This window comes from Cibotium barometz, chromosome 2, assembly GCF_041138505.1.
Source record: "Cibotium barometz isolate CiBa-2024 chromosome 2, ASM4113850v1, whole genome shotgun sequence".
NCBI lineage: Eukaryota > Viridiplantae > Streptophyta > Polypodiopsida > Cyatheales > Cibotiaceae > Cibotium > Cibotium barometz.
Window position 1 is genome coordinate 35,315,262 of NC_141047.1, and position 144,179 is coordinate 35,459,440.

General features: G+C 43.9%; 2 protein-coding genes and 1 long non-coding RNA gene across 8 annotated transcripts in view; all 3 read right to left on the reverse strand.

Annotated features, from left to right (window-relative positions):
* Nucleotides 1–26,462: 26,462 nt before the first annotated feature.
* Nucleotides 26,463–108,398, reverse strand: LOC147640990 (putative ion channel POLLUX). Of its 4 annotated transcripts, XR_015268699.1 has the most exons (14): nucleotides 106,685–108,398; nucleotides 106,530–106,577; nucleotides 105,788–106,432; nucleotides 89,597–89,779; nucleotides 64,524–64,583; nucleotides 64,219–64,422; nucleotides 63,850–64,098; nucleotides 45,200–45,457; nucleotides 44,703–44,897; nucleotides 28,607–28,794; nucleotides 28,333–28,486; nucleotides 27,793–27,885; nucleotides 27,328–27,594; nucleotides 26,463–27,242 (listed from the first exon to the last, which is right to left on the reverse strand). XR_015268699.1 is itself a non-coding variant. In XM_086817004.1 (12 exons), the coding sequence occupies exons 1-12, from the start codon at nucleotides 107,579–107,581 to the stop codon at nucleotides 27,024–27,026; spliced, it is 3,159 nt and encodes a 1,052-aa protein (XP_086673130.1). In that variant the 5' UTR covers nucleotides 107,582–108,398; the 3' UTR covers nucleotides 26,463–27,023. The 4 variants fall into 4 exon arrangements, 3 of the variants coding, with proteins under 3 accessions (XP_086673130.1, XP_086673125.1, XP_086673122.1); XM_086817004.1 differs by lacking the exons at nucleotides 28,333–28,486; nucleotides 28,607–28,794 and having other exon boundaries at nucleotides 45,200–45,298; XM_086816999.1 differs by lacking the exons at nucleotides 28,333–28,486; nucleotides 28,607–28,794 and having other exon boundaries at nucleotides 45,359–45,457.
* Nucleotides 108,399–108,463: 65 nt separating this feature from the next.
* On the reverse strand, nucleotides 108,464–109,088 carry LOC147640991 (uncharacterized). Its single transcript, XR_015268700.1, has 2 exons — nucleotides 108,842–109,088; nucleotides 108,464–108,707 (listed from the first exon to the last, which is right to left on the reverse strand). It is a non-coding gene; the product is annotated as an uncharacterized LOC147640991 (long non-coding RNA).
* A 28,836-nt stretch (nucleotides 109,089–137,924) lies between these two features.
* The window catches only part of LOC147640992 (protein DETOXIFICATION 43-like), a 47,584-nt gene continuing 41,329 nt past the window's right edge, over nucleotides 137,925–144,179 (reverse strand). For all 3 annotated transcript variants that reach the window (XM_086817026.1, XM_086817042.1, XM_086817034.1), the window contains 7 exons: nucleotides 139,832–139,932; nucleotides 139,515–139,678; nucleotides 139,343–139,414; nucleotides 139,085–139,201; nucleotides 138,891–138,986; nucleotides 138,680–138,801; nucleotides 137,925–138,386 (listed from right to left, as the gene is read on the reverse strand). In XM_086817026.1, the coding sequence (XP_086673152.1) occupies nucleotides 138,347–138,386; nucleotides 138,680–138,801; nucleotides 138,891–138,986; nucleotides 139,085–139,201; nucleotides 139,343–139,414; nucleotides 139,515–139,678; nucleotides 139,832–139,932 (712 nt within the window). In that variant the 3' untranslated portion in view covers nucleotides 137,925–138,346. The remainder of the gene's footprint in view (nucleotides 138,387–138,679; nucleotides 138,802–138,890; nucleotides 138,987–139,084; nucleotides 139,202–139,342; nucleotides 139,415–139,514; nucleotides 139,679–139,831; nucleotides 139,933–144,179) is intronic.

The window sequence follows — 144,179 nt, forward strand, 5'->3', positions numbered from 1 at the left end:
CTCTAGAACGTTTGCAAAAACCTTGTGGTGCCCAAAACACTCCTATAACGTGGTCGAATTGCACTGCGGACCCCAAAATTATTGTATACTTTGTATACCTCACACTACAGTATATACCTTCTTCTCCTAAGAGCGTATCTCAATCAAAGATAAAAAAATAGAGTCACGAGGAGGGATGTAGACTACTAGATTAGGTGTCAAGGAAGCTAGCTCTGATACCAATTGTTGTAATTAGAGTTCAGGTTGCAACAATGCACACACACAAGATAGAGAAGCTTGAAAGCACACAAACTCACTAGATTAGAATGAACAAATGTGTGCCATATACAGAAAGATAAGTACGCACCCTAAAATGAGTAGATAAGAGAGTGTACATATGCACGGGGGAAAAAACCTCCTAGTGAGGGAAAAAGTGCCCCGATAGTCCTAAGTGTGTTCATACACATCACTACCGTATAATGCTACAATTAATCCTTGGTATATTTACATAGTATTGGATCCTTATAGGCTAGGTGACAATCTCAAGCTCCTCTTAATCCAAGAGGTATTGGGCTTACTAGATGGCTGTTACATTGTGGGTAGTAGATGTAGGAGCTCCGAGGAAAAACGTTTCATTTTTAGGAAAATACTGAAGTGCATTCCATTAAGGAAGTTGGTAAAGATAATGTAATAAGCTTTGAGATTATTGATGGATGTCACTTCTCTCTCTCTCTCTCTCTCTCTCTCTCTATTTATTTATCTTTCTCTCACACACACACATAGCACACAATCATGTAATACGCAAATAGTTACTCTTACCTTTTATTGTGTATTTGGTGTGAAATGTAGCTAGGACTGGGTTAGAAAAATAGAGAGATCATAAGTTTATTATTATTTTGGTCTCTCCATGTGATTGTGTAGAAGCAAGCACAAGGACGATAGCATCAAAGTTGGTACTTTCGAATCCAATTCTCTCTTCAACTTGAGGTTAGGTTTTTTGTTGCCCTTTTTGTCTTTATCTATTTGTGTGTTTATTGTCAATACGTGATGCATAGATAAATAATTTTTTTTGTTTATATGTATGGTTGGCTAGACAGAGAGCGAGAAAGCGAGAGAGTGAGAGAGAGGAGAGAGCACATCAAAACATTCTCTATTTCTCTTTCAATCTCATCGAGTATGTTACCATATCTAAACAATTTATAATATTGGTGTGCTTGGCTACCTAAGCTAGAAACATTCCATTAATTAGACTATTGTCTTTGAGATTGTAGAGAGAGTATAATGGGTCTTAGAGAATTTAAAAACTATAGTAGCCTTGGAGAATAGTTCGTATATTAGCTAAGAAATGTTCTTAAAAAAGTTTAAAAAAATTATGGTTTTGCCAATGTATTAAATATAGAGAGATAGTTATATGCATATCTATGATAGTTATCTAGGAGGAATCTACATGTATATAGGTAGGTTACTAGGGTTAGCTATATGTTGGCAAAGATATAAAGAGATATTTTTAGAGACTTAAGATATTAATTTTGGATTTCAACAAATGGAGATTCAAAATGATAACAATCGTTCAAGAGCTGTACTGCTGCAAAGGATTCTTTCAATGAAGAAGTAGCTTTGTCTACTCCACCTGAGTTGATGAATGTTCGAGCTGTAAAACACCTTGCTCGATCAAGGTCTCCATTCGGACAACCAAACTTTAAACGTCTACAAAATATTGCGGACATATGTGAGCGCACTGAGAAAAATCAGGTTTCTTGCAAGGAGTACTTAGATGCTCTTTGGAATGAGATCCGTGGAAGTGGTAGCCAAAGGGGAGATATGCTAAGAGACGAGTTGTCTCATCATCTCCATCGCATCCTTAGCAGTAAAATGGTCACATGGAGGATAACCAACTAGATATGATTTCTTTCATGGTGGAGAATATGCATGTTGAAATTGGGGAACGTCTAGGTGGATGTATTGGGCAATGTAAAGAACAAGTGGATTCTCTAAAAGAGCAAGTACGTTCTTTAGGCTTGGAGGTATTGAGTCTTAAGATATCTGTTAACTGACTTAATGCTATTATGAAAAAGATGATCTGTATGTTAGAAGCACGGGTACTTAGAGATTTTGTGAGAGTAATGATGTTTTTACTCAAGAGACAAATTGTATTGCAACTTTCAGATTTGGCTCTCCATTTTGGCGATATTACAAATTTTCTATTTTCTCATATTTAATACCTCTCTTCTATTTTGTTCTCTCGCACTTTTTTTATTGTGTCGTAACTTCTATTTCCTCTCTCTCTCTCTCTCTCTCTCTCTCTCTCTCTCTCTCTCTCTCACTATCTATCTCTCTCTCTCATTGTATATGTTATTACCCTTTATCTCTGTAGGAGATGGATTGTATATGTTATGCTCAGGTGAAAGAAGAACTGGAGAAGCTGCTTGAAGTCAGATTCATATATTCAATTGATCGACCAAGCTGGTTGTCCCCGATAGTGATTGTTTAAAGAAAAACTAGAAGTTGTGGGTTTGTGTGGATTTCCAAAAATTGAATGCCGCTACCATCTCAAATCCTTTTCCTTTACCGTTTATACGGATTCCTTGACTGTGGCCCCCGATCATGAGATGTACTCTTTCCTGGATGGTTTCAATGGATATAATCAAGTTCAAATGGCCCCAAAGGATCGGTAGAAAGCTGCCTTTATCTCACAGAATGGGGAGCCTTTGCATCCAATGTCATGACCTTTAGCCTCAAGAATGCTCCCACAACATTTCAGCACATGGTCCAGGAAATTTTTACCAATTTTCTAACAACTTTCATGCGAGTATTCATTGATGATTTCAATGTTTTTGGGAAATCATCTCAACATTTGATGCACCTACAGTTGTTCCTGTGGCCAAGTGCCGAGTCTCTAGATTAAGCCTGAATCCAGCTAAGTGTGCCTTTGCCATCTAAAAAGCGATATGCTTCTGGGCCACATCGTCTCCAAGGAAGGAATTGCAATCGACCCAACCAAGATAGAGGTAATCCAGAAAGCTCCAATTTTGACACATGGGAAAGAAATCAGAAGGTTTTTGGGCCAGGTCAGATGGCACAGTCGCATGCTCCGGTATCTAGCTCATGTAGCAGTTCCCTTGAACCAGCAGATGACGTAGATTAAAGTGCCGTTGACCCAGCGACGACTGCGACGACAAGTAGACCGTAACATTGCATTCCAGCGTCTCAAACTCATGTTGTCCAAAGCACCTATCGTGCAAGTCCCAAATTGGAAATTTCCCTTTCACATCTTGGTGGATACTTCTCATGTGGCCATTGGTAGTGATCTGATGTAAGAGGCCGAGAAGAAATGGTTCCAGCCAGTCTACTACGCATGTCAAAGGCTCTCCGATGCTAAGTGGAACTACTCCACCAGACACAGGGAAGCCCTTGGCATGATCTACTCTATCATCAAGTTTTAGCACCACTTACTAGTAGGTAATAAGTTCATCTTTCATGTGGATCACTCTGCCTTGCTATATCTAGTGGATAAGTAGAGTTTAGCAAGAAAACTAGCATAGTGGATGCTAATACTCCAAGATTTCGAGTTCACAATCGTGCACACATCGGGTGAAAATCATACAGTAGTAGCAGATTATCTATTCTGGCTTGCGTCTAAAGAAGCCCCGAGTGGAGTAGCCGATGACCTATTGGATGCCGAGCTATTCACAGCTCACCAGTCATCCTAACTCCCAATATTTGGTATGATCAAATGCCAACATTTTTGCCACAGGTTTGATGGAGGATAATCTTCCTAGAGACTAGCAGATTGCGGTTCGCAGTTGGCACTTCCAAGTCATAGCCGGACTGTTATATAAGAAGGGGATTGATCAGATCCTCCGGCAGTGCATTCCACCACATGAACATGAAGCTATCCTCCAAGAATCTCATCAAGGAATTAGTGGAGGACACTTCGTCGTAGAAGTAACCGGGAGGAAAATCCTCCAAGTAGGTCTGTGGTGGTCGACTGTACTTGGTGATGCCTACAAATGGACCAAGCAATGTGACATATGCCAACGTCTCGACGGCTAGCCACCAATACATAGACATAGAATTTCGCACAACCTGATCCTTCATCTCTGGAACCATTCCATAAAAGGGGCCTCGACTTTATAGGCCAATTTAAGCCCCTAGCCTACTTCACCAATCTCACAAGTATATCGTTGTAGCCACAGATTACAACACTAAGTGGGTAGAAGCCCATACTCTCCAGGAGGATAACACAACAAAGTACACTGCGAGATTCCTCTACGAGATGATAATCACTCATTTCAGATGCCCGATTGAGTTGATTAGTGACCAAGGAAGGCACTTTGACAATGATGTCATCCAAAAATTGGTCACCTAGCATCTCATCATACATAAACGCTCTACATTGTATTATCCGCAAGCCAATGGCCAAGCCAAGTCAAACAACAAAATCCTCAAGAAGATCCTTACAAATTTGGTCAATGAAAATCACACTGACTGGGATGAAAAGCTATACTATTAAGATTTATGGGCATTCCACACAGCATACAAGGTCTCGACCGGAATGACCCCATTCAAACTAGTAGATGGCATAGAGGCAATCGTACCAATGGAATTCCTAGAGCCAATCCTCTGAATTGCCTTTGCAAAAAAGTTAAGCCTAGAGGAGTCCCTACAACATTGCCTAGACCAACTCCTTGAGCTGGATGAAGAACGCTTCAGGAGCTTCTTCGTCATCACCATAGTCATCCATAAAAGAAGAAAGAAGTGGGTTGACCACTCTAAGTTCTGCATGTTCAAGGAAGGTGATCCGATTTTTTATTTCAGTCTTGCATGGGTACGCATCCCGAAAAACTAAGGCTGCGGTGGACGAGACTATTCTGGATAGTGGAAAAATTCTATGACGACACTTTCCTACGCGGCACACTCAACGACGAATGGTTCCAAAAGCCCATCAACGGTTACCACATGTGACCCTATCACACGCCAATGCCACTGAATCCCTTCATCGATGTGCCAGCACCACTAACCCACTACCTGGGTATCCATCACCGTGATGAGATGACACCTCTCCAAACCATCATGAAAGATTCGTCTCAAGTGCCGAGCGATGTGATGTAGCCCCATCAAGAATTGTCAACCCCTCGTTGTGCACCAATCACACCAGTTTAAATCCTTGCACACTCCAATTATTTATTGTGCCTCTATTTGTTTGCATGTAGAACCTCTTCTCACTCAAAGCATCAACCTTTCGGCTACAACTACCTTCTACATTCCCTCTCACCAATCACCTGCTTTGCACCCAGCCATGGTGACCTTCGCACCTTCCGAATGATGACACCGATGCACCACAATGGCAAGACACCACAAACACCCTCTACTTCCAAAAGAGCAGCACACGTGAGAAGAAGGATTGGCTGCTAACCCAAGAAAACCTCGCCCCAATTGTCAAAGCTGAAGTACCGACTGTCTGTACACTTGCACCCCACGAGGCACACCACAATCCGAACGTCCCAAAGAGCTGAGTTCCTCTTTCTAGTTCTAGGTACAATGACAGAGGTTACCATTACCCTAAAGAGGAAGGTGGCACCTATGGTGCCTTCTGAGGTCCTTGGAAGGGTTTCTACAGTGAAGGCCAGTCATCTAGTGGTGGTGGTAGAGACCTTTACAACAACTCAAGAGGACAAGGTGGGCCACGAAGATCACTGACTTCTTTGCTCAAAGGGTACACTCCAAAGGACTACTTATGGCTATGGAAATCTACCACAAAGAAGTCACGGTTCTAGTGGCAGGAGAAGTCACTTTGAAGGGAGAGGCCAAAGAAGCTAGCATTCCGACAGATGGAAGACCAGTAGCCATGGCAGAAGAAGACCAGGTGCAAGAGGCCAGCAAGGTTATAAAGCTACTAGCAAATAATAACGGCACAAAGGAGCAACTAGACACTTGGGTTCATATTCAAGGATCATGGGTAGCTCCTTAGCCTCCTCTTTTGGTGTTGTTACCAAATATAACGGGTATATCACGAGAAGAGGCAAAGCCATCCTCACCTCAGCCCGAAGAAAGCATCACGTTGACCTCTGAAGTAAGTGATGAAGTTAGCAAAGCAGAAGAAGCAAGAGAAACGATAATGCCTGCAGCATCAAGGTCTATCTTGGCTGAGCAATAGAGGCCTATCCAGAACTAAACCAGAAGGCAAAGCTCAACATGGGAATCCTGCAACTATTGGCTCTATTGGCTCTATTGAAGGAGTATGCCACAACTCTCCAAAACAACTATGACCAGCTGCATGACCAGTTAATCAACATGATGATGTCCTACAATGAGCAACATCAGAGTGACAAGCAAGACAACGACAAGATCCTCGCTCACATTAAGGAACTCAATGCAAACTCGCTGAGAAGAAGTTAGTACTATCCTAGAATTTTTATTTTAGAAGTCTGATTCTCGAAATCCATCCTCAGAGTTCACCTTGCAGAAGGCATGCTTCATCTTCCGCCTTTCGGATCTATTCTTCCGCATCAAGGGCCCGGATGTGCCTGCTCGAGGTCATCAGTAAAGCCTCTGCTACTAGAGGCCATCGATAAAACCTCTATTAGCTATGATCAGAACTCCCCCAAAAAGCTAAGGAGCATCTAACATGATGTACATTGCTGGGTAATTAGCATCGACAAAATGCTAAGGAGAATCTAACATTCCAAAAGACTGTAATTTTTTTTGGGTTTGAGTCGTCGGATTGGGAAGCCGACCCACTGGGTGTGCCAAGTGTTGGCCGTTGGTGGCTAGCCTGTGCCACGGGCTAGAGGAGCAGCAACAGCCACCGGGCAGCCGTCTTACATGTCAACACCGCCAACAGTGCAGTCGGCACACCTTAATACCAAGGGAATCACAGTACCAACTTTAAATATGCAATATAAAAGGATGGATCCTGAGCTTTACAAGGCTGGCTGCCAATTGTACTGTTGGTGGCTAGCCTATGCAACGAGCTAGAGGAGCACAGCAATAGCCACCGGGCAGCCGTCTTACATGTCAACACTGCCAACAGTGCTTCCTTAGCACCAGTCAGCACACCTTAATACCAAGGGAATCACAGTACCAACTTTAAACATGCAATATAAAAGGATGCATCCTGAGCTTTACAAGGCTGGCTGCCAATTGTATCATAATTCCTCTCTGGAATAAAGCAAGACTGTTCTTCTATTTTCTCTATTCCGTATATGAGTTTCTTTCCTGATTGTGTCTCTGTATATTCATCTATGTTCATATATTGTTGAGTAAGGTTGTATGTTAAGTCATCGTGTCTTTGTACTTCTTTTAGTAGGTGATCTCACCGTAGCCTGAGGTCAGTGTTTGTTTTTGTGTTGTGTTTGTATCCGCCTGGTGTATGCTGTGCACATAACCTGAGAATCTCAACAAGTTGCTCGGGGGAATAAGCGGTCAATTCCCCCACCAACAATTCTAATTAACACATGATTAAGATAGAGGAGAGAGAAGAAGAGAGATTGGTGTTAGGGGTTTTTTGTATTTATATATGGTACAAAAAGATTGATAAATGCTTGTACATGGGTGGACCTTGGGTTAGCTCCGAGGGGTTGACCTTCAGGCCCCTTTTCTACATAGTTCTATTGAGGCTAATGATGAAGTAACATGAGAAAGAATAAGTGACTTCAATGCTCAAAAATCAACAATCGTTCATGAGCCGAAGATAACGCACAACATAGAAGAAATGTGCAAAAACTAGAGAGAGAGAGAGAGAGAGAGAGAGAGAGAGAGAGAGAGAGAGAGAGAGGGAGGGAGGGAGAAGAGGACACATTATTAGGTCCTAAATACCCTCTGTACACCACAAATGGTGTATTTGCTTTATTAGAATGATGTAAATCTAAAATAACAACTGGCTCTTCCGATTTGGTGCTCTGTTCTACATCATGCTAGAACATATCATGCACACTTATATCTATCGCCCTTGCACTTTGTTCCAACGTTCGTCATTCTCTCTCTTTGTTGAAGCTCGCCATAGGCAGGAAAATGCACTTTCTTTTCGGACCGTAATCTGACCATCCACTATGCATGTGGGAGACTTCCGAAGGCTTATGGAGGCTAAAAACCAACTGTCCTTCTAGGGAAAGAATGCTTGGCTGGGCTAGCCTATGGGCCAGGTAGTTTCCTAGCCAAGCCCTCTTGGGCTAGCCCAATAGCTTGTCAAGTCCTTCTAGGGCTAGTGGGAAAGGCCTGGGGGGCCTGCTTGGCCCCTCTTAGGTAGCCTAAGCATACCCAATGCCCAATGCAAGAGTGTAAGACTCTCTTCTAGGGTAGCCATATGGGCTGGACCCCATCCTACATGCTTCAAATAGATTCTTGGTATCTGGTTTGGCAAACCAAACACATAGGATATCTAACATCATTCCACAAGGAGACTCACAATACGGATTGGCACTGCTTCATGTGTAGAACAATGCACACCTAACCTCGGACACATAGAGTGGAAGCCTAGTTGAATCATCCCGGATTACAGGATGCACGTAACAGATGAATGAATGACTAAAAATTGAATAAATGAATGAATTATGACTTATTTGCTTATGTATGCTCTTGGGAAGTAGTCGACCAGCTATAAAAGGTTATCGGCTTGTTATATGGACAAAATTTGTGAATAATCACTGATTAATGCTGCACTTAATTGCTAGTCTTTCCCACAATTGTTACAATGGCTTGCAAACAAGCTGCTGCTCTATCAGTCGGCATGTCATGTGTGTAATACATGCACTGGGTAATCCCAAGACTAATCCTAAAGAGGCAACAAGAACAAGACACAGATTAGAACTAGAATTTAGAGCTTGTGCTCCTGGTTTGGGGCAAGATAATCTTTTGGAAAAAGACAAGAGGTTGTCAACTAGGTGTTGAAAGAATTGCTTCTGTCGGCTACACAACAAATATATGAATATTTGTCTTGGAGCTGCTGGCTGACAGCAGGTCGGCGAGTCCATAGGTGTTTTCAGCCCTATAAAAGGGAACTTTGTCTCTCAAGGATTAGATCATTCAATCCTCCTTGGGATTGGGTCACTAGAATAGGACTAGACTAGGTATTTCTACCTTTTCCAAGATAGCCTATGGCTATAGGACTTGTACTCCCTTTTTGTACATTATACTTTGCTCTCTCTCTCTCTCTCTCTCTCTCTCTCTCTCTCTCTCTCCTTTCTCTCTTCTCTCTCTTCTGCATGCCTTTTACATCAGCATGTTCCAAGATGGTATTTAGGGCTAAAATGTTGCATGCGCGGAAGCCTTGCTGTACTGATCCACAGCTCTAAGCCTCTTTAAAGACATTGATGCTAATTAACACAAGATCAAGATAGAAGAGAGAGATTGGTTGTCAGGGTTTTCTGTATTTAAATATTGTACAAAAGGTTACATAAATGCTTGTACATGCCTTAGGCCATGGTCAGCCCCATAGGGGTGACCCTGGACCCTTTCTACATGACTTCTATTGACTGTGGAATGAATGAATTACTGAAAATTTTACTTGCTTTATGCTAAGAATAACTTCATGCTTATATAATTATCTGAGGACCCAGTTGGCCAGCTCCCCTGCTATTGGCGAGATCTATTGGAAAAAAACTCATTAATTTTCCTTTTTAATGTTGCACTTCTATGTTTGTATGTCCCACTTCTGCCCTTCTCTTGGGTGTTGTCCCACCTGTAACAACTAGACTTAATGCTGGCTTCTGCCGATAGACTATCTATTAGCCATGGCACGGGCATGCACGTGACATGAAAGAAGACTCCGAGAGCTTCCACATGTGACATTGGTATCAGAGCATCAGGCTCAACAAGGATAAACACTAATTCAGTCCCAGATGAAGGTGCATAGTTCCAAGGTACAGGAGGGTGCATAGGTACAAGGCCCAAGGAAAGGAACACAAGACATGGAAGAAGTTCCCAAGAGGTTGGTTGGTGGTGTTCCACAAGACCCAAGGGGAATGGCAATGTTGTGAGGGGGGTGCCACTTTGGGCACACCATGAAAGGATTTCAGGAAATGGTTCCAAGAGAGGATGATCCTCCAAGGGGTAGAGTGAGAGTGGCAGACTCAATACTCTGGAAAGAAGACCAGAGATAATGTTCAAGGACATGGTAATAATGGAAAGGGGACAAGATGAAACAGATGCATAGATCTTCATCAGAGTTGGAGTGGATTTGGACATACCTCAGGGTTTTGGTTGCTAGGAAAGGAAAGGAAGGATGATAGGGGGGACTCTAGGAATAGACGATGGGATGATGATAGTCATCCAAGAATATAAGTTGAAATCCTATCATCAAGCTTAGTAGAGGGGGATGTCATCTGCAAGACATGCACTGGCTAATCCTGAAGAGGCAATAAAAATAAGATACAGATTAGAACCAAAATTTGGAGCTTGTTCTATTGGTTTGTGGAAAAAGATAGGAGGCTATCACCAGGTTGGTGTTGAAGGAGTTACTTCTATCGGCTGCAGCAAATACATGAATATTTGTCTTGCAGCTAGTCGACAATAGTTCAGCTAGTCCATAAGGTGTTTTCAATCCTATAAAAGGGCACTTTGGCTCAAGGATTAGGTCATTCAATCCTCCTTGGGATTGGGTCACTAGAATAAGACTAGACTAGTTATTTCTACCTTTTCCAAGACAGCCTATGTGGCTGTAGGACTTGTACTCCCTTTTTGTACATTATAATATAGTAAATAATCAGCTATCTCTCTCTCTCTCTCTCTCTCTCTCTCTCTCTCTCTCTCTTCTCTCCTTTACATGCATTTTGCATCAGCATGTTCCATGATGGTGTTTAGGGTTGAAAGAAGACTCCCACAGCTTTCGCATGTGACACAACATGCCATTTATACCTCCCATGATGTTGTAGATGATGATGATATGCTATCCTAACTACTTCACTAATCAAGGATTAAGACTATTCATGTTGAAGATTAGCCATGCCATGGGCATGCATGTGACAGGAGTCACGCCAAGGCCATGATCAGGTTTCTCTCACCTCAGGAGATGGGACTCCAGGGATTTCGTCTTCCCCTCTGTACACAAGAGGAGCTGGTGGACTTAGAGTTTACAGATGACACGACAACATACCTATTAGGAGATGTTGTAGATGATGATGATATGCTATCCTAACTACTTTACTAAATGTAAGACTCTTCATGTTGAAGATTAGCCATGCCATGGGCGTGCATGTGGTGACAAGAGTCACGCCAAGGCCATGATCAGTTTTCTCTTAGCTCAGGAGATGGGACTCCAGGGATTTCGTCTTCCCCTCTGTACACAAGAGGAGCTGCTGGACTTAGAGTTTACAGATGACACAACAACATACCTATTAGGAGATGTGGGGAATCTCTAGAGATTCACTAAGGTGATCGAGATCTTTTGTTGTGCATCAGGAGTGTAGATCAACTGGCACAAGTTGTGTGGTTTGTGGGTAGGCTGTGCACCCTCCTTGACTTTGTTACATGTGCAAAAGCCTTGATGTACTAATCCATAGCCCTAGAAGAGAGATATTGGGTGTCAAGTTTTCTTTTATTTAATATGGTACAAAAAGGTTACATGGTATTTGTACACGACTTAGGGCTATGGTCAGCGCCCATAGGGGTGACCCATATCTTCTATTGATGATGTTATGGAATGAATGTGAATGCTAGATTGGACTTAATAAATGCTAAAATCTGAATTATGCTTATATATATGCTAGAGGATGTAGTCGGCCAACTATTAACACAAGTTGGCATGCTGTGAACAATAAACTGACTAAAATATTGATAAATCATGTGCTTTTATGTACTGCCTCACCACATCCATGCTCATGAATTGAACACCTAACCGACTATTATACAAAGGCTTGCTACCAGTCCTTGATGAACCTTCTATACTCCTCATGATGATGAAGATGATGATGCTAATGTAGTGCTGATGATGACTATGATGCTATTGCGATAATTGCTACACTAATCAAGGATCAAGACAGTTCATGTCAAAAATTAGCCATGACACAAGCGTGCACATGTCAGACTTGATGCCCAATTTTGAGACTTTCTAGTGGATCTTAAGGGGCACTATAGTCTGCTATCTTGGTGAGCATTCGAAAGAAGCTTTTGTATTGGAGTTCTGTAGGGCTCTCCTTAGCTGGTCGAGTGGTGGTGTGGCAAACCAGGTGCTTCTTACCATCATGTGGCACATTACTTCTTGTTGGGCCTTCTTTCGAGTATGAATTGGTCGGGTACAACGATTGATCCAAAACTTCTTATGGGCTAGCAGTGATGGGAGGCCTTCCCAAGCCAAGGTGGCATGGAGAGTGATCATTCAGCCATGGTACAGAAGGGGCCCAGGAATCATTGACCTCACTATTCAGAGTCAGCGCTCTGCTAGGCAAGATGATTGTTATTAGAGGACTCCTTCCTGGTGGTGAGCCTTGGAAGGACTTCCTCTTGGCCCAAATTTCAGCCTGTACCCCAAGACTTGGAAGGACTTCCTCTTGGCCCATATTTTAGCCCATCATCCCAAGCCTTGGAAGGATTTCCTCTTGGCCTGGATTTCAACCCATACCCCAAGTCTAGGAGGCCCTTGGCCACAGAGTACCGGATGGATCTTCACAGAGATATGTACCCACGGATTTAGCAGCTTTTGAGGACAGATTTGTAACTATCTTACTCGGAGATTGGAAGCACCTCAGGCTGGCCCTTAGGTAGCTAGCTCAGGTAGCCTCAGAGGAGGAGCATCTTCAGTTATTGAAGGCGTAGAAGCCTTGCTGTACTCATCCACATCGCTAAGCTTGATTAAGAACATTGATGCTAAACTAAGATGATTAATACAAAGGAGAGAGAAGAAGAGAGAGATTGGGTGTTAGGGTTTTCTTTTATTCATATGGTACAAAAAGGTTACATGAATGCTTGTACATGTGTGGTCCTTGGTCACCCCCAAGGGGTTGACCCCATAACCTAAAACCACTTCCACTTATCCAAACAGTACCAAACTTGATGGGAGAAATCCTCTACCTTTGCTCCACTTGCACACCAAGATCCAACTTGAATCTCCTTCAGCAAGCCCTCCATCAGCCCCCTCTGAGATGGCTGTCTGCAAGCTGGCACAGCTAGAGATACTTTGGACCAGGCACTAGCACCTCCTCAGTGGGCCCAAAAATGATGTAACTGCAGATTTGTTCCTTGACTTGTATAAGACCCACATATCAAGTTTCATACCAAACTTCAAAGGAGAAGGCCCTCGGGTCCTTATGTAGTCATGACTGCACAGATCAGATAGGTACTTTCCACACCTGCCTCCTTGTGTCAAAATCTCATGAGATTTGGTATGCTTTAAGTAAAGCATATGGACATATACTTTGGACCAGGCAACTACTAACCCTTCTGCTGCACCTCCTCAGTGGACCCAAAAATGATGAAACTCTGCAGATTTGTTCCTTGACTTGTATAAGGCCCACATATCAAGTTTCATACCCAACTTCAAAGGAGAAGGCCCTCGAAAACGTGTAAGTCCCTCTCGGGTTCTTATGTAGTCCTGACTGCACAGATTTGATAGGTACTTTCCACACTTGTGTCCTTGTGTCAAAATCTCATGAGATTTGGTATGCTTTAAGTAAAGCATATGGACATACTCCACACAAAATCTTGTACCCTAGTTCTAATCCAGTAGTGAGAAAATAAGACTGGAACAAGGCACTTTGACTAGTTTGGATTTTTGGAACAACGCAACACTGCTAGTCCCTATCTCCTGCCTTCCACACTCCCACCAACTACAAAACTTGTACTGTAGAGGGATTCCAGTGTGCAAAACTTTTTTGCTACTATCTCTCACCTCAAGCTCCCCTCATGGCTTCAAAACACTAGTCCATGACGCAGTCATGCTGTGCATAGCCTACATCCCATAGCCCACAAGAAAACACCAAGAAAGAGACAGGAAAAAACACTAAGATTCAAGCTTGCCGGGTTGCTATATCTCTCTCTATAGAGCTGGTAGGGCTGTTACCTTTCTCTCTATAGAGCTGGGTAGGTGGGCTAGATAATATCAAATTGGGAACAAGCTGGATAGCAAGTGCTTCTCTCTCAACAAGGTTGACCAGAGGTCTACAGAGATGTCCCAGGGCGTGGAGGAATAGTCAAGGCCTTTCCAATGGTTCAGTTGTGTCTTGCACTGGCCTTCAGGTTGGCATCTAGTATTATGTCGACCCCATCTAGAGCATGTCAACCCAAAACAACTTCCACTTGTCCAAACACTACCAAACTTGATGGGAGAAATCCTCTGTCTCTAGTCCACCTTCACACCAAGCTCCAACTAAAATCTCCTTCAACAAACCCTCTATCAGTTCTCTGATATGGGTGTAAGCTCGCTAGTATAGCTAGAGATGCTTTGGACCAGACATTAACCCTTCTGCTGCACATCCTCAGTAGTAGACACAAAAAGTTTGAAATTCTACAGATGTGTTCCTTGACTTGTAGAGACCCACATGTCAAGTTTCATGCCCAACCTCAAGGGAGAAGACCTCCTGATGACAGCTTGTAAGTCCCTCGGGTCCTTATGCAGTCCTGATGACTAGCAGCTTTCAGATAGGTACTTTTCACACCTACAAACACCTACCTCCTGGTGCCAAAATCTCATGGTATTCGGTATGCTTTAAGTACAACATATGGAAATACTCCATAGAAAACCTTGTACCTTTGTTCTCTTCCAGCATTGAGAATACAGGGCACTCTGACTAGTTTGGATTTTTGGAACAAGGCAACACTACTAGTCCCAATCTCCTGCCTTCCACACTTTCATCAACTGCATAACTCGTAGGGATTCCACTCTGAAAACCTTGTTTACTACTATCTCTCATCTCCATCTCCCCTCTTGAATCCAAAACACCAGTCCACGTAGCCCTTAGAACTTCCTTTTGGACAACCTACAACCCTCAGAGCCCACAAGAAAACACCAAGAAAGAGATAGGAAGAAACACTAAGATTCAAGCTTGATGTATGTAAGCTAAACCCATCATTTCATTTAGAGAATTACTTCTCCATAAAGCATAGCCAGCATAAGAATCAGGGCTTACATCAGCATTGGAGTAGATCATCATGGCACCATGGACACATGGGCACTTATTTGAATGTGTGTGTGTGTGTGTGTGTGTGTGTGTGTGTGTGTGAGAGAGAGAGAGAGAGAGAGAGAGAGAGAGAGATCAGAGTGTGAGAAATAAGTTGCAAGAGTAGTGTAACTTACTGTTCATAGTTTATTATGTGGGAAAATCCATCAATGCTTAATCAAAGTAATTAATTTGCATAGGTTTATATCCAATGGCAAGACCAAAAACATTGACAAAGATAGTCAATGACATGATGTTGCAACAATCTACAAGTACTCAGGGAGATAATACATGCACTCATGATGCAACCATCCCTCTGTTATAAATCCTTCGAGCCTTTCCCTATGATGCACAAAAGCCTTCAAGACTCCCATGAATCTTTCAACCCGAAACATCCATCGTGAGCTTACAACTCCACCAAACTCTACCTCCTCAACAAAGTGGATAAGCACATAGACGGATGTCAAAAAAGGACATAGGAAACTCTTTTTTCATCAAGCATACAATCCGACTTTTTTGTGGAATCTCCCGAGTGTCTATTTCCTTTGACGTGATCCACCTAGAAAATGACAAAACACCAATCAATAACTAACTTCAATTGCAAAAAAGAATCCTAGACACTTTTTTGAAGGAGAAATATTGTGCAAGTGACCCAAACGGTATACGATATCTCGAATGCCCTCAGTTAAGCATCCATCAATTACAAGTAGCAAGATATGCTGCAAATAGTCCACCTTTGACACTAGTATCCACACAAATTAACAAATGTCAAGAATAAGATTCAGAGCCATGGCCTACGTTTAGGAAGCTATGCCAGTCATTGTCTTTAATCCAAAAAGATTGTTATCATTCATAGTAAACATGTTTCATAATAATGCACCATAGCGTGTGGGTGTAGATATCAATCTCATCCTAGAATTGATCGTGTTCATCTCATCCTTTGTCAGTACCCATGATAGTGCATGACAACAAGTCGTCTTTCCTATTTTAGGACTTACAATAGACCATAAAGATGGTTTATAGTTTTGTTTCTTTAAATCCACCCTCATAGCCTCTGTATCTTTGATACCCACAAGATGTTTCCAGAGCGAGCATCCTACATTTTTGAAAATATGCATGGGATCAAGAATATGTGTGATTTTCAATTCTTTCCAATCTTCCAAACTATACCATATTGAAATCTTGGGTCTCATCGATTTCTTCCCTCTATCTTTGCAACAATTCTTGTCTTCCTCATAGCTTGTGAGCTCTGCATTTAGATCTATAATAGGGCCAATTGTCCCTTTTCTATATCAATTCATAGGAGTCATTTGTATAGGACACACTCCACTCTCAATCCTTCTATTGAAATGCCTTGCTTATTCTTTTGATTGTAATATGTGTCCTTCAGGAAAAAATCTTCTATGTCAGAGATATATTTTTGTTGAAATTCTTGCTATATTTCGATCATAGCCAATCCTCGCATGGTGGACATGCCTTATAACCCTTTGTTGGTAGACCTACGAATAATCAAAGTCTTAGTGCAATTGCTATTCCACATCACTTTCAAATCCAAACAAACTAAAATCATGTACTTCAAGAATAACCATAGGCAGGATAGTCACGAATAGTCCATGTTAGAATGTCGCAAACCTGAAAGCTTTGTTCACCTGTAGGCTTGGACATGTCAAGCAATTTTATCCCTTTCCATAGTTGTTGTTGTAGATCTTTGATGAGTTGTGCAAGTACACACTGATGTCTTTGACATCTTCTTTTAAAAAAAACAATGAGTTGGCTCATGCTTTTCCATTCGACATAAGCAACTTGACTTAGACTCTTATGCATGTCTCTCTAGCACACGTAACTTGGACTTAACAGAAGTTTGTGAGATAATGGGGCTCAAAATTCACTCATCATGTGGACGAGGTGAATTTGGCTATGGTAGGAATGATTTTGGATTGTTTATAAAACTTTGCAACCAATTACTAAGGATAGGAGTATGGCGATGATAGAAGATGCTAGGATTCTCCAAAATGTGTCTGGATCATATCTTTAATGTGACATGATAGTGCCATGGTAGGTATTGCAAATGATAATTGTAGAAGGTAATATGATCCATGTCAGGACCTTCATTGAGATAAAAAATGAAGTGGGAGTTTCCCCATGCGTTTGGCCACCTTCAGGCAATGGAGGATGATGGTGAGGTTAAGAAAGGCTACAAGAAAATTTGGGTCTAGTATATCTTTCCATAAGAGAATTAGTGACAATCTATAGGCCCAAAAATCCTTGAAAGAGGACTGATGTGCTGGCGGAAGTGAGGAAAGTTGTAAATATGGTTGGGATCCTACTTTTATAGGTTATAGAACTCAATATTCAACCATCTTTTTTTATGCGTTGGTTCAATTTTGCAAGAGAGAGGTGCATTTACATATAAATGTGAGTAATGTTATTTGGTCAACCACTTGATCCTCCACTCGGGTTGTTCCACATACCATCCTTTAATCTAGGCCTTCTTACAGCCCTTAAGACTCAATGCTAGAGGATCATACGGAAGAATCTACCTTACAACTCTATATTGAAGATCTAGAATTTGTGTATTTCACCTTGATGATGATGTCATATTCACAAGACTCAATGCTATCAAATATATCATCATTACTGTGTGGAAGCATTACTTTGCATCTTCAACATATGTCTTTGTGGCTTGCAGATTTAGGCTCAGCTTTTGCAAATAAGTCATTTTTCAGCAAAGGCAAGGGTGGTAGAACATCCTGAGTGTCATTCCAAGTATCATCATGAATTTCATCATCTTCCTCTAGGTAATCTTCATATGTGCATATTCACTCAAACTTGAGTCCAACTGCCCCAGATAAAAGATAATGTCTTTCTCCAAGGCTCTGTTGATCTTTAGCCTCTTTGCAACATCTTCCATGTCTACCTTCCTGTTGTCAAGTTGTTTGGCCCTTTATAATAAAATTTATTCTCTAAGATTTCCTTTTGTATCATAAACACATCACTAATTTCTAGACCCTCTAGACATCGAAATAAAGAGGAGTTTAATAGTGTTGTCCAAGGTGCCTACTTCATATCTCCCATTTTGGTCTTTCTTACTTTCCCTTTACCAGGTGACTTCACTTTTTCATTGATTATCCCCACAATGTCTCTTTTTACCCTTGAAAATTCACCTTTAGGGTACTTGATTAATATATTCATTCATTTTCCATCATCATTTGAATAAGTAATCATATGGAGAACATGTTTATAATATCCTTTTTAGAGAGTAAGCTCAATGGTCTAAATAACATCTTCAAAATAAGGAATAAAATATTCTTGTCAAATTCAATATAAAGCTTATTGGTGACAAATACCTAAATTGTTTGATTTGCATTCTCTCTATAAAACAAGGAATAAAAGATTCTTTTCGGATTCAATATAAAACTTATTGATGTTGAATACATAAACCCAAATTGAACAATGTTTAATTTGCATTGTCTCGAAATGAATACTTAAATATCTTAATGTCTAACAAAAGCATAAACAACTCAAATAAACACACATAAAAATCTATGTAATATGAGATTAAGTGATAATTCAAATTACCTTCTAGTTATCTGTTGAGGGCTCTATCACTAGCCGAGGTTTTGTTTTTGGGATATCACAACATAATCAATAATATTTATCTTCTCTCTTGAAAATACTTTGTCTCTTTGGGTGCCATACAGAACCAAATCTATTGTAGCATCCACAGTGTCAAAATTCTCTTATCAAAATCTGATGCCCATTTTGGTACAAGCTTTTTATATATCATTTGATTAGGTGCAGTATGGCACCTTCTCACATCAATTAACAACTTCTCATACACTCTATTTGGTCAAAACAAAAGATTAAAGTTGCCTATTTCTTGCCCCATATACTCCATTCATCATGATCGAGGGGGTAATCTAATCTCCCTTTAAATAACTTGCATTTGTGGTAGAACTTGAAACCACAGCATGCATCGGTGTATGTGTTGGTGCGTCATTAATAATAGAAGCCTAAAATCAAAACACCACTTATGATTTATATAATCATACAATTTTGTTTTAAAAAAACCCCAAAATATAAACATGTATATTAGAATAACATTTTTCATATACATACATGATGTATCTATGGAGTTTTCTGTATGAAACATGTAGATTAGATATGACACTTTTCATATACATACATGATGTATCCATGAAGTTTTCTATTTGGAGGATGCTATGCACACTACATTTCTACAATTGAGTATCCATGTGGAGATAAGCCATTTATTTGACTCTTTCAAATCATGGATGGAATTATTCAGCTTCCTACATTTTTTTATAGTAGATGTACTCTTTCAAATCATGGATGGAATTATTGAGCTTCCTACATTTTTTTATAGTAGATGTACTCTTCTGAGACACATCATGAGACATATCAAGAGCTTTAGAACTACTCTTGTGATAAATCAAAATTTTCTAAGCTTCAAGCTTTACGTGTTGTAAGACTCACTTTGATAATTTACCTTGTGGTTTATAGTATCCTTGCAATTTTGGAGGATATAAACTTTTGCATAATAAAATCCACTAATAACATCAATAGTTATCTCAATCTTGCACTCTTCCAATGTACTACCAATCTTGGACCTCCTAACCACACTTTCTTATACATTTCTTTTTTTGGTTGGACTTTATCCATTGTGATTATAAATAATCTGAATTATAGTTTTAAACTAATGACATTTTTCTTTTTTCAAGTTCTCACTATGTAACAAACACAAGGAATCCCATCACTTGACATTGACTTCCTTATATCAAGTATGGATCCTAATGGTCCCCACATGATATCTGCTATTAGGGAGAATGTTACATGATGTAGACTAGCTCTTTTTCAAGATAACCTTGAGCTAGATCCATTCTTTTCTTCCTAGCACTCTCTCTCTCCAAATTTCCAACATTCTTCATGTGTTTATACTGCATCACAGAGCTATGATGGTGTGCAAAAACATGGTTGAGTTTTAAAGGGAGAAACCCATGAAGAAAGAGAGAGAGAGAGAGAGAGAGAGAGAGAGAGAGAGAGAGAGAGAGAGAGAGAGAGAGAGAGAGAGAGAGAGAGAGAGAGAGAGAGAGAGAGAGAGAGAGAGAGGAAAGAGTCAACTTCCCCCCAAAAAGGGCGTTTTTGAAAAAGCCTCCAATTTAAAAAGTTAAAAAAGTCAAAATTAGGGAGACCACCTTGCTATGCACTAGGGCAGGCCAACTTTTTATGCATTACCCCCCAAATATAGGGGTGAAAGTGACATTTTTTTTACTAGTTACCCCCTTTTTACCCTTGATTAATTAATGTAACCACCTCCTAATCCTTTCTTTAGACTAGTTACCTCCCCATTTTTTAGACTACTTACCTCGTTTTTCACCCTTGATTAATGAACTTAACCACTTTCTAATCCTTTATTTTTGTTCTTGAGCTTCTTCTTGATTCTACATTGGTTCTTGCATTGGTTTCTAGTTCTTGAGCTCCTTTGTTGGTCCTTCTCTATTCGCAAAGATTCTTCTAAAATCACAATGGCCACCACCATCATCGTGTGCTGACACTTCTTTGATATTAGCACACTACATGCTCCTATCATGACAATGATAACGAATGTTCCCTATAAGGATTTCCAAAAGTGCCCGAGGTCAACCGACAAGTAAGATGGACGTCTGTTGATTAGGAAGATCTGGCAATGCTTGGGTACCTAATGTGCAAGACATGGTCCATTTTTTTCTCCTTTTTGGTTATAATGTTAAGATGTCTCATATGGTAGTACTATAGGTGCTAAAAATTAAGCAAGTTCACATGCATCCCACAAAGGCAAAAGAAAAGTTGAATCACACCCTTTTGTAACACCTGATGTTTTAGTAGGTCCTTCTTTGTTGATGGAGATAGTGGATTAGATTGAGCCTTGATGAGGAGTTTGGGATCTCAACTATTGTTACACTTGGTGTACAAAGGTCCAAAGTAGTGTTGAGAACACCTGGTAGTGATCTAGCTGTATGTAGCTCTACTAGAGTTAGATACCCAGTGGATAGGTTGAGAAGTATACAACCAATCATTATGCATATATGATCAGTGGATATGTTGAGAGATATACAACCAATCATTATGCATATATCATTACGTATATATGGTCATAACTTGAGCCCACGTGTTTTAAGGAGGCACTTGGACATAGGCATTTGGAAACTTCCATCGATGAAGAGATGGTTGCATGAGACACGAGATTTGGTGCTCTTTCTTGTCTCCAGGAAAATTACAAAGTTGAAGCTGAATAATAGATCAAGAACTTGGAGAGGGGACCCATTGTCTTAATGGAGTTGCAACCCAAAAGAGCAAGGACCACGAGGCATGAGTTAGTTGCAAATGTTAACCCCAATGTAACAAAAGTTCTAGATGATGAGTACCAAAAAATGTAAAAATCTATGATTGTGGAGTGTGTGGTTGACTCTCAACCAAGATGCCAACTTTCACCTCCCAGTGAATCCTCCTTCATTGCATTTGGGAATATAGAGTCTGGTTGGGTTGGTTCTAGAGGCAAAGAGACAATGGCTTCAGAACTGACTCTTTTTTGCGACCTCTTGAGAATGCTTACAAGTTTGGTCAAGGCCTTTGACACATTGTGAGGATCCCTCATAGGTTCCATGATTGGATCTGGAATAGAGTCTAAGATACGCTTAGGTGAGGTTAGCATTGATTCATACTCGATTACTTGCTCAAGGATATGGTCCAATTCAGTCTCACCACCTTCCTAATAAGCTCTTGGGCTTGTTTCATTCACTCCTCCAACACAACATTAGGGTACTCTTTAAGTTTCTTGGAAAGATTTATGTAGTCTCGATAGGCTTCTTTTCTTTGGAAATAGCTGGTTTGAGCTGTCATGGTCACGATGTCGGTCTCCTTGACAATTGATTGTGCATTGCATGCTTCCGCGTGATCTTTGATGTCTTCTTCTTTTGGACCTTTGACCCTATTCCTTAAGCATTTTTAGTGGCTACTTTTAGGCTTGCATCTCAGGTTCTTGGGCTACTTGCCTTTGAAGTTAAAGCTTTAGGTTTTTCTTATTTGTACCCTTGGATGTTTCCTTGGCTATCGCCTTGGTCTTGGCTTGGATCCTTTTGATGGCATTAGGGAGATTGTATGAATAAGTCCTCCTTGTACAATTAATAGGTTAAGGCTTATCGAAGTGGTTAATGCTACCACTGGGATAATCGTCACTCTATTGAGACAATCCTTAAAAGCATGCTCGTCAAAAGTGGATGATGCTACCCCCACTGGGATGATCGCCACTCTATTACAATTACAATAATCCTTGAAAGCTCGCTTGGATCCACACTTGTGACATGTGCCTTCGTAAATGAATGACATTGGGCTTTATCACTAGATTCGGGGATGGAGTTGAAGTACTTGTTGGTGAAATGGTTTTATGAGGACACTTGGCAACATGGTGTTTGCCCTTGCAATGAAACATTAAAGTCTCTCACTCTTTATTGCACCATGGCTTCAAATAAGGAGGCATACTCAATGGCTAGAGGCTGCTCTAGATATCCATATGAATCGTATTGTTCATATGAATCATCACTCGCATGCTATTGAAGTCTTTCGCTTGTTGTTGCACCATCGCTTCAAACAAGGAGGCATAGTCATCAATAGCTAGAGGCTATTATTCTGGATATCCATATGAATCGTATTTCTCATATGACTCATGGCTCTCATGTTTCAAACTCTTGGAGTCTACTGGCAAAGTCATTAAGCATTTTATGCGGTTTTGAAGAGAGCCCATTAGGATGGTAATACCTAAGGTGGGTATGTTGCTAGTGGTGGTGTATATATACCTCTCGATAAGAGGTTTTGGTAAACAAGCACAGGATTATGTTCTAGAGCATTTAGTTTGGCCGGTAGAGCTAGTGGTTGCTTTGGTTCTAGAAGCATGGGTTGTGGTGATGGAGTCCAACCCTTCTAGGTTTCCTTGGTATCAATAATAAGTGCTATCATGGCTCCCATGGCATTAGTAATGAGCACAAAAATATTATTGTCTTAGCCTTGGCAATGGACACTCCTTTCTTATATGGTTTTGATGGCAAATCACACACAAACCATATCTTTTCATGGTAATACGTGTGGGTATCTAGCTTGAGGAACTAGTTGGGACTAGCCTTGACATTGGCCCTCTCTCACTGGCCTAGTCGATTGAGAATATTTTCTATTAATTTTTCCATGCTCGTGTCCTTGACTAGGACTCTTGTTGGTGTTGGTTGGGCTCCCTTAGCCGTAGAGGCTTTGGATGGTGCATCCCCTACTTCTTGATTTGGGTGGACGACTTCTACATCTTTATCTTGGAGATTGTCTACTAGGTCTATTACTTCGCAGGACAATACTCATCACATGTGTACTGCCTACACTTTATAGATGGCCATGAAGCTTATTGCTCTTGAGGCCGATCATAAATCGATCAATGAGTAATAAATCATCTAAGCCTTTCTATGGGACTGCATCTCATATAAAGATACTTGGTTTTAGCAATGTAGTCCTACATGGTCTCACCTTTGTCTTACTTTTTACGGTTGTAGATTTGTGCAATGGGGCTCCATTTAGCTCCAATGGTGGGTCATAATTCCACAACTAAAGTGTGTCTCAAGATCTCATTACCTAGCCCTTTCAAGTGGGTTTAGTAACCTAAACCACTGACATGTTTTTCCTTCAAGGAAGAGTCTAAATGAACAGATCTTAGTGGGATCATCAATCATTCCCATGGCTTTACAAACTTGGTTTCTCTATGTACTAAATGCGTTCTCTAGTTTCATTAAATTTGATAATCATCCTGAGATGTGGATTAACTTTGTTTTTTCCAAATCTGGACCTCTACGTGCTATATTCATGGTAACTCCCCTTCCCAATTCAAACACCATCCTTAGCATACTTCTGCATAGGGAATGATTGCACAAAACCCTATGTCTTTGGGTTTGGCGTTTTGTGCCCCATGGGAATGGGTTGTGCAATTTTCAATGGCACTTGTCCTACGCCTACCTAGCTTTGAGGAGGCTGCAAGCTTATGGACAACTGAGGACACATTATATGATTACCCTTATGAAACACCCGGGTTAGAAGTAATCCCTATAATTGACTCTTTACCTTGCTCTGTGTTCTTTGGCTCGTTCAAATGGAGAGGAACCAAGACTTGGTTCTCTAGCGAAGAGGCTTCCACAATGGTTGCAAAAGATACGTGTCCCAACTGTTTGTAACTATGGTTGTTGGGCTACTTGACATGGCCATCTTGGGGCAAATCCAACTCAAGGTCGACACCAAAAAACAGTGTGGTGTTTGACATGGTTTCAAAGCACTTCCAATGGGAGTGAATCTTGAGGCTCTTGGTCGTGCTCCCGTTCCTTCATTGAAGCTTCACCCAAAGATATGATGGTTTAATGCCCTTTTCACAAAGTTAATGACACTATTCACAACTAGATGGCGAATCTAAGAGTCGGAGGACCATGGTGGCTACCATTTCCAAGGATTCCGTAAAACCCACATATGCATTTAATTGACTCATTTCTTTCCAAAACTCCTCACTTTCCTTCTTAACAAGGGAGCATTATGTTTAGTGTTGGACCAAAGGTTGGGTGGATCTAAAAGGGTATGGCTTGATGTACCATAATTGTTTCCAATCTGAACTGATTTTGTATCAAAGAGTCAAGTCTGTATGGATTCAAACATGTGTGTTCTATTCAAGTCACAAAAAAGAAGTATTTTGGTTTCTAACCTTTTTTTGCTAGGCTCACATGTGCTCACGTTTGTGGACTCACGTCTATGAACTCATGTTTATAAGCTCACATCTTTTTTGTATGAAATAAGGTCACGTAGGTCTACTAAGCTAGACTTCCTAGTAGACTCACATCTTGTGGACTCACACCAATTGGCTCACGTCTTGTGGGCTCACGTCTCACCTAATAGAGTTCATGGATTTTTTTCTTTTAATGATATAGACTCATGGTTTTTATTTTTATGAGCTAGATCTACTTCGTTATGGATTTTAAGTAATGCATGAAACTTCGAATATTTAACAAGTTTGGAGAGAAATTATTCAATAATAATTATACTCAAGACTCCAATAATTACAAAGAATAAGGCTAATACATATTGTATAACAAAATTAAAAAATTAAAAAACAAAGATAGGTAAGTTCTTACAACCTTCAAGACACTGATCTGTATCTAGATTTACGGCTCACATCTCCAAGCTTACGACTCTAGGCTTATTACAGCTCACTTCCAACTACAAACTCGCAGAGCTCACATCTCCAAGCTTACGACTCTAGGCTTATTACAGTTCACATTTTTTTATCATGAAACTATGCGCTCGTGTCTCCCAACTCGAGAGATAATTTAGCATGATAGAGTTTTTAAAAAATTTTAGACTTTAATAGAGATGATTAAGATTCCTAAGCTTAATTTATAATATTATTACAAGTAACTAAGTATTTTTTTATTATTTTTATTGATTCTAAATACTTTTAAGCTACAAATTTCAATAATGCATAAAATTATGAAGTACATGAATGAAAGTCACAAATTTTCACTTTAATTCTCTCTTAATGGAGCTCAAAACTTATGTCTTTGAAATGGATTACACTTCTAAGGACAAATGCTAAGGTATACAATAGCTTGGAATGGACAAAAAAACAAAGCTAAGCACTAGGCTAGTCCTTGTTATAGATATCACCAAGTCAAGAGCTTTCCTTAGCCTTTACTGAACGAGTATCGTTTGGTCTTAACTTAAAAGCCATAAATGCAATATTTCGATGTGGATGCATTGGCTCGTGTGTCATATCTTCACTCTATTGTCACATCATAATGCTTCTTTACACTAAGAGTGAAGATAGATCTTTAACCACAAAGCACTCATGAAAAGAGACTTTTAACACTGGCATTACTCCAACCATAAATGGTTTGCAATATGAGATCAAATAATTAAACCTATCCAAGCAAGCATCCATCAAGAAAACGAGATCTAATATACCACACACAAGCAAGAGTAGAGAAGAAAGAGTGCTCACAAGCATTCTATTACGAGGGAATAAATGTATATTGCTTAATGTCAAATTTTGCTCATATACAAATGAGTAGCTTTCACATTATGGCATTAAGCTTAAGGCAAGACTGTTTTATAAAGTTCCAACAAAATCTTATAAAAGGTGGGTTTTCACTAGACGGGTCAAATGGCAAAAGACCTCATGGTAGGTTAGTCGGTAAAACCATTTTAACTTTTTACGAAGTGGTTAACACACATGTATGTTTCATATCTTACAATTTTCTCCATTACTTCATTTAACATCGTTTTTAGCCTTCTTCTTTTTTATTATTATGATCTCTTCAAAGCTACTTGGACTTTAATTATTTATGTCTTGTTGACCAAGGTTATGTTGTAATTTGGAAGTGTGCATGATATTTTGATGCTAATTAGTAAGGGCACCCCCGACTAATTAGTTTGAGATGAAAAGGTGATTTAGTTAATGTATATGAACTGAAGATAGGGTGAATACTTACATACCCACATAGAAACCCTTTCTGATATAAATGAGAATATATTCACGCATACCCACTTCGAAAAATGCACTACTTTCAAAACGTGCGCTTGTATTCTGCATGGACTTTCTTAAAGTCCATTACAGCCTTCGTTCGCATCACCATGCTTTTGCCTTGTGGTTCGACCCTTGGCCTCCACTTTGAGGGTAGTGCTGCATCCCTTGCTAGTAACGAGGTGAGAGGTTTACACCCCTTCCACCCCTTTTGATCTCTGCTTTGAGCGCATAAGACGCCCCTATGTGACAAGAGGGTTTCATGGCTGCTGTTATATTCTAAAGCTCCCATTAGCTGAAATTCCAGCCTCAGTTGGTGCAGCTTGGGGCTTTAGAATCTGGCAGTTGGAGCTGAGCACATCAGCTTACTCCTCAAAGGCAAGAACAACAAAGACATCCTGTAAAGACCATCTTTGCAGGGCATCCTTATCTGATGGATTGATGACTGCCTGGTCTGCAGCAGCTTGGCGATAACCAATTACTATCTCTTCTCTTTGGCGAGCACGGATCATAATCTCAAAGAAGGATACCTCTTCCTGATCATTCAAGTAGAACTCAGCTGGCCTTATATACAGTTCATTTCCCTGGAAAAGGATTGTCAAGCCAAAGTTAGGGTCCCCTTACCGACCTCACTTGTGTCAAAAATGTATGTGCGGGCACGTGTCTTACCTCTTCTGCAAAAAGCTCTTCCAGCACGCGATTGATCTGTTTGTCCTCTGCTACCATGGCTAATGCCATACTCACAAGCTCATTCGATAGTACATAATCGCTTATCTTTGAAACACTGACAAGATTCTTGGTCCGAGAATCCAGTATCTCACTTATAATTATTGTATTATTCGATGCCTCATGCATTTCACGAATCCAAGAGCTCTGTGAATGCCCGTGCACCCGGCTATGAGATCCTCTTGAGACTTCCAAAGGTAGCCTCTTGGACTGCATTTCCATTGGCAACTTTGTGATTAGTTGTCACAATCAAGCACAGATTGTATTTTCATCTTTGTAAAGGTGGCAAACCATGATCCATACATGTGTGCGTGTGTGCGTGCGCATGTGCAGTGTGCCAGCAGATGCCCATGTGTATACGACACATCCATGCACATGTAAACATCCACTAGAAAATCATCACAATACCTGTATGTCTCTGATCAAAAGCAATGTCGCAAGAGAGCTGGAGTCTGCATTTACAACAGTATCCTCAAGTTTCTCATCAGCCAATATCAATATCTGTCACCAAAGAATTGCATCTTTAGAGCCCTCAGATCATCACCACAAAAGAGATGTGACTTGTGTTGCAAAGACAAACACTACAATACACAGCATTTTGAGTGAGTAGCTCTCATGTTGAGCTTAAAAGGAAGTGCAAGAGTGTACATGACCAAGAGTGCACACGTGCCTACACCCCCCATTACTACCACTTCCACAACCACTACTACGATTACGACTACAACTATCATTTGCACTTCTACAACCACAGCTACCACTACCACCTTTTTTTGTAAAGAGCAGTGTTCTATTACTTCATCGTACAAGGAAAGAAGTCCTTAAATGTGAGGAAAACTTCTTCAAGATCAAAAACACTGGAAAAACAAGTCTAACTACAGCTAGACCATCTCTTGTAGTCTATGGCAAGCATAAAGAGATTGGCGCAAAGACTAGCAAAATAAGGAGTACCTGTCAATCTGTGTAGGGTGAAAGATCAAATGATTGCAGCCAATCCAGAGTTTTCAAAGTGCCCAATAGTGTGTCCAAGCAAGGAAACGTGCATACTAGCCAGTGATATCTTTGAAAGATCCAGAAATGCTTGGAGAAGTAACATCCTGGAAATCTGGTAGCCAAAAAATCTGATAGTCTATGCAAGAAATCTCTGGTGTGCAAACAAGCCCATAGTAAATGAGACACGGTCTCATTGCGATTTGAGCATTTGAAGCAAGAGGTAGAAGCTAACCTTCTTTTGGCTAGAGTTTCACCAACACATAGCATTGCAACCAAGCATCGCCAAAGGAAAACTCTCTGCTCTAACGGAAATTTACTGCTCCGAACTTTTGGAGATTTTGTTTTCACCACTTGGTTCCCTTATCCATATTTGAAAGCCTCTTAGAATGAGCAGCAATCCACAGCTTGGGAATAATCAATCTGTATATTCGGGTAGCTGTGAGTTATGACATAGGTACTTTGGGAAAACAAGGCTCATCTCTCTGCAACATCCAATCTAACAATCTCTTCTCTTGAATGACAAGAGGAATCACTTCAAATTGTTGCAACAAAGCTCTAATTTTTTGCATAACAGACCCGTAATGCATGCCCGAATTCCCACTCCTCTATGCTTGCAGGAATTCAAGTATTTAAGTATTCTGCCATCTGGAGAGACAGCATCCTAGATTAGACATATTTTTCATGGAAAGAAAATAGGCCTTTCTTTTCTCCTGAACTGCCAGAGGTTCCAAAAATACTCTGCTCCAGTGAATGCTGTCCAATCTCAGCGAGTTACCTATTTTTGAAGGTCTGCCAGACCAATCCAAGTACTAGAGGACTTTTTTCCAAGCAGCTATCAGTCTAGTAGTGAAAGGACAGCCTAGTTTCTTCCCTTGCAGCTTTCCGAGAAGAAAATCCCAATGTGTACATTGCCATCTGCCAAAAGAGTCTGTTTTAAGTGCAGTATACATAGCTGCAATCGTCACCCTCCAAGGCTGCTCCTAGGCAAAAAAAGGTGGACAACAGAGTTGCTTTTCTTGCCAAAACATGATAATGAATATTGAGAATATTTAGCCCTCCATGCATCTTTGGTGAACAAATCCATTCACATCTCAAGAGCCTAAGAGATTTCTTCTAATGTCTGGTTTCCCATAGACTTCCATGGTCTAAGACGTGAAAGCAGTGATGTGTTTCTTAAAGGCAAGAAAAACTGTACATATGCCATTAAGATGGATTGTACTATCCTCAATCGCACATGTAAAGGCTAGGTAGGTAATTGCCAGTATTCCAATTTTGCTTTCATCTTTCTAAAAGATCCAATTTGTGGCATCACTAACAGATACATTCCACCCCAATGGGTAACCCAAATATCTAACAGTATTTGTTGGTGGAAAAATCTATCCAGGCCATAATTACTTGTCACGTGCACCCATGGACTGTGGTACACGGTGACAAACTAGCTCATCAACAGTGCAAGAAACATGATCAAAAGTAGTACCTTTTTTAGGATATTTTGTCATATGCCATGACCCCTTTGTGAGCCCCAATCCGGGACATGTCAGGCACGAGCTACATAGGTCAGTCTCCCAGCCATAGAGGTCTGCCAGGTCAGTCCTCTTAACCCACTTTGGAGAATTCAGCAAGTAAGTCTTCATGTAGATGTCAGCCTTAGGTTAGTTGCATCAGAAGCATTCATGTAGAGAGTAGGGGCCAGCCCCAAGGCAAGTCCCAAGGAAGGGACAGCCTTGCAACAAGGAGTATTTAATACTCCTAGCCAACCCCTATGCCCAATCGGCAGCCCTTGAGGGGCTTGGGCAGGAGTCAGCCAAGACCAGACTGCAGTCGGCCAGCCAACAGAACTAGTCCACGAATTAATCGAGCAGTAAATGCTAATTTAAGCAGTCGTGGCACAATCATCGGCAGGCCGACAGCCCTTAAACCAGCCGACCACCATCCTAGTAGTCATATAAAACAGCGCCTCAGCCTCAGTCCATAAATCATCAGAAATCAAATCAAGTCTCATGCAAGCATGTGTGCTTAGGCCCACAGCCTTTGCATACTTATAGCATTCTTGTGCTTTCAACCAAGGCAAACCGAAGCTCAGCCTCTTCAAAAGTTTTCAGCACACCAACCATCAGTCTCGGGCCGGTCTATTCTCTCGAAGATAGCTTCACAGTCACCTCCAGCTTATGTACAATTTTGCCCAGTGCTTGTTCGCTTTGTCCTTGCGTTTGGCGGTCAGTCAGTCAGTTTGTCCGCTTAGTTTTGTGGACACAGTTCAGCTTGTATTCAGTTCTCCAGAAGAAATAAAGCAAATACTCCTGCTTTCCGCAGGGGGTGGGGGGGGTGTTGGGGGGGGCGCGCGCTTCAGTGGGTAATTTGGAACCCCATCTGGTGTCATCTCGACTACATCTTTTAGATTCATGTATGTTGTTTAAAGGATTACTAAAGACTCACTAAACTTAGGTTTAAAGAAGACCTCGTTGTTTCGCACGGTCCTAGCTTGGCATATTCTACATTGGTATCAAAGCTTCGGATGTGATTCAACCCGGCAACCTAGAGTGAGAGCATCCTGTGGATGGTAAAGTTGAGATTGGGAAAAACCACTCGCCCATCTACCATGGCACCAAGCTCTGAAGACATTACTAAAGAAGAAGAACCATTCGAAGAAACGCTTCCGCAAAAAGAAGACGAAGACAACCAAAAGTTAAAGGGGCACATAAGGCAACTCCAGATGCAACTCAAAAGAGTCCAAATGGAAAAAAAACTCACAGAATTACAGGAAACCTTGGCCCAGCAAGAGACACCCAAAGAACAAAGTTCCTCAATGGAACCGTGGTGTCGATGGATGACAGAAAAAGAAGAGCGAGACCATGAAGCAAGACTGGCCGAACACCTGGCAAAGAAAACCAAACGCAAGGCCAAAGAGGAGCGACAACAGGCAAAGCTCGAAGCGAAGGCGAACCACGAGTGACACGCCCAAGAAGACTTGAGGGACCAGTCCAACAGACACTGCGAACTCTGGTAGCTTGTTTCCACCCTACTCAGTCCTCCACAACCCTAGCCTTAGCCTCGACAACTATTATCTGTGCCTCACTGAACTTCATGAAGTACGACAGCAAGTGCAACCATTCAGTTGTGACACAATTTATCCACCGGTTTGTTGCCCATTTTCCACTCTCCAAGATCACACATACCCAAGACAAAGTCCATCTAGCGCCTCCACATCTCATAGGTGATGTAGTCACTTGGTGGCAACATCGATTCCGTTTTCACACAGATTCCTACACTGGCTTACCAGACTATGATTCGGACACCTTCGTGTCCGATTTGAAGACCAGGTTTCTACCTCCGCAATGCATGACCAATCTCAAAGACAAGTTCTACAAGCTCACCCAGAACGGTTCCCATGTGCTCACCTACTCCAACAAAGTGATCACATCACCATGAGATGATGCTCAATGGAGACACCAGTCACCCCCAAACCTCAGCAGCAGAGCAGACGCAGACCACCCAGCAGAACCAAGCGTCTAACCAACAATCAAGTAAGGGGGCACCCAACAACAAGAACCACAAGAAGAAGGGCCAGAATAGCTCTTCTACTAGGAAGGAACGATAAGATGGACGCAAGAAGACCCCTAAAGAAAAGATCAAGGAGGGCCTTACCGAAGGATTATTACAGTCACATGAGAAGGAGAGGTACTTCAAAGAGAACCATTGGTTTTTCTGCCACCACACGGGACATGCAAAGGACTATTCCAAATGGCAAGCGGAAGAAGGCAAACAACCAGCCTCTACAATGGCTACCGCCGCAGCTGTACCACCCCCACCCTCAACCACCAATGTTGTTCAGCTCTTGCTTGATTTGAATGCGGTACCCGCAGTGGTATTTGATGATAAGCAGGAGGGCGGAGTTGAGGAGCTTCAAAAAGGTCTTATCAGAGCTTATGGCATGGCGAAGGGGCAACAATTTGTTCTCTTCGACATGGGCAGTTCTGAAGATGCCATTTCTCCGCAGTTGGCGACCAAGATGAAATGTGCCCTAGTGCCTTATCATTTGGACGTAGATGGGTTCACTCCCGGCCTGCGTATCCATATCACCTAGAGATACAATCCTTTGTGGGCTTGTGCCAAGCGTGTAGCTTGCATATGGATCGGTTTTCTAACCTTGCAGTCCCATTGACAAATTTGCTCAAGGGAGTGAAAACAAGAAGACAAAAGGTTGCAGTAACAGGAAAGGCTTTAGAGGGATTCTTTGCTCCGCAAAAGGCGGCTTTCAAAGCACTAGTCCTTCAACTCGCATCATGGGATGATCCCTTCGAGGTGATCACCGATGCAGTAATCTCGCCATTGGAGCAGTTTTGCAACAAGAAGGAAGAACCGTGGCGTATTATAGCAGGAAGTTAAATGATGCAGAAGACAATTATTATGTCTATGACAAAGAGTTGCTAGAGGTTATCGCAACCTTGAAACAGTGAAAACCTTTCTTTATGGAAGGGAATTTACTGTGAAGACAAACCACCAAGCCTTGAAGTGGTTACACGCTATGCCAAGTGCCCAATAGAGCGATAGACAACACCGGTGGAGTCAGTTGTTCCAACAGTTTGGGAAAATGACTGAGTATGTACTGGGTAAGCACAACCTTGTGGCAGATGCTCTTAGTTAAAAAGGTAGTATTCTGACAGTACAGGAGTCCATTGTGTTGGAGATACAAGGTAAGGACTTAGATAATATGAAGACACAGTATGCAGATTGTCCAGAATTTGGAACTCCTTACAGTATGGCCCTTTATTGAGAACCGGGTCATTATACCGTTCAAGACGGTTGGCTCTTTTATAAGAGTCAATTATGCATTCTCAGGGAGAAGAGACCGGCACTCCTACATGATGCCCATGATTCACTTGTTGGTGGTCATCGCGGGAGCAATAGTACTTTGGAGAAGTTAGAAAGATCATTTTATTGGCCGAAAATGCGCAGGGATGTATACAACTATGTTTCAACATGTTCTATATGTCAAAAAGTGAAAATACCTCACACCAAACAAGCAAGGTTGCTTTAGCCGTTGCCCGTTCCCGAGGTCCGTTTCACGACATTTCGATGGATTCCGTTGGACGACTTCCTGCATCTACTGGATCTTAGAATACTCAATGTACGATGATAGTTGACAGATTCAGTAAATTTTGTATGCTTATATCATGCAAGAAGACGGCCACAACAGAAGATATGGCCTGGCTCTTTCTCCGACATTGGTATCCAATATGTGGTTTGCCATGGACCATTACTTCAATCGGGATCCAAAGTTTACATCTCAATTCTGGCGAGCTCTATTAGACAACTTTGGTAGCAAATTGCAATTGTCGAGCACATTCCATCTCCAGACCGATGGCCAAACAGAGATTTACAATCAATTGGCTTTCAATGTGCTTAAAGCATACTGCCATGATCAATAGTCGAAGTGGGAGCTTCATCTCCGGTTGATGTAGGCGATTCTCAATGACACACTCATCCAATGTTGGTAGAATTCCTAACGAGACAGCCTTTGGTCGAAGATTTTCATCCCTTCTCACGCAGATGATATCTCCTTCCTTGAAGACATCGGAAACTTTTTCAGCCATCATTAAGTCAGTCAAAGAAACCTCGCTTCCCCAAAAGAAAACCCCCCCAAATTGTGTGCAGTGTAAAAAGCAGCTCGCTGAAGCTCCCGCCTCCACCCTGCACGCCCCCCCTCTCTCTATCGCCTGTGCGCCTCCCTCCTCTCCGCCAGTTCGCTTTTTCACCCCCCGCCTGCCTTCGCTTTGTGCGCCCGCCTGCACGCCCCCCCTCTCGCTATCGCCTGTGCGCCTCCCACCTCTCCGCCTTTTCGTTTTTTCACCCCCCGCCTGCCTTCACTCCCCTCTGCTCGCTTTTGCGCCCCCCCCTCCTGCCTCGCTGCTGCGCCCTCCCCCCTCCTCGCCATTCGACCCCCGCCCTTCGTATTTTCGCCCCCAGCTCCCTCTTCGCCTGTTCGCCCCCCCATCCCCTCTGTCGCCTGTTCGCCCCCCTCCTTTCCGCCTGTTCGCGCCCGCCCCCCCCCCCTTCAGCAGCACCCCGCCTCCCCTTTTGTTGCCGCCCCCCCCCAGGGTTTCTCCTTCGTTTTCCCCCTCTCCCTCCTCTTTCGTGTTGTTCACCCCCAGGGGGTTTTGTTTTTCTTCATTTTCATCCGGTCTTCGCCTCTTTGGGTGCAGCCCGTTTCTTGCAGGTTTTCCGCATTCGCCTCGCCTTCGCCTGAGCTTCAGACTCTGATGGAGACTCCTCCCGCCTCGCCTCAGAGGGACTCACCCGCAGCCCCCTCGCCCGCCCCCGAGGTCATCCCCATCAGGCTTTCTCTTTCGCCGGAAGAGGAAGCGAGCCTCACTGCAGAGGTGGAACGCCTCCAGGCTCATTCCACCATCTGCCGTATAGTCGGCACTCGCCCCAGTAGAGGGGAGATCAGGGATCTTCTTCAGGCTCGCCTTCTTGCAGATGTGGGCAAGATCCTGGATGTACAGCTCCTGGGCCGGGGCCATTATCAGATCGAGTTCGAGGCCGCCCAGAGCGTTGCCAAGGTCCTTGCCATGAGTCCTCTGGACATCAGGGGTGCTCGGGCTTTCTTCAGACCTTGGCAGCATGGATTTGACCCAGCAGCGACGGAGCAAGGAGAGCGCCTCTTCCATATTACAGTTTGTTTCCCTGGTCTCCGCCGGGAGTATCTTCCGCTCCTCCCCAGGCTCGGAGCATTGGTGGGCTCGGTACTAGAGACGGGCCCCTCAGCAGCTTCAGTGGTGGCCAGAGCAGCGGGGCTACCTTCGGTCAGAGTGTTGGTGTCTGACATCTCCTCCCTTCCTAAGGTCATTCAGCTACCTAGGATAGGGGGGGGGTGGATAGATCAGAGAGTGGAGTTCTCGGGGCTCCCGAACCAGTGCTTCATTTGCAGGCAGGTCGGTCATCTGGCCAAGGCCTGCCCTCGCAGGAGACCTCGACCCTCACCACAGCAGCAGGCTACTGATGGCCCGCCCACAGATTCGGCCATCAGCAGGCTGCCTCAGGGACACCTGCTCAGGCCACAGAGACCTCGGAGTGGCAGCCTGGACAGGGGCGCCGCCGAGGGAGACAGCCACAGCAGCACGCACAGAGACCGCTGCAGCAGCAGCCACAGTCTCAGCCTCACTGGGTTCCCGTGAGGAACAGCTTTGCTCCCCTTCAGGAGGAGACCCCTGCAGCGACTGAGGACCAGGAGATGCCAGCTCCTCCTTCTTCACCCCCCCCACCCCCGTCCCCTCCCACCGCCTCGTCTCCACCTTCGCCTCCTCCCGCCTCCGCTCCGGTTTCGGCAGCGGCTCCCTCTCCACCTCCTTCGCCTCCCCCTCCTCCCCCTCCGCTCGCCTCACCTTCCCGGGAGACCCTGGCAGTTCCCTGGCGCTCACCTGCAGTCCGGAGAGCGCTGAGCACTGACCTCGCTCGAGCATCACAGAGGAGACCTATGCCGATTAGGGCCTCACGGATTTCATCTATCCGCAGTCGGCTGAGTCGCCTTGGCATTGGACAGCGCTCGGAGGCCTTTGATTATACCTTTACACGGCTTTTTGGAGCAGAGGGCCCCCATGAGCCAGCACCCATTCGAGTTCACGTAGTGATACCTCCGGCCCGCGGGGAGGAGGCACTAGACTCAGCGGTGGCCTTCTCGTTCCCTCTATGTGGACCTTGTGATCGGGAGTGGACTCTAGAGCTCGCTCTCAGCACTTTGAAGACTCAAGCAGTTGAGTTTTCTCACCACATGAGCGATCTGGAGGTGACTGATGTGATAGGCCGACTTTGGGAGTTGGCTCATTTTTTCTTGGATCCCGGGAGTGTGGATACCTCAGGGATTCGGCATTTGGTCGTGCGCATAGTGGCAGACTTGGCGCGGGACCCTGGATATGTGAGTATACACGAAGTTTCTCTGTCAGAGCAGGAGGCAGTCGCCATGGGCCACAGCCCCACTGGCGCCTGATCCGGGATTCTTGCAGCACACCGGGTGGGCAGATTCGCAGCCGTTCGGATGGGGACTACTCTCCATCCAAGCCGCTTGCGAAGGCCCGCCGTACGGCTGAGACAGCATCCACCTCAGCAGGGCATCCATGAGGATCATCTCATGGAATGTACAGGGCCTTGGCGGAGCACACTTTATACGCTATCGAGGTTGCTTGAGGCAGGAGCTTCAGAGATGCCTGGTTGGTGGCAGCATTGACATTTTGATGATGCAGGAGCACCACTTGGGTGAGAGCAGGATCCGGAGATATGGTTCGGTGATGCCTGGTAGATGGGACACTTTTTGGTCTGCAGGGTTTGATCCTTTGGGTGGACAGGGAGGAGTATGCATGGTTATTGCAGATGTATGGCGGCAGGCCATTGTGGATCGAGGGATCATTGTGCCTGGTAGAGCACAGTATGTCATTCTGAGGATGCATGATGAGCTATTGGGTGTGCTCAACATCTATGCGCCCAATCATGCTAGTGCCAGAGCAGAGTTTTGGACTCACGTTACTGATGCATTGCCAGAGGCCGCACATTGGTGTGTTGGGGGAGACTTCAACATGCTTGAGGACCCGGCAGATAGGGTGGGAGGCAGTCATGTTACAGTGCACGGCACGGAGCTTGCAGCTTGGGACCGGTTTTGCATGTCACTGAGGATCACTGATGCATGGCAGCATGGGGCTTTCTCCCGGTCTCAGGACAGTCTTAGTTTCTCTCGGTCGGATCGCCGGCAGGGAGGGACTAATCTATCTCGGATTGATCGCTTTTATGTGGGCGATTGGTTAGGGGAGCGAGGGGGCTCCGTCGGCATTCTTGCTGGCACCTCATTTTCAGATCATGCGCCAGTTATATTGACATTGGAGGAGGGGACACGGGAGCCCACCTTGCAGTTGAGGATCCCAGAGAGGGTACTTACAGATCCCAGTCGCGCTGAGGACATTGAGAGGATCTGGCATGATAGTCAGTGCTCTGACCAGGATGCAGCGGGCCAGTGTGCCCAGGGACTCATTGATCTTAGCTCTTTTCTACACGCTGCAGCTTTGACACGACTGGGAGAGATTCGCGAGCGGGAGCAACGGCTGAGACGCAGCCTTGCTTCGCTACAGCGCCTTCAGGAGCAGCAGCCTGCATGTGAGTGGGTGGCGTCCCAGCTGAGCCAGGCACGCCAGGAGGTTAGAGAGGTAGAGGAGCAGAGACATGAGTTTTACTATCGTCGTCAGGCCTCTCAGTGGACGCAGCTTGGTGATAGAGTGACTGGGGAGTTTTTTGAGATCACTGGACCCCGTCATGCGCGAGCAGGAGTTCGCCAGCTTGGTAGACCGGATGGATCGATAGCTACTGAGCTCGGGGAGATCAGAGCCATTGCCACTGCTTTTTATAGTGACTTGCTTTCAGCGGAGCCGAGGATCGAGATGTGTGCAGACAGACTGTGTGGGCCCATGTGCAGAGGAGGGTCACAGACCATATGCGCACAGTTCTAGGTGCGCCTCTGTCAGAGACTGAGCTTGCCGAGGCCTTGAGGGTCCTGCCGCCGCGACATAGTTGCCCAGGGGAGGACGGACTGACGCCGGCCTTTTTTATGCGCTATTGGGACCTTTTGGGGCCAGGCCTCCGCAGGGGCTTTCAGCATGTTTTGGACACTGGGGTGATGCCGCAGAGCTTTTCAGAGGGCTTGATCTATCTTATCCCCAAGGGGGAGGGAGTATCGGATGACATTCGGCATTGGAGGCCTATTACGATCCTCAATACTGTCTACAAGGTCTTAGCAAAGGCCTTGAGTTTGAGGATCCAGCCCTTCCTGGGGGAGTTGATTCATGCTACTCAGACAGGATTTGTCAAGGAGCGCAGTATCCTTGACAACATCTTTACTTTCTGGGAGGCGACGGCCCGAGCTAGGTTTCTTGGCGAGGACTTGGTCGTGATGCTTCTCGATTTTGAGAAGGCATACGATAGAGTTGATTGGGGATTCTTAGAGGGCACTATGCTACGCCTGGGCTTTGAGCCAGGATGGATCAGAGGGGTGGCAGCTTTGTATTCCACAGCTCGCAGCCAGGTGCTGATTGCAGGAGGTCGGGGGCCGAGTTTTGAGCTGACCAGATCAGTCCGTCAGGGGTGTCCTCTCGCCCCTTTCCTTTTTCTCTTCTTTGCGGAGGCTATGAGTATGTATTTGACGGCAGAGGAGGTTGGTTTGAGAGGACTTCAGCTCCCAGTCCGGGGGGAGGATTTGCTTGATGCTGAGTTTGCAGACGACACGGGCTTATTTTTGCATGGCCAAGAGGCCAATCTTATTCGGGCAGAGCAGTCGCTCCAGGTTTTTAGTGCAGCTTCGGGAGCATTGATCAATTGGCGCAAGACAGTGGCCTTTTGGATCAGTAGTGCTCCCACTCCGGCATGGAGCCCGGACCCCGGTTTTAGATGGATTCCTCCAGGCACAGCAGTGCGGTATTTGGGATGCCAGATTGGCCTTGATTTGTCACCTGAGCAGCAGATTGCCCCGCTTCTTCTGAGCATTCGGAAGAAGCTATTGTATTGGAGTACAGCTAGACTATCCTTGGCTGGGAGGGTGGTGGTGGCAAATCAGGTGCTGTTAGCGACTATGTGGTACATTACGTCTTGCTGGATTTTCTCGAGCTCTTGCATCAGCCAGGTACAGAGGCTGATCAGGAACTCTCTGTGGTCTGGGCGGGACGGTCAGCCAGCTCGGGCAAAGGTTGCATGGGCAGTTATTACACTTCCGCTGGCTCAGGGCGGTTTGGGCATTATAGATCCAGTCGATCAGAGTAGAGCCTTATTGGGGAAGCTTATTGTTCGGGGGTTGCTTCCAGGCGCTGAGCCTTGGAAAGAGCTCCTCTTGCAGCGACTGCAGGCCCGGGCGCCTCCTGCAGGGGGTACTTGGGCACCAGAGATTCGCTGGATCTTCATAGAGATGAGGAGGACAGGCCTCAATAGAGGATGGGAGGACAGATTTGCTTTGAGTATCCTGAGAGCTTGGGAGCTGCTGAGACCGGGGCTCTCTCAGCGGCCTCCTTCTTGTGTTGAGGAGCGGGCCAGGCAGCCGCTCATCTGGAGCCCAGCGGTTCGTACAGAGCAGGGTCATATGCTGGGTTCTCGGCCTCGTCTAGCCTGGGGACCTTTAGCGGCAGGCCCAGCTCGTAGTTTTGGAGACTGGCAGGCTTTCTGCAGTCTACCAGAGGAGACCCAGGTGGAGAGGCTGAGTCACTTCAGAGGGGGGTTGATTATGAGGGATGATATTCAGGAGGCACTTACAGAGGAGTGGTTCACACCTCTCGAGCCAGTGGCCCCACGGTGGATGGGAGCCTTTACACAGTTGGAGATCCTGATTGCTGTCAGAGCTAGCACTGAGGATGGCAGATGCCTCTATTATGAGATACAGGATGAGGGCAGACTCCAGAGAGTGGAGGTGGAGTCGCCTTTGGTTGCAGAGTGCACTTTTCAGAGGATTCGGGTAGTGGCTGCCGCTTCTCGGAAGTGGCATATTGACCCCGACCCTGCTGACGTGCTCCCGGATTGGCGCATATGGGCATATGCAGCGCGCCCCTTGGCCCGGCTACAGTGGGACCCCGGGGAGTACGAGTGGCATGATCCTTATGCATCCCTTGAGGCCACAGAGATCACCTTTTTCCAGTATACTGTTCGGCTGGGACGGCATATTTTGACGGCGAGGAGGACGGTTTCTCCAGCGGCAGCGGGGCATTGGCGATTGCAGGGACTATCACAGGAGTTCCTAGAGGATTTCTGGGCTCGGCTCTGGGCTAGTCGACAGGCCCGCAGGATCTCGGCTTTTCAGTGGCTGGTCGCCCACAGGGGCTCAGCGGTTGGCACTTGGCTTGTTTACAGCGGTCTTCCGGCGGCCTGCGTACGATGCGGCCACCCTATGGAGACACAGAGACATTGCCTTTGGGACTGCCCTCAGGCACAGCAGATTTGGTTGCGGATGCTGCGTATTCTGGCCCCCCTCTCTCCAGAGGGTATGTTTACGTGGGGTGCCGCTGCTTGGTCGACTTCATCAGGGCCTGCTATGGGCTATGAGATGGAGCAGGGCAGTCAGGCCATCAGATTTATTAGGGGCCAGCCTCGCCTGGTTCCGGCACCGGATTTCTCGTCCGCCAGAGCTGGACACAGGAGAGGGATTTACGATGGGAGCTCCTCAGCAGCCTCACCATCTGGTTCACCTGGAGGGCCCGGTGCTTTACGGCCTTTGAGGGGAGATTAGAGCCACCAGCAGAGACTGTTCGAGGGATTTGGCAGGAGTTGATCCACACCCTGCGAGGACAGTACGACCGCATCCGCGGAGACTCGGATGAGGCGATCTTACGGCGCCAGGCCTTTCACACCACTTGGCGCTGCGGCCCGTTCTACACCCTACACACGGGATCCCCCCATTGGCCCTACAGGCCACCTGTTTGGCTCTTCCCCCCCCCTATTGTATGATTTAGCCGCTCAGTTCTTTAGACTGATGCTTGTATTTTGCAGCACCTAGGGAGAGTCTCCCGGGCTGCCATGATGTATTCACTGCTCTTCTCTCTGTTAGGAGCAGGAGAGATCTCTTTTGTAGCCCTACGGGCGTTTTTTACATAACTAATGAAAGGATCTTTTCTCGGAAAAAAAAAAAAAGTCAGTCAAAGAGCGTCTTACCAAAGCTCAGGAGGCTTACACCAGACAAGAAAATAAGTCAAGGGGAGACGTAAACTTCAAAGAATATACTAAAGGATCATGAAGCAAAGACTCAAGCAAGTGTGCAAGTGTTGTCCAAAGTAGTCATTTAGGAGTTTTGGTCCTTTTCCCATCATAAACAAGATACGTAATGTCGCCATGCAACTTGAATTGCCAACATTTCGATGATGCACAACGTCTTCCACGTCTCTTGATTAAAGCCTTATATTGGACCTTCATTGTAGAATGTTCCAGAAGAGCAGTAGCCAAAAATGGTTGATGCAGCAGAAGTGATAGAGCCCGAGCAGATTCTTCTACATCGTTGGAAGCATGGTTCCGGACGACGACGTTGCCAATTTTATACCAAGTTCAAAGATCAAGGGACCCATGAAGCCGTTTGGCTAGATGAAGAATTCTTCCTCAAGTATCCATAGTTATTGGCGGACTACCTTGAAGCCATGAACCTGCCGCCAAGCTAAGCAAGAGGGAATGTCACGTGTACCCATGCACTGTGGTAGACGGTGACAAATTGGCTCATCAACAGTGCAAGAAACATGTACAGAAGAAGTATCTTTTTTAGGATATTTTGTCGTATGCCGTGACCCCTTTGTGAGCCCTAGTCCGGGACATGGCAAGCACTCAGTCTTGTGGACACAGTTCAGCTTGTATTCAGTTCTCGAGAAGAAATAAAGCAAATACTCCTGCTTGCGGGAGGGGGGGGGAGGGGGGAGAGGGGGGGCGCTTCAATGGGTAATTTGGGACTCCATCTCGTGTTGTCTCAACTACATCTTTCAAATTCATGTATGCTATTTAAAGGATTGCTAAAGACTCACTAAACTCAGGTTTAAAGAAGACCTCGTTGTTTCACACGGTCTTAGCTTGGCGTATGCTACATAAATTGAGCCAATCCAATGCTGTAAGTGCTAGTAGTTTAGATTTGCGGCAATCGATGAACAATCATGTGGCTTCCCCAAACAATTGGAGAGTCCTCATAAGGATTTGCAAATCTTGCAGAGTGTTTTTGGGGAAGAAAAAGGAATCATTAGCATAAGCCTGCACCACTAAATTACGACCGTCTGGCAATTTCAGGCAATTTCAAACCATGCAAAAGTCCTTGATCCGTGAGTTTGTCCATATATAGAAGCAAAGAGTGAGTGGCATTAGCATACGGTAAAGCACTCAAAGGGAAACCATGCTTGATTGATTTACCCAATATCCAAGGTTAGGACAATCCTTTGTCCAATATACAACGCGTTGTACTGTCTTGATAGAGCCAATAAATGACTCGTTGCATTTAGGCCCAAAACCAAGTTTTTTTATCGCTATTGCTGTGAAATCTCATTAAACTATATCAAAAGCCTTTGCAACATCTATCTACAGCAATAGTATATTCTGTTGCGAGTATTTGGCATACTCAATGCCCGTAAAGAATTACAAATGTTATCTATGATTTGCCTTCTAGGTACAAAATCATATTGGGCTTGATGCAATCCTCTGTGCAGTATCTTTTGACTCTCCAAGTTATCATCTTAGTGATGATCTTATAAATAGCAGGCATAAGAGTAATCAACGCCGATCCGAAAGATTCTTATAGAGCTGCTTCTTTGGCACTAATCTGAGTAGTCCTCCTTTTCAGAATGATGGCATAACACCCTGCTACCATGATTGATTGATCATAAGTTAATGGATCCTCAAGGTGGCCCTAAAATTGCAAAAAGAATTCCATACTCAACCTATCCTATCTAGGAGATTTCCATTTTCCTAGAGCCTTGATTGCATTCTGTATCTCCATAGACGTAAATAGGCTTTCTAGTTCAAAGGCTTCTTGAACATCCATTATTTCTATGACATTCTGAAGCAATCTATACGAGCATCAGTCACAACAACAAGGGTTTATTATGTTGCATGTGGTTTTTGTGAAGTGGTGCTCTCAAAACCAATATACAAGCAACAATTGTTAGAAATATCGCCATTGTTCTATGGTCGTCAGATGGTGCATGTGCTTCCATGGACACCCATGAAAGACTATCAGGTCCTCTTGAAGCATCAATGCTCGGTATGGGTTGAGGTGGTTAATTTCCCGTTAGATTTCTTCGATGCATTGGCAGGATTGGCTAAGATGTTGAGCACTATCTCATCTGTCCACCACGTATATTGGGAACACAAATAGATTTTGTATTTTATGGGATACAGATAAACCCACCCCCATCGTCCATTGTAGTGGAATTTGATGATGTCAATATGGAAGAAAAATATTATGAACTGAAATGAGGAGTATTTGCAAGAGCATGCTATACCTATCATAAGTTTGGACATTTGGCCCACTCTTATTTTGCAGCCTCTTGCTGATTCTATTCTTCCGGCTCCGATTGTGAAAACATCAATAGGGTAGGCAAAGCCTACTCCAACTAAAAGCAATGAATACAGTACCTGTTGCTCCCACAGGTGTGTAGATAAGAGCAAGTGTAGGTAGCCAGCTTATATGCCTGCTAGAACTGAACAGATTGTGAAAAAGGAGAAGAATGTGATCGATGTGGAGGGTTGGCAGACCCCGAACCCTAGAAAGGTTATTTCTGTCAGGCCCCGATTGTTTTAGTCTAGAATGTGGACCAAAACATCGACCTCTCAGAGTAAAGCTTGCTCGTTAGGAGAAGTTGATACAAGAAAGCTTTGGGCTACATTAGTTCAAGGTGGAATGCAAACTTTACAAAATATGTAGCAAAATATGCAGGCAGATGTTGATATGGCTTGCACCTCTCAATAAAATGATCATGAAGGCACCTTTCAAATGCATGTCATATAATGTACATGGTTTAAGAAACTTGAATAAAAGGAGGTTGGTCTGGGACTCTGTACATAGAATAATGAAGCCATACAATATGTCTTCACGAACATAAGCAGCATGCTTTGGCTGGCCGGGGGGTTGGATTCTTTGATACTATGCTGGTTGTTCTACTTTCTCTGGTTTGTCAGACAAGAATTGTAGCCAATAGTTGCTTACAATAATCCAGAAGGCAGATTACTCACATTGTGCATGTATGCTCAATGGTGAGACTTATGAGTTTGCATCTGTTTATGCTTCCACAGTTTCTACATAAAGAGCTAGAATGTGGTCACAATTTGTAGCATTACCCTTGGTTGACAAATGCTTTCATATGTGGGGATTTTAATAACTCTTCGGCAAGAGATGATAATACTCCTAGCAATTCACACATGATTGCAGCTAAAAGAGTTGCTTGGCGAAATGCAATAAGTCACATGGATGCACTTGACATTTGGCCAGCCATGTGCCCAGATAAACTGGGGTATACCTTTCATCATAATGCTTATACAACTTATAGGGCAAGGCTTGACAGATGGTATTTGTTGAATGCTGCTTGGATTGACCCTTTTACTTGTAGAATGTGGGTGGATTACTCTTTGCAGCTCTCTAATTATGGAAAAAACAATGCATCTCACAAGTGCAAAAGGACAATGTAGAGTGGACGCAAAATGTACTGTAGCATGCGCAAGAATGTGTGACTCACTTTCAGCTACCGCTACCACCACCACTACTGCTACTAAAATATACAATTCTATACTGTAGATGAAAATCCTCAAAAAATCAACAAAATGACAGAAGGAAAAAAAGGTTGAAACATTACAGAGTCAAAATCTTCCAGTGGAAGACTTTCTAGGTGCCGTCGGATGACTGTGTTGCCCTCCCGATGCACAAGCTGTATGTTTTCTAAGTTTTCTGGAATCAGGTTACCATATAATAGTTTCTTTTCTCTGTCACACTCTGGAACATCACTGAATATCCAGAGCTCTGATCCAGGTGCAAGGAAAGCGTCCAGAACCTGCAACAACAACAAAGCTGAAATCATTTTTAAACTAAGCTAGGCCATCACATCTCAATTAAAAGACCTCTACAAAGTTTTCATGTAGCATGGGAAGCATAATATTTTGATTGCTTCCTTAGAGTCATTAAACTTCTGTTTTCAAAACTCTCTTTGAACTGCCTGGTTGATCAACAAGCAATGGGAAGAGAGCAAATCAGAAGCCAATGATAGCCATAAGTTAGCATCATAGTGAGATCCCCATGTTATTTTGAAGGCGGCTAGCCACAGCAGTAATGGTCTGCAAAAAATCTGCCAGTCACCTTGATCATATCCTGAATGTCCCGACGCCAACCACAGAAAAGGATCTTCTCTGGAACACTTGGAGGCATAAAAACCCTGGGCAGGGGCCGCCTTCGCACCTGCAACAGCGTGCGGACTCGATGAGCATGGCAAGATGCAGAGTCAGAAGAAAAGCTCACCGTTATCATATCTTCAATGTCCCGTCGCCATCCACATAGTAGAATCTTCTGTGGCTTCTTTTGTGAGCGTTTGGCTTGTAACAAAGGTGATTCCCTCACCTGAAGCACCACCACATTGCACTTTCCATAAGCCTAGTATGTCCCTCGATCAACTTTTTTTGAACTCTTAGATGCAGTTTTCTTTCAGTTTTGTAGAGATCACACACACGTGCACGCACACAGAGAGACCTTTTTTTTTTTTTGTTAAAACCATCATTTCTATTATGTCAAATGTACAGAGAGAGACCCCGTCAAAGCAATAGAGGAGGAAACAAAACTAAAAACAGTGGAAAAACAAATCCAAGTGAGACTAATCTAACTGCTCTAGCTGATAGCAATCTATAGAGATTGTCGCAACAATTGACGGAAATACTGATACTTGAGGTCGACTAGAAAACCAATCAATTATGAGCAATCCAAACTGTCCAGAGAGCCCAAAATCGCGTCCATTGGAAAAAAACAGCCATATGTGCAAATCTCTGCTTATATTTGTCAAATGTCCAAAAATGCTTAGAGAAATACAGGGAAAACCTTGAGAGGAGATTGGGAAACAGGAAACGGAAATGAAATATGGTGACTCGAAAGGAACCCTGTTTCCACATTTTTTGCTAGGAAACGGCAGTGTTTCCTGTTACAATGACCCACACACACACACACACACACACATAGGAGTGAAGCACCGATTTATGCCCATGTGCATTCATCAATAAGCTCATAAAGCAATGTTTCATGTTATACAATGACCCATACACACACATATAGAAGTGAAGCACCTATTTATGCCCATGTGCATTCATCAATAAGCTCATAACTTTCGCAGGCTTTCAGCTTTCAATAGCAGCTTCCACGACTTCAAAAGTATTTGTTACATCTGTAAACCTGAACTTCCACTAGCCCTTGGTACATATTATGTACCTAGTACTAACCCTCGGGGTTAGGGACTAATCCAACAAGGTTAGGGGAGCCTTGGGATTAGGGAAAGCAGACTTGGATGAGTGGCTAAGATTCAATATTAATAAATCTATTCGTTTACAGGTTACAGCGCAAGACTAGATAGATGGTATATGTTACATGCTGACGATCCCCTTCCTTGCCAAATGAGGGTGGATCATACATTTACAGCTTTTTTATCATGCACCGGTATGGCTGGGTTTGGATTTTGATCTGACACCTAATGATGTCCAGCTGCCTATTAATCGACTTTGATTGGTAAATATTAGATATCTTTCTCATCAACTGTATCAAGAAATGGTTGCAGATGCCATTGCTGAGATCTATGAAGATATAGATATAACTTGGTGTCATTTTGCACATCCCATGCAAACTATCATCAAAGAATATGGAAAGCCTCTTCTAGATAAGGGATGTTCTTCGAAAGCTTTTTTTTAAAGCTTGCATGTAGCTAGAGCTACGCAATGTATTACGAAAATACAAAAACCCAATGGTGAATGGACTCAAAACTTGTATCAACTGGAATTTGAATGTATATCTCATTTTCAACATGCTACAAATCAAATGTCTCATACTACAATGCAAGCTCGAGTAGAGTTGTTGTCTCATGCTCATATGATTATAGACCACAAGTAAGCTGATCAATTGGAAATGCTATTTACTAGAAGTGAATTGAATAACGCAGTTAAATCTTTGGGAAGATGGAAATCTCCTAGCCGGGATGATTTAACAATAGAATTCTTTTTGTAATTATGGGATCAACTTGCAGACCCTCTTTTACTCATGATGAATCAATCCTAGATAGAAGGCATTATGCCCTCGTCTTGGCAAGAGGGACTTGTCAAACTCGTGTCTAAGAGAAATCTCTGTACAAGCCTATCAAATTGGCAGCTCATCACATTAATGCTAGTAATCTACAAGATGATCATCAAAATGCTTTGTCAAAATTTCTGCATAAAGGTCTGCACCAAGCACAACATGGATTTGTTCCTTGACGACCAATCACAAACAATATTTGTAATGCTTATGTGGGTATTGAATATGTCAAATACACCAACCAAGATGTGCTCTTACTACAAGCTGATGTAGCCAAGGCTTTTGACACAATTCAGTGGGATTACATCTCTACAGCTATGCAAAAGCTTGGTTTTGGCACTAAAATGCAGAATGTTATTTATTGGTTGTATAAAGAGAGCACAACTTGATGTATCCTAGGAAAAGGATTGTCTTATCAATGGGTATTGGGCCGTTCAGTAAGGCAAGGATGCCCCTTGAGTGCATTGTTGTATGCTATTACTACTCATTCTCATGCAAGCATTACATATGTTTGGAGAACCAACAAGGCTATTTATCAACTTTCATAGGTCTACTTTGTTGCCTCTCAAACAAGCAGATTGCCATGCTCTCTTGTGGCCGGGAATCACATGCCAAGCTCATGAGATAGTGCACCATTTGGGTTTACCATTGGGCTGGAATATTTATTTTAAAGATGCCAGACATTGGGTTATGCAAAAACTTCATGCGAAGCTGGATTACTAGCATTTATCTACATGGCCTTTGCATGTTCGCCTCATAATTGTGCAATCAGTTCTTATGGCATACATACAATTTTTCCTTCCACTCTTGGTGTGGACAACAACGTAGCTTAATTCTTTTGTCCCAAGTGATGGAAGTCTTTTGGAAGACTTCTATTACAGGAGGGTCTATGGATATACTTTTGTTGCAGGAACACAAATTGGATAGATCTCAGTGTGGCAAAACTGGTAAGATGCTTTCTGGCCACACCTTCTGGTCCTCGGCTGTTGGGACTAGAGGGGGTGTTTGCATTTCAGTGGCAGCATCTGTTATGCCTCATGTTATTGGGCACGGTGTTATCATCCCTGCTAGAGCACAGTGGATCTTGATCATGCATGAGGGTCAAAAATTGGGAATCTTGAATATTTATGCACCTAACATGAGAGGTAAAAGGGTGGCCTTTTGGGACACCATTACAAATGTCATTCCCCAAGTTGATCATTGGATAGTGGGAGGAGACTTCAATATGGTTGAGTAACCTTCTGACAAGAAGGGTGGACGCGAAGGGGGTTTACACCCTTTGGAGCGAGCCTCATGGGAGAGGTTCATGCTCTCTTTCTTTGGCAGGGATTGCTGGACTGAGGATGACTTCCAAAGGCGGCCAAATTCCTTATCTTTCTCTTGGCATAACCGCAGAGCGGGGTTGAGAGCATCTTTGCACGTCTGGACAGATTTTATGTGGATGATTGGTCCCTAGACAGAGAAGGCACCATTGCTATTATGCCTGGCACCACCAAATCCGATCATTTCCCCGTCGTTTTGTGTCTCAGGAGCTTGGGGCTCGCTCGGCCTCTCCCCGTGTCCGTATCCTTGACTCTCTTTATCTAGATGCTGACATCTCCCTTGAGATCAGAGAGATATGGAGATCTTGTGATGGTCCTGATCCTCTCATAATATTGTGCTGACTCTTGAGAGGACCAGCCATCATTACCATAGCGCTGCCTTGTCCAAGAAGAAGGAGGCTCTGAACAAGGAGAGAGCTATTAGGCGTAGGATTGCTACTCTTCAGAGGGAACATGAAAGCATCCACATGCGTCTTGGATTACAGACCTCTTGACCACAGTAAGAGCAGAGCTGCAGTTGGCCATGGACAGGAGGGCTGAGTTCGCGTTTCATGCGAACGAGGATTTTTGGACTCAGATGGGTGGCAGATGCAACAAAGAGTTTTTTTCAGCACACAGGCCTTCCTATAGCTTTTGTGAGGTATTTGTAGGATTCACAGGGTGAGGTTCAGATTGAGCCTGACAAGGTAAGGGGTATTGCCTCAGATTTTTATCGGTCTTTGTTGACTGCAGAGGTGCCCTCTCCTCCGAGAGATGTGGCACGGCAGAAATTCTAGGAGTGCATGCCCAAGCTCATTACAGATGCTATGTGTTCTTCCATGGATGCCCCTTTCTCAAAGGATGAATTCCTTCACGCTCTACATGCTCTTTCCAGTGGTTCATGCCCAGGGGATGATGGTCTTTCTCCCGCTTTCTTTATTCTTTTTTGGGATCATATTGGAGATGCTATCACTGTTGCCCTTTAGGAAATGTGGTTGTTGGGTATGATCCTTACCTCACAGAGGGGCTGATTCACCTTATCCCCAAGAGTGGGGACAAGACTGACATTAAACAATGGAGGCCCATCACTCTCCTTGGATCTGCATATAAGATCTTAGCTAAAGCCTTGAGTATAAGGTTGCAGCCGATTCTCCAAAGGACTATCCATGATACACAAAATGGGTTCCTCCAAGGAAGGAGTATATTTGATAACATCTTTTCTTTCTGGGAAGCTGTCGAGTGGGCAAAGTCTAGTCAGCACCCTCTTGCCATTCTTTTGCTTGATTTTGAAAAAGCTTATGACAGAGTGGATTGGGATTAAAACTAGATCAGAGGGGTGTCCTGCCTATACAGGGAGGCTCATAGCACTGTCTTAGCTTGTTGGGGGCACGGCAAGCGTTTTCAGATTTCCCGTTCGGTGAGGCAGGGCTGTCCCCTCGCCCCTTTACTGTACCTCATTGTAGCTGAGGCTATGAGCAGGTTTCTTCGGGCTGCCCTTGGTGTTGTGGGTCTCAGGCTGCCTTTATGCACGGAGGAAGAGTTTTTGGACTCTGAGTTAGCAGATGATACGGCATTGTTCCTTGAGGCTTCACATGCTTGTTTATGTGCTTTCCAGACAGCCTTGGAGGCCTTTTGTTTGGCAACACGAGCTACTATCAATTGGCTTTTGGATCAGTGATTCTCCTCTTGCAGATTGGGGTACAGATGTTGGTTTTACTTGGATTGAGAGAGGATGCTCTGACAGATACCTTGGTTGTCAGGTGGGCGTTGACATCTCCCCTGCACAACAGTTTGCTCCAGTGCTCTTAAGCATTAAAATCAAACTTCATCATTGGAGTAGGAGGAAGCTCGACTTGGCCTCTAGAGCTTTGGTGGTTAACCAAGTTTTGCTAGCCACGTCTTGGTTTATTGCTTCGTGTTGGATTTTTCATAAGGGTTGCATTGGCCAGCTTGGTCGCCTTATTCGGAACTTTCTTTGGTCAGGGCTTGATGGAAATGCACACACTCGGGCCAGAGTTGCTTGGAAAACCATTATCAGGCCTACACAGGAAGGGGGATTGAATATCATTGACCCCGAGGTGCAATGTAAGGCTTTGCTCTATAAGCTTGTGGTTAGGGGCTGTCTTCTAGGCACTCAGCCGTGGAAGGACTTTCTCATGCAGTAGATCACGAAGTGTGTCCCTGTTTGCGGAGGTGACTGGACTCTCAGCTCACGCTTTATTTTTTTAGATGCAGTTCACCGCTCCCCTTCGTCCCCCCTGGTTAGGTCCCTCCTACAGGCCTGGGACTGCCTGAGGAGTTTTTTGGTACACATCCCCCCGCATTCAGCGGAGGAAGCTAACCAGCAGCCCATTCTGTGGAATGATTTGATCTTAGATGTGCATGGTAGGCCTCTTGGGGCAGCTATGCATATTCTATGGGTTGGCTGGGAGACCCTATGCCCATAGTGCTGGCTTGGAAGAGGTTTCAGAGCCTTACCGAGGTGCAGAGGTTGGATATCACGCAGCATTTGAGAGGTTCTAGCCAGAGGATTGCACAGATTGATGTAGCCATTCCCAACCAATGGATACTGGATCTTTTTTGGAAGGTCGTCATCATTCTTGGTTTGGGGTTTTCTCTGGGACAGGTGTTCCTCTTCAGGTTATGGGTATCTCCTTGCCTAGGGAGGATGATGTACCGGTCTTTTTTTCTGTACAGGATGGATGGCAGCTAGAGAGATGTGATGTACATGACCTTATTGAGGGCCCCCAGATTCGTCCGGTCAGAGGTGTTGGTAGGTTAGGGAAGCACGTCTTTGTTGACTCCCCCCCCCGAGATGATCACAGAGAGTGTTAGCCTTTGGTTGTATGGTGGTTGCCCTATCAGACATTTGCCTTGGGACCCCGGTGAGTGGAAGTGGAAGGGTGGTTGTAATCCTTTGAAAAGCATGCCTTTTTTCAGTTATACGGTGCGAAATGCCAGACATCTTATCTTGGGACACATTCAGAGTGTCCCTACTCTTAGACCCCATTGGGAGTCCTACGGCATTTCGATTGACATTCAGAGGGCATTTTGGCGGAGATTGTGGCACTCTTATAGGAAGCCACTGATTTCCTCCTTTATCTGGGTTTCCCTTCATGGTGGTCTGGCCACCAATCAGTGGAGGTCTGTTACTAGTGCTTGCCCAGCATGCCCTAGATGTGCAGGAGTTTCAGAGTCAGTTTACCATTGTTTATGGGAATGCAGGGAAGCACAGAGGGTTTGGTCTCTATTGCACACCTCTTTGGTAGGATTAAGAGGGATGCTATCATTTCTTTTGGTTCTATCATTTGGTTAACACAGTCTGGGCCTCAACTGAGGTTCAAGGGGACTAACAGGAGCTTGGCCATTATGGTTAGGCAAGGATTTGCTCCGCAGTGTTGTCTTCAGGATTTGCCACTTTCACACTTTGTCCCTCCGGCACAGAGGTTAGACAGTTCTTGGAAGATTATTGCTAGCATCTCAGCTTGGAATATCTGGAAGGCTAGAAGCACTAAGGCCATTGAGGGTACTCCCGTTCTTGTTTCTCAGTGTCTTTGCAAGATTTGGAGTGATATTATTCACACCATTATGGCTACCTGGGCCAGAATCCACGGATCTTCGAGGGCTGCGGAGAGGAAGCGCGCCTAGTTTATGAGAGAGTGGGACATTGGTATCTTTTTCACATCCTCTCATTCGGGACCCTATTGGCAGCACAAGGCTCCTGATTGGTTGAGATCTCCACCTTGCTTGGTGTGAAATCTCCATTTTGTAAAATTTTTCGTACTTAAGAGAAGTCTCCTTTCTGAAAAAGAAAAAAAAAACTAGAAAAAAGGCCTGCATCTGCTGAAATCTGATTGTATCTGCTCCCTAAAAATGCATGGTGGGCTCAATATTCTCAATATTCATTATCATGTCTTGGCCAAAAAAGGCACTATGCTTTCCACATACTTTGCACAAAGTCAACCATGGACTATGATGATCTTTGACATGTGTCAAAACTTTTGGTAAATGGGAGCTCACTCCTTGGGAGATTTTGGTCGGCCATGTGACTCGCAAAATTGTTGGTGGCTGCCCTTATTCTACTCAATTGATTAAAGATTGGCAAAAGAATCTACAATATCTTCATTTGGTTGGGCAGACCCCCAGAGATAGGAAATTCTCTACGACAAGATTGGAGTCGAGCATTTGATTATCCACTTGCTCTACACTCTCCAAGAAAGACATACTTCCTGTCCACAAAGGGGATCTACTTGTGTAACATTGGCATTTGGGCATGCATTGCAAACCACCTTGGACACTAATTAGAGAGCAGCTCTAGCCATTTGGTGAGTTATTGGATGACCATATTGAAGAGCGGCTTGAAGATTAGACTTTGCAAAGACCATTCCCTAAAGTACCTTTATCACAGCTCACTGCTTCTAGATTGTATCGATTGATTCTCCCAAAACCATGGTTTTCTGATTATGCTAATCATCTTTGGGGAATCCATCAAACCGCAAAATGGTGGAAGCAAGATTTGCATAAGATCCGGGACAAAAATTTACCTTTGAAGCAAAAAGTTTTCATGTGGGGATGTATGTATTGCTGGAGTATTCCCCATTGGAGAATTTTTGGAAAACAGGCATATTCTGTTTGCTCAATGCCCTTCTTGTCGCCATCAAAAAGAAACAATGCAGCATTTACTTGGGTACTCTCCAAACAGTAGATCTTTCTAGTTTTCTTGTGATAAGGTTTCCTAGGATCACTTTTTCCAAGAACTTTTGGATGTTTGGAAAATATGCACACCGAATGGATAAATATGCTCTCTTTATTGTCTGGCTACGATTTTGGGCACTATGGACTATATGGGTTGCTCGCAATCAAATGGTTTTCCATTCATCAAAGATTGATAAGTATTTCTGCTTCCATCGATCTTTACGACAATCTTGGCATGACAACTATCAACTACAACAACTTGATCAAGCTCAGTTTGATTTGTTTTTTTCACTATTTCCAGATGTATATCAGAGTGAAGATTCCTCTTTCAGATCTTCACTCTATTCATTAATATAGACAATGTTTTTACCCCCAAAAAAAAGAAGTTGGTACCCTTTCATCTGATGTTAATTGTGGTTTATAAAGGTTAACTTAGGCGATTGGGGGACACTGATTTAGGAAGCATCAGTGTGCAGTTTTGCATATGTTTTTTTTTTGCTGAGTCTTCTAGTTGGACAATTGCTTGGTCATAGGATTGTTTGGATCCTAGGGTCTCCACCTTTGAGGATGAGCTAGCTGGGAGCAGAAGAGATTGCTTGACAATAGTCAAAATATCTCGAGATTGGGACAGAGTGGGATCGCTTTGTGCATACAGCTCCAGGCATAGTCACAAGGGACGGGGGACGGTGACGGGGGACGGGGACGGGGACGGGACGGGGGACGGCCATAAGTAGGGAACGGGGACGGGGGAGGGAACGGCACTCAAAAAATACTTTTTTTTAAATTTTTCTACTCTACACTTATTCTACTTTGGAAGTACATCAAAATGAGCACAAATTTACATGGACGGACTCAAATGAGTCAATGACAAAAAAAGTGCTGAAGACTAGAGGCTAGCCGCTAGAGAGACAGTCTATGCAATGTGTTTGAGACAGCACCATATATAGATAGCATGTTCTTACACTACTCTCTCTAAATTTCTGCCGCCGGGGGGATCCAAGGGGGGCCGGGGGGATCCAAGGGGGGCCGGCAGCTTGAAACGAACTCAAAATCGTGATGATTTTTTCAATGGTCGGCAACAAAACATCCTATTATGCACAAAATAATTCAAGAAAAATAGCAATAAGAAGTAACAGCCATAAATGGCTCAGGCAGGCGCAACGGCCAAAAACGGCAGGAGCAACGGCAGGCGCAACGGCTCTCTGCCGTCCCCCGCACAGGCCGTCCCCGACAGCCGTCCCCCGTCCCTGCGCCGTCCCCTGCGCCGTCCCCTGTTTGAAACGCCCATCAGGGGACGTCCGTCCGTCCCCGTCCGTCCCCGTCCCTGCGCCGTCCCGTTTCGGCGTCCCAGCGTTCCTAGGCTCCGTCCCCGCCGTCCCCTGTGACTATGGCTCCAGGCAACCATTTTACTTGGAGAGGTATATCTCTGGTCAAGTTTGCCTATGGTACTTCTGAGCATATGGTTCTAGGCAACAGCTAGAATATGTTTGGTAGGAGTTGGGTTACAACGTAGATTTCCTCATACTTCGATATCTTGAAGGAGACATCGTTGTGGTGCCTCATAGTTAGGAGTCTCTGAGAGAGAGGTATGGTATTCCCTAGATACGAGGATTTACCACATCTTGGAAAGGATGGGTATGATGTTACAGCTAGCATATATTTGTCTCAGCAATTTCAGGTTTCCAATTCCATGAGTTGGAGGATTGAAGGATGGTTTATATTCTTCAGGGACCTGAGAAGGTTTTGTTTGTCTTGTTTCCACGGTCATATGTGCTTGATACATGGCTATGTGGATTGATTAGACACGTTAAACCTGATTTCAGAGACACTTGATGCAAGCAGCTGGTTTCTTCTTCATTTATTTAGAAGAGTGGAAATGTTTTAAGTGGGGAGGAATGTTATGTACCTAGTACTAACCCTCGGGGTTAGGGACTAATCCGACAAGATTAGGGGAGCCCTAGAAAAGCAAGCTTGGATGGGTGGCTAAGGTTCAATATTAATAAATCCAAGGTTATTGGCTATTTATGACTGGATTATTACTTATAGCAGCAATAAGCACTATATAAGTGTGTCTTGGGTTATTATTGATTCATTGCAGTCTGTACCTGGACCAAAAAGATTACTCCTACCATGGACATGGCGGATCACAGGCGTTCTTGCCAAGGGTCCCTTAGGACAGGCTCTAGTGGTATGGGATGCCAAGGCTGACTGGCTTGGCTTGTGGGAGTGGAACCTTAGCCCCTAGATTGGGGGTGGTTTGCGGACACGAACCTACGGTTGGGTGGTGAGCTTGCATGCACCCCTCTTATTTGGTTTCTCTAACCTTGTTTGTGCCTGTGTATTAGGTTGAATCTTGGAGCGATCTCACAGTCCAATAAGCGTATTTGTTTTTTACGAAACCTTTCAAAATTCAATCTTGTCTTTAGCTTCACTTCTCATTATTGAAAATTCAAGTTATTTGCCATACATCTACAAAAACCAAGGTGTAAACTTGACTCCATGAGAGTCTACTCAAAGCCTTTTTATAAACTATCTTTGCTTTATCTTTACATTCATTTGATACTTTTAAAAAAACATCATTGACCCATCAAAGATCATATTATTTTCTTTGTTGAAAAATACAAGACCATTTGTTTAAAGAATAGTAAATTTAGAGTCTAAAATGCTGCATATAAAAGCAAAATGGCAGTTTGTATTTAAGATATTGCTTAAAACTCGCCATGTTGTCACCATGTTAATGGGAAAATAAAAATAACACAAGCCACGAAACTTGCTCAACCATGATGAGAAATGAAGCAGATCCATTTGTGGCTGGATGGAAAGAAAACGATGAGCTCTCTCTTTATGGATTCTCTGTTTTGCAGCTTGCTTTGCAAATTAGGAGACAGAACACAAGATCCAACTTGCAAATTGGCCCTCCAACGAGCCGAAGCAGAGAGACCTTGGCAGGAAGTTGAAAACAAAAGGCAACATAGACGACAAGAAGCAGACAAACTTCAGCCAGCAGCTGAAAACGGCCATCAACACTGACAAACAAATATCAAGATTATTGATGGAATCAGAGAGTGCACCAAAGATGTTTCATCAAGAATTTAAATTTGGTAGGAGGGATGTCCCTATATAGAGGGAGATTTTTAAATGTATGAAAAGTTGATGGCGGGAATTTGATTGATAGATGGCGGCATTTTTTCGAAAATCTGCTCATACACGCATGTTCGCCGACCTCGAAAACTCCCAGGTACACTGGGAATCACTCCAATTTGAGAAAACACAGGTGCTAGATTGTTTTTCACCAAAATCACAACCTTCTGCAAATTCCTTGATGGTGGCTGCTGTCAACCCAGCACGGCGTGCTATGACAGATTCCACCACGAGAAATAGAAAAATAGAGAGAGAGAGAGAGAGAGAGTGTAGGGTTTAGAGAATTAGAGAATTTTGCACAGGACACACTAAGCGGGGAACAGGCCCTGCCCCCTCTCAGGAATTTATTCAAGAACAATCCATGGGCTCGCAAGCTAGGATCAATACATCAATGAATACAAAAGAAAACAAATATGCCGATGTAGAAACCAACGTTGTAGTCGATGTCGAGGCACGAGAACCCATTGCCGAGCACACCAGGGGGATGGCCCACAAGATGCCTCACTGGGCTAGAACCAAATCTAAGGGAAAATTTGCCCAAAACTTGAGCAAAAGCACAAACTCTCCACAAGTTTGATCCTCCCACACGAAATCCAATGTACCCCGAGCTTGTATATGAGGTACGAAAGTGATAAGTGTAGATGATGAAGTGTATAGCAGCAGCAGGCGGGGTTGAAAAAAATTCCACGCTTTGATGATGATGGTGAAGAGAGGTTCATGCTAGTTTTATACCTGAGGAAGGGTCCTACTTTTGCCTAAGCCATGCTTTTGTTTTACTTTTTACTTTGCTTTCCTCTTTTTCACTTTTTACAATAAAATACTATTCAAATATTTGAATAAGGCTAGCTTTTTCCAAAGTGCTTTTATGCTTTGCTTTTCCAGCTTTAGGTCCTTGCTTTTTGTCCCTAGAGTTGCTTTTTGAAAAAGCAGCTTTTGCTTTTCGGTCCTTCTCAATCCCCTCTTGCCAGTGATGCTGCTGGCTCGCAGTCAACTCAGTTTGACTTTTTGCTTTTCTCTGTTTTTTGACCAAAACTGATGCTTTTCCATGTGCAAACCTTATCGACCCTGTCTCCATGCCTTCTTCCACCAATCCCGTGTCTTGGCAAGGGTTCCATCATGTGATAAAGTGCTAGGAAGACGAAATAGTTACAACCGTTGTGCACGATTTAGGCGACCATTGAGTTGGTGGAGATGGTCGCCTTAGGTCTAGAGGGGGCTCCATGACTGGCTTGAGCTTTGGTTGCTTCTATGAGAAGCAATCAAGAGCTCCAATGGTTGTGGGTAGGAAGAGAGAATGACCTAAATGTAAAGAAATGGTGAAAAAATGATTAATCACTAATCATAATTAGTGTAAATGATAAGATAAAGCTAATCAAGCTGAAGGAGAGTGGATCTGGGCTCTGATACCATGTTGGAAATCACAGGAGATCACACATGGAGCTATGGGGGATGAAATATCTCCATGATGGTGGAGTGTGAAGGAGAGATAAGAAGAAGCTTGAGCATAAAAGATAGACCATACTGGGCACAACACAAGATGATTGTATTATGATTGATATGAATAAACCACCAAGTACAATACCCTTTTATAGGCACCAAACCCTATCTTTTGACTCTAGCTAAGAGGTAGTTCACACCTAGAGTGTTCATGCAAGTTGGCTATAGGCCTAATGAACCATCTACCCCTCTTCTACATGGACAAAGACCTCACAAATTTTATTAAACATCTCCAAATGTGGGATGGGATCTCCAATCCCATCAAACTTAGTGATAAGCTTCAAGATGTTGGCAGGTTTGTTTTACTCTAATCTTGGTGTGGGGTGCAAGCTGTACTAGTGTTGGGGGCGTGATGCCCGTAGCCACCCCCTCCCTATTTCCATGGCTAATCTCAACATTTTTAGTGTCGGCCCTGCCATGGCTGGAGCAAGTGTAGGTTGAGGAAAGGTTGGTGTGGAGGAGCAAGGCTAGGAGAATAGTATACCATTGGAGGCCCTTGTCTGATAGGTGGGTTAGCATACACGCCTCTGGAGGTACACTCTGTATCTTGTCACCCATCTTTTCATCACATCACTATTAAGCATGCAATAGAGGTTGCCCCACATGATATTTTGGTGTATCATTTCAACACCTCGAGCACCGATCTATAGAGTTTGGCCAATGATGATGGTCCTGAAATTATTAGGATTAAGTGGATCTCCCGCTTTGGGGATGGGAGTGATGTTGTTAGCGGGTCAGCCCATTACGTAGCCTACGGATGGCCTTGAGGACTGTACCCTTTGTGAAGAAGGTTTGTCTCTTCCGTGAGGGTTTTGGCCCATTATCCAGGATCATGGACTTCCTGGACCACTGCTACCTTGGACTCTTCCTACTAGAGCTTCGCAGACACAGAGATACACTCCTAAGCCTCCTTCCTCCCCAGCCGACCATCACCACTTTCTTTCGGGCCCAGGGAGAGGATATCATCATAGTGGACCCCGCGGGTGGTCCACCACAAAATACCTCAGCTCCACCCCGTCCTTGAGGAGTCACTTCGGAATGGGCTTGCGCGCTTCAACGTACCCGGCGTCCCCAATCCACAGGACACCAACCACAATCCTTCCATCAGCTCCAAATCCAAGACATGCTCCACCGCCAGCACGTACCGTGACAGAAGGGGGCCTCTCCGCCATACTCAGTAACCCCATGCTCGACATACTTGAGAGAGGTGTACCCTCTACTGGAGGTTGATGTGCTTCATCTTCTCATGTACTCCATGATGAGTCTCTTGTACTAGTGCTTATTGTGCTTATTCCCCATGTACTTCCCCACCCCATGATGATCATTGTATCAGCCTCTACGAGGTGGTGGGGTGGGGATCTGGTGGTGGGGGTAGAGGTGGTTGATGGGGGATATGATAGAGGGAGCGTGCATAGGAGTGCCATGTATCCGTGCAAGTGATAGGTGGGGGGTGTATGTGTAGGAGAAGCGATGTTGTTGGAGTTTCCACCAAGCCTCTTTGCAATTCGGCCCTAAGAAAAGTCAATATAAGGCATCCTCTTTCCGAGCATAGAACTCGTGTTTCTTGCATTGGATGAGGCTTCAAGAAATCCGTTGTGCTTGCTGCTTGGTGATTTGCCCGGTCCGTACCTCATGCTTAAGACGGGAGCGTGTGGCTTATACCAACAGTTATGCGGCACGGAACCACAAGGTGGCTTGGCGGTAGACATCGCGTGCAAATGAAAGAAGTGGTAGCAGATGTGTGGAGAATGGTGGTGAGCTGTGATGTGAGGGTAGGTAGGTGGTGGTAGATGTGGTCGGAGTAAACAAGGTCAAGCTCGTGATCAAAATGAACCTGGGTGTAATGACCATGTGTAGCTCCCAGCTCTAGGAAATCTCTCCCATACACTGTGACCTCCTCACGGTCCTGTGATGATCTCTGTAACCTCGTGTCAATGATGTCCGCTAAGAAAAGTAGTGCTAAAAGTAGCACTCGGAGATTTCAAAAAGTGGATAGACCTACCTTAAGGCTTTGGGGTCTAGACTCTAGATTTTGGAATCTAGATGGCGAGACCAATTTGTGGAAACCTCCAATTAATTGTCCCTTGGTGTGAACACAACTGGGACGGGTGACCTCCCGGGACTTGGTCCCCCACCCAATTTCCAACAATGTCTAGCTCCTGTAGTCTGATAGGGTCGTCCAAATCAAGTAGAGGGACCTAGCGACTCCCTGTCTTGGTGTTTGAAGTCCTAGAGCAGGAGGACTTCCTCCAGCTATGAGAACTCCATAATATCCCCATATAGAGCTCAAGAGAGAGAGAGATTGCACAACTCAAATGATACTCCATGTTATTAGAACCACCCAAGTACATGCTTTCATAGGCATCAAGCCTTATCTTTTGACAAAAATCTAATAAGGGCTGTTCACACCCAAAGAGGGTGTTCACACCAACTAACTCAGAAATACCCAACAAACCCCCCTTCGGGCCTGACAAACTTTCATTAGTCACAATGATATGGACTCTCAACTGCAATCATGTGATACAAACACCCAAACTCCATATTTCAGAAAAGCCTTTTGCCTCCTTTCACATGATGCATATTTCTATAAATGAATGTAGGGAGTGACTTCCGGCGCTGCAAGCCTGATTGTATACTAACCAAGATGCATAAAGGAGATGGTGTGGAGGGCTGATTTGCAGGCCGACCGGGTGTCCTTCATCTAGGCTTGGCTTTTTTCTCCTATAGGATAAGATGATGTGCATTTTTTCATAAATGTTGTTGTGGACAGATTCGGACGTAAAAGCCATGGATATTTTGTTGAGGAAGGGTGTTGAAATAATACACCAAAACATCATGTGACATTGGGAATATTGGTTCATTAGGTCTATAACCAACTTGGCGTGAACATTCTAGGTGTGAACTACCTCTCACTTAAGAGTCAAAAGATAAGGTTTGGTGCTTATAAAAGGGTATTGTACCTGTGGTTTATTCATATCAATCATAATACAATCATCTTGTGTTGTGCCCACTTTGCTCTCTCGTGTGCTCAAAGTTCTTCTCTCTTCTTCACACTCCACCATCAAGGAGATATTTCATCCTCCATAGCTCCATGTGTGATCGATCTCCTGTGATTTCCAACAAGAGACGGAGCTCAGTTCATTTGCAAAGAGACAAGGATGCAAAGCCTTGGGACAGGAAGGCGTTCGGAGTAGCTGCTCTACCCTTGACCACGTCTTCACCCTCCGTGATATCATCAAGAAGGTTAGAGCACGATATTAGAGGATTTACTGATGCTTTCTAGACTTCTACAAAGCTTTTGGTATTGTACCCCAAGCCCGCCTCCTACAGCGTCTACAAGAGGTAGGAGTCCCATCTAACATGGTTTGGAGCATCATCGCCCTCTATGACTCCTGGGCTGAATGAAAAAAAAAAATGGGCTGCTGCTTTATGTGCTCTAGCTGCCCCACCCTGGGATTGAACAGAGACTCCAGCTCCTTCAAAGTTCACAGGCCGTCCTTGATTCCTTCTCACAGGCCGTACACAGTAGTGAGCAAAGTGTGTTCCTCGTCCTCCTCATCACTTTCATCTTCTTGTCCTTCAATCATCAAGTCTCATGATGTATTGTGTTTGTCATGTTTTAAATGAAAGATCAATAGCTTTATCTGTATGTATGTATGTATGTATGTGTGTGTGTGTGTGTGTGTGTGTGTGTGTGTGTGTGTGTGTGTGTGTTGACATGGCGTTCCCGTTCCCGTTGCCGTTGCGTTGTGACTGTGCTTGGAGGTCCCTAGTCCCCAGATCTTTACAGAGATGTGGACCCGTGGCCTGAGCCTAGCATTCGAGAACTGATTCGTCGCCAGACTCTTCTGAGCCTGTGACCACATTCATTCTACTCTTGACCAGTCTCCCTAGTCCTAGATGAGGAGAGACTTAGACAGCCACTGATTTTGAACCCCGTGACTACTCTTCCTAGTGGCCACATGCTAGGCTCCCGTCCTCACATCGCATGGGGCACATTGAGCAAGGGACCAGCCCAGTCTCTTGGAGTGGCTCACCTTCAGGCAACTCCCGCCATAGGCTCAAGAGCGAAGCCTAGCTGGGATCCGAGGCAGAGACACTCACCCTCGACATCAACGACTCCATCCCTCGAGTGGCTTGTACTGGTCCAAGACCTGTCCCCCCCTGAGAGGATAGGGGTCTTTACCAGACATGATATCCTGATGACAGTCCATGTGCAGAACCCAGCCCTGGCCAAAATGGCCACAGAGCGATTTTGGAGATTATGGTTATGGGAGGGCCAGTCACTGATGCAGCTACACTGGGATCCTGGTGAGTGGTAGTGGCACGATCCGTTCGCCCCCATGATGCCCCCAACATCCCCTTCTTTGAGTACACAGTCCATCTAGGCCACAGGATTCAAATGCCACAAGTTGATAGTACGCCAGCAACAACACTACACTAGCAGACTCAGGGCATCCCCATGGGTTTCCTCCGTGATTTTTGGAAGCCATTGTGAGGGGGACACGATAGCTTACAAGAGCTTGGCAGTGGGCACCTGGTTGGCAATAGGAGGTTGGCCAACTCTCTGTTCTAGACCTGGATACCCCCTAGAGTCACCCCCTGAAGTCAGGGCAGCATTGCCTTTAGGATTGTCCCAAGGCACAGCAGGTTTGGTTGTGGATCCTCCGCATCTTCACCAGGGACCAAGCACCAGCCCACACCATCACCTAGGGGGCGGTAGCCTCAGCTTCCAAGATAGCATCGACCCTAGCATATGAGGAGAGGGGACATGACCTCGCCGTTCTCCTCTCTCACCACAGTATCATGACAGCCCCGCTATCAGCAGCCCCAGTAGGGAGGAGGCCCACAAGCCCCTACCGGAGCTGGGAAATCATCAACAGTATAGCAGCATAGCACATTGGCACCACTTCCCCTAGACTCTTTCACACTAATTATTGGATCTCATTCATATGGTCTTGCCTTACCAAAAATGACTGCTAGCTGATCTAGCATATTATTTGTGTGAGGGAGAGGAAAGTTGTTCTTGATAGTTAGCTGCTTCAAAGCCCTATAGTCCATGCAGGGATACATAGTCTCCTCCTCCTTGTCTTTGAGTTAAATACCTAAGCCACCCATAGCAAGTATGCTAAAATAAACTCTACACAGCACCTAGCACACCCTCCTCAAATGTACTCCAGGGACCCACGTATAACACTTTGACTCGGATCTAGTGTCCTGAGGACTACACAAAAACTAGGAAGGGGTGATGCTGCCCATTGATGAGCATCAATAGGTAAACCCTTGCATATACAAGTTTCAAACCTTGGGTAATTCTGAAGTGCCTCCAAATTTATCACCAAGATTAATTTACGTTCAAGCCCCAGAATCACACAAGGATATGCTCGCAAATGTACCTAGGCTAATCCTTCATAGTAATAGTGAGAAGGTTAAGTGGACTAAAGATTGAAGTTGCCCTTCCATCATTTTTTGTAAAAGCTATTTTCTCTATATGCACCTAAGCTTATGAGTCCAGCAATCTATCTTCTACTTCTTCCATTGATCTATGTATTCCTTCTTGTTGTGCACTCCATAACTTATTTACATGCATGTGTCTAATGTGTTTTCATTTTTCTCCAACAGTTGTTCTCAAGATACATCAAAGAAAAGCTATGTGAATACACACTGATCTGTACCCAAACAACATTATGTTCGAAATCAATGGATACACACTCATCTGTGCTTTCATTTTTCTCCAACAGTCGTTCTCAAGACACATTAAAGAAAAGCTAAGTGGATACACACTCATTTGTACCCAAACAACATTATGTTGGAAATCAATGCCACAGAGTCGTGCAGGGACGGAATCACTGATTGGGGTTGTGCTCTTGATAAAGTGAAATGTGCTTTCGACTGCAAAAAATACAGGCCATGATAGCGACCAAGCAGTTTAACTTACTTTTAACAATTACAAGAAAAGTCTTAGTTAACATAAAATTTGATGCATTGAATTGAGATTCTTCATACTGCACACCCATCAATGTTTTAAATGGTCATATGAGAAAATATGACCTGTGGGAGAGGTGCCGGAGCGTAAGTGTCATCATCCTCAGCAATAACAAGTATCTCATCACCTTCACATAGAGTGTAATCATCATCGGGATTGAGGACAATCCTTCCTGCCTCAGCATAGACTTTCACCCCACAAGGAATTGCATCTGGGAAGCTGATCAAAACTTCCCCAAAGCACATGCCATCCAGCTCTGGCCATCGCTTTATGTAAAATTCAGCCTTCTCAAAGCCAAGAATATCCTCCCATATCTGAGAGCAATACAGGTATAATCATTCTGTGCAGTCATGTGAAGTAAATAGACAAAATACTTCAAAAAAGACCAGAGGGCTGACCCCAACATGCTCAGACCTCCTTTCTTCGGGGGTTACCTGAGCAAGGCCCGGCTGGCGGGCACATTGAATCATCAAGCGACCAATAACATCATGTGCAACAACCGTTTCTACCATTTCTCCACCAACCAGCTTTACTAGTGCCTCGTTATCAAGATCTCTCATCTCCACTACAATATGACCTTTTAATCCCTCCTTGATGCCAGACAGGCTCAAAACTACCCTTAAAGCGCGTGCATCACTCTGGATGAGTAAGCATATAATTAATTAGAAGTAGTTCTGCAATCTCTCAAAAACACTACACTCAGACACAAGCACGTAACAGGAAATCTAAAGAAGTATACCTGGTCAGCATTATCAACTTCTGCGAGAACAATAATAGCTCGAGCTTTGGAAACGGAAACCTGGCCATATAGCAGGGCACAAGAGGCATTAAGCCTTTCTGTTTAAAGTTGATATCCAAATGAATGCAGCTGATCTTATGCAACATATAAAAGCATGCTCTAGACAAGAGCCAGCAACACATCTTATCATTGGAAATTCTTAAAAGATGTACTCTAAGCCCTCTCTAAGATGTTTTGGGGCCTAGTTTAGGGGAAGAAAGGGCCCAGATAGAAACGAGGGGGTGGGGAGGTCAGTGGCACAATGGGGCTAAAATAGCCATTAGACCATTCATGATACAATATATATATTTGCTGGTGAGAGTTGCATACAGCATCCTCTGAATCCTAAATGAAAATGGAAGACAAAACACCAGAATTGTCAATTAACCAAAAAGTCCCCTGATACATCACTGCTAAGTCAAAGAGGAAGCCATGGGTCTGCACTTGTTCAAAATGTGTCTGGAGGCATTATATCTCTAGCCGTGCTAATGACGCATACCCTCTGTCTAAGCAGGCTTCTTTCCTCTATAAGAATTTTGGGGCTGAAAACCGCTCCCAATTAACTGTAAACTTTTAATATCTCCACTGTGTAACCGTCAAAGATAAGATAAAGGTATTATTTTGCAATCCCCCATGTCTCCCAATTAACTGTAAACTTTTAATACCTCCACTGTGTAATCTCAAAGATAAGATATAGGTATTCCCCAAGTCTCCCATTGAAAATCATGAGGTGACGAAAGAATATCCTCTGTATACCAATATCTTTCTTGTTATAGAACCCTCTGCTCCCAATCTGTCAATGAAATCAGCAAGCTCAGCTAGTAAAGCCTAAGGGAGACCCTTGTTTCAGTCATAGTGTGCTGCACCTTGCTTGAAACTCCTCTCTCTCCGAGGATGGATTCATGGAGATCCCCGTATACATACAAATACACGTTGATGACCTCAGGAGATACTGCCTCTATAGCTCCGTCTGAAGTACATCAACGTGAGAGGAGACTATCACAAGCACCACACCCCAACAAAAACAACACCAACAGGCACCAAAGCACTCCGCCTCTATCCCTTGGTCCTCAGTTGCCCTAGAAGATACTTCACTACCCTCCCAGCCAACCCAATGACTTCAGTTGCTGACTCACTTGTCCTCTAAGGTTAGCACTGACCTCCAATATCTTTGATCTATCACTTAACACCCTCTCCTGACCATAGCTGACGCTCAGCTGACCAAACACACCTCCAGCGGACGCAGAAATACTTAGAACCTACTTCTGAAGTCAACTCTTTGTTTTCTATCTGCGATCTGCTCTTCAGAATCCCAAGATGTCCTCCACCGTCAGATAGCTTCACAAACAGGTCGCAAAACCTTTCAGAACTAGTCAGGTGAACTCAATCGACCTCTCTCTGACAATATACTCTCTTGGCGAACTCAGACAAGTCGGACTTTGTCTGTCTTCTGCCTCCGAAATCAACAGCAATTTTAACCCTTCTTAAAATGTCCTCTGTCAACTATAAACCCTCAAATATCACTCAGCTAGGCAAGATATCACCTCACAAACTCTATGCTGACTATCACCAGCTCACAGCTGCTTCCGATTGGGCCGAACCTACCCAACTACCCAAGCTAACCTAGCTGACAACGAAACTCGATCCTCTGAGTCAACTGACACCACAGGGACCTATAAACACTTAAACAAGACCAGTCCCAAACCTCAAAAGCAATCAGCTGACCTGCTGTGTCAGAGTGCTACCTCAGACACACTATAAAACAATAAGCCTTTTGTCTATTGTCCTCAGACGGGTCCAGAACTATCGGCTGATGCACAGAATCACTTACCCTCAACTAATGCTAGTTAGCACAACATCCCTATACCATATGCTGATCGTTCTGATGTCTGGATAACTCTGAATCAACCCTTACTCATGCTAACTGTCCCCAAACCAAACCCAACCAAAGTTAACTCTCACCAGTAGTCTCTTAACCAAGAGAACTCCTTCCCTTCAACATAAATTGAACCAAACCACAGAAGAAAACCTTGATATCACGCAATTTGATCCCCTGGATATTCAAAGAGAACTGTATAACACGTAATAAACTCTCAATCTTGAGTAGATAAAAGAAACAAACCGCAGATCAAAAGAAACACTCTCAAATGACCACAAGGAAATCCAAACATGTATTCTCAAATGTGTACAAGCTCATCATCAACCATATAATCAGCAGAAATTGTTTGTAGGTTTCTCTCACCAGTACAACGAAGAGATGCTTGAGCAATCCTTGGTTCTTCCAAGTATCTAACAGTGATGCACACTGGGAAGTTCTGGGACACCAACTCCCACACATAACTCTCTCCCTCAACTGCAAACCCCTGCTCTGCACAGAACCCAAGTCTTCTCCAGACAAAATCCCCCGTCGCCCTCCTCACAAGATCTGCAGATACATTACTACTTCCAAACCAACTTCAACCGCCAAAAAAAACCCTTCTTCGCCTCCAAAAGATCCAGCTCCCTCACGAGGTCGCTTCCTTTTTCTTTATAGCTTCTTCCCCTCTAAAAATAATCCCCGTTGCCTCTTTATTTTGCACAACTACCCTCTATCTTTATGTGTACCCCTACTTTACCCAATCTTTTCAGCTTTTTTCATGCAACGAAAGCTAGTTACAACTTATTTCAGCCTGCATAGATATCTATGCAAAAACTTACATTTGCTAAGGTCCCTAACCATATCTTATTGATTTTATTTTCCTCCTAGGGTTGGGGTGAACATCTCCATGAGCATGTTCTTTTGGCCCCAAAAAATTCATATCATCTTTTGCCAAACCCCCCCATGGTTGAAACATTCATGCTCAACCAGATGCTATGGACTCCTCTGCAAAAAAGCTGTTCAGATCCCAACAAACTTCTCCATCTCCTTCTACAGCAGCTGCATCAGCAAGCAAGCCTTCCTCCATTGTCTCTGAATCTTTTTGAAGTGTCATGATCCTGCACCAGTAAGGCTTCAATCTGTAGCCATTAACTCTCTTGACATGGAGCTGACCATCCAGATCAGCAAGTTGATAGGTCCCGATGTGCATCACTTTAAAAGGACCTTCCCATCTAATTTGAAATTTGGTTTGTATTGTCCAACCTATTGTTGTACCTCAAAACTAGATCCCCTTCTTTGATACCTATATCTTTCACCTTCTTATTGAAAAGCTCAGCTCTTCTGCTACTCAGTTGAATATAATGGTCCAAGGCCTCCTCCCTGGATAGCTGCAGCTCGTGAAGGTCCAATAGCCTTTCTTCATACTCATCTCTATTCCTCTCCTGATGTTTCAGCAGAAACTGAAGACTGGGGATTTCCACTTCAATAGACATCAAAGCTTCTTTTCCAAAAACCAAGTGATAGGAAGAAAACTCTGTCGCAGTCTTCATGGTTGTTCTGTAAGCCCACAAAGCAGATGATACATGTAAGTCCCACTGCTTAGGATGCTCTTCAAGACACTTTGTTAGCATAGTACATAACTTTCCATTAAACCTCTCAACCAATCCGTTACATTGTGGGTAATAAGGGGTTCAAAATCTGTGGTTAATGTGCAACTTCTTCATCAGTTCTTGAACAATCTGACCCCTAAAACCAGGTCCTTGATCTGTCAATAACTCCAAGGTCATACCAAATCTTGCACAAATATCCTCAAAGACAAACTTGGCCACTTCTTTTGCAGAAATGCTCTTGACACAATTGGCCTTAGCCCAACTACTTAAATGATCCACCCGTCAGGATAAAGTCTTCCCCCTTGCTATGGTAGGTAGGGGACCAATAGCATCTAGGCCCTGTTGAGAAAGTAGAGAAATTGACACACACTATGTGAGAGTGCACTGTAGGAGTACAATGAGCTATGGTGGCTCATAGTTAATTACAAGCGTAAGAGACATGATTAAGATTAAGCTGAGTTGAACAAGAGAGAGAGTGCGCACAAGATAATATCTTTTATTCATGAGTGGAATGCCTCTTTATAGGCTAAGCATACATTGTGTCCATGACATCACCTATGATGTAAGCTGTGGATAGGTGCCCTTTCACACACTCAATGGATGATTGATTTGACCCTTTTACATATGGAAAACCACATGGAGTAAGGCTACTTTTACATTGAGATTAAGTGGGATAAGGTGTGTTCTTGTGTCCAATACATGAAGCCTTCACACTAGCAATATAGTGGGTGTGTTTGCCTATTTCGACACCCCCCACAAAGGACCCACCCAATGATGCAGTTGGTCATGCTGACTTCCATGAGTCTAATTATCTACCCAATGCTCAATGATAACATGCATGAGCATGGTCTGACTGGCAATGCCATACAAAGGTTATGCCAATATGAACTCTTCACACTGCTTGTCATGTATCTTTGTCTTTGTCTTCATGCCTGATTCCCCTTGATGGGCTGAAATGAATGTGAGTACAAAAGTGGATATATGCAAGACAATAAAGCTATGACACATTGTGACTTGCAACATGGGAGAAGGTCTTAGCACATGCTTTTTGGCATGGCCAGTATCTAGTCTCCATTTACAAATGACATGTTGTACAACTAATAGCAAATAGGAATGTGTAACAACAATGTAGAGTGTAGTACAAGTGAGACATAACTTGACTTTAAACATGATTGTGCAACTATAGTGAAGCATGACACATGTAATCTTGAAGTACAAATGATAAATAAACATGTGTAAAAAGAGTGCACAGGACCATGATGGCCTGATTTGACCTTGGTTAGCAAGATGGCTTGTAGACATAGTGCCAAGCAATGTAACTGTCCACCATAAGAGAGTAACTGAAGCCATATTCCATGTGCTCAAAAACACAAATAACCAGCTCAAGGAGGAGGTTAAAAACCTCAAATCTGAGCATACCTTGAAGTACATTGCACCAAGGTTGGATTGGTCAACTCCAGCGACTTTTGTCTTCTTACTCTTGTTGATAAGATAACAGCTCAAGAAGAAGACGAATTGAGTTCAAGCTGATGATGTGGGACCTTTTTGGTGTGGTCCACTCTTGATAAACCTGAGATGAACTCAAACACAATTGCTTAAACCTTGAGTAGCCAAGATTAGTGGTTAATGACCACTCTTAACAAGATTTCTAGGCTACGTCAGTGGCTATGGCCACTGCAGCCACTGGACAGGGGCCTGGTTTTCCACAAAACAAAATGCTATGCCCTCTTAGACAGAGTTGAAGGGACCCATGGGCTTGCTACTCGTCACGGGCTTGGATGTTTAAAGCTCAGGATCGGCTGCGCCAGCTGTACGATCACCTGCGGTTCAAAAAACTGTGCCTTTCTATGTCGAGCTCAATGTCATGCTACTGATGCCGCTGAAGTCTGCTACTGTGAGGTACCAGAAGGGAGCTATAACTCACGGGTGCCCCGGGGGACTAGGGCCTTTGACACACTTGTTGATACCATCAATGCATATTAAAACATTTAAACATGGCCACAGCCTTAACACATATCCATCATCACTTTGCATAAAACATAAAAGCTGGACAAAACATCCACAAATGCTGAAAATGGAGCTTGTACGTGTGACACCGCAGAGAGGCCGGAATGGGCCGACCCCCCCCCTTGGAGTATTTTATTACCCAAGGAGAATAATATCATGTACAAGCTTTGCGGGCCTTACTCTCCCCACGGGAGATGCTGGATTATCCATATACAAATGCCATAACACAGCCCAACACGAAGTTACCAAGCCGGAACACAAGCTGTAGAAATTCCGAGCCAACAATATAATCCATATACCTCCATGTGGGTACTGATTCTTCCCCAAAAACCACGGGTCTTCATGCAATAAAGCTGGTACAGCAAGTACAACTCTCCATTCAGCCGGTACAACAAGTACAGTGGTTGGTACAGCCGGTACAATGGCTAGTACAGCAAGGACAAAAGCTAGTACAATCGATACAATGGTTGGTACAGTAGGTACAACAAGTAAAAGGACTGCTACAGCCAGTACAGTGGCTGGTACAGTAGGTACAAGGACTGGTACAACAAGTACAATGGCTAGAAATCATAATAAATGATTAAATACCCTTGCCTTCAGTATTTCTTCGCGATGGAAGCCTCCAAAACAGTCCCCAACAGTCGGTATTCTTCATGGGCAGCCTTCAAGAGAGAAAGAAAGAGAGTAGCCATCATTAGGGTAGCCTGTAACGGTGGTAGAGGCTAGTGTGCAGCAAGAGAGCCTCCATTAATGAAGAGAGAGGGCTCCAATTTATAGATTTGGGGCTCCCATGAGTGAAAATGGAAAGAGAACGCTACGATGACAAGTGGAGAGCCACACAATAGCTGGAGTGACAAGTGTGAGGCCACTTGTCTCACTTTGATCCACTTTCTTGCCACATGTCCCAATCGAAGAGATGGGTTCTCCCATAATCTTTTACTCTAAAAATATCCCAACTAGTAGACATTCTGTCATAGGCACTTTGCCAACTCTTGGTATCTGCTCAATTCCAGATATAATGACGACGCGAACAGAATTTCCATCAGAGTCGGGCCAAAAATAGCAACTCTCCTAAATTTTAGGAGTGTGGTAGGATAATCTCCCATTCCCAAAGCTTGTACTTTCCAAATATTTAGCCATCCTAGAGTCCACTAGACCCCTTTCATATTAGGAAATGTCCAAGCTGGTGACAGGATCACCCTAATGTGAGGGAGAGGCCTATGGAGTTTGGTTGCCATGTTTTGGTGGATAAAGAAATCTAAGCACTCCAAGGGCTGGGTATCCAGATCCACAATTTCAGGAAAGCTACGTGAAGTGTGATTAGTGCACCTAATGACAACGATTAAAGGCTAACGACATGATCAACTACAAGCAATTTGGAGTGGAAATGATGCGGAAGGCTTGAGGAAACATACCTACACTAATGCTCTAAAATACCATGTTGAGAAAGTAGAAAAATTGACACACACTGTGTGAGAGTGCAGTATAGGAGTGCAATGAGCTATGGTGGCTCATAGTTAATCACAAGCTTAAGAGACATGATTAAAATTAAGCCGAGTTGAACAAGAGAGAGAGAGTGCGCACAAGATAAGGGCAAAAGTTAATATCTTTTATTCATGAGTGGAATGCCTCTTTATAGGCTAAAGGTACATTGTGTCCATGACATCACCTACGATGTAAGCTGTGGATAGGTTCCCTTTCACACACTCAATGGATGATTGATTTGACCCTTTTACATACGGAAAACCACATGGGGTAAGGCTGCTTTTACATTGAGACTAAGTGGGATAAGGTGTGTTCTTGTGTCCAATACATGAAGCCTTCACACTAGCAATATAGTGGGTGTGTTTGCCTATTTCAACAAGCCCCACTTCTCAAAAGCTCCATATGAAATGATGGTCTTCCTCAATTCATGGTGCAATACTCTTCTTCCCTGCTTCTAACATGGTTCACAGCTTCTACACCAATGGTAAATATCCCTCCTCATACTGGGCCATACATACCCTGTTGTCAAAACCTTCTTCAGAGTCAACTTCAAAGCAAAGTATCCTCCACAAACCCCTTCATGGCACGAGGCCATTACAGCAAAGATCTCTTCTCTGGTTGGAACCTTTCTCAAAATCACATCTTTTCCCTTCATGTACAGTTGATTATTTATTGCACTATACTGCACAGCTTTTCTAATGAAACCATACCTCTGTTTTTTAGCCAAACTTGATGGTACCAGACCTGTATGCAAAAACTCTTCAACCTCTTGGAAACTTTCCCTTCCCATATAGATGGGGTGGGCCAAAGCCAAGATATCTGCATCCAAGTCATTGCCTACCCCCCTCTTGCCAATGCATCAGCAGCTTGGTTTAAACCTCTCTTAACATGTTGGATTTGCACCTCTTGGAATCTCTGTAGCATCTTTCTGATCTGAAAACACCATTCCTCCAATTTGGGATTCTTACCCTTCCAGACAGTTTGAAGTTGCCTAATCACTAACAGGCTGTCCCCTTTTATGATCAATTTGTTACTCCCTTTCTTCTGACACTGTTGCAGCCCCTCCAATGTGCCATACTCAGCTTCATTGCTGGTTTGTACTTGCAGCTTGACCCCCTCTTGGTAAACTACCGTACCTTCAGAATTCAACAAGACAATCCCACCACTAGCTACCCCTAAGCTTCTCTTGAAGGATCTATCAAAAAACAAGGTATATACATAGGGTAATTCTGCTTCAGGTTCTCTCCACTTGGGTGCTTTCTTCTGCTTCACTATCTCCTCTCTCAACACCAAAGGATTCTATCTGTATGTTGAAATGTCAACCAAGGTGGCTCTTGTGCTATCCTCTACTATACAGGTGAACTGGAACTCTTGCAGCTCCACTAACCACTTAGACAACCTCTTAGATGGAAGGTCAAATTGAATCAGCTGAGGCAATAAAGAATAATGAGTCAGTATAGTAAAAGGCTTTGGAAGCAAATATGACCTGAACTTTCTCAGGGCAAATACAACAGCTACCATCACTAACTCTGCTTCAGTGTAAGCCCTTTCTCCATTTGTCTTGGTCCTACTGACAAAATATATTGGCCTCATGTAGGAATGCTCTCTGCAACAATACTACTCCAATGGCATCTTCTCCCACAGTAGGATTTACAAAGAATTCTTTGCTAGAGTCCAGAGGCATGACAACTGGCAATGTGCTCAAAATCTCCTTAACCTGCAGAAATGCTTCTTCTTCCTTGTCTTGCCACAGAAATGGATCCCTTTGGGTAGCTTGCTGCAATGGATACAAGGCTTGAGACAATAAATGAATAAATCTTGCAAGATACCTGACTTTGTGTATAAATGTCATCAGCTGTTTCACAGTCTGGGGTGCTTCCAATAATAGTAAAGCCTCCACCTTGGCAGGGTCTTCCTCAATCCCATTGTTTTACACAACATTTCCAAGCAGAGTGACTTTGGCCTAAGCCAAATGGCACTTGTCAGGGTTCAGCTGACCTTTCAAATCATCTAATCTCTTTAGAGCTATCCTGAGCTTCTCACGGTGGAACAATTTGCTACTATAAATACAGAAATCATCTATGAATACCCTGATAAAAGATCCCAAATAAGGCTCAAAAACAAGGTTCATAAATCTCTGGAAGGTGGCAGGGACATTAGTGAGCCCAAAGGACATCACTCTATAGGCAAAACATCCCCATGGTGTGATAAATGTAGTCTTCTTCTGATCCTCTAGGGCTATTGAAATCTGGAAATAACCAAAGTACCCATCACAAACACTATACCTTTCATGCCTAGCCACACTGTCTAAGATTTCATCTTAAAATGGCAATGGATAGTGGTCCCTCTTACACACACTCTCCACTTTCCATTGTTTTTAGGTGTTATCACTACTAGGGAGGCCCATTCTAAATTATCCACTGGAAAATGAAACCTTCTTTCAATAGCTTGCTCACTTCTTCTCTCAATACCTACTGCTGCACTACCCCTAATCTCCTCAATCTTTGCACTGCTAGTTTAACTTCAAGCTTTAACTGTATCTCATGTTGCACAGCTGACACCCCTCTCACTTGAGTATAGGAAGAAATGAATAAATATGGGAACTGCTGCAACATAGACATATTCTTTCCTTTCAGAGTCACTGCCATGTCCTTAGCAAGCATTTTCTGCAGCATCTCTTCTTTGTCTGACTGCTCTGTCACCTCAGCTTCCACTTTCTTTCCTTCCTTTGTGCCCAACTACAAAGACATACACATAAGATCTGTATCTCGCTCCAACAGCTGAACTTCTCCCTCATCATCCTCAGAGCTTTCATCCTCCCCTATTTCTATACTCTCAATAGAACTGGTTTCTTGATTCTCCTCCTCTTCTGATGATGAACTATCCTCTGAAATCAGTTATTTCCCTTTACCCATGTCATTTCTGACTTGCTTTTTGACTGGCTGATCCAGACCCAAGATGAGGTGCCCTCTCCACCAATCCTGACCTGCCCTCATGGCTATCAGCCATGGTCTCCCCAATATCAATGGATAGGCCTCTGTGCTTGCTGGCATCACATGGACATCCAGCTCAGCTTCCAGACCAAGTATGGTCACCTTCAGCTTCTTCACCACTCCCAAGCATCTCAGCTTGGCATTGTTGGCCATTCTCACTCTGAATTCTGAAGGGGCACTCACTTTTGACCTCAAAGCTTCCATGGTATGTTGGGTCATAACACAAACTTGAGCACCACCATCAATGTATACTTTAGGAACCTTAAACTGCTCTATCCAAGCATCCATCCCAGGCAGGTAATCCTTGTCACCTTTAACTCTTACTATGTTCAGTTGTCCTCTCTTCTTCACTTTCTTGGGAATCTTGATACTAACCAGTTTGCTCTAGGTTCTCCTAAGTTTGGGACATATTTGCAACAATTGGGACCAAGACAAAGTGGGTCTTTTTTGTTGGAGATCTTTCTTCAGATCATCTCCTTCTCCTAATGGAAAGTCTTGCATTCCTATCTTCCTCGTGGATCTCTCCTCTTCCTTTCTCCTTCCTTAAATTGATCCTCTACCTGCTTCCCCTTTTTCCTTCTAGATGGTCCAACTTCATCCTCACCTTCAGCACCCCTGGTCCTTTTGTTTGCTAACATCTCAGCTTCTTCATCCATTCCCAGCAAATTAATCTCCCCAAGCCTAAGCCCATTTGTAGGTTGTAGCTAAATTGGAGGCCCTTGTGGTACTGGCATCTCCTCTTCCCTTCTGACATCTGGTCTCTCCTCCCTTCTAGGTACTAGAGGATATATATCTCCTCCCATTCTCCTGGGGTAAGGACACTGAGGGGAAATATGTCCTCTTTCCATGCAATTAAAACATTGAACATTCAGGTTGGGACCACCTCTGCCCCTGCCTCTCATTCCTTCTCTTTCTCCTGCCCTAGCGACATTTTTGCCTCCCTGCAGCAAACTTAGATTTAAATTTTCCATCTGTTGAGTCAGTTGGTTGATCCCTTGCATCAATTGATCAACTGGCACATGAACTAGAGCAGTCCTTCCTTCCTCTGTCCTTCTTTCCCTAGTCATAGTAAGTCTATTCTGAAGTGGAACCTCTCTTTGCTTCTCTGCCAACTTCTAAAGCTTCCACTCTTTTTCTCTTGCAATCTTTAAAACTTCATCATATGTAACCTGGTCTTTTCAGTTCAACTTTCTCTTTCATGTCAGCATGTAAAGACTGAATAAACATCTCTCATCAAAATGATGGGAGGATGCTCAGTTCCTACGGAAGCATCCCACCTGCTCCATAAATCTTTAAACCTATCCACAAATTTCTCAAACACATCTGACAGACTGTGCTTCAGTTTTTGAAAATCTTGCCAAATGGCATATGGGGACTCACCTTTCTGATAGTGCTGAACCAAAGCTGCTCACATCTTCATAGGTTTTCCCTTGGTGTGGCTGACTTCCCCAAATTTGGAACCACCTCTTTGCATCCCCCATCAATAACATGGACAGCAATGTCAATTTGTCCTCATCACTATCCTTTCCAAATGTGAATGCTATCAGCTCCATTCCAACCAAAAATTCTTCTCGGTCCTCATTGACATGTCCATGGAACACGGGATATGTCATCATTGCCACAAACATCTCAACGCCTAATAGTTCTTAACTCTGCCAACCAAATGAAGGGTGTCTTCTGGAAGCCCTCCTGAGTGGGGGCACCAAAACAATGATGGCCTCAAGAGATACTGCCTCTATAGCTCCGTCTAAAGCACATCACCGTGAGAGGAGACTATCAAAAGCACCACACCCTAGCAAAAACAACAGCACCAGGCACCAAAGCACTCCGCCTCTATCCCTTGGTCCTCAGTTGCCCTAGAAGATACTTCACTACCCTCCCAGCCACCCCAATGATTTGAGCTGCTAACTCACTTGTCCTCTAAGGTCAACACTGACCTCCAATATCTTTGATCTATCACCTACCACCCTCTCCTGAGCACAGCTGGCGCTCAACTGACCAAACACACCTCCAACAAACGCAGAAATACTTAGAACCTGCATCCGAAGTCAACTCTTTGTTTTCTGTCTGCGATTTGCTCTTCAGAATCCCAAGATGACCTCCACCATCAGATAGCTTCACAAACAGGTCTCGAAACCTTTCAAAACTAGTCAGGTGACCTCTTTTTAACAATATACTCACTTGGCTGACTCAGACAAGTCAGACTTTGTCTGTCTTCTGCCTTCGAAATCAACAGCAACACTGACCCTTCTTAAAATGTCCTCTGTCAGCTATAAACCCTCAGATATCACTCAAGTAGGCAACATATCACCTCGCAAGCTCTCTGCTGACTATTACCAGCTCACAGCTACTTTCGATTGGGCAGAACCTACCCAACTATCCAAGCTGACCTAGCTGACACCGAAACTCGATCCTCTGAGTCAGCTGACACCATAGGGACCTCTAAACACTTAAACAAGACCAATCCCAAACCTCAAAAGCAATCAGCTGACCTGTTGTGTTAGATTGTTGCCTCAGACACAGTATAAAGCAATAAGCCTTCTGTCTACTATCCTTAGACAAGTCCAGAACTGTCAGCTGATGCACAGAATCAATTCCCCTCAACTAATACTAGTTAGCACAACATCCCTATACCAATCATTCTGATGTCTGGATGACTCTGAATCAACCCTATACCATATGCTGATCATTCTGATGTCCGGGTGACTCAGAATCAATCCTTACTCAGGCTAACTGTCCCCAAACCAAACCCAACCAAAGTTAACTCTCACCAATAGTCTCTTAACCAAGAGAACTCCTTCCCTTCAACATAAATTGAACTAAAACACAGAAGAAAACCTTGATATCACGCAATTTGATCCCCTAGATATTCAAAGAGGACTGTATAGCACATAATAAAGCCTCAATCTTGAGTAGATGAAAGAAACAAACCACATATCAAAAGAACACTCTCAAATGACCACAAGGAAATCCAAATGTGTACAAGCTGATCATCAACCATATAATCAACAAAAATTGTCTATAGGCTTCTCTGGCGAGCAATCCTTGGTTCTTCCAAGTATCTAACAGTGGTGCACATTGGGAGGTTCTGGGACACCAACTCCCACACATAACTCTCTTCCTCAACTGCAAACCCCTGCTCTGGACAGAACCCAAGTCTTCTCCAGACAAAATCCCCCGTCGCCCTCCTCACAAAATCTGCAGATACTTTACTACTTCCAAACCAACTTCAACAGCCAAAAAAAACTCTTGCTTCCCCTCTAGAAGATCCAGCTCCCTCACGAGCTCGCTTCCTTTTTCTTTATAGCTTCTTCCCCTCTAAAATAATCCCCATCACCTCTTTATTTTGCACAGCTACCCTCTATCTTTATGCGTACCCCTTCTTTACCCAATCTTTTCGGCTTTTTTCATGCAACGAAACCTAATTACAGCTTATTACAGCTTATTACAGCCTGCGTAGGTATCTATGCAAAAACCTACATTTGCTAAGGTCCCTAACCATATCTTATTGATTTTAATTTCCTCCTAGGGTTGGGGTGAACGTTTCCATGAGCATGTTCTTTTGGCCCCAAAAAATTCCTATAAACGTCACATGCTATGCATATCCAGATTGGCCAGTTCAAGGTATCTATTTAACCAACACTCATCGTAAAGTTGGTTGTATTGTGATGACATGGCTGTTGACATCAACTGCTGACATGGCACATGATGATATCATGCTGAAGGCATGTGCATGTGGCATATGATGATGCCATGCATGATGTCATCCTGTAGTGGTAGATGATGATGTCATGTATGATGGCATGCTGACGTCATGCATTATGTCATGCTGATGTGGCATTGATAGTCAAAGGCAGTCACCTACACTGTCACCATCTGGTCCTAGAAACCCTGGTTTCTAGCCAATGTCCAATGAGACTGGATGACCATGTGGTCAGTACAAGATCTCTGTGTGAAGGGAAGATTTCCAAATTACATATGCATAGCTCAGGGTATGCATGTGCTCGTTAGATGATTTACTAGAAGTATGCCTTGTTTTGGTGTATTGTTTGTGCTGCTGTGGATCAGTCTTGTAGTGCCGGGGATGCCCCGAACTACGGCTCCCCTGAAGCTATGGTCGAAGCAACTACAGGAAGTGTGGTGATGAACGAACATAGAAGTAGGAGCGGTATTTGGGAGAGACCCAGATGACAACCACTGCCCATGTGTAGTGGCGGGGAAGTGGTGAGGTTGCCTAGTTTCATTGGGCCGGGCCATCTAACTTTAACTACTGGATAATAGATAACCGGTTTACCTACTAGATAATAGATAAGATGAATGATTTGGACTAACCTGCAAGCCACTAGAAGAGATCTTTACCTACTAGATAAGTGGCCGGAGCAAGGATGGTGGACATCCATACAATGCCATGCCAAAAGAGATCCTTGGGGTGGAAACGGAAGCGGAGTGGATATGAAGGATGGTGGAAGGAATGACAGAAGGAGCGGAGTTGGTGATGGTAGGGGTGGTGGAGCGGAGCGAAGTGTAGTGGGACGCACTTGTAGGAGGTAGGGCAGAAATGGCCAAATGAGGCCAAAAGATTACATCACAGTCCATGTTATATCTTGCCATGGAACAAAAGAAAGAGAAAATGAAAATGAAACTGAAAATATAACTAACTAATGAAAAACGAGAAATAGAAACTGCCATGAAAAGACATCATCATCAGAGCTAGTATAATCATCCCCCGGGGTGGGTAGAGGACCATCTAGGATATCTAGCATGGGTGATACAAGTAGATCAGATATCCGTGACATATCCACTCGGTCAGAAGGGTCTGATCGGTGTCGGTGGAGCACATCCCGTATCTGCTGACGGATAGATGGTGGGCTCTGGGTGGAGGTGGGTGTCTAGCCCATTGTAAAGTATTGGCTCGGGTGAGGATGACTCCCATGGCGGTGTGGGATCTCTATTAGGAAGGGCTCGAGCTGGTGGCTGTGTGGTTGGATCCAGCTTCTCAACATCCTCAGCCTGTCTCTGGAAGAAACTGGTAATGGGCTGCTGCCGAGGTCCAGGCGGTGTTCGTGGGCAAGGCTCTCTGAGAAGGGACTCTCTGTGTCTGCGAAGATCAAGTAGAAAGAGACCCAATCATCGCTGGTCAAAGTAATCAATGATCCAAGTCAGTGGATCAAATCCCTCTCTGAAGAGGCAATGGAATCTCCCTCGTATCTCATAATAAACCGGACAATGGCAAATATGGTACTCCTCGGTCAGTGGATCGAATCCCTCTGAAAAGGCAATGGAATCTCCCTCGTATCTCATGATAAACCAGACAATGGCAGATATGGTACTCCTCAGTCAGTGGATCGAATCCCTCTCTGAAGAGGCAATGGAATCTCCCTCGTATCTCATAATAAACCGGACAATGGCAGATATGGTACTCAGTCTCGACTCCAATGAGGCAGAGTCTGCAAATCCGGGTCTCCCTAGGTATGCCCTCTGCTCTAATCTCCACTCTGAGGTGGTGGGAAGAGACACGTAGCTTGCCAATCGCTATCCTCATAGCATGTGACATGTGACATCGATGTAGCGTGCTCTCTGTATAAACCCATCATGTGAACCTCAAGAACTGATCTCTGTACAAACTGCATCTTCGTAGGTAACCCTAAAGGTGCAATCCATGTAGCATGAATGTGCAAACTGAGGACATCTGTCCTGATCACCCGGTTCGTCTCCTCAAGTGTGAGATGGAATGTCGATGCATCGAGACTGTCCTGCAATGGTGGGAGGCGCTGCATCTGAAGCCCGTGTGCAGAGAACCATGTAGTGACCCTCGAGAACCAAGCTCGGCTCTCCTCCTGAGCTGCCAACCGCCTGGATGACACCCATGCAAGTCTCGGTAGCCTGTGCGGATCCATGTCCCTAATACGGTGAATGTAAGCAATCGCCTGAAATGGGGGTTGCAGCAAACTCTGCCTATACAGTGGCATGTTGAACAGAGAGTTTGTTGCGGATCATACGCGACAACATCATCACCTGGCGCTTCTCTAGTCTCTGCCAGTCACCAAAAGGGTGCTCCATAAATCATGGTTTGTGTGACTAGGGTGTCAAAAAGCCAACCCTTCATCCTTGGCTCCTGGAAGTGAGCCTCAAAGCAGTCTCTAGCATGGCTAAAGCGGTGTACCTCCATGTCGGTCTAGCCTCTGCTGCTGGATGCATGGTGAAGCTTGGGCCAGTGAAAATGACCCCTAGGTAAGTGTAGAAAGAGACAATGTCCAGTGGATCACCCATGTATGTGGAACTCTCTCTAGCAGCTGCAGAACATGAGGTATTAAAGATCATGATCTTGGTTTTCCCAAGATCAGCTGAGAGGCCTCACTAAAAAAAAAACTGTTGTAATGCATCTAAGTGTCTCTTGAGTCCCTCTGCTGAGCTAGAGAGAACAATATATGCATAAACAAAGAGTTTAGAGATAAACTTGCCACCTATCTATAGCCCACAAGCGAGGTCAGAATACAGATTCAAGCGTGCTATTCACGGGAGGGGGTCCCCTCCCCGTTAACTACACATACAGATCTTGCAGGCGGTAGAATAGTTCACACGAAAACAGCTTCCAGGCATGCACACATGCATGCAATCAATTGTCATGGACAACCTCCATTCATAAAGTTAGTAAAATCTGTAGGTGCTTACGAGCATGAACAAAAGTCACTCAGTGCTTCCGAGCATGACCAAAAGTCACTCAGTGCTTCTGAGCTAGAACAGAAGTCACTCAGGCCCACCGGAAAACCCCGGCATTCAGGATCAAGGCAAGGATCCACTCACCCCTGTCGGGCACAAGTCCAGAGCACAAAGCTCAAAACAAGGGCGGCCCATTTGGATAGCCAAATGGTTCAACACCCCCGCGGCGCGGTTTCTAAACAGTTGCCTGCAACTAAAAAACCTCCAAATATACCTAAAGAAGTTGTGGATAAGCTTAGTAGGAAAACAGCTGCCCCCTTCCCCCCCCACCCGTGGCCCCAGCCGCCTCTCCCCCTGTCCTCCTTTGGACTGCCCCCACCTCCTTCCTCTTCTCTCTTCCGCCCACCTTTCCCTCTCCCACCCCCAATGCTCCTGTACGTGGTCCCCCTTGGTGTTTCTTCCGGCCTCCCGCCTGCCATTCTTCTAAAGCGCCCCCACCTTCAGCCTTCCTTCCCGTTGTGCCCCTGTTGTCTGTTTTCCGCCCTACTGCCCTGCGCCCTTGCCTCCATTTCGTCCCGCTCCTCCTTCGAGTCCCTCTTGTAGCCCTTCCTCTCCACCTTCTCCCACCTTTTGCGCCTCCTTTTACCTAATGTGAGAACCCCCTTTGCCTTGCTTCGCTCCTCATGCCCCCGTCTTGCTTCCTCCCATTCAACGCTTCTTAACAGCAGGTTTTTTGCATTCAGGCTGTTTTCTTTCCGCTTCCTTTGGCCTTCACCTCTTTAGGACTCCATGTTAGCCACTCCATCATCCCCGACCGAGGCCACTGCCCCTGCCTCTTCTCCGAAGTGGACCCCCAGCTCCTAGCATCAACATTAGCCTCCCTCAAAGCCTCAACATTGGTTTGCAAGATTGTGAGTAGCCATCCAGCGTGCAGCCAACTTCATGACTTGCTCCAGGCCAGCCTCCTTGGCGAACAGGGCAAGATAATAGATATCCATACCCTTGGGCACGGCTATTACTAGGTAGAGTATGATACCCCAGCAACTTCGTACTGCGTGCTTAAGCTGCGCCTCGTCGCATTGCACATGGCCCATGGGTTTTTCCCACAATGGCAGCACGGTTTAGATCCCTCCTCCGAACCGCTAGTAGCTGGAGTATTTATATTCCTGGTCACAATTCGCTTTCCAGGCCTCGGGAAGGAGTACGTTCCCCTTCTCCCTGTCATTGGGAGAACGATAGGGCAAGTGCCGGCAACAGCCGCCTCAATGTTGGTGCGGGTGCCTAGTAGTCCTTCACTCCACATCAGCATTTCCTCTCCGGAAACAGCACCGCACGTCATTTCTCTTCGATGCCTCCGGGGGAACCCCATCCTTCAGTGGGTAGAGTACTCAGGCCTTCCTAGCCAGTGCTTCATTTGTCGTCAGATGGGTCACCTCGCTAGAGCTTGCCCTCGTCACCAGTCTAGGCAAGCTCCAAATGCAAGTCCAGCCCCTTCCCCCCCACAGAGTGGTGAGAGCGAACCGAGCGCCTCAGCACCACCTCCTCCCTCCAATGAGACAGAGCCCCAGCACCCTACCCCTAAGGACAAGGATGGGGATAGGTGGCAAACAACAGATCAGAGCCAACACACTGGTGCCTAGCCAGAGCAACGCGCTGCCGCCAGGCAAGATAGCCCAACAGACCCAAGCAGAAATGGTCGTGTCAAAGAACCATTTCGGGCATTTATCTCAGGATCATCTGTCTCGAGTGAAGGTCCCACCTGCCCCCAGAGGGTCCCGCGTCAAGTCCACGTCCCACAAAGTGGTCTTCCCAATTTTTTGGAAGCAACACACCCCCCCCCCCTTCCTCAGGAGGATTTTATCCCCCTCCAGCACCAGGTGCCCTCTTGAAAGCAGGAGCAGGAGCAGATTCCATCCTCCCCCTCTCCATAGGATCCCCTCCCTCCCCCTCCCCTCCCCTCCCCTCCCCTGCCCCCGCCCCCACCCCCACCCCCACCCCCGCCTTCGGTCCTCCCTCCCCCGGTGATTCCCTCCTTTGATCCCCCCCCCCTCTGCCCCCGGCCTCTCCCATCCTCCCATCCGGAGGCCCCTCCCCCCCCCCCTCCCCCCCCCAAGCCCCCGTGGCCTCTCCTCAGCACTCCGCCAACCGCCAGCAGGCCCTAACCCTGGGAGGAGCCGCCAAGCGGGTTCCATCCCCGCAGACCGATTCATCACTTCTCGGAGCCTGTGGCGATGACGGTCAATGCTTCCCGGGTGAGGCCCTTCCCTCCAAGTCTGGAGTCCCCCCCCCAGGCCCTCCTCCTTCGGTCCTCCCTCCCTCCTCCCCCAGTGCTTCCCTCCTTTGATCCCCCCCTCTGCCCCCGGCCTCTCCCCCATCCTCCCATCCAGAGCCACCCCCCCCAAGCCCCCATGGCCTCTCCTGAGCACTCCACAGACTGCCAGCAGCCCCTAACCCTGGGAGGAGCCGCCAAGCAGGTTCCATCCACAGATTGATTCATCACTTCTCAGAGCCTGTGGTGATGACGGTCAATGCTTCCCCTTACCTCCAAGTCTCGAGGTCGCCCCCGGCCCGCACGGGCATCCGAAGTCATTAAATACACAAATTGGCTTTTCAGGTTAGTACACGCGACAGTTCATACAAATGAATATCTATCTTCACTTTGTGCAAAGGTGGAGTGGCTTTGACCACAGTGCTAAACCTCTATTAATTTTTTTAACTGTTAGAGCTGCTGTGAGGTTTCCAAACTCCTATGTTGTTTATCCTGTCAGCTTTTAGGTTTTTTTCCATTAATTAAGGTAGCAAAGCTGCTTGATCATCCTGTTTCACGAGTTAGGTTAACCTATCTGAATCGGGAATTTGTTCCAAGAGCACAGGTAGGATTCTGTAGACAGCCAGTGGACTACAATAATACAATTTCTTCACATGTCTACCAGTGGTGGATGCCAATGCTTTTGCAGAGACTTTGAATCCTCTCCAAGGCTGTCATTTTTCACCAATCCAGACTGGCCACTCCAAAGAGTGGAGCAGTGATCTTCTCCTTCCCTCTGAGTGTAGCAGCCAAGCATGAGTGGAGTCCGGAGTCTGTCTACTCCACTATTGATGGACAGGTGATGAGCTCTCTCACCAACTGGGAGACCTATGCATCATAGACATTGTCTCTCACAGACCCATTGGGTCTTTTGCAAGATGTTAATATATCTTCTTCTTCTTCTCACTTTTGACCCTTGGCCCGCATGGAGCTTGGAGTATCAGGCCATGGAAACCATGATGGCAAGCTCGTAAGCTCGAGTTTGGAGGTGATCCTCTTTATCTACCTTCATGTATCGCTGGCAATCCCCCTCCCCCCCTCCTACAGATACCTCTACTGTGATAAATGGAGCCCACTTTATGCATACATCCTAGCCAGAAAGGAATGGGCCCACATGGAGCATAGGATCGGGGAATACCTCGGACGTCTATGCACCAGAACAGACTTTGACTACTCGCCATCCAAACCCTCGCCCAATTCTCATAGGGTGGAGGGCAGCACAGACAGATCTCATAGGGTGGAGGGCAGCACAGACAGATCTCACCCCACTAGACCCTTTGATGTGGATGGTCTCTTGGAACATTCAAGGATTGGGCAGCCCACAATGCTGCTCTCGGCGGGGTCTCCTCCGCGAGGAGTTACAGAGAGCCTTAGTGAAAGGCTCTATTGACATTCTATTTCTTCAAGAGCATCACTTGTCAGCTGGTCAGGTGGTCCCACTGGCTATCTGGAGCTTCTTGATGACACCCTTCTCTTCCAAGGAGATTGCAAATTCTTTGCAGGCGCTCTATAGGGGGAAGTGCCAGGTGAGGATGGGCTTCTAGTTCCCCTCTTTCTTCATCCCTGGGAGCTCATGGAGGGCATTTTCCGTGCGGACTTCAATGAGATTATGATTTCCGAAGCTATGCCAAGAGACTGGCGGAGGGTTTTATTCACTTGATCCCCAAGGAGGGATGTGACAGGTTGGAGATTCCCGAGTGGAAACCTATACCCTCTTGGGGACAGCCTACAAAATCCCAGCCAAAACCATCAGCCACTGACTACAGCCCCACCTCCTAGATCTGATCCATGGCATGCAGACAAGTTTTATCTAGGGTAGGAGCATCCTGGATAATATCTTCACCTTTTGGGAGACGTCTGCCCCACCACCCGTCTATGGCAGCAGGACTTAACGATTCTCCTTTCCTACGAGGGTGGATTGGGGCTTTCCCAAGGGGACCATCTGCAAGATGGGTTTCCCCACCACGTGGATCCAAGGTGTCTCCGCCCTCTACTTGGCCTCTCATAATCACATCCTGATCCAGGGTGCTCAAGGCAACAGGTTTCCACTTTCTCGTTCAGTACGACATGGTTGTCTCCTTGACCTATCACCCACTTGGGGACAGCCTACAAAATACTAGTCAAAACCATCAGCCATCGACTACAGCCCCACCTCCCAGATCTGATCCATGGCATGCAGATAGGTTTTATCCAGGATAGGAGCATCCTAGATAACATCTTCACCTTCTCGGAGAGGCGATCCCATGGCCCGTTTACAGTGCCAGGACTTAAATTCGTCTTCTAGATTTCAAGAAAGCCCACAATAGGGTGGATTGGGGCTTTCTCGAGGAGACTATGTGCACAATGGGGCTTTTGCCCGCCACCTGGATCCAAGGTGTGTCTGCCCTCTACTCGGCCTCTCAAAGTTAGGTCCTTATCTTGGGTGTTCGGGTCCATGCACACTTCAAAGCAGAAAAATAAGAAAGCCCACAATAGGGTGGATTGGGGCTTTCTCGAGGAGACTATGTGCACAATGGGGCTTTTGCCCGCCACCTGGATCCAAGGTGTGTCTGCCCTCTACTCGGCCTCTCAAAGTTAGGTCCTTATCTTGGGTGTTCGGGTCCATGCACACTTCAAAGTTAGGTCCTTATCTTGGGTGTTCGGGTCCATGCACACTTCAAAGCAGAAAAATAAGCTATAACTCTCATATGCATAAACAAAGAGTTTACAGGCACACTTACCACGTGTCTACATCCCACAAGCAAGGTTAGAATACAAATCCACGTGGATGGTTCATGGGAGGGCGTCCCCTGCCTATAAATAGATCTTGCAAGTAGTAAAATACTTCACACAAAAACATTTTCCAAGCATGCACACAAGTATGCAATGCACCATTGTCATGGATAAACTCCATGCACACTTCAAAGCAGCAAAATAAGCTATAACTCTCATATGCATAAACAAAGAGTTTACAGGCACACTTACCACGTTTCTACATCCCACAAGCAAGGTTAGAATACAAATCCACGTGCATGGTTCATGGGAGGGCGTCCCCTGCCTATAAATAGATCTTGCAAGTAGTAAAATACTTCACACAAAAACATTTTCCAAGCATGCACACAAGTATGCAATGCACCATTGTCATGGATAAACTCCATTCTTGAAGTTGGTAAATCTGAATTCCACACACAAATAAAAGTCACTCAGGCCCACCTAAAACCCCCGTCATCCAAGATCTAGGTAGGGATCAATTGACCTGTTGGCGGGCATGCCAGTCCAAAGCACAAAGCTCAATACAAGGGTGGACCATTTGGATAGCCAAATGGTGACATCCTTTGTAGAGGATTAAGTGTGAAGTGTACCTAGTGCGAACTCAACAAAGCAGAGAGGCTTAGGGCTCGGGGTATGCTTCATCCACTTGAGATCCTTGACAATAAGTGGCAGAGTATGTCTATGCGTTTTCTCGTTGGACTACAACATACTAATAATAGGGGCCATGATTCAATCTCGGTAGTTGTAGACCAATTGACTATGATGGCCGCTTTTAAAGCCACTAGGTCCGAAGTGAAGAGCCCTGTGTTGACTCAGCTCTTTATTGAGCAATTCTACAAGCTGTATGGTTTTTCCAAAGGGATTGATGATCACAAACCCAAACTCGCTCCACATTTTTAGCAAACAATGGTCTCCAAGTTGGAAACACTTTGAGCATGTCATCGTCAATTCACCCCGAGACAGATGGTCAAACCAAGTGAACTAAACAGACTATGGAGGATATGCTGAGAGCATACGACTCTAAAAGACAATCTAAGTGAGAACAGTATCTCCCCCCGGATAGAGCTCAAGAATAATAGTAATAAGCAGGCTGCTACTGGATTTAGCCTATATATGCTATGTACGAACGCCAACCAAAGTCGCCTATTGTCGTTGGTGGGCTAAAGGGAGTTAAGTTGCAATCAGCAATCGATTTCTTGCAAGACATGGTAAAATTTGCAAAGAAAAGCATTAGGAGTGCTTAGGATTGGGATTCGGACCTGGCACTTGTGTTCTATATTTGATCGGGCATGGCACTACACTAGAAGATCCTTGAGCGCCTTGGCCCTTACCAAAATGCAAGCGGGTGAACCTTAAAGTCCCAAAGGACTCAAAGGCAATATTAAGGTACTTCCTATGGAGGAGATTCCCAATCTCAAGGACACAACTAGATATATAACAATGGAGCCATAAGTGGGTTTGGATCACTGTACTAGAGGGTCTCAGAGAGTATTTGATCAAATGGAAAGGATGGTCTTAGGTCAAGGCTACTTGGGATAGTGTGTAGTACTAAGGACATCAATGATTCTTAAGGGGGTTAAGTATGTTACATCTCGAGCCCAGTATTAGGCATCTATTTGAAGAGGTCTAGTGGTTAAGGCTTGGACTATTTAAGTGAGTTATTAGCTCAGTTCTAGGGGAGAGTTTCTATGGTCCTACACTCGTGGCCTAGCAAGGACTACTCTGTAAAACACAACCTCAGGGGTTTGTCATGGTGGTATGGACACCAAGGCTTACTGTACATGGAGCCATGTCTCTCGACGCCTGTGGCCCTCCAGCTCAGAGGTGAGCATGAGGGGCTCTATGGTTGGACAGCGAGCTGTGTATGTTCTCCTATTTTCCCTCTTGATACTAACCACTGGTACTTCCAAGTACTGAAGTCATTACATTTTATTAGAGACTTTGGAGCAGATCTAGGCTCATCTCTCTTGGGTGACTGAGTCTAAAAAGCAAAGATTTAACTTGTGAGAACAAGTTGGCAGACTATCGAAGAGAGACCCTTGTCAAAAAACACAATTGGCAACAAGTTGACCAAAGTACTATAGTGGTGAGATCACCGGTGGTAAAAACTCAGCAATAAGTTGAAGAGCTAAAGATTGTTCAAGAAAGAGTTTCCTCACAAGATTTTGAACAAGTGGAAGAGCAAGGTCACAAGGTTCCAATGACACACAAGAGCCAAGTTGTTCCGAAAAGAATACCGTTGGAGCAATAAGACTAACAAATGGGATGGTCTCGATGCTACAGGCCAAATTTAACCACATCAAATTCTCAAAAGCCAATGCAAGAACCATCAGTAGCCTAGAGTCACCCAATTTCCTTCTTCAATAGAACGGAGGATGAGGTGAGTCCCAAGCCTGAGGATGAGGTGAGTTTCCCGAGCCTGAGGAGATTGGCAATGCAAGATCCACGATTGAAAGCAAAGCCTGAAAACATGCACTAATGCCTACTACTTGACCATAGGGAGGAAGTTGCTTCCTCCAGTTTGTCCAATGTGACACTTAATTTTTGGAAGCTGGAGCTGCATGTTCAGGTTACATGATCGGATTTCCACCAGTTTTGTGATACATGGGATGTGGTGTCCTTTGATATCACACAACTTCATTCCAATCCCAGACAAAAGACTAAAGGAAGGACACAAGCGGAGAGTGGATGAGACAGGTGGAGTTGAAGTAAGGGTGCATCATGTTCTCCATTGCTCCAAGTTATGCAAGAGGGGAAGTCACATGCACACCATAATTGGGTGCCACATAGACATGCTTCTACGCTATGAGCAGGTTTTGGGGCTACTAATCAGCCCACACACATGCTTAAAATGCTCAGGCCAAGGACCTAAAGGTCGGACACCTTTTAGCCTAATATGAATATGTTTAATGAAATTTAGGATATTATTATTGGGCTTGCAAAGGGCTGGCTGCCTACTGAAGTAGTTATGAACCTATAGGTAGCAATATTTCGGCCATAAATCAGCATTCAATAATTGGGCCAGTAATCCTCACTTTAAGATCAGCATTAGGCAGCCCCTGCAACAGTAGTTTGCAACAAATGGAGCAACTGGATTAGGCATTAGCATGTAGTGGAAGTTAGCACACGGCATTCAAGTGTCCAGATCAAGCTCATATTTAAACAATCATTGTAAATACTCACTCATTCCATTAATATATAGTAGAATAGGTGAATCTCTTCCACCTGTGTGTGTATTCAGATTGTGCTTGCAATTAGCGCGTCAATTAGTCTTCTAACCAATGTTTAATATGAGCATAATCGAGCATGCTTCTGCACGCATGCAACATAAAATCAGAGTGGCTTGGTAACCACAAACGTACCTTCTTCAGATCGGCCATGATAAGCGGGCTACCACTTCTACAAATGACGGATGTCCCCATAAAATTGAACTCTAGTTTTGCAATGTCAAGCTCCATCTCTTCCTTGTCTCGCTCTGCAAGAACCACCACAACACCTCCACCCAGGCTTTGATTTGCAATGGCCAATTGTTTCAAAAGAGAACCCTGCAAGCACCCAGGAAACATTTCCATTCAATCACCAGATTAATTTGTAGAGAGAATATACATCAGCAAGAATCAAATCTACACAACAAGATGAGATCACCTGTCATAAGGGACCAAGAGGTAAATGAAGGGCTTCTATATTCAAAAACATGAATGATAATAGCTTAAAGATTCATTGCCACAGCTGCAAAGACTGGATGTTGGCAAGGTCCCAACCGCGGAAGGAGCTGTTGTCGACCCCATTGAGACCTAACTTTCCAATTGATGCTTTCCAATGCTCTTGAGAACATTATTGGTTGGGACAAAATGCAAAAATGCAAAAATATGAAAAACAATGTCACCATTGTCAGGATTCACGCGACAAACTATGATATTCTCACGATGGAATCCTCTCAAGGTCTCCTAAAGAGAAGACAAGTACATGGTTAGTTCCCAATTAGGGTTCAGCAGGCTGGTTCTCATGACCCAACCATAGATCTGAGAACGTCGGATCACCCACAATCATAGGGGCTAAAGCTTCCATACAGACCACACCAAACTAGCCCTACCATCCCATACCACCAGGACGTGCCCTAACGGGGCCATTGCCTGCATCATAGTTTTGAACATACGTGAAGCATACGCATACGCATACAAGTATGAAAGTATGTTTCAAGTATGTTTGGCTCACTCGGGCTAAAACATACGTGGCCCTAATTATATTATATTTTATAGGCAATAAATTATAGTTTCACCAAATTATTGGCCATGAGAAATGAGACGAGAATTTTATAATCCATTCATATGTCATAATATGTCTTAAAAAACAAAGGAAAGTAAGCTTTCCCCCAAAAAAAGGGTCAAGTATGTTTCATGTATAACATACGTTTGCAAATGTTTGCTTGGGCAACCATACGAGTATGTTAAAAACTATGGCCTGCATCACAATGGACTAACCGGAGTAGGTTAGTAATCATGGTCTAGGTACAAACCCATGTGCACAATAAAACAATACAACAATAACCCACGCTTATAAAAGGCAATAAAAGCTAAACCTACAGAATTATCGACATATAAGCTTCATTATTAAATTCTAAGCTTTTATAAGTCCCCCTAACCCACATATTAGCTAGCCCAACCCTAGGATTAGTCAACCTAACTCTAGGGTTAGCCTTAGCTACATAACATACTATAGAGCATGTAGCATGAACTGCAATTCCTTGTATTCCAACAATGAAGACCAAGCTGAGCCATTTACATGAAGTTCTAAGTTACAAGGAATCAGAGCTTATATCCATACTAAAATATAAACTAATTGTTACTAGTAGTTATCGTATGCTTAATGCATCATAGGAAATTCGACCATTGAGATGTACTTATATCAATCGGATGGTGTACGGGAGATGTATGCATGAAGCTTATCCACCAAGACCTGATTAACCTTCTCTATTTGCCCATCAAACTGAGGATGATCAGCAAGAACTCATACATAGTCATGAATGACTGCTTGAAGTGTCTAGCAACTTTGAGTTCCTATCAAGTACTATATCACCGTAGCAAAATCACACTAAAATAGCATTGTGCTCTACTGGGGTTGGGTAGTATAACAACAACCCCCTGCTCAACACTTTAAAACATAGTCTGACATAAGCCTCATCAAAGCCTAGTAAAACATTGGTTTTACTCAAGTACAAGTCTATGGACATCTAGATGTACCTACCATAGGAATGTAATGAGTACTCTTTTCAAGCAACACCCAGCACACAAAACTGTATCATCTCGAAAGATAAAATCTATCCAACCAAACAATTGATCTCAATATCAAAGTTATCGTTTATGAATACAGGCCATATACATGTGTGCGCATCGAAACCTAAGTGTTGAAACTAATCAATGTACCTAACGGTTTCGCAAACTCGGTCAAATAATCAAAAGATGGTGAATCATAATGTTTCACCTAACCAATTCTTTAATAAAAACCGGCATAACCGTGATATGCAAACAATCCCAATTCTTACTCCCTCTCCTGTAGTTGATTTCTCTAAATCGAGTTCAGTCACCTTTGGTCAACTATCCCCCAAGGAATAGGACATCCAAGAATTAAAATTTATGTACATCGAGAAACCTTGCATGCAATAGATCCTAACGTCCCCCATACCATTAGGATATACCTCATATAAAATCCTTTTTGATAGATAAGACTGGGTCAGAGTGATCAATTCCTTCTCAGTCCTTGTGTTGATGTAACTAGACTTCCACCTCAATGTCATGGTCAAACCTTGAGGTTAACTACACATCAATCTATCTGCGCTAGATTTCCAACATCTCCCTCAAATCTGGGGTTCCCGAAATTCGCAACCCCATAGTAAATTTGTCCTCAACAGCTAGATCACTCACACCCATAACAACCATAAATGGTTAGCCAAGATCACACATAGCTACAACAAGCTAGGTCTTCTTCTAAAATATCCTAAAACATATAACAGATAGGAGGAGAACTCCAAATCCAAGTCACACTGCTAGGAATTCGGAATAGCACCCTGCACAAGTTCACTTGTTACAAGCATTGCATCTCCCCTGTAAGCTGGTCAAACTTAGCTCTCAAAACATACTCAACTTAAACTTCCCATAATCCCCATGGTCCATAGGTCCATATGATCATCCACATGTGGATGAGGAGTTGTCAAGGAAAGAAAGAGAGAAATCATGAAGGGTTCCTGCCTAGGCTAGGCGAATAGAGGACCAGTTCACATACCAAAGTGTCACAAGCCTCCTTATCTTCAAAGTCAATGCGAAAGAAAAGGACTATGATCTCAAGATAAAGGAAGCAACCGAAAAGCAAATTGGAAAGCTTACATAAATCATGCTCCATGCATCACCCCTTCTTCCTTCATTGGTTTAGGGCGCTCTGATACCAACTATTAGGGAGCAACAAAATCTTCATAAGCTCTTTCCCCAAGTGTGACAATTGGGGCAGGTGGTGGCCGTTCTCCTCGAAGCGTCCACCCGCTGGGCGCTTCTTCCTGAGGGTGGGGTGCTTGACGACCTCTAGGGAGGAGTCTGATGTGTCGGCCATGGGTGAGGGAGGGTGGTTTGAAAGGGAAAGCTGGAGAAAAAAGTTGGCAAGAGTTCGGGTAGGCTGAAAGCAGAAAGTGAGGAAATGAGAGGGCGGGGCCCATATATATAGGTTTCAAAAGGACATGGCCATGGCAAACAGATGGTATGGGCGTGGCATTTCCAGGAAACGGGAGTACGTTGCTGAATGGAACGGCTGTGGCAAGTTTGGCACTTCATTTGGTACGGGCGTGGCATCTGTTTGAAACAAGCGTACCAATGGGTTGGAACGGACGTGGGAGTCCTCAAATGAAGGATGTGGGAGTCCTCAAATGAAGGCCATCCAGCCATAAACAGCAACTATATACCAGTTAACTCCCAGGTGGACATCTATCACACATTGTCGAGAAAGAGCTGGGCTCAAGTCACATGTCATAGTTACTGATCATATCAGTATATCCTTGGTTGTGGAGCCTCTCGGAAGGATACCCAGTCTCACACAAGCCTTGCTTGAGTGGAACTCTTAGGTCAATATCCAGTCTCACGAACATATACCCAAGTCACTTTGCAAGGGATATAGTATAAAGAAATATTGTAGATATAGCCAAGATATGAGAAAGATAACTGATAAATCCACTGGATAAAATAGCTGCACTTGGCCATGTAGAGAATCCTGGATATTAAAAATATATTTGGATAGAACATTCTTCCAATAGAACAATATATAATACTTTAGCACTTGGCTTTAAGCCCTTGTGATAACATTAGACATGCAACAAGGAAAATAGCCAAAAATATTATTCATTATGAACTGGTCACACCAGTTGGTTATCTTAAACCAAAAACTTAAGCTACTTTCTAGACTACTAGAGGAAGTTGAAAATTTTTAAAAGGATACAATATCCCTAGACATCCTCCCCAACTTCTTGAAAGTTGTCCGCAACTTTAAGCTTCAAGCCATATATCCAAGATCTAAGCATGTCCCATCAAGTAGGCGAGACAAGATAGTCTCAAAAATCCAATATAACTGAAAGAATCCATGTCTCAAATAAATGGCCGAGACTAAATAAGTCTCCATAATACCAATATCAAAATCATGTCCCAAAATAAACGGGCGAGACAAAATAGTCCCATAAGTCCAGATCAGAATCCAACTCCAAGGAGCAGTTACTCGTTCCCTATCCCCAGTGACGTCAAACGCATGCTACTCTCCACTAGGTTCCATGCCAACAAGGTGTTAGTCCACATGACCCTTGGCGTAGACATAATTCCCCTGCCAACCAAGCATCATGTCCACTCTACGACTTGCACTCCGTGTTGGTGCTCTAACCACACACCTTGGAGAAGAGGTGAGCTCAAGTGTGTAACATAAGAGAAGAATCAGTCCTCACAGGCATAGATATCCTAGTGCTCCATAGGCATTTTGGCCACCAATAGTTTTACAGGCATTTCGGCCCACCAATAGAAATCCTTGATCCATGAGATAACCATGAGTTCCATAAGTCCAATGCATCCCAAATAAAGGAAGCCATAAAAATAATCCATCCCAATAAAGGGAGCCATAAACAATGCTTTCCTGAAACCATCTCAAGGCAAACAACAACGCACTATTCTCCTTGTATAGGCATACAAGGGTTAGTGAACATCAAAAGCACTTCATAATAAGTAGCAAAAGCACCAACTTTGCAAACTCAAAGTATACTTAGCTTTTATTTTCTTGATTCGATCCTACGACATAAGGGTTATGAACCCACCATGCCAACCAAAAGATATTTTCCCATATCGGTTGCCTTCGAGCTTGATAATAAGATACATAAATCAGGCATAAATGGCCAATTCCATATAGAAGAGAGTGCAGGCAATAAAGCCAATTCCACGATTCCAAAATGGATTCTGAAAATCCATAAATCAAATTGTCTTTTGCGCATGCCTTGATGCATGACTACTCCCATAAGTGGATAGGCCGGATGATTTTAACTACACTAGTAGCCAGTGTTTATACCCCAACAGAATCGTCTTCATGCAAGAGTGTGAAAGAGCCAATGCTCTGATACCAATGTAACTTCCGAGATGCCCCAGCTTGACCATTAATGCAATTGAACACTGAAATCGGCCATAGCCTTAAACATATGCCACTTAATCCACAAAACTGTAAAAGATAGATGTAAATAGCTAACACCGCATAGAGGCCGGAATGGGCCGACCCCCTCCTTGAGTATTCTATTACGCAAGGAGAAAATGTCAAGTACAAGCTTTGAGGGCCTTACTCTCCCCACAGGAGAAGCGGGATTATCCATATACGAATGCCATAACATAGCCCAACAAACATAGCCCAACATGAGACAGCCATAAAATTCAACCGATACACAAGCTATGGAAATGCCGAGCCAACAATATAAACCATATACCTCCATGTGGGTACTGTTTCTTTCCTAAAAACCAAAGGTCTTCATGCAATAGAGCTGGTACAGCAAGTACAACTCCCCATTCAGCCGGTACAACAAGTACAATGGTTGGTAAAACAAGTATAATGGCTAAGTACAATGGTTGGTAAAACAAGTATAATGGCTAAGTACAATGGTTGGTAAAAACAAGTACAAGGGCTGGTACAAGAGGTACAATGGCTATTACAACAGGTGCAGCAAGTACAAGGGTTGGTAGTACAGCAGGTATAGTGGCTGGTACAACCGGTACAGTGGTTGGTACAACAAGTACAAGGACTGGTACAGTAGTAACAATGGTTGGTACGGCTAGTAGTACAAGTACAAGGACTGGCACAGCAAGTACAATGGCTAGAAATCATAATAAAATGATTAAATACCCTTGCCTTCAGTATTTCTTCGAGATGGAAGCCTCCAAAACATTCCCCAACAGCCGGTATTCTTCATGGGCGGCCTTCAAGAGAGAGAAAGAGAGTAGCCATCATTAAGGCAGCCTATAACGGTGGTAGAGGCTAGTGTTCAACAAGAGAGCCTCCCTTAATGAAGAGAGAGGACTCCAATTTATAGATTTGGGCCTCCCATGAGCTAAAATGGCAAGAGAAGGCTATAATGACAAGTGGAGAGCCACACAATAGTTGGAGTGACAAGTGGCCTCGGAGAGCCACACAATAGCTAGAGTGACAAGTGTGAGGCCACTTGTCTCAATTTGATCCACTTTCTAACAAGTGTGAGGCCACTTGTCTCACTTTGATCCACTTTCTTGCCACATGTCCCAATCTTAAGAGATGGGTCCTTCCATAAACTTTATCTCTAAAAATATCCCAACTGGTAGCCCATTTGTCATAGGTACTTTGGCAACTCTTGGTATTTGCTCAATTCCAAACGTAATGATGCGAATAGAATTTCCATCGGAGTCGAACCAAAAATAGCAACTCTCCTAAATTTTAGTAGTGTGATCCTTTGTATTCTTGGATAATCCCCCATTCCCAAAGCTTGTTTTTTCTGAATATTTGGACGTCCTAGAGTCCACCATACCTCTTTCATACTGGGAAATGTCTAGGCTAGTGACACGTGGCCATATTTGTGCAGCAGGTTCAAGACCAGTGGTAACTCGCCCTTTGTGAGCCCTTGTCCGGGACAAGTCAGCCAGGGATCCACTATATAGGGTCATGATCAGGTGTGCATGTCCCGCACATAAAGTTAGTGCACGTCCCACGCGTCTGTAACCCTCTCAAATAATGTAGAGGTGTACCAGGCATTTATTAAGCTACCAGTAGGATGCATGGGCACAAGGTTAGGTTAGGAGATGGACTTTGTAAAAGTCTGCCTCATGGACAGCCATGGAAGGGCTGTCCAAGACCCATCTGGCCTTAGGCCAGCCCTTAAAGCACTTGGAACAGCCTTATGACAAGCCCAGGACCCTGTCGCCCAGCATAGGAAGCAGTCGGCCAGTAGCAAGTTTCACACCTATGATAAGCGTTGCATTAAATGCGGTTGTACCCAATCATGAGCAGGCTGACAGCCTCAACAGCAAACCAACTAGGATATGGTGGACACTATATAAGCAGTGGGCTCATAGTCACAGCAGGGACGGAAGGGACGAGGGCTTGGAACGGAGGGATGCCGAAACGGGACAGACCGGCGCACGAGGACGGCAGGGGACGTACGGACATCCCCTAGGAATTGTCACTCACAAGGGACGGGGACGGGGACGCCTTCAGGGACGGGGACATCTGTGGGGAACGGCTCTGCGGGGGGGGACGGCAGGGAGCCGTTGCGCGATTTTCTGCCTGTTTCTAGCCGTTTCGTTCGCCGTTTCTAGCCGTTCATGGTTGTTGGCTTGGCCGTTTGGGGATGGCTTGGCCCTTGGGCCTTGAGGCTTGGCCCTCTCTCTCTCTCTCTCTTGCCCTTGAGGCTTGCCTCTCTCTCTTGCCTATCTATATAAGAACAAGCCTCTACAAGGCTTCAACACACACAACTTTCAAGCTTTCAAGCTTCTTCTAGCTTCCAACTTCCACGTTCCAAGCCTCTCACACACAAGGCCCGCCGCCCTACTCTCTACTATCTAGACTCTCTCTCTACTATCTAGGCATACCTTCAGACATGATGTGGGGCATATACAGGCTATATGAGCAGGTCTTTGGGAGAGTCTGATGCCCAGGAGGCTTGTCCGACACAGTTGCTAGCACCATTGGTGTGAAGCAGGGGTGCCTGCTCTCCCCCACGCTTTTTGGACTCTATATTGATGAGGTGGTCGATTACATCACACAAGCCCTCACAGGGAGGAGGCTCTCGGGTTGAGCTATCAGGTATTACTGTCCATGTTATGCTTTATGCTGATGACATCGTCTTGGTATCCGACACGCAGGTTGGGCTTCAAAGACACCTTGTGGCTCTTGATGACTTCTGCGCACAGCAGGGGCTCACAGTGAACCTTGGGAAAACCAAGGTTATGATCTTCCACACTTCACCCGCAGTCAGGAGCCACACTACTCTCACATTAGCAGGAGGGCGGGTCGAGGTGGTGAGCTCTTATGTTTACCTTGGCATCACATTTATTAGCTCAGCTGGACGCTTCTCCATGGCTCAGGCAGTCCGAGACAGAGTGACCCGAGGGTATGCAGCTCTTGCTGGCCTTGAGCGTCAGTTTCATCAGGCACATTTTCAGGAACCCCGCACGAAGGGGTGGCTCTTTGATACATTAGTGACACCAGCCTTGATGTATGCCGCAGCGGTTTAGGCACCAGGGCTTGCAGCCTCCACATGGGTACAGTTGGAGAAACCACAGATCTTGATGCTCTCGAGGATGATACGCAGCAAACCATCCCTCCCGCACGACATTGTTCGAGCTGAGTTTGCTGCACCACCTATGGCAGTGGAGGCATTGTTCCAGACGATCTCCTTTATATACAGGATGAGGGAGATGCCCATGGAGAGATTATCCTGCCGAGCTTTTGAGGCATCCAGACAGCTGGCCGAGGCTGGACACACTGGATCTTGGTATGCACAGATGCTACAGTGGTTCTCACATCATGGTATAGACATTGAGCGGTTGCCACCTTTTCACTATGATCAATCTGCTCCACGGGGTTACCTCTCTCTCAATGAGAGGAACAGAGTGCTGAGACAGGACATATGGCAGCACTACATACAAGAGACATGGACAGCACCAGAGAGCCCACTACCACCGAAGATGCTGTATTACAGAGACCACTTTATGAGCATCTCAGGGGATGGGTTTATACATCGACCGCGGTACATGGATGTATACATGCCACACAGCTCTCGCGTTGCTATTGGACAGCTACGAGTCTCATCACATCAGCTAGAGATAGAGGCTGGGAGAGCGGCACGGGTTCCTAGAGCTGAGCGGATATGCAAATTGTGCCGCGAGGAGGTGGAGACTGAGGATCACTTTGTATGTAGATGTAGAGCCCACCAGCAAGGGGTCAGAGATAGATATGCAGGATTGTTTGAGGAGCACTCTTCACTACATCAGTTGATGGAGGCCTCGGACCAACGACAGCTTGGCAGACTACTACTAGAGCTTCATAGTTCTCGAGAGAGACTCCTCCAGACACCCGCTCCCACTAGGGGTGGGAGACTGTCCCAGCTCACAGATTTCTTCCAGAGAGCTATGCCAGTGCCAGTTGATGTACCACGTGGGGTGACCGCACAGAGAGCAGAGGAATTGAGAGCCAGGAGGAGACCTAGACAGACTGGACATAGAGCACCCCGACTCCGTCACCGAGAGATAGCAGCTATCCGAATGAGACACCAGATGGAGACACAGGAGAGGCTAGCTCGCTTTCATTCAGACTCAGGGTACATGTTCATGCCATTCACAGCCTCAGCATCGACGATGTATGATATCTTATATCCCTCTTATGGCACTGGATGGAGTTAGACATAGATCTGCATAGCATGCTTGTACTACCCCTTCAGCAGATAGAGATGCATCTTGCCTTAGCACTCCATCCACATCCCCACCCCCCTTATATTGTTTGTATATGGGCTCCACCGATCCATGATGATTCACAGTTGTATCCAGACACATGCACACTTTTTCTTTTGTTTCTTTTCTTCCGATGACCGGAAGAACACAGTTGTATTATTTTTTTGTCTCATAGGCCGACTTTGGCCTCTCGTAGACGTTAATATATCTTTCTTTCTTTCTTTCTTTCTCTCTCTCTCTCTCTCTCTCTCACAGGCTTTCTGTGCGGATAGAGATCTGACAGTGAACCTTGGGAAAACCAAGGTTGTTTAACACCACACACGCATAGGTGACGAGATCAAAGCCTCAGTTCACTTTCCGAGGGGAGCCGGTAGAGTACGTCAGGTCATATGTCTACTTGGGAGTTACTTTCACAGGACCGCGTTTCTCCCTAAAGGAGGCAGTAGCAGCTAGATTAGCTCGAGGGCATGCAGCCTTGGGGGCACTTGAGAGGCAATGTGCACAGATACAGTTTCAGGAGCCACGCACCAAATTGTGGCTATTTGATACGCTTGTCACACCGACCCTCCTGTACGGAGCTCCAATTTGGGGACCCATTATACATCAAAGATCTCAAAGAGGGACAGATGAGGGATGGAGGCAAATGGAGAGACCACTGATTATGATGATTGCCCGCATGATTCAGAGAAAATCATCAGTACCACATGAGATTGTTCGGGCTGAGCTGGGTGCCCCACCAGTAGTAGCCGAGGCCCTATTCCAGGCAGTTACCTTTTTACACCGGCTATGGGAGCTCCCTCAGCAGAGGTACTCCCGATTGGCATTGACCTCATCCATACACTTGGCAGAGGATGGAGATACTCATTGTTGGTACGCTCACATGAGATCATGGTTTGACCTACATGGTTTGCGGATAGAGGCACTACCACCCTTTCAATACAGTCTGGATTGTCCATTTTTGGATCTCACCCGCTCAAAGCAAACCGCGTGATCAGGATGGATATCATCAGAGTGGACACAGAGAGGACATGGACTAGCCCCCTTGAGCCCTTGGGCACGAAAATGGCTCATTACAAGAGCCATTTTCTACACCTCTCACCGGATGATTTTATCACCCGCCCGGCATACATGGATGTACACCTATCACATGGGATACATTGTGCCATTGGGCAGATCCGGACCTCATCACACCAGCTGCGGATTGAGACAGGGCGATATGTGCATCAGATCGTGGATGACCGCATTTGTCAACTATGCTACCAGGAGGTAGAGACAGAGGAACACTACATTTGCCGATGTACAGTCTATTATGAGATCCGAGGGAGATATCACTGCCTCTTCCGAGAGGGTTTTGGGCCGTCACGCACGGTCATGGAGTTTGAGGATCAGAGATGCCTGGGATTGTTTCTACTTGAGCTCAGGAGACACAAAGAGACCCTCTTGGCAGAAAGGAGGCCAAGCCATGATGTACCTAGACAGAGGACCTTGACAGATTTCTTCGGCACCAACACCAGCAACCCAGCCCACACACCTCCTGATACCTCCTCCATTGGGCCATCAGGGCACCGACCACGCTCCCTGGGAGTCAGCACTGATAGAGCAGTTATCTTATGTCGTGCTCGCCGGCCACCCCCACCAGGATCCCGACCACGGCATCCTCACCGTCGCCAGATCAAAGCCATTATTGCTCGGCATCGGAGGCGCCTACCTCGCTTCTACGACCTCTCCATTCTAGACAGCCCCATGGCGGAGATACTTGATCTAAGGAGAGGGCAACACTTCAACTGATCAGCATACATGGATCTACCTGATATACATTTTTCATTATTTTCCAGTATTTTCTACTCAGTATTATCTCGGAGTCTTACAGTTCTGTTCTTATAATTGTAGGACAATCAGTTTATTGTACTTTTTAGTCTCATTTAGTTGTTCTCTTTGATGAGACACCAACTTCAAATGTACTCTCAGTTCTGGTCTCATATGCCACTATGGCCTCTTAGAGACGTTAATATATCATTTCATTTCATTTCTCTCTCACCTCTCCCTCAAGCCTCTTGAGTCTTCCAACTTCCAAGCCTCTAGGCTCTAGGCCTCTCTCTCTCTCTCTCTCTCTCTCTCTCTCTCTCTCTCTCTCTCTCTCCAGCTCACGGAGGATGGGTTTGTGATTAGACCCAGCTACATGGATACTCATCTTTCTCATGGGGTACGGTGTGCTATTGGTCAGATGCGCACATCCTCACACCAGCTAGAGATTGAGACTGGCAGATTCAAAGGAGTACCAGCTAAGGCCAGGATTTGTCAGTTGTGCCAGATGGAGCCAGAGACAGAGTTACATTACATATGTCACTGTCCAGTATATTATGAGATACGAGGCCGTTTTCACTGCCTGTTCAGAGAGGGTTTCGGACCACTTTCCAGAGTCATGAGATACCAGGATCAGAGATGCCTCGGATTATATTTGCTGGAGCTGAGGAGACATAGAGAGGGTCTCTTGAGAGGGAGGAGATCGGAGGCAGATTACAGACTTCTTTCGACCAGAGATTGAGCCGTCAGGCCAGCAGGCATTGCAGCTAGCCCCAGAGTATAGCCGCACCAGAGGTACACTGATTGATCGGGCTATAGAGTTGGGGCGGTCTAGGCGCCCCAAGATGAGAGGCCCATCCCGACACCGGCGGAGACTACAACAGAGGATCAGGACCATACTAGCACGGCATGGGAGACGTCCAGTCAGAGTACTCACCATGGAGGACATTGAGGATATCCGCCATCAACCGATGAGACATCTTTGGATAGTGATGTATATGATGCTTACCTTTGTTGCTGGAGTTTTCCTTCCCAGATGTTATCCATTAGGAGCTCCTAGTACCTTACTTTTCCTCATAGTTGTTGTTTCAGTTTCAGTTAGTTGTTTAGTTGTTTACCTTCACCATCAAGTCGGAATGTTACTCCATCCACGACGCCGCCGGCACCCTCCATCTCCACGGCCTCTCAACCATTACGTGGCCCACGACGACAATCTACACTTGGGGAGAATTGGAACCAAGTTGAAGGAGGAGGTGGATATGGCGGTGGCCCGCTTCTTCTTCCACGACCACATTGCCTTTCAAGCGGCTAGGTAAGTGCAATCGATCATTGCCAATTCATCATTCATGTTTTCATCATCCTAGTCTCCTTCTCATTAGTAAATTACTTTCTTGAATAGGTCGGAATACTCAAAGATCATGGTTAAGAAGATTGGGGAGTATGGCTCAACCTATACGCCCCCCTCATCCGAGAGCTTGCGCACTACATTGCTCGAGAAGGAGAAGCGCATTGTAGAGCAAGCGGCCGACAACACAAAGCGGCAATGGGAGAGGAACGGAGTCTCCCTCATTGTGGATGGATGGAGTGACACCCACAAGAGGAGTATTCACAGCGTGGTTGCATATTCCCGCGGGGAGATGTACTTCATCTCATCTCATGATGCATCCGGCACCGGGAAGAGTACGGATGTGCTTGCGGCAGAGTGGGCTACCACCATGGAGATCGTTGGCCCCGAGCATGTAGTGGGCTTTGTTGCAGATGGGGAGCCTTCCAATAGGGCGGCAGGAGCTATTCTCCAAGGTATGTATGGACATGTCACGGTGTCCTTTTGTATGGCTCATTGCCTAAACAACCTCCTCAAGGACATCGGGGCATTGCCATGGATCAGCCCGCTCATTGAGGAAGCCAACACCATGGTCTCCTTTGTCCTCAACCACCAAAGACTTCAGCATGAGTTCAACAAGAGGTTATAGATGGGAATCAGTTTTCCGCCCTCAGCCACGCACAATGGGAGGTACCAGAGGATCTGGAAGAGTGGCAATACTTTACAGGGAGGAGCTTCATGACAAAATACATGTGGTACATAGAGATGCAGATGTGAGGTACATGTGGGTCCGAATATACGGAGGGGGCTCCGCAAGCTATATGTGGTGGTATGCTACTTTCCCCCACCCCACTCCAGGTTTGCACCATCAGGAGAGTCGCCCTATATACCACTATATGATGATATCATGAGGTTTGCCAGCATAGGAGACATATTACTATTGGGAGACTTTAATGCACGTACAGGCACAGAGCAGACAGAGTTGTATGATACTCAAGAGGCTATGTACCGGGAGATCACGGCAGAGGATGCAGGGTTGCAAAGATCAGCACAGGATGAGGGGGAGATTACAAATTATGGCAGGCATTTTCTCACACTCAGGAGTGCACATGGGTTGGTCATATACAATGGCTTATCGAGATGGCAAGGATCAGATGCTCTCACACACTGGAACTCTAAAGGGGGAGCGAGCACAGTGGACTACTTGATGGGATCTCCTTCATTGATACCTGATGTGCGGGGTTTCATGATTTCCAGTAGGCCCATTGGCATAGCAGCCGATCATGCATACCTGAGTTTCACACTAGTAGGTAGATCCCCAAGAGATGGGCCAGCCACTCATCTACCTAGGTACCCGAGATATCAGTTTACACATGAGACAGTTGGGGTTTATCAAGATGCAGTATCTGATGGCTTGTTTGCTTTAGACCCGCATAGCCCTTTGGACGAGATCACGAGAGGATGGCAGGTGTACTACATGCATCTGCCTCATATGCGTTTCCCTGCACTATTATCCCTTCCACCCACCCCCGCAGCACTGCCCCACAGAACAGTTGGTATGATGATGAGTGTCGTGAGACACGAGCATAGCTACAGCGTGAGATTGCCATCGGGTCTCACACGCATAGACAGGCTAGGATGATCTTTCGGCGCCTTGTGCGGAGGAAGAAACGAGCCTATCTCGCTAAGCTAGAGGAGGAGATCTACCAACTCTTCCTTGGGCAAGACAGCCCCCCACCCCCCCCTCCACTGGGAGCTAGCATCAATTCCTCACGAAGTTTTGGGACCGAGGGACACATGAAGCAAATTCGCTTGATAACAACTTCTTTGAAGATCATCCAACATTATTAATAGACTATTTGGAGGCTTGACAAGAACTTCCGTCAAGTTAGGCAGAAGGGGATGTCATGTGCATTTCGCACTTGGATGCCACGTGGCCATATCTGTTCAGCAGGTGCAAGTTTTAGAGTGGTAACTGGCCCTTTGTGAGCCCTTGTTTGGGGCAAGTCAGCCAAGGATCCACTGTAGAGGGTCATGATCAGGTGTGCATGTCAAGCACACGAAGTCAGTGCATGTACCGTACGTCTGTAGCCCTCTGGAACGATGTAGAGGTGTACTGGGCATTTATTAGGCTACCAGTCGGATGCATGGGCACCAAATTAGGTCAAGAGAGACTCTGTAGGAGTCCTGCCTCATGGACAGCCATGGAAGGGCTATCCAGGAGCCACCTAGGCCTTAGACCAGCCGTTAAAGCACTTGGGACAGCCTTATGACAAGCCCAGGACCCTGTCAGCCAGCGTAAGAAGGCTCACACTTACTTTTGTTGATCATGCTCGGTTGTAGACATCTACTTTTTCAAACCTCCACGAAGTGCATGGACAAGGACCATGTGAACAAGGTTTAAAGGAGGACAAGTGTGTGTTTTATGGGACCAGTTCACATTATTTTAAAAACACTGGACACTTTGAATAAAATACCACACAACTTGTAACATGGGCATTGTGTATTTAATTAGATTATTCACGAAGAGCCCACGTTTACTCTATTTTGTGCATGGACACTCTATTTTTTATGGGACACTCTTACCTCGACACGCTTTTATAAGTCTGGACATACATAAAACGAGGATGTGAGCATGCTTTTTTGCATATTTGTGCAGATCTAGGCAGATTTGTGTTACTTTAGCCTGTTTTCACATCTACAGCCACCCAACAGCATCTATGCACCCGTCTGTACCTGTTGTACTGATGTACGTATAGTTTGTTGACCACACGGCACCTGTACATGCTCGTAAAGCATCCATACAACCCCAGACTGCTGTTCTACACCCTGTTTCTGCCCATACCGACTGATTTGTTGATTTTACCCAGCTACATTGCTCAGATTCAAATGTGGGTTGCACCTGTGAGATTTCCGATTGTATACACTTAAACAAGAATTTGCACATATTCATGGAGTATTTTGGTTTTAATGATTTAGCTCAGTTCTATGATATTTATGAAGGCCTCTGAATATGGGGAAGATCACTCCCGCATAGATATTGGAATATCTACAGATCACAATATCTCATTTTGGACATATGTCAAAGGCCTCAATGTTTTTGTAACATTGGTTATTGTATTTTCAATAATTTGGCCTCTCTCCAATCAGAAAGAAGAGGCGGCCGTGACTCCCAGGTTTGTATATATGAAATACTTCTTGGCAATATAAGATTCCACGAGGAGTGTCGGCCCATTCCGGCCCCGGTGTGGGTCACTTAAACATATTTCTTTCTTTTCCAGTTTGTCGTTCAAGTTTTTTTTTGTGAATGTGGCTGTAGCCATCCAGAAGTGTTTGATTTCCAGTAATAGTTAAGCGTGAAAGCCCCTTGCTCGAGTTACAAACATGCCAACCAGGATGGCACAAACAAGAGGGCACCACAATGCAGGCCCAGGCAGAATGAGAAACATTACCAATTTGTCGCTCCACCCCAAGATGAGAGTGTGCCCACTCTCAATGACTTCACTTTTGCCCTTCCGTAAGGAATCCACCTTCTCAGAGATGGCATCTGAGATAAGTCCAAGCATAAGAGCAAAGATCAGCATGCCACCAAAGCTTATCAACACAGAAACTATACGGGGCCATGTCCCTTCACTGTCAGCATGATTTCCAGAATCTGCAACATACGTCCAGGCACGCCACATGGCATCCGAAAGGCTGTCGTCACTCACTGTAAACAATGCAATCCCGCCACCACAAATTAGTAGAACCGTGGCAAGTAACAATGCAGCTGGCTTCATGTAAGGACGGGTTGAAAAAAGTATGTCCACGCCATAGGCTATTCGCTTGTCTATTGGTGCATCCTCCTCAGTGCCTGTGATAAACTTCCTACTCAGTTCCTGAAGTTGGTGGATCTTCCTCTTTAGCAAAAAAGGCACAAAGAGGAGGTGCACGATAATCACAAGCAAGGCAACCTTGCTTAAACCCTTTATGAACATCTCTTGAAAAGTAATGCCGGAACCTCTGTCATTTTGTTGTTCTTCTATCAATCCCTTTGTAACATCAAAGTCAACACTTGTGCATCTTTCAAGCAATCCATGGAGCTGTGTAATCTCTATCTGCAGAACACCACATGAATTTTAATGCAACAAATTGCAGGAGATTGAACCAAGGCACGTGTCTTAACATAAGGTTACAAGCTTGGGCAAAGGATACCTCAAGTAACAGTATCTTTAGTGTCAGACCTGAACATACAATCAGAAGCTGCAACCAAAGAAAATAAGAGGCCTGGTTAGAAACAGCAAGAAGCTAAGAATTAGCTGTTCAAAGATCAAAGGAAAGATACTGAAAGAGAGGCCATAAAAGCATACTGTAAGGAATGCAAAGGTGAGCCATGTCCCATGTTTGTTGTTGAAGGACCCCTCCATAAATGATTTTTCTCTTGTAATTGAGTCAGAAGTAGCAGAAACGCAGCTGTTGCTTATTGAAGAGGAGCCAATAAGAGGTGCAGACCTTGTCTCCAGACCCTCCGATGAATCAACCGGGAGGCTAGGCTTGATGCTAATGCGGCCACTGGGATCATCTTCTTTCTTTAAGGCTGGCAATGCACATTCCCTAGGGTTTTTGACACCTTGAGAAAGCATGCTTGCATTAGATTGTTGTAGCTTTTTCTGATAAAGCTTTTGAGTAGGACTTTCACCTTGAGAATGTTTGATTCCATGGAAACGCTGTAAATTTTGTTGATATAACTGTTTCTGGGGAGATTCCTGGGCTGAATCAGCCCATGGCTTAGACCTTTGAAACTGTAATCGGTAGTCCTCCCTTCCCTTTTTTGACTCCACCCCAGATTGATGTCTCTTGAACGTCTGTGTTTGTCGACATTCCCCACCATTAATGGCCTCCCCAGAATCCAGGAAGCTAGGACAGATATCTGAAGTACTCTTGGACCTGATATTATTTTTGGGAGACGTTCCAACTCTTCTTGTACCTTTAAATCCCATAATTTTATTGGAAGACCAAGTGCTAACAGAAGAGAAACTGTCTGTTTGCACATTCTTCTCATTAGCTGTTCTCTTTGACATGTGTTCAGAAGTCAAAACACTCACTGTTTGTACTACAGGAGCAACTCTGCTTCGTAATGTTGGCGGCCGAGCTTCCACCGAGTCATTGTTTGGTTTTTTGACTGTAGAAACGGTGCAGCCAGCACTCCTCTCATGTGTTGTTCTCTTCAACACTGATTCACCCTCAGGCATGTCTTCAGCAGTCATCAAAGCTTCTCACAATGTGACACAAATGTTACATCTCACTTGTGAAGCTGACACACCTTCCATTGTACTGCTTTCAAGCCCTTTGGTTGCAGGGAATGTAAGTCCAACATTTTTCTCATTTGTTGTCCAGAGTGACAGTGATTCACCATCAACCCTGTGCCTAGTGCAACTAAAGCTTCCAGCTCTCCTATAGGAATAACATGGCTCTGCCTCTCTGATGCCAATTCCAATGCATTTCTGTTGGTCCTTCAGAGTAATGGGAGAAGGGGACTATGGGAAACTTGCACAGATTCATCCTGAAGAGCACCAGCATTTGAAGCAGTTAAGCTGTTCCAACTCTAATTGACGATATGTGTGTTTTCTGGTGCACTGAATTCAATGGAAGGGCTATCCGAAGAAATGAACCACAGGCAGGAGCCGAACGTTCTACTGACCTTCTTGTAAGCACGAGATGGGGGTCATCGAGCAACCCCCTGGTGGTGCACCCTGCACTGGCATCTCTCAGCGTGTGGCAAACTGGTAGTTGGTTGACATACTAGCCCAACAATCAGAGTTCAATCCTTGTCATATATGATCACATGACCTACAAAGGTGGCTGAACATGTACCAAAAAAAGAAATTCCGTCTATCTTTGTGCTCACTAGTCATTGCAAGCATCAGCAAATCTACAAGGTGGCTGACACGCTGAGAAATTTTTTTCTCTGGCTTCCTCTTCCATGCTCACCAATCATTACCAACATGAGCTAATGCCAGCCATCCCTACAGAAGCGCCATGCCACCTTGCCTCCCATAGCTGGAAATCATACCAGAGTCGGTGCTAGGTTGGAGTCTCCAAGATCCAAGTTGAAGGGGGATCCTGTATGTATGCCTGGCTATGGAAACATGTGTTTGCGACCTTTGGAGACCCTTCTTTATCTCTCTTTCTATGTGGCTCCATGGTTACCAGTCATTGACATGGCTGGGGTGCTATGTTCGATCAAAGTTGAAGGGGATACCCGGCATGCCTGGATATGGAACATGCTATGATATGCAACATGTGCATTGAATGCTTGTTTCTTTATTTCTTTCTTTCTTTGTGTTTCCATGATCGCCATTCCTTGACATCATGAGTTAAAGCTCGCCGCATCTGCGATCACAAATGCGTGAAAACACCGTGCCTTCATGCATATTGGCTGGCATTTTGGAGACAGTATAGGATAACATACTATAGAGATAATATAAACTTCAGCTTTAAATTGCAAGCAAAAGCAGGAAGCTTACAGGAACTGTCTGAAGCTTTGGGACGTAAGCGAGTGAGGGAGAATCGATCATCGCAGAGACGATGGAAGAACGTAAGGCGGTACGTCGTCTTCTCGCGCACAGATTCTCGCTTGCACACGTGTGCAAACCTCCGGGATGCGCCATTGTGTCGTCTTCTGGCGCAGAGATTCTTAACCGAGTGTGAAATTTTTAATTTTAGGAAAAAAATGTAAACAAATAATTATGGACCCGACATCTTTTAAAGATTAATTAATTTGCTTGGAATATTCCCTTTTGCTAGCGGAAGCTTCAGGGTTAGGACCGTTAGGTGCCGAGATTCCTAACCGAGTATGGAATTTTTAATTTTAGGAAAAAAATGTAAACAAATAAGGACCCGACATCTTTTTTAAGATTAATTAATTTGCTCGGAATATTCCCTTTTGCTAGCGAAAGCTTTGCTAAAGGCTTAGGTGGATTAATCTTTGTTAAAGGGGTGGGGCATGTGGATTAATGTGGGTGGGGCAGGTGGATTAACGTGGATGGGGCAGGTGGATTTAATGCCTCCTCCTCTCTCTCTCTCTCTCTCGCTCTCAAGCGTCTCCCCCCCTCCTCTCTCTCTCACAGAGGCATCGCCCCTCTCTCTCTCTCTCTCTCTCTCTCTCTCTCTCATCTCCATGTCTGCGTGCGCGCAATGGTCTCTCTTGTGTGTTCTGCACACACGAAGCTCTCTTGTATGTCTTCAGCCCTCTAGCTAGCGAGGAGCAAGAAGAAATAAGCAAAGCAGAGCACAAGGGGGTAGGTGGACGAGGAGGAGGAGGAGGAGGAGGAGGAGGAGGAGGAGGAGCGGTAGCCCGGAATAAGCAGAGCAAGAGGGGGTAGGAAGACAACCAAGGGGGGGATGGTCACGCTGCAAACCAGGTCGGAGGACCGTATAAGTAAGAACCGTTTATATTGCATTAAATAATGCCACGTATAAACAAATATTATAAAGTAAAAGGAAATTTTCAAGTTTGAAGGTTTTTCTTCTTTAAACCTGACCCAGGTTCAATACCTGCCCCCTTCTCCCATCCATCAATTCCGTCTCTAAAATAACCATTGCAATACAAAAAATAAAAAATTGTGCAAGTTTTGAGCGCTTATTGAAATGTTGCAATTACAAGAAACTCGGGTTTTTTTCTAACACCAGCCTAGAATAATCTTTCTCACTACTTTTGTTTAAAAAAAGGTCTTAGGCTATTCCAAACTTTGGGTAAGAAAAGAAAACTAGTGTGCTTGGGCAACGGTTTTATTGCAATGATGGATTGATGCAATTTTTTAATGCAAACCACGTTCATGGGTTGAGCAACTGTGTGAATATCCGGCTCCCACCATCATGTGCAATTGCATTAGCCATCAAAATTGCACTCACAGGTTTTATTGCAATGATGGATTGATGCAATTTTTTAATGCAAAGCACGTTCATGGGTTGAGCAACTGTGTGAATATCCGGCTCTCACCATCATGTGCAATTGCATTAGCCATCAAAATTGCACTCACAGATACGTCTAATTCACTTAGCAATTGTGTGAATATTTGGTTCCCACCATATTTTGTTTTTCTCACCTCATTGAGCAACTATGTTTATCAAGCATTCTACTAATATGTTTTTTCACCATATCGTCTTGTTTCTTTGCAGATATTCATGTAGATACCTTTGTATTAGTCTTTAAAAATGATTTAGTTATATGATAGTAATGTATGCATTTCATAACTATATAGTGAAATGCATACATTAATCTATGTGATAGTAATGTATGCGTTTTCACTACAACATAGTAATATATGATAATAATGTACACATTTTCACTACTATATAGTAATATTTGATAATAATGTATACATTTTCACTACTATATAGTGTTAAATGGAGATTTGACCAATTAGCTGATCTTGACCACCATGCTTATTTGAATCGACCATACGCTTGTTTTTCAACAAGCTAGTTGTTCGAAACTCCATATACTAGTCATAAAAAGTATGTTAAGACTGCTTTATTCAACCAAAGAAGGTGATGATTTAAGGAAAGTTATACATATCTTGGTACTTGAACATTTCTTGTATGGTTTAAGATATCCATCCAAAAAACTAGGCTTCAAAGTTTTGAGAAGATTAGAGGCCACCTCAATTTCAATTTAGAGGCACTTGCATTCCCTTGAATGTGGCTCAACTCTATGCTCCAAATCATTTTGTAAAGAAGATATCTTTTCTTTAAAAAATAAGGATGCCATGGAAAATTCATCCACATTGGGTAATTCTTGACTTGCATATTCAAGGGCAAGTCGATCACTACACTTCTCATGATTTTGTTAACACATTTGATGTGGGCCCAATTCCATGTAGTAATTTTGACATCAATAAGATTACAGTATCTTTTGTATTTGCATGTGAGACACTTATTGTTTGTTGATGCTATTGTTGCTAGTACTCCTGACATCTTTTCTTCTTTAACTCTATATCACCACATTAGCCATCATGTTCTTAGCAAAATATATCCAATCCACAATAAACTTAGACTTATTATTTGCACTTTGCGGCGAGGATGTGCATCTCTCCCATGCAAACACCTTTGCAAATGCTAGGCTTATTTGGTGGCACATCCTGACATACTTTGTGATGTAAGAGGATAAGCTCCTCAAAAAACTATTTGCATAGGTCTCTTTATCTAAAATCCATTATCTAAAATTTTCTAAAAAGGACAAAAAGCAGGCTAGCTTCCATACATATACCTACTTGATATATATCCCTCCTTTCCTATAACTAGTCAATATATTACTTTGTGTACAATGCACAAGGTTCTTAGAGGCGTCAGAGGCGTTTGGTACGAGGCGGGTATGGTACGCGCCTCGAAAGACTCGTATTTTTTAGAGACGTTAGAGGCACGTTAGAGGCGTCTGTTATATATATATATATATATATATATATATATATATATAGTGATAGATAGATATAATATATATAGTGAAAGTTGAGAGAGAGAGAGAGAGAGAGAGAGAGAGAGACTAGAGTGTGTATGTATGAGCCTTGAGGGAGGGAGAGAGAGGGTGTGTATGAGAGGGAGAGAGAGTGTGTGTGTGAAAGAAAGAAAGCTATATTAAACGTCTACAAAAGGCCAAAATGACCTATGAGACGAAAATAGTCCATCATCATCATCTGGATACATCATCAAGATTTAAGGGTACAAACTTCAAAGTAAAATGAAATGAACCGGTAGAGTATAGAGAGAGCTCCAAAAGTGGGTATAAACAACAGCATCATCCTAGTGTGTTTGAAGTTTGAACTTTGAACTTTGGGTCTTGAGAAAGGCTTAAGGGAGGGAGGGAGAGAATGAGGGAGAGAGAGAGTGTGTGTGTGAGAGGGGCTGCCTTGGGCCCTTAAAGCCCCCGTCTAAAGACTCAAACCAGCAAAAAAATAAAAAAATAAAAAAAACTTGTGGATGCCTCGATCAGGCAGTCGTACACCTCGTACGCCTAACCGTTAGAGGCGCGCCTCGTAACAACTATGCCAATGCATATGTTACACAAAGGAGATATATACCAATGGGCACTACCAAAAGTCCCTCCACTTACCTTACCTATATAAGATGGACATACTTGGAAGCGTGATTGGCAAGAGATGCATAAAGGCTATTCCAAAGCGGGTGGAGGAGCATAGGGTACATGCAGTTTGTGGTTGAAGATAGTAAGCAATTTTCCTTATAAGGGTTGTCCAAGCCCAAGCAGTCTCGATGGCACCACAAGAGCTCATACACTCAAGGATGAGAGAAATCTTTTTGGGTCGAGAAGTAGGATGTTCTAGAACTATTGAGTAGTTAGGATAATGTAGGGGTCACTCCCACTAGTATGACAAGAAAGTGGTTATGACTATGAAAGCCTACACTTATACTGTTTGTAATTTTATCTTAACTTTTAGAACTTTGTAATACAAAATCACTTCCTAATTCATAGAGCATTATATACACCATTTTAGTATAATAATATATATAGCTTCATGCTTTTTTTCTTGTTGTGTTCAATCTAATATAGATAAATAGTCAAGTCTGGTGTCGAATGTACTATTTTGAATCTATGATAATGATCTACTCTTGTTAACATGGCTAGTTATTTAGGAGTAGTAAAATAAATCTTTAGTAATAGTGCACTCATATAATTATTTAGTAATGCATCCTTTAAGCAATCCATTTGTATACTAAAACTAAAATTTTCTCTTTTGTCAGCATTCACTATCTAGTGAAGTACTAGTGGACTAGCAATCCTAATGTGATATGTTACCCTTTACACAATCCTATTCATAAGGTGTGTTACAGGGATATATTTTATCATATTTGTGATGAATTAATAATTGTATAAAAATATGTTTAATTTAATTTGTGCAGGATTCAGCTTAATGGAATGTGCAAGTGGGCACGAGATTAATGTATAGGTATAAATGTGTACATAGTCATTTTATGTAACAAGACCCACTCGCAATTTTATTTGGGCAAAGGTTTTTATATGTACAAACCTTAGGAGATTTCATATGGTTAAAAATGTGTAAAGCAATACCCCAAAAGTGGGAGAAGGAAGCCCAATATGTACGCTCATCTATTCTTAGCTCCTTGGGCTATTTTTATGAATAAAATTCTCTAAATACTCATGTAGTGAAAGTGGAGCTACACGGCATGGGGGGGGAGATTGCATCCAATCTTGTCTTGATGGGGTGGTGATGTTATTTTCTTTCCTTTGCTTTTGTGTTATGCTATGTTAATTAATTTCAATTTGATTCAAGTGTTTGTTTTAATTTTTTTAAAGTATTTTGTGAGTGTTTAAATATTTCTCAAGAAAATTAAAAGGTCCCGTGAGACAGTGATATCTCAGCTTTGGTTTTCTGTTTAATTTAATTTTCTTGAAGGCGGTCAAAAACTTGTGGACAAAGAGGTGAAAGAGACAAAAACAAAGGTGACTTTAGTTTTTTTTTTTTTAATTTAAATTGAAGAAGAACACAATTATGGATTTATGTTTATTAAAGCTACATTTTTTAGCTTTCCTAAAGTGTTATAAGCTTTAGTAAAAGGGCTTTTTTTAAAAGCTTTGATAAACCCTTTACAACAAGCTTTATATATATATATATATATCTTATCCCATAGCCATCTACCTATCTCTCTTTTTAGTGCATTCTTGTGACCAAAAACTCAAGAGAGAAACTTCATCATTTCTCTTAGAGAAGAGAGAAACTCCATAGCTCCTTTTAGAGCAAGTTTTTGCTAAAAAGCTTTAAAATTTGTATTTACCCTAACCTCATCACTCCCCACAAAAGACAACAAATTCAACAAGAAATTTAGAACTCTCAAATCTTTTAGAGACAGAAGTATACCCATGACTAATTTATAAGCTAAAACTCTCTGTCTTAATTTAGTTGCAATGACTGCTTTATCCATTCCACTCACGATTCAAGAACAAATCTTAGCGTTTCAAGAACAAATTGCTAATGAACGAGAACTCCGACGGTAAATTAGAGCATCAAGTCAAGCGTAACAAACACAAACGCGATGCTTCTGATTCTTCCAACTCAGATGAGGAGGAAAATGATCATGTTAGACGACTGTTGAAGCTACCTTGCATGGTCAAAACTCTAGGAAAGACTCACGAAAAGCCGAAAGGCGTTCACTTTCCCAAATTATGATGGCAAGAAGGATGCACAAGTTTTCATTACTTGGATTAGCCAACTAGAGGATTATTTCTCTGACGAAAAGTTCTTGTTATCACTTGATCGAAAGTGTTGCCTTATGGTGGAATGTGATCAAACAAGGTGAGCATAGACCTTCAACATGGAAAAAGTTTCAAAAACTCTTAAAGAAACATTTCCTACCTTCACAATACAAATCTAAGACTCGACAACAATGGTCTACCTTCAGACAGCTTAACACAAAAAATATATCAACTTATGTGGACATGTTTTGACAAACTTTATTACAAATTCAGGTAATCGAGAAGGTTCGCACCAAGGATCAAAGAAGAAAGTTCGTAGCAAGTTTGAAACCTACAATTCGATCTGAGGCAAATATGTTTCGACCACATTCTCTTAGCTTAGCTATTTCTCTAGCTTTGAATTGTGAAAAGAAAAATGATTTTTCTAAGAAACCAATGAGTCCTTAAACCTCGGCATCAACATCTTTGAACCCTAAAACCTCTCCAGAATCATTTGACACATCTCTTAATGACCATAACACAGGTATTAACACTAAGATAGATAATTCACAAAAAGCTAATAAACATGATTCCAAGAAGTGTTACAGGTGTAACGAGATTGGACACATTGCATTAGATTATCCACGGAAGTCAAAGTTTATTTCATTAGGACTCAATGATCAATGAAGATGAAGAAGAAGAATACCAACAATTTTTGGTAAACTCAAGGAGAGTTTTTATGCATTAAAAGTAGAACTTCTTGAAGGAACTGGCCCTTCCATCTCGAATTATACTTTATAAAATTTTTACTATGTATTAATCTTGTGGTATAGGACACGAGATTAATCCTGTGTGAAGAATTTCCATGCATACTTATCTCTACATCTGTGTGGGATAATTTCTGGTGGTTTGGGACACTAGAATTTATCATAATGTATTTTGTTAGGGAACATACTTGAATTTATATAGTACATGACAATTGATCTCCTTTGCTTGCATAAGCAAACCAGCATTTGAGGTCAGTTACTTATCCAAGCAGGAGGGATGTTACATAATGTCCATCCTTTAGTTGTACGGGGACGCTCGAACACTAGTGTGCCATCCTAGTGAATTGGTATCGTGAGTAACTCCACATTAAATACTGATTACCTAGTGGTATTGGCATAGCTTGAGACCATGCTTAATGGGTGTATGTTGTTAAAGTGTAACAAGTAGTGCCATGCTTGACAACTATATATTGTGGTCAAGTGAAACAAGTGGACTATGCTTGACAATTGCACACAGTCGAAGTGAAAGAGTGGTTTATGCAACTGATGTGCCATGCGCATTGGAGTGTAGCAAGTGGCAGCTCATAGCATGCTAGATGATGTGTACATAGCGATTCATCATAGTGAAACAAGTGGTGAGTATATGTTGTGTTTATGCCTATCAATGTATCATATTGGGATATGTTTATAGAAATAGGTGAAGAGCAATGTGTGCGTGTCACACATAAGGGATCTTGTCTATATCATATTACTATTTTTGATTTGATGATAGTGCGAGCATCACCAATTTAGGTGTCGCACGAGATTTTTTTGTTTTGTTATCGTAGCATTTTCTTTTACACAATTGAGGACAATTACTTCCTCAAACGGGAGGATTGTTTTACAGGTATATATTTTATCATATTTGTGATGAATTAATAATTATATAAAAATATGTTTAATTTAATTTGTGCAGGATTTAGCTTAATGGAATGTGCAAGTGGGCATGAGATTAATGTATAGGTGTAAACATGCACATAGTTATTTCATGTAACAAGGCCCACTAGCAATTTTATTTGGGCAAAGGTTTTTATATGTACAAACCTTAGGAGATTTCATATGGTTAAAAATGTGTAACAAGGCCCACCAGCAATTTTATTTGGGCAAATGTTTTTATATGTACAAACCTTAGGAGATTTCATATGGTTAAAAATGTGTAAAGCAATACCCCAAAAGTGGGAGAAGGAAGCCCAATATGTAAACTCATCTATTCTTAGCTCCTTGGGCTATTTTTATAAATAAAATTCTCTAAATACTCATGTTGTGGAAGTGGAGCTACACGGCATGGGGGGGGGGGGGGAGATTGCACCGAATCTTGTCTTGATGGTGATGTTATTTTCTTTCCTTTGCTTTTGTGTTATGCTATGTTAATTAATTTCAATTTGATTCAAGTGTTTGTTTTAAATTTTTTTGATGTATTTTGTGAGTATTTAATTATTTCTTCAAGAAGATTAAAGGGTCCCGTGTGACAAGGTGGGGGTGATATGAATGTAAACATCCTTGCTCGGAGTGTGAGCTAGTAAGACCTAGAAAAGGTATGAACTTTTGAAGATACGATTACTAGTACTTGAAGGAAAATCTAGTAAGTGACCGCAGGACCACCTTCCAAGATGTGAAACCCATAGTACTCACACCTTAACAATCGGACTACTCACATATGGGAATTGTACTAAGGGTCAAAGGCTAGTAAGGAAAACCTATCAAGGTCTAGGAATGAAGATAGGAAAATGGAAGAAAGCATCCAAACAAAAAGGAAAAGAACACATAGGAGAGCACCTAAACCAGTCAAGAAGAACTTGAAGAACTATCTATTACTACGACCATTTAGGTAAATAGAAGAGGAATATTATAAGAGGCCCTTTCAATTGAAGATAACCCAAAAGTAGAGTAGCTCACCTATTTTTGATATGGAGTAGCATAAGAAAGAAAATTAAATCAGGAATTAATAGAAATGCTTAAAGGAAGAAGGGTAGCTAGAATATATGATAGGAATAAAACTCAAATTAGAATTCCAGATAACTTTGAAAATTAGTAAGGGATATCTTGTAGAGACCCAGAAGATATGTAAGGAAAGATAGATGAGAAAAAAAGCCGACAAGAACATGAAAAAATGAGGTAAAGGGAAGTAAAAGTAGTGGAAAGGGACATAATAAACCAAAGGAGGATGAATGGGTTGGAGTAGAGATAAAGGTAGCAACACACATAGAGATGCAGAGCAAGGAGAGATAGAGAGAAGCACAACACCCAAAGTAGATTGATGAGAATGAGTAAAGTGCAAGTGAAGTTTCATGAGATAAGGTCACTTACTACTACACACTCATCATCAGAGTGTGTATACGCACTTAGGGGAAAAAACCTTCTAAGGAGGGAAAAAGTTTCCCAGCCCATTAATACTGTCCACACATCACTACCACGTAAATGGCTGTAAATCCCCCCCTTGTAGTAATGATGTGAACATGTAAAATTGTAGCCACCAAGTGTGCCCACATGAACTGTCCACCAAGGGTGCCCACATGGACTATCCATCAAGGATGCCCACTAAGATGTCCACCAAGATGTCCACATGGTGGACTGTCCACTGCAACCTGACTTGTGTGGTAGTGAGTAAACAAAGGTGCCACATTGGGATCATCAAGTGGAGACGCACCACCACAATGGACACAAGGAGCTCTGCATTGAAGGCTTCAACGGCATCAACTAACACTCCACCGATATCTCCAGAGATAGGAGATTTCACTAAAGGCTACGTAACCACACCCAAGTATCCACCAAAGATAGGAGATGCCACTGACTCGACCTTAGGCATATATGGCCCCTTGTTCCATCTTGGAGGAAATCCTTATCCTACAATCTTATCTCACTTGGAAGAAATCTTTATGCTCAATATGGCCCCTCGTCCCATCTTGGAGGACATTCTTATCTTGTAGCCTTATCTCACTTGGAGAAAACCTTTATGCTCATCCTTCAAAATGTGTCCATTTTGGTGGCATTGTTTGCATTCTTGTGATTTCTGTAAGTACCCCATGTTCTATCATCAACTTGTGTTATCCTCTTCACTGTGACCTCCGCTGAGTGTATACGGTATAGTGAAGGACATGTATAGTGCAAGTGTTCTCATTTCGTCCCAAAGTCTCGTCTCTCCTTGTGTTGTGTTTCGCTCCATAGTGTCTTCTGTGTTGCACCTATGTCGCACCATGAGCATTGAGGACTTCAAACATATTGTCCAGAGAAGAGCCACCACATAGTGTGCTGGGCAAGCAAGCCCTATTATAGGTACACTAAAATTTGGCACGCTGGGTGGGACTCTCAAAATTGGGAGACCTAATAGATCACACTTCCCTCTGCATTGTGTCCTCTTTCTGTGTTGTGTCCTCTCTACATGCCCAATACACGCTCCCATGGTAGTCCACAAGAATCCTCTCTCAATACACTACTATAGTCGGAAGAGGTTCAGCTACTTGCCACCCATGGAACCTCTTCCACCCCTTCCTATGGTGGCTAACCTTGGTAACGCTACCCTTGGCAACGCGGGAGGCCAAGCCAACCCTCCTAGTCAAGCCAACCCTCTTGGTCAAGCCAACCCTCCTGGCGTAGAACTCCTTTCCATGGTGCTAGGCCGAGTCAATGTCAAGCTTCCCACCTTTCAAAGGATCATCCAAACTGAGGATGTGGATGACCACATCCAACGGTTCATCTCCATTTGTAAGAGCTAGGTCTTGAGTGGGAGGATGCCTTCTTGGTGCTATTTCCATTCACTTTCCAAGGTTCTAGTGAGTTTCCAATCAACCACTTTATAGATTGGACCACTCTGAAGGACACCTTCTGTCCTGGTAACTATGAGGACCGCATTCTCCAAGAGCTAGGGAAGCTCCAACTACTACCAGGGGAGAGAGTGTCATAACTCATGACACGGACCACAGTGTTGGTGTCCCGCTTATTGACTTACCCTGGCGACTTCATGGTGTGTTAGTGGGTGACACAAGCCTTACCCAGATCTACCTAGCAGAAGATTCGAGAGAGTCGGCCCACACCGACAACATTTTTGGAATTCTAGGAGCTAGCTTCCCAACTTGAAAATGCACGACTCATGTTTGAGCGTGATATCACCTCTGTACATCCAATAGTGACACTATTGGATGACTTGGTGGCTCAACTGAAGTAGGAGCTAGAGGCACTCAAAGTGAGCCAAAAACCTCCTAGTGAGGAAAGTACCTTGCTCCAGCTCAAAAGGGAGATTTAAGAATTAAAGACCTAGCACGAAGCCAAAAATGGGATGTGGTGTGCTATATGCCAGTCACTTGGACACACTGTCCAAGAATGCCCAAAAAGGAAGTACTACTCCTTTTGTGAAAAAGGAGGACATGAAGATAAAGAGTGCTACTACCTTAAGGGGTTCCATCAACTTCATCAACCACACACTCCTCATCCCACCATGGCAATCCCCAACCTTACCCATTATACCACAACTGCCATTGCCGTACCACAACCCTTCCATGCTGCTACACCTTCTCCTTGCCCACCCACTCCCTAGGGTGACCTACCTTCCACCACTCATCTCCAATCCTCTTACCTCAACCACCATGGTAGGAGCCCCTTGTGAACCGTCCTATTCGTCCTACCTAACCTCACAATCATCCCATCCTTTGCTATAGATGTGGGGAGTTACCAAAGCCGTTGCCCCCTTCCTGAATGTGCTCCACCCTATTGACATCGCCCGGCATCCAAGGATCATCATACTCGGGATTTCCCCAAGAAAAGGGCATCCACATCCTTCGACTTCACATTCCCAACCCCAACCACCCACTTAGTCTCTATAGAACATCCTCCATCTTAAGGACATCCTTCTTCCATAGGTCATCCTCCATCCACTTCCCAACCTTCCTCTCCCATTCTTGGAATATCTATCTCACAACCCTAACACGTACCCATGAGGATCCACCACCACAGTGATCACCAGATCACAAAAAGGAAGGCCATGCCTCAAGAGCAACAAGGGGATGAGCCAAATGATAAAGATTTTCCCATTCCCCGCATAGTCATAGATCAGTCCTTCTTGCAGGCCTTTAAGGACCTCCACAACCAATCTTCCATGTCAGCCGACCCCTTCTCTTCCACATTCCAAACCATAGCTCGCACCTTTCTATGTGGGGGATCTACTCAAGGGAAATACCATGTCAGTGAACCTCTTTGATCGTCTCTGGATTAGCCTAAGTGTCCGACAATATCTCAGTACACTATTGGAGTAACTCAATGGTACGACCACCAATTTTAGTGGTGGGTAGTATGATTGGTTTTCCCTTCCCTTTGGTGTTGCCGGGTTGCATGGGTATTAGCCATACCAATCTATCCCTTACAGAGACTACCAGAGCCCCCGCCTCTCTGTGGAGATTCATGGTACCTCACTATCTGGGAAAATCGTCAATAGTGGCTTTGGGGTAAACCTCATTTTGGAATTCACACTCCATGCAGTAGGCCTCAAGGTGACAAGGCCAGCAAACTTCTATGTTCTGATAGTCGACCAATGGGAGGTGATCCTTATCGGCCTAGTATAAGGTGTCACTGTAGTAATCCAAGAGATACCATTTCTACTGGACTTTGTGGTAATCCGGCTACTTGCAGTCAGAGGGGCCTCCTCTTTACTCATTGGTCATCCATGGCTTAGGAGTACAAGTTGTTACCATATTATAGTAGTGATGTGTGTGAACACACTTAGGACCGCCGGGGCACTTTTTCCCTCACTAGGAGGTTTTTTCCCCCGTGCATTGTATATACGCCCATTATCTTCTAGGGCTTGTTATCTTTCATTTTTGGCACTCATAATACACTACTGTGTTGTGCTCAAGCCTCCTCATCTTCTTGAAGTTGTGTGTGCATTCCTGCAACCCTAATTCCAACAATTGGTATCAGAGCAGGCTTCCTCCTCCCGGGCAGCATCACCGGCACCTGCCGCTTCATCTCCTCCGATTGCGACGAGGTTTCACGAGCGACTGCAGGTTAGTATATGCCGTGGGAGAGCCCGTAGGGATCGGTCATTTCAGAATTTTGATCTGAGGTCATTTCGCCCTCCGTTTTTGCATTCCAAGTACTGCGCAGGCAAAATCGTCCTACTGTGCAGATTTTCTGTCAAGATTAAAATCTGCAGGACAGGTGCCCATTCGTCTGTTTTGGGCTGTGCTACATAGCACAGGTCGATTTTATACAGGTTTACCTCTTACAGACAGCATTTACATCTAGTAGTACAGTCATTGGCCATGGCTGACAACAATGATGTATTCCGCATGTTGGCTGCTGAGGATAAGTTGGATGGCACCAACTATCCATTGTGGGCATATATGATGCGACATGTATTGGTAGCAAAGGGGTTATGGAACATTGTGCAGGGTATTGATGCACGTCCTATTGTGGCTGGGAATGCTGCAAACACATCAGAAACAGGTACTGTTGATGATGGTGCAGGCACAAGTGCTGTAGCAGCTGTTCGAGAACCACCACTTTCAGCAGAGCAGATTCGTTGGGATGGTAGAGATGCGCAGGCTCATGCCTTGATTGCGCTGTCTGTCAAACGTACCATTATCCCACATATTCGCTCCTGCAGGACTTCTAAGGATGCTTGGGATGTACTTGCCACATTGTATCAGGCAAGAAATGAGGCTCGTGTTGCTTATCTCCGAAAACAGTTGGAGAGTGAGCATATGAACGAAGGTGATTCTATGGATAGCTTTTTGACAAAGATCAAGGATTTCAAAGAGCAGCTCATTTCTGCAGATGAAATCCTGTCAGACAGTTCACTTGTGCAGACTGTTTTGAATGGTCTACCAGATTCTTATCAGGGTTTTGCTTCCACTCTTCGCTTGATGATGAAAGGCAATCCCAATGCCTTATCATTTGAGGAGTTAGTTTCTGTTTTGCTGCAAGAAGACCAGTCAAGGCAAAACAGGAATATTATGCGTGTCGCAGATCAAGCTTTCGTTGCTAGTCAGAGAAGCGGGAAAGGTAAAGCTGGCTTTTCTTCTAGTAAGCAGAAATCTGCAAATGCTGCGCAACCAAAGAAGGAAGACAAAGATGAGAAGAAGGGTGACAAACAGAAGACATTTTGCAAGTACTGTAAGGGAAATGATCATGTCATCAAAGCGTGTCCTAAGCTGGCTGCGAAAGAGGCTAAGAAGAAAGAGGCTGGTATGGCTGTTGCAGATGCCTCTCCTTCTAACAATGAATCTGCTAATGTTGTGCTAGATACAGAATGGGCATTCAATGCGCAGTGCAGTTATGACCCATCTTTGCATGACACATGTATGTCTGCAGTAGATTCAGATGTATGGTACTTTGACAGTGGTGCCACTAAGCATATCACCTCGCAGCGCAGTTTATTCACTTTCCTTGAGTCTGCTCCCACAGGGAATACTGTCACTTGTGCCAATAACTCCTCTTATCCCGTTGAAGGAGTTGGACAGATTGTGCTGAATGTTGCAAATGGCAACACCTTTACACTTTTTGATGCATTGTATGTGCCAGGGATCAAAAAGAATCTGCTGTCAGTCTCCGCATTTGCCAAAACAGGTTTGGTTGTAAAATTTGTGGATGACAGATGTACTGTTCATGATCTCTCTTGTGGTGACATCATTGTAGCATCTGGTTCACTATGTCGAGGGCTGTATAAGCTCAATATGGATGGCAAATGTGTAGAGGATTCAGCATGTGCTATTATGGATACGCAGGCTATTTCAAATGCAAAACTGTGGCATGCACGTTTTGGTCATCTGAATTTTGCAAGTTTGCTGCGCCTGCAGAAATCTGAAATGGTGTCTTCTTTGCCTAAGCTTGAGGCACCAGTCAAGCATGTTTGTGAGGGCTGCATATTGGGTAAAATGCAGCGTACTTCCTTTCCCAAAGATGGATCAGTGAGAGCTGAACGCAGATTGCAGCTTGTTCACAGTGATGTTTGTGGTCCCATGCAAACTCCATCATTTGGAAACTACCTTTACTTCGTGACTTTCATTGATGATTTTACCAGGCATGCATGGGTATATCCTTTGAAGGCAAAGTCCGAAGTGTTTTTGTGCTTCAAACAGTTTTTGGTTATGGCTGAAAATGTGTCAGAAAGTAAGATGGGCACCCTCCGTTCAGATCGAGGGGGGGAGTATATGTCTTCAGAATTTAATGCATTTCTGGCTGAGCGTGGGATAAAACACCAATGTACAGTGCCGTATACACCACAGCAAAATGGTGTGGCTGAGAGAAAAAACAGGTCTCTCATGGAAATGGCAAGATGTATGGTTAAGAGTCAAAGTCTACCACATGGTTTTTGGCTTGAGGCTGTCATGTGTGCCACTTATGTACTAAACAGGTGTCCCACCAAAGCATTACAGGTTGTCACTCCATATGAGGCTTGGCATGGCCGCAAGCCATCTGTTGGCCATTTACGTGTTTTTGGTTGCCTGGCATATGCATTAGTGCCTGTGCAACATGGCAGAAAATTGGATGACAAAGCTGTCAAATGTATTTTTGTTGGATATAGTGCTGAGAGCAAAGGCTATCGTTTGTATCATCCACAGACAAAGCGCATTTTAGTTAGCCGTGATGTTGTATTTGTGGAAGATGCAGTTCAGCCCTTGGTTTCATGTACTAAGGAGACAGATATCAGCTCACGTGATGTCTATGATACATTGTTGCCTCTTTTCAGTGGTGCACAGTCAAGTGCAATACCTCATGAGGCAGTTTTTCAGCCTATGCAGGTTTTAAATGATGGCACAGATCAGCCTATATCTGATGCAGATGTGCATGATGCACTTGAGGATGAGAGACAAGAGATTGAGGGCTCTAGAAACATGCCTAGATGGCTGGTGCAGACTTTGCGTGACAGCAAGTTGGATGCCCCTTTGTCTAGTCGCACTCGTTCTGGCTCTCATGGTGCCTCTTATGCGTCAGATTGTTATGCATTGGCTGTTTCTAGTATGTGCGATGAAAGTGAGCCTGTTTCATTTGATGAGGCACAAAGTTCAGAAAATTGGATGGCTGCTATGCAAGCAGAATACGATGCTATTATGAAGAATAGTACATGGTCTTTATGTGACTTGCCCCCTGGCAAGAAGGCCATTGGCACTAAGTGGGTATACAAATTGAAGCGTAAGCCTGATGGCACAGTGGATCGCCATAAGGCTAGGCTTGTTGCAAAAGGTTATGCTCAAGAGAAGGGCATTGATTTTGATGAGACTTTTGCTCCCACATGTCGTATGACCACTGTTCGTAGCATCTGTGCATTAGCAGCTCATAATGGTTGGAATGTACATCAGCTGGACATAAAGACTGCGTTCTTAAATGGAGATTTGCATGAGGAGGTGTATGTATCGCAGCCTCGTGGTTTTGTTCAAAGAGGGCAGGAAAACAAAGTGTGCAGGTTAAAAAAGGCTTTATATGGTTTAAAGCAAGCTCCACGAGCTTGGTATGAAAAAATACATGCATATTTGACTGCACATGGGTTTCAGAATAGTCCAACAGAAAGCACTTTGTATGTTAAACGTGTGGATGGTGTACATCTAATCATTGCTCTCTATGTCGATGACATGCTGCTCACAGGACCAAATGAGAGTCAAGTTGCTGATTTTAAGGCTGATTTGAATGCCTCTTTTGAGATGTCAGATTTGGGGCATTTGCATCATTATTTGGGGATACAATTTAAGCAGTGTGATGGAGGTATTGCTTTGTGTCAGACAAAGTATATTGAAACATTGTTGCGGAGATTTGGCCTTGAAGACTGCAAGCCTATTGCTACTCCAATGGAGACAGGTTTGAAGTTGAGTCTTCATGATGCTGGAGATCACTTTGATGTCACACTCTATCAGACAGCTGTTGGTTGCCTCATTTATGTATGCATTACGAGGCCAGACATTCAGTTTGCAGTCTCACAGGTGAGCAGATTTATGCATAGCCCAGGCATTAAGCATTGGCAGGCAGTGAAGCGTATCTTTCGCTATTTGAGTGGTACTCGGCATCTTGGGATGTTTTATCCCAAGGGGGGATCATTGCCGCCAGATTTACATGTTTTTTCAGATTCTGACTGGGCTGGTTGTTATGACACACGCGTGTCCACGAGTGGTTTTTGCTTCATGCTTGGAAGCTCATGCATATCATGGTTGAGCAAGAAGCAGCCTACTGTGGCCACTTCTAGTTGTGAAGCTGAGTACAGGGCAGCTTTCACAGCTACGGTTGAGTGTGTGTGGCTCAGACGCCTTATGGCTGATTTGGGTGTTGGGCAGCCATCTGCCACCACCATCTTCACTGACAGTCAGAGCGCATTGGCAGTTGCGCGGAACCCAGTGTTCCATGCTCGTACGAAGCACATTGAGGTGCACTACCATTATGTCAGGGAGAGACTCTCTGCAGGAGAGATCAGTTTGGCTTATGTGCCAACACAGGATAACCTTGTAGACCTTTTCACAAAGGCTCTGCCTCGTGAGAAGTTCGAAGCTTTTCGCAAAGCTTTGGGCTTACTCCCTTTTGTGGATTCGTCCACATAGCTAGACACTTCCCTATACATGAGTGCTAGCTCTTGTTCACCGCATCACTCCAGGGGGGATTTGTTACCATATTATAGTAGTGATGTGTGTGAACACACTTAGGACCGCCGGGGCACTTTTTCCCTCACTAGGAGGTTTTTTCCCCCGTGCATTGTATATACGCCCATTATCTTCTAGGGCTTGTTATCTTTCATTTTTGGCACTCATAATACACTACTGTGTTGTGCTCAAGCCTCCTCATCTTCTTGAAGTTGTGTGTGCATTCCTGCAACCCTAATTCCAACACAAGTGTTCTACATGATTGGTCCGACGGATTGTGGATTGAAACAGGTTCCTCTCTATTGCATATGCTTGGTGATGAAAGAAAAGAATAAGATGCATGATGAGAACTTGAACATGTTATGCTAGGTAAAGGAGTAGCTAATTTTCTCTCCTGCATGTTTGCACACTAGCCATTTTGGCATTACTCTTGGAGGCTTGTATGGATGCCCTTTCCTCATCCATTATATCATTCACAATTGCTTCATCAATAGACTAGTTTGTGGGATGAAATTCAAGCTAATTTTTAGGCGGTATGGGCTGATTTGCATCATCTTGTTGAGCATTCATTTTCTCCACATATGCATTATACAAAGGTAAGAGCATATCAAAGATGTCCTATGAGCTTACATTTTGCTTTTTTTGCATAGAATTATGGGTTGAACTGAGTTTTCGACAAAGGCAACATCTCTAATTACCAAAACCCACCTTGTGGCCAAATGGTAGAGTCTATAACCTTTGCTTTCAAAGTTATATCCCACAAAAATGCATTTTATCACCTTATCATCCATCTTATTGCATTGTGTTGCTGCTCAGGTACAAGATCATAAGCAAGAAAACCAAAAACATATAAATAAGCCATTTCAAGCTTCATAAGGAGTAATTGTCTATAAAGCCTTGGTGGGACATCTATTTAACACATAAGTGGTACACATGACTGCCTCCAACCAAAAAACATGAAACAAATTCTAGCCTTTAACCATGCAACATGCCATCTCCATGAGAGATGGCATCTCCATGCAACATGCCATCTCCATGAGAGATCTACTCTTTCTCTTAGCCACAACATTTTACTGAGGTTTGTAAGGTACGATACAGTAATGTTTAATGTCTTATTCATCCATATATGCATGAAAATCCTTTGACATATACTCCCCTCCTCGATCTTTACGAAGGTTGCCAACTTTATATGTAAACACATTTTCAGCCATAGAAACAAAGTGTCTAAATCATGTCAAAACCTTTGACTTTTCCTGAAACCAAGGAGTGCTTGGGGTAGTCATCAAAAGTCACAAAGTAGAGATTTTCCCTAATTGATAGTGTCCTTATAGTACTATATAGATCATTATGTATAAGCTATAATTTTAGTTAGCCCTTACTAATCCATCTTTTGAGAATGATGCCCATTGCATCTCGCCTAAAATGCACCCCTTGCATACATGTTTGATAGGGACCTCAAGATTTGGAAACTTTGACACCATCTCTTAAGTTTCAAGGTGCAACAAACTGCCAAAAATCAAGTGACCTAAGCAGGCATACCATAGCTTTATGTCACTCATAACATGTGTGAAAGTAACTATACAAACATTATGTGCCAATCTCTCATACCTGGCCAACCTCTAAAGCCCATGGCTTAATGTATCAGATACCATAGTGATGTCTCCATCACTTTGGTCCCCATGAACTGTACACCTCATTAGCAAATGTGACCACTAGGCCTACCCTAGCCATGGAAGAGACTGATGGCAAGTTCTATTGGTGAGACATGGCATACCTCAATGCTAATAATAACATTCTAAAGGCCTTGGGCAACCAATATATGATGCATTATATAGGGCCACAATGGGTAGTTGGCCTTGTCAAGCTTATCCTCAACAAAAAGTATCCCAAATACATCAATGCTAGCCAACCTACAAATAAAAAGTCTTTGGCACAAAATGCAAATATCCTAATAACCTCTACAAGGATTGTCAATGCCCACTGAATGTAAATATACCAAAAACCTCTACAAGTATTGTCAATTCCCAATGTAAATGGTAATGAGTTCTACACTTGTCACATTAACAAATGTGACCACTAAGCCTACCCTAGCCATGGAAGAGACTGACATCAAGTTCTGCTAGTGAGACATGGTATACTCAAATGCCAATAACAACATTCCAAAGCTCTTTGGTAACTAATATCTGATGCATTATGTATGAAAACAATGGATATTTGGTCTTATTAAGCTTATCCTCAGTGGGGCAAAAAGCATCCCAAATACATCACTACCCGTCAACCTACAAATAACAAATATCTGACACAAAATGCAAATATCTCAACAACCTCTATAGCCTATGGCAGAAAATGGAGGAGGTGATGACAAGAGCAAGCAATGTAGGCGAGAGCTAAGAGAACCTACTCTTATAACAATTGTTAGAGTGGTGGAGACAAAGATAGCAACACACACACAAATGCAGCAAGCAAGTAGAGATAGAGGGAAGTACAACACTCAAAGTAGATTGGTGAGAATGAGTGAAGTAGAATTGAAGTGACATGATAAGGTCACTTACACTCTCCTCATAAGAGTGTATCTCAAGGGAAAAAACTCCTAAGGCAGGAAAAAGTGCCCAGCCCATTATTAGCCTATGTCCACACATCAATACCTTGTAAATGGCTACCTAGAGATGCATAAAAAACTAGGCACAAAAGAAGGAAAATGGCTACATAGATGCATAAAAAACTAGGCACGAAAGAAGGAAAATCCCAAGAAGATTAGGAAGGTAAGGAAGGACTCTACAACTATGATGCCCACTATAAAATAAGTCCCAGAGTAAAGGTGGGACTACCCATGTTTAAAATAGGAAAGAGTGATCCGGAGGTTATTAAATCCTAGATTAAAGGTGGAAATACCCATGTTCAAAAGTAGGAAAGATTGATCAAGAGGTTATTTAAATTGTGCGATGAACTTTATACGTTGGAGCATGAAGAGAAGGCAAACTTCTTTCCCTTATAATAAGAGACAGCACAAAAATGGTATTTCAAATATCCAGCCTCCAAACTATCATGATACTTGCAAGTAAAGGATGCTCTTTTGCAAAGAGTGTAGGGAGACGTACGAAGAAATTCCAAATAAACTAAGATGACTCAAGTAGAAGAGAGAAGATGTAAGGCAAAATCAAAATTGTTCTAAGTTGATATGGTTTTTCCTTAGAAACCAATGAATGGGCTAAATGATCCCAATAATTAAAAATATGGTGCATTAAGTGCATTAAATGTTCTTATGCATTAGGTGCATTAAATGTTCTTATGCATTAAGTGCATCATAATATTTCAAGAGTTGGAGTGTGCATTTCAACTACAAAGGCTGCAGGAAAGGAGCCTAGTAAAAGAGCTTCCCTAGAAGACTAAAGTAGGAAATGAGCTACCTAGCAAGACCACAATAGGAAAGGAGCTAATTAGCAAGATCAAAGTAGGAGCAAGACTATTTGGTAGGCCTAGAGCAGATAAAGAAAGATAAGGTAAAAATAACTTCAAAGAGAATTGGAGAGCGAAACAAACTATTCCAAGAATTGGAGATTTAAAGAAACTATTCCAGGAAATGGAGCAGAGAATATCCATAATAAGAGAAATGAGAGAGATGCAAATTGGTAATATGAAAGTAATCCACTCATCTTTTTTGCTGATATTTATTCTTTCAATACAAGAAGTCAAAATTTTCATTTGAACATGGGGGTGTTTGCTCTTCATGACTTAATCCGTATGCCAAGTAGAATTATGGGGTCCTCAGTGCATGTTTTATTTGATGATGAGTGAAGTTATGGGATCCCCAGTGCATGTTTATTTGATTGATGAGTGAAATTATGGGATCCCTAGTGCATGTTTTATTTGATGATAGTAGCACTCACAACTTTATTGATGCTTCTCTTATCCAGAGATAAAATATCCTAGTGGTGTCGAGTGACCATCACTATGTGGTCAGATTGGCTTAAGGCAGTGTGCAATGTTGGCAAAAGAAGGTTTCTTAAGTTAGACTTAAGATCTAGGACTATGAAGAAGACCTTTATTTTTTTCCTTTTGTGCCTTTTATGATTGTCTCACTATCCAGAAGCTCAGCATACTCCTCCTCCCCAATACCAACAGAGGCTCCACCCTTCTCATCAACAAGCATATTGAATATCACATCCTTAGTTACATTTGTCTCCACCCTTCTCATCAACAAGCATATTGAATATCACATCCTTAGTTACATTTGTCTCCATCTGTTTGACTGTAGTAAATGGATTGAATTTTGTCCTAAATGAAACCTTGTCTTCAATGCTTTACTATAGTTTTCTACTCTATCCTTCCTCATATGGATGACTGTGATGACCCAAGTGTATTACACATGTGCTAGTACCCTTATGGTCTCTAGGTAAGCAGTAATATATCACAGTCTGGCTGGTTACAATGTCTGCAAAAAAGGTTCCCGTACTCGTGGCACCAAACAATCTTGTGAGAAAACCCTTTTTAAATCTGCCCTTCCACTGTATTTCATTGTGATAACCGAGCCTAGAGTAATAAGGACAATCAATGTTCACACAACGCAAGTGGCCTGAGCATCTACTAAACCGAACTTGTCCCGAGAAACAATTACTTGAACATGTATTATATTCAACCCCACTAATGACAATGATACTTCTGTTCCATCCCATACATGGCTAACTTCTCCAAACATGGAGGTAGTTTAAACGCTACATACCCATCATAGACCCTAGGCAGCTCGTCCACTTGCTTAACTTCTTTAACACTATGCAAAGCTACATGTAAACTACTATTCAGAGGTAATGTTCTTATTAATTACAAAATACTATTTACATTACCTTTGTAGTTGTTCACCTTGTTGAGATTCTCAGGCTCCTCATTGTTTATCATAGCAGTCACTACAGCCACTTTGTAAAACTGGTGTGTTGCATTGCATCAAGACTAAACCCCTCTTTTCTATTTGAAAGCAACACCATCTTAAGCTTCACTTCTTCACCTCCCAGCATCAGAGGTTGCAAAGAAATATGCATTCCTTCTTTCCCAATCGAAATGAGTTTTCAGCTCTACCGAACCAATACAGACTAGTATGTTACTTGACATAAGCACTAGTTTTTGTCTCGGCGCTCTGGGCCGTAGGTGGTAATATGGTGTGACATTGGATTTGTACAAACAGGCCAACCAAGAATGAAGAAAAGGAGAAGAAGATCTTATAGAAATCAAAAAAGCATTTTTGAGGAAGCAGAGATAACCATTAACAAGTTGGTTGATAACGAGTCTTTAATTTAATATTTATATTACTAAAATTCAATGATAATAAACCTATCATTGTGATGATAATAATTGAATAAATATTGTATAACAACAAATAGAATTCAATTCCCAAGAGTAAAATTAAATTAATTATTTTTATATGTAAATATTAGATATGTATAAGAGTTTCATGGTATATAAAATATTATTACACGAGAAAAAAATAATCTTAATAGAATAATAGTATTTTTTATAAATGGTAACATATTTATATCTATGTCGAAATTTTTTCTTAAGCAAATCTTAAAGCATGACCCCGAAAATCGTACCCTTATAGTTATCAAGCTGTTAATAGCATTAAATGTACATACATTCCTTAATATTCTCTATCATAACACCAGATTCACACATAACTAAATAAAAAGAAACGTTCAAAAAATTTATGCATCTCAACTAACAAGTACAAATTTCAAAAAAATAACAACAAAAAAATTAAACTTATCAACTTTTTGTGTTTTTTCTTTTTAACTTATTGTCTCTTTACTTTTTAACTAGGGTTCTACACACAATTCTTCTTTCTTCTTAGCTAGAGATCTTTCTTCCTCCTTTTCTCATTTTCTTCTTCACCTGCTACTCGTGGAGATCTTATCTTGCAAGCATCGATGGCATGGAAGAAGCTAGTTTCCAGGTTTGTGTGCAATTCTTCTTCCTATTCTCTTTGTATTGAGGAAGGGCATGGCCTTCCAGATCTCCATAGCCTTCAAGCTCTCCATGGCCTTCAAGCTCTCCATAGCCTTCAAGCTCTCCATGGCCTTCAAGGTCTTGCGTTCTACCCACAAGGTGTTTTTTTTTTAATTTTTTGGCCTTGGAGAAAGTTGCCATGGAGTATGAGAGGGGTCGCTTGCCATGGAGTATGAGAGGGGTCGCTTGCCATGCTTGTGTAGTGTTTTTTTAATTTTTATGGAGAAATGAAGAAGTCACGCCCTGTTTCTTTTGCATTAGGGTTTTCAAAAAATTAAAAGAAATGCCCTGTGGGTAGGCCGCACTGGGCATTTTTTTAAAATTTCTGTATAGAATAAGGGCATGGAGAAATAGTTGCAATGAGCATTCAAAAAATAAAACAAAACGCACTGTGGACAGGCGCGGCCTATCCACAAGGCATTTTTTTAATTTGTTGAATGAGCACCTTATGGCATGGAGCAAAGGGCTTATGAGCATAGTTGCAATGGGCATTTAAAAATTAAAATAAAATGCCCTGTGGTGGGCAGGTTGCATTGGAGCGGCCAACGCGGCCTGCCCCACAGGGCATTTTTTTAATTTTTCGTATAGCATAAGGGCATGGACCAAAGTGGCTTATGAGGATAGTTGCATAGCTCGCTATATGGGCATTTAAAAAATTTTTAAAAAATGCCCTATGGACAGATTGCACCAAGGGCCTGCTCATAGGGCATTTTTTTAATGTTTGTATAGCATAAGGGCATGGAGCAAAGGGGCTTATAAGCATAGTTGCATAGCTCTATGGGCATTCAAAAAATAAAAAAATAGGGCATTTTAAAAAAAATTATAGATCTTAAGGGCATGGAGAAAAGGGGCTTATGAGGCATTTGACCATTATTGCTATGAAGAAGCCTCGATGCTCCATAGCCAAGCTCTTTTAGCCATAAAAATTAAAAAAACACCATGTGGGTAGGCTCTGCCGGTTTAACATGCCCACAGGGCATTTTTTTTAAATTTTTGTGGCTAAAAGAGGTTGTGTATGAAAGAGCTTAAGGCCATGTAGAGCTTGGGGCTAAGAAGAAATTTGTGGCTAAGAATATTATGGCTAAGGAGTGGTGGCATTGGAGCATAAGGGCTGTAGCCTTTTGTTTTTTTTTTTTTTGCCTATGGAGAAGGGGCCATGACGGCTTTCTTTTTTTGTGGCCATCAAGATGATAATATGGAGAGATTTCCATGTCCAATGGATCGTCTTGCCATGTTGGTATACTCCCAAGAGAAGAATCCCATGATTGCTTAAGAGGAGGTTTCCGTTTGTTTTTCTTAACTTGGTATATGGGACTGCATGCCATAGTTGATTTAGAAGTTGATGTTGTAAATTTGGTTTAATGTTTTGTCTTTTGTTTGTTGCAATAGTCCTACAAATAAGAGAAAAAGAAGGCGGACACAACAGAAAAGTATGTATGCACCTCTACCCAGTGGACATGGACCAAGTCAGTCGTGTGGAAAGTCTAATTGGAGAAGATGTTGGGGGTGAGGTGGAGGGTCAAGTGGTTGATGCAAATGCCACACAATGTCAACATGATGTAGACAATGAGCTCATGCCACATGAGGTAAATCTTGCATTGGTGCCTTACGTAGTTTATCTAGAGATTCCTAATGATGAGGGGCATGAAGCAAACTTGTACCTTGCCCAAGGGGAGGACATCATGAAAAAAACCAAGTTATTCAATTGCCCTATGAATGTCCTCCAATTCTGTTATGCAGGCTATTACCACATGCCAAAGTGAGGGGCGTTTGGGAAGATTTGTCGGGTTTGAAAGCGGCATTTGGGAAGGAGGGATATGTCCCTAAGAATTCATTGTGTCCTTATGGACTTGCTTCCGTGAGGAAGCCATGGTCACAGATGTGGCAATGTCTTCTTGGGATCCCCTATGGCAAGAGATTAATAGGGAATTCGACGATGAGCTCGCTCGATTGCCCTCTCAGTTCTCTCCAATCACATGTTTTATGTATGGAGGGAAACCACCGACTGGTGGCATGGATTGCAACAATCAATGAGAGGTTCTCAATCACAAAGGAGAAACACTACCGAGTCCTTTGCACGATCATTGATCCATGCAAGGTCAGCGGGATTACATTGCTCTCAAGTTTGCAACGCATGAACTTGTATCTTTTTTCCCTATAATTAGCATGAATTTGATATAAATAATTAATGGGAACTGACATGTTATGTTGTCTCACTCTCAATACACATGCCTTGGTTCCCACTACCTTGCGGGATGAGATTGTCAATTGTATAAATATATGTGCGGGCTGATCGTCGTACATGCATGCCTTTCCGGAAAGGGATAGATGGCTCATCATGGATATTGGGAAGAAGTACACCAAGGGTGCTGAGCCTTGGTATCCATTGACACGAAGATATTTAGCAAAGCTTGTTTACAATGTAAGTACTTTGCAATCATTGTTTGACTGTCCATGCTTCAGCTTCATGTGATTTTTTAACTACCTAATCAATGGCCATAGTGGCATAGGTTCAAATGACAACTTATTTGAACAAGAAGCTTGATCTAAAAAGGGCGACAATAAGCGAAGAAGAGTTACAAAAGTTGGAGGAGGAGGAGTTAGAGTCCCTTGCATTACGTCATGGTGATCGGATAGGCAAATAAGGCTATTATTTGGCTAGTGAGGTGTTTCGTTGTTTACGGTTTGTCAAAACTAACTCTCGTATTCATCAAACCATCCAAAATATTCTCAATATCATTGACCCTCGACTTGGGGATGCATGGCACGACAAAGTATTATCATTAAAATGGGATTGCAAGAGCTTTGTGACATTGGAGAAATTGAATCTCCTCGCAATATTTTAAGCCCTTGTGGAATCAAAGGTGTTATGGTTGTCTCTATTGGAGACAAGTAGGGCTACTAAAGTCAAGTACCACCTTGCCCATGGTGATCATTTGTATAGACAGTGAGTAATTTTGTCCTAAACTTGTTTCTCGTATGAATTGATCATTGTGGATAAAATGCTAATCTTTTGTTCTCGTTTAGTTGGATACGTAGGAAAGTCTTGCTCGAGAATATCTTGCATTTGGCAAGAGACATCTTGAGTGACTTCGTTGATATTCCGAGAGGCTTGGTGTTACCTGCAGATTTGACCTTGTCGGATTACTATGAGGAAATAAAATTGGAGAGGATAAAGGCCATGTTTCCTCTAGAAACACACATGGAGAAAAAGGAGAAGGGAGTAACCGACAAGGCTAGGAAGAACAAGCAATTAGTGCAGTTGGCCACTCAGAGATTGGTATTTAGGTAACTTCAATTCTCGGCTATTTAGACACTAGTCCTTCAATGTTTCAATACTGAACTATTGTGCATGCGATGTTATATGTGTGCTCTTTACTCTAGGAATTTTTCAACCTTGAAGCAAAGAGGATATATTACATTGATCCTTGTACGATGGCTAGGAAGTGGAGAGATGTTGCAGAGGAGGCTACTTGTATATACCCTCAAGAGATGGAAATTCTCGCAAAGTGAAAAATAGCAACTTATCCTTGGTGGCTTGACATGACAAAGGGACGCGTTTTAGCAAAGGAAAAGAACTTGTTTGAGGCCAAGGAGCAAAGAGGTGAGTGTGGATAATATATTATCGATCAGATTATATCGCTTTTATGCTTGTTATCTTGTGCACATGACCACGGTTTATTTTACAAGGCCACTGAGGCTTTCATATAATACTATTGTATGCCACGCAAAGCGTGAAGCCTTGAAAGGCTTATGGTTGTTGTCTTGGTTTTGAATTTTGAGTTTACAAGGGAGACTTTGTCCATTTTTTCCAGTGAAATGTGACTTGATTTGTAAACTTTCCTTACCTGTTTTTGGTTTAAGGCAAGCGTCCAGTAAATTGACCAATTTTACATGAGCCATGCAACGTGGATAACACGCAAGATGTGTGGGAAAAAGAGCCATCACAACCATTTGGTATGCATGTCTTGATTGCCTTTTCTTTGCATTTCAATCTATGCATTGTGTTGTAACAATCTTTAAGAATTCTATTCCTTTGCGTTATGTGTCTACCTTTTTTGTGTAGGTGGGCATGATAGGCCACAAGTCAAGAAATCCATGTCTTATTTTTATTGTCACGAGGAGGATATCATGGACCCCGATGTGCTACTTAGAGAACCCAACTGAATTGTAGTTTTTGGTGATTATGTGGAGATAGGACGTGATTTTGTTGCAAGATTGAAGAACACCGCCTACACTCAAGTCCATGAGCATATGCTTAGGTGCGCAAGTAAGGGCAGACAATATTTAAGGAAGGTTAAATTAGTGTCATGGGCAGAGTTCTTGGATTTCCCATTTGGTGGAGTCCTCTATGGATAGGTGCCACGTCCACAATGGGATGCGCACTCAAAGGATCATGTTTGCTATGGCATTTTACTAACAGCTTCTACTCTATCGGATCCTAGGAGCGCTACTTGTGATGGCCTCCATAGAAGGTAACAATCCTAGCCTCTTTACAAATGTATACCTTCTATTACTTTGCTTCTTAATGTCCCTTACATTGAATAGGAGACACTATTGGTTGGGTGGAGCTCTACTTTCGTGTCTCTGACTTGGAGATATCGAGAAGAGTTCTTATGATGCATCCCTCCCCATATGGCTATTATGAGACCTTGAGACTACGCGCTAAGGTAATTGCTTCGCCATGGGACACTTTTTTGCATTGTTAACTATGCATGATTGGAAAATGTTTACAATGTCTTCTTGTTTCCTTTGTAGTATTGTATCTCCATGATGTTCATTGCACGGAGCGTGGGATGGTTGCAGCTTCGTTTCGCCAACAAAGCGTGCCTTGCTTTGAGGCTTTGGACATGAAGCTCGAGGATTCCATACTCTTATCTCATCACTTGCCATCCAATGTGAGGGCCAAATCACCTATGGCGGAGCAGTTGCGTGGCATGATGGAGCGTAGTATGCCCTTCATAGCATGCTTCATGAAGATGCTTTCTCCACCAGATGGTATATGCTTGGATAAACACACATCACATCTTCTGTTTCTAAGGGATGAGCGAATCCTAACTAGAGAGTATTATGAACAGACACTCAACTAGAGGACACCACCACCCCAATAAATTCTCATCACGACCTCTAGACAATTCAAAAATGTACATCTCACTGCCCTAAGACCTGTGGACCCACATCCACTACCTAAAGGAGACCATAGAGAGACCACAAAGGTACCTTGGGCCGTACTCCACAAAACGCACAAACAGTCGACCACATAGCCCCATAACCTAAGGTTCTTGTCTACCTCTTCAACTCCAAGGTCTATACACAAAATTAACTTGTAACAATAACAACAGAGTACTCAAGCAAGGTTTGCTATCTCACTATAACACATTTGCACTCAAAAATCATAATTATTAGCAAAAGTTCTAGGGGATGCCCTTGCATCTCCTATTACAAATTAGCCACACATTATATTATTTTGGTCTCATAGGCCACTGTGCCATTTATCATACACTAATCTCTCAGTATGTAGAATTAACTGAGATTTGCACAGCTCACAAATAAGGCAAGTGGGCAAACTATCATGAGGGAAATGCCCTCATTGAGGATATCGCAAAACCAAACCAAAACCGGAAATGTTTTTTTGCCAAACAGCTTCGGTGCACATGCGAAGTGCCTAGCAAGAGAGATTATGTAAGACCTGCCAATTCGATCCTACCAGCAGTTCAGTACTAATTAGCCTAGGCAATCAATGCCTCTTATATTGTACCAACAACCATTAAAACTTCATCAAGAGGCACACAGAAAATGCATGTGCCCGTGCGCACACACACACACAGCTTGACGGATATTGGCAAAGCATGGACAATCCTCGAATGCTATTATAGAACATCAAAAACACCACAAGAGTTGATTTAGAAAGTCTCTCGTGCCCTGTGTAATTGATGTATGTGGTGGAAACTGTAGTGTAAGGTGCAAACCCCTCCTGAGAAAGGTGTTGGCATTTCCAGATGGAATTGGCACATCCTCAGTGATGGAAACTGTAGTGTAAGGTGTAAACCCCTCTTGATAAAGATGTTGGCGGCATTTATTGATGGAATTGGTACATCCTCATGACATTCCGGGCAGCATCAATTTGCTAAATTGAGTTGTCTACCTCTCAACAAATTGATGCATCTTAAAGCCTTGATAAAAAGAGCCCGCTAGTGGCTATACTTACGCCATTCCCTTCTAATGTTTTTCCCTAGCTTCTTCATTTTCCTCAATTCCATGGGGAAATGGAGACCTGTGTGGCCACTCCTTGTTTCATCCCCGCCCAAGGAAAGGCAGGAAAGAGGGCCAAGGATTAGGACCGAGAAGTAATGTGCCAGCAATTTCTAAATCAAAAGAATGAGCTGAATAAGTTAAATAATTACATCATGTGACAAATTGAATCTGAATTTTGCATATGTAATATGATATAAATAGCTGTGATTTCTACGGTCACTTCAGAAATCTCCATGGTCCACTGGCAGTGCCTATCCTGCAGAGAGACAAGCATTCTTCCATATGAATAAAAGAAAGATGGTCCACATCGACTTAACTTCACAAATCTTAGGCTGGATACACAACCTTCCCCATCCATGCCCTGGGTGGGGAGTCAAAAGGCAATATTGCCTGGATGGGCCCCCCCGTTGACAGGGGCAGGGGTTGATTGTGTATCCCGCCTTAGTACAGCATTTGGTCATGCTCAGATCTGCCAATAATGGATGGCACATACAGATGTGTAGATAGATTCACAATTTAAGAATGAAAAACAAAGAATGCTCATGTGACCTGAGAAATCCGGCAAACATTCGCAATGTCATTAGGATGGTGAGTCCAACCCATATACCCACAAAGCCCCATATTGGAGCAGCTGCAAGCATGAATGCTGAGGCTACAAATGCAACAAGGATCTGCAAACAATGGGGGCCCCATGAATCAGGACTCATTATTTGATTTACCCACCCTCCTTATGCAGTTGTTAACAAGGCACAAAACAGACCATCGACTGTGCTGCATAAGTGAAGTCCGAAGCTCCGAAATGAAGACCATCAAAAACGAATGCTATAGAATTTATTGGCTGTGTTGCTGCCACAAACTGCAACACGGGAGGCAAAAGGGTGTTACGGAATATTTTTAAGTCCCACTGCTCATCAACAATGTAATCCACTAAAACTAGAGGCATGGTAAGCTCACAGGAACTCCCAAAGCCAGAAACTCCAGAACCCGAGGATCACTTGTGAAAAGCTTGGAGAACGTGCTCAGACCAAGGCCAAGTATCAAAGACAGAATGAAACCAAAGGCAAAGCCCATCTGCAAAATAGTTTCACTGTAGCTAACCAGACATGCAAGCAATAAAGTGATATTGAGATGCAACCAAAAATGCCTGTGCAAGTGCAGGTGACTTCCATTTGAAGGAGTTAAAAGGATCACAAAAGCTCAACCTGTTCTCACCTGTAATGTCCTAAAAGCCGCATCTTTCACCAGGTCATAGTTACCTTTGGCTAAGGCACTAGCAATGATGGCCTACACACACGCACACGCATAAGTCATTCCGAGAAGGAAGGCAAAGTCCTCACAGCATTTGATAGCAGTATTAGGGCCATAAAAAAACATAACAAAGTACCTGACCAGCAAGAGCTATGGCATCTGAAAGAAGGGAGGCAGCGAGCCAGATTTGCATGCATATCTGGTGTGCCGCCATTGGAATTGCACCTTGCCTTGCAGCCTGTGATGTGGCCAGAGTCAAGCTTAGCATCACAGCAGTAGAACGGGCAAGTAAAAGACCACCTGCCCAAGAAACCCGCAAGACATCAGAAGCTACTAAATAATAAAAAACAAAACTTGTTGCGCCACCTATGGGACACTGTTTGGGAATCAAAATGTGAAATATCTGTGCAAAATAGCAAATAATTCAGCCACGGAAACTTTCACAGCTCTCACCATTTTTCAAAAAACGGCCAAACTGTAGATCGCCTGGTCTTGGTGGCAAAAGCACAACTTTCTTGCTCATCTTCAACAAAAGAATGAAGGCAATAATATACCTGTAACAATTTGAAAGCCATGGTGGTGAGTTCAACCTTTTCATTTTTTATGCTCAAAAGCAACTCATATATTTACACTGTCTACCTCTGCAAATGCTTGCTCAAAATGTAAGGATGTGCAACCAAGCTTGGCACGCATGTATCCAATAGAAAGTCTAGGAGAGAAGAAAGTAATTTTATTTTTTATTTTTTTTGCAGAAAAGAGACTTCTATTATTAAGTATGAATAGTCCATACAAAATCCCGGCTAGAAGCCGGAACAAAAAATCCTCATCTCAAAATGTATGGTGATCTCAAAATGTATGGTGATCTCCACCAATCTGGGGCACAATGGTGCCAAGAGAGTCCTGCGGGGGTCGATGAGAAAAAGACCCCATGATCCCACTCCCTCATGAAAACAGTTTGCGCAGATCTGGATGGTCCTTGTATATAAATGCATTGAGTGTCGTATATCTGAGTGCCCTCTATAGCGTATGTCCTTCTCTCCCTCCAAATGTGTCAAGCCGTGATTCTGGCAATGATCTCCCAAGTTGTATCAATCCTCTACAGAGGTTGGTGTATACAGTGTATGAGGAATATCCAGCAGCATGTAACGTTGGGCCACACCTCTGCATATAATTATGGTTGTCCCCAAATCCTTGCCCTCAAAAAAGATATGTGGACCAGATTGAGTGAGCCAAGCAATAGCATCCCAAGTGACATAGATGGTATCTCTCCTCAATCTGCTCATAAGCTGAGCTATAGAGTCCTCTGAACAGCTCTACTCACCCATATGCAATGTTGTACTATTTCAGAAGCTACCGGGCATCTGGGGCAAGAGGGGTCTGCAAAAAAAAAAAGAAGCCCTCCAGTGCTTAATGGGGAGGCCACCATCATGTATAATAACCTCGTGGGATCCAGATTCATAAGATTGATGGCACCCAACAGCGGCAAACCATTGGGCATCTCTTCATGCTTCCTCATAGATTTTTGGAAGCGGTGTTGGACAATTTATTGGCCTAGGAAGGTCACACTCTTCCTCTGGTAGTTAGCCACAAGCCATCGATTCCATCCCCCCCCCCCCCCGCGCGCGAGCGCGCGCGCCTTGTATGAGGTAGTTTCCCTCCAAGAGTGACCAGCCATGGAGGGAAACGCCCCTCCCCAATTTGTATTTTGCCTCCTTTGAGGGTTCTGAGAGCATGTACATCTAGCCCTCAGGCTGCCATTTTTTAACTAATAGAAGGATCTTCTTCCTGAAAAAAAAAAAGGAAGGCCATCGCCTGGACACTTACCCTGAGGTAATGCATGGAGTACTTGCCCTCACTAGAGAAGGAGGCATCAAGTGAAGTCATAGTCACATGGAACGCGAAATGGGGATGGGGAACGGGGACGGAAAAGATTGAGAATGGCCATTCCCTGTGACTATAGAGCGACATGGGACGGGAATGGGAATGGGAAGATGCTGCCATCCCCAACATTCTCGAGTCTGAAAATGCCCATTCCCTGTGACTATGAGTGAAGTACACATGTCCTCCGTGACCATCCGATGCAAGTTAGTCCAAACCTTCCACCGCGTTCTATCGCTCTAGGCAGGTATGGTTTGGCGTCTTTGAGGATGAACCATACTGTCCACTCTCTCGTAGCTAGCGCAATCGCGAACTCAACGCTCCAAACGGATTGCAATTTGGTGTCCGTTTGCTCACTTTATGAGCTAAAGACTCACCCATGGAAACCACCTCTTAGACCAAAAGTGTGCTTGCTTACGTCTCTTTATATGGGGCGGAGAGAAAGGGGGGCAAAAAGTAGAGTGCCCTTAAGTTGAGGCCGGTAAGTAGCTGACAATACAAGTCAGAGGCAAACCGCCTCACCATAGAAAGATCCGAGTGAAGTGTGCCCTGAGTATCCTACAACTATCTAACACTTTCTTTGCTATGAGATGGGGGGCCATGAGTAGCAAAGCAGTGTTTATTGCATCTGTTTGGAGGCAAGGCTATATCTCTAGTTGTCTGTGGGTACTTGATCTAGTAGGTGTGTGTGAAAGCCTAAAGGCTTCTAAGCCTAGATGTATTTGGTCTATGCATGTGTGTGTGAACCACCTCTTGGAGGGGTCACAATAATATCTAGATATTTGTGTGTGAGATGACATAAGCAATGATGTCAAGAAGAGAACCTTTTGTACTTATAAAAGGTACATGTACTTCATTGCAATTTATCTAATCAAATACATCATTGAGTCGTGTTAATTCTCACTCTTGTTCATTTTCTAGCTCTCTCTCTCTCTCTCTCTCTCTCTCTCTCTCTCTCTCTCTCTCTCTCATAGGAGAACTTGCATGCCACGAGTCTTACACGCGAGGAGAGAAGGCAAGAAGGCCTTCTATCGAGATGGTCGGGTCATCATTGATGGCCGGCCCATGGATTAGCGGTTTGGGGCCTATGGGACACAGACCAGGCCACTGACAGAGATACACATAGCAGTATGGAACTGTAATGGTTCACTATGGGTGCAGCCTGGACGACTGGAGCATGTTATGGTGGGGAGAGACATCATACTTCTGACAGAGACACATCAGAGCCCAGAGAGAGGGCTACCTCGAGTAGAGGGATTCCAGTGGGAGTCAGCATACAGGAGGACCACACGCCAGGGTACCTCGAGAGGGTCGGGGGGAGTAGCAGTCCTATTCAGACGAGAGCTACAGGGGAGACTGAGAGTGGTAGCACAGGATCCAGAGGCCAGATACATGTGGATCAGCTTACAGCTCTCACAGGACAGGGTTATATACATAGCTCTATGTTACTTTTCTCCATCAGGATCCTCTTATGTCATTACAGAGGACATGCCACAGGAGGAGGAGATAGGAGCCTCGCCATACACTTGTCTGTCAGAGGAGATTATGCATTATTCTACACTAGGGGAAGTATTTCTTACGGGCGACTTCAATGCCCACACACAGAGCAGACAGTGTGAGGTGTATGACTATGATGACATGGAGATCCTCCACCCTGTGGATCCAGAGGAGATAGGGGCTAGTCGGGCATCAGAGGACACTGGACCAGACAGAGGACATTATGGGGACCACTTACTAGAGTTGGGAGCCAGGCATCGTCTCGTTATTTATAACGGGATGCTACAGTGGCCGGGATCAGGAGGGCTGACATGCTTCCCACATGGGGGTCATACACGGACCGGAGGCACGGTGGTAGACTACATTATGGGGTCTTTGGAGGCATCACAGCTTGTCACCTCATTCTCCATTCCACCTCGTCCTATTGGGGCAGATCATACATACTTGGCATTTTCACTAGCCGGATCACCAGTATCACCAGCCCCCCACATACCGACGCCACACACTACCATCTACTTCACACATGACATGGCAGACATATACACTGGCAGAGTAGAGGATGGGCTCCTACTCATGGATCCCCTGGCATCTATGGATACCATTACAGCCCAGCTCGCATCACTCCTACACACGGCTGCATTACAGAGCTTCCCACATCGTGTACACTCAGGAGAGCCTGCGAGACCTGGGACTATGCCCCAGAACAGATGGTATGATGACGAGTGCAGAGCCCTATACTCACGACTCCGCATACAGAGAGCCTTGGGAGCCATCACAGAGCAGGAGTCGAGGAGAGAGATGAGGAGACTTACTCGCCGCAAAAGGCGGGCCTTCGCAGAGATACAGGAGCTAGAGATCTTTCATTTCTTCATGAGTAGAGATAGCCCTGTCTCATGGCGGCACTTCAGAGAGCCCCGGACCCCGACACCTATTGCAGACCCACAGACATGGCACACATATGCAGAGGGTCTATACCATGCCCCACAGCAGCCACCTATACCTCAGCCACAGGAGCCTCGACCTACCACAGCTAGCTTCTTTACCCACTCGATGGTACAGGAAGCTATCCGCCGCCTACAGCATGGACGGGCCGCCGACCATATGGGCCTGCAGGGTGAGCATCTCATATATGCAGTAGATTCTTTAGCTCCTTTTCTTGCACACCTGTTTAACAGGGCACTAGCAGAGGGTTTGCCTGCGGAGTGGACGATGCACACCATTGTGCCGATTCACAAAACAGGGGATATGCTCGATCCGAGCAACTACAGGACGGTTATGGTTGGCCACGTGCTGGCCAAACTCTATGGTGCAGTGCTGGAGCAGGAGCTTAGCTTATATGCTGAGCGAGCAGGTTTACGCTCATCAGGGCAGGCAGGCTTCAGGAGAGCTTTCTCTACCACTGACCATGTATTCACTTTGAGATGTA

Coding starts and splice junctions, on each gene's coding strand:
- LOC147640990 (XM_086816996.1), bottom strand. CDS start 107,581: ATGACTGCTGAAGACATGCCTGAGGGTGAATCAGTGTTGAAGAGAACA. Junction 64,099..64,218: donor GCCAGCCGGGCCTTGCTCAG/GTAACCCCCGAA, acceptor TATTGCTCTCAG/ATATGGGAGGATATTCTTGG. Junction 27,595..27,792: donor TTTTGATCAGAGACATACAG/GTATTGTGATGA, acceptor ATGGAAATGCAG/TCCAAGAGGCTACCTTTGGA.